This window comes from Erpetoichthys calabaricus, chromosome 3, assembly GCF_900747795.2.
Source record: "Erpetoichthys calabaricus chromosome 3, fErpCal1.3, whole genome shotgun sequence".
Taxonomy (NCBI): Eukaryota; Metazoa; Chordata; class Cladistia; order Polypteriformes; family Polypteridae; genus Erpetoichthys; species Erpetoichthys calabaricus.
The window spans coordinates 298,464,882-298,609,060 of NC_041396.2; the positions used below are offsets into that span (position 1 = coordinate 298,464,882).

Consider the following 144,179-nt stretch of genomic DNA (forward strand, 5'->3'; position numbering starts at 1 on the left):
TTACCGCTGACCAAGTTGTACACAAAACCATGCTAGAAGAAAATAGTAAGTTTAGCACAATTTTTTTTTTTTTTTTTTTTTATAAAGAGAAAGGGTAGAAAAAAAGTATGGGGACTTTAGTCCCCCAAGTGCTGTTTAAAGAAGTGTGTCTTCAGACGACGTGTGAAGACAGTGAGGGTCTCCGCTGTTCGTACAGCAATAGGAAGTTCGTTCCACCACTGAGGAGCCAACACTGCAAAGAGTCTTGATGCATGTCGTCCTCTTCTTTTAAGTAAGGGTGGTTCGAGACGTGCAGTGCTTGATGTTCTGAGACAGCGAGAAGTGACACGCTGCTTAACCAGTGCTGATATGTAAGGTGGTGCAGTTCCAGTTTTGGCCTTAAAGGCAAGTGTTAGGGTTTTGAACCTGATGCGGGCAGCCACAGGGAGCCAGTGCAGGTTCCGCAGCAGAGGTGTAGTGTGAGAGAATTTGGGAATATCAAAAACGAGTCTTGCAGCTGCATTCTGGATCAATTGAAGTGGTCGTGTTGCCTTTAGTGAAAGTCCAGACATCAGAGAGTTGCAGTAGTCCAGCTTAGAGATGACCAAGGTCTGGACGAGAAGCTGAGTAGCCTCTGTAGTGAGAAAGGGGCGGATTCTCCTGATGTTGTAAGGAAGATATCTGCAGGACCTGGAGAGGTTGCTGATGTGTGGAGAAAAAGACAAGTCTTCATCTAGAGTGACACCAAGACTTCTTGCCGTTTTTGAGGGGACGATAACTGAGTTGTCAAAAGAGATTGCAAGGTCAAGATTCGGAGAGGAGTTGCCTTTGATGTACAAGAGTTCAGTCTTGCTGGGATTCAACTTGAGGTGGTGGGAAGTCATCCAAGAGGAGATATCAGCAAGGCAGTTTGAGATGCGGGTTGAGACCTGCTGGTCATCTGGTGGAAAGGAGAGAATGAGTTGAGTGTCATCCGCATAGCAGTGATAAGAGAATCCATGTCCAGTTATTACCTTCCCAAGAGAACCTGTGTATAAGGAGAAGAGAAGGGGTCCTAGGACAGAGCCCTGAGGAACACCAGTGGTCAGTCTTCGTGGAGTTGACTGGGAGCCTTGCCAGGCAACCTGGAATGACCGGTCAGCAAGGTAAGAAGCAAGCCATTGCCAGACAGTGCCTGAGATCCCAAGACTAGACAGAGTTTCCAGAAGTATCTGATGGTTGACCGTGTCAACTCCATGCAGGGAGGACCCGGGAAGTGAACCCAGGTCTCCTAACTGCGAGGTAGCAGCGTTATCCACTGCGCCACCATGCCGCCCTTTATATAATAGTTTATTATGAAACTCTTATGCCGGTATTTTTCATTTCTTTCTAATGTGCTAGAGAACTGCCAGTGCTTATCAGCTCAAGGCCACTCGCCTTCCCATCTAGCAGCTCGGCCCCTGCTTGCCTGTCTGCTTATTCAGACAGTAACATGAGGAGAGGACACACAAAGGACTGCATGTTCTGTAAGGAAAGGAGGCGCCCCCCCCCCCCCACCTAAAACCATCACTTACTTGAGGGACGCTTGTGCAACCAGGAGTATCTCACGTGGGGGTTGATACACGAGACGCAGACATCTGCGCAGGGTGAGGAGTAACATTGGCAAGTCTCGGTCGGAGGAGGGACATTGGTGGGCTCATGGTGGGCTTGGGCATTAGCTAATGGTGGGAAGAACTAGAAGAGAGTTTTTGCACAGATGATAAGAAGCCAATGCACTTGAAGCACTCGCTCCACGGACACAGCCGAGTCTCTTCGTTACACCGCTGGACTCCAGACCACCATCTTTTAAGAGAGATTGAGAGAGAACTTACCTCCATAACGAAAGACAAGACGATCTAATAAAATAATAAGTAATTTAATTTTTTTTTAAAATGTATTATTACAGTTTTTTATTTGTACAAGTGCATGCTTGTTTTTACTCTGATACTTCTATATTTCTAAACAGTTCCACATTAAAGTACTGTAAGGCAGGGGTGTCGAACTCCAGTCCTTGAGGGCTGCAGTGGCTGCAGGTTTTCATTCTAACCATCTCCTTAATTAGTGATCAGTTTTTGCTGCTATTTAACTTCTTTTGCCTTTGTTTTAATTGACGTGACTCAGACCCCTTAGTTATTTCTTTGTCCTTAATTAGCAGCCAAACAATAATGAGACACAAAATGTGCCGCCACATGACCAGCTAACCTGTGCCCATCACACAATGTCTGAAAATAAAGAAGGGTGAAGGTCTCAGTAAAACAGAAAATCAACAGTTTTGGAAATGTCTGCTGTGGCAGAATGAGAGCAGCAACAAGCCATGGAATTAAATGACGGGTTCAACTAACAGCAAGAATCAGCATCTCATTAAGAAACTGGTTGGAGTTTGAATCCCCAGTTTAATTGATAATCTGTTGGCTCGTTTCACGTCAGGGGACTGAATCCTTAAAACAGGGCTAAAGAAAAGAAGTTAATTAGCAGTGAAAACTGGTTACGTATTATGAAAAAGGTTAGAATGAAAACCTGAACCCACTGTGCCCCCCCCCCCAGGCCTGGAGTTTGACACCCCTGTTGTAAGGGACAGCTGCCAGTCCAGCCTGCCCGGGATGCCCAAGAGCTTGGAGGGATTGGGTTTAGGGTATTGGGGGATTGGAAGGCAGCTTCTTTACTGCACTGCCTCCCCTGGAACACTAGATGGCAGCTCCCCTGAAGCGGTGCCCCAGATTCACACACAGGGCATCATGGGACTTAGAGTTCTTTACCTCAGCCTGCCAGGAGATGCTGCACGGAGCCATATGGCATGGAATTTCTACCTCACCCAGACTTCTGTGCTCACTAAAAGGAGCTGACTGCCTCACAGAGTCGGGTGGAAGGTGAATGAAGCTTACTGGGAGGAGCGGAGGAGGCAGTGACTGAGAGAAAGAGAAAAGAGGGTCGTTGTGTGTGTCCATTGTGCTTCGGCATACTTGTGGCTGTGGTGGGAAACGCTTGAGGGAAGAGTTTCTCCTTGTGTTTTAAACTTTTGTCCGTGCCTGTTGTGATAACTGTTTGAAGAGACGGAGCGCCCCCTACTGTCTACAGTACATAAACTTGCATTGAAGTTCTGTTTTGTAGAGAACGGTCAAACTGCAGCCCCCACTGGGTACGACGTGGTGTCACGGAATGTCAGTCACAAAACATCCTCTGAGTCACATAACCACCCCTTCTACAGCCCTCTTCTTAACCATAGAGTAGTCGGGCACTCCATGGGCATTTTTGGGTGTTATTTGATGTTGGAGAGTCACATGACTGACCTCATCTGTATTGTGGGCTGCATTTACACTCTTGATCCAGTCATACAAGTATAAAAATGGAGTAGTTGTGTGACCCTGCTTGTGCTCACATTTTGTCTTATTCTCTGTTGCTTTAGGTACCATGACACAGTGAGAGTTACCCCGGTGTGCCATGGAAATAATAGTGTGGCGCAGCTGGGTCTGAACCTAAGACAGACAAGCGTCGTTGGTGTTCAGGACCTGTCTGAGGAAGAGAGGACTACCCTGTACCTTATTACTCCAAGGCTTGGGTCCCTGGAGCTGTCTGTGGCCCCAGCAGAGTGCCGTGCCAAACCTTCCTGACTCCCGCTGCCAGGCTCAGGTCTCTCCGGTCCATGGCTCCCCTGCAGGGCACTGTGCCAGCCCTTTCTTTAATCCTGCAGCTCTGGCTGCCAATCCTTGGACTTATGTGGGAGCGAGCACCGCATCATCCAGCTCCGTGAGCCACTCAGCTGGAGCGAACCACCACAGCCCCTGAGCATCGCCGTCACGCTGCCTAAGGGGCTCTCATCCTGGCTGCCTGCTCTCTACTGTTCTTGCCTTCATTCAACTTTCATCCATTTTAATCTCTGTCTCTATTTTCCATTCTCTATTTGATCTTTTTGTCTAACCCTTCCTGATTGGGCACTTTTGTGTTGCATCACTCCTTCCAAGGCAATAATGAGGTATTTGACTGCCGCTCACATTAAACGTGCATACGCAATCATTCAGGCACCCCAACTGTCCCCGGAGTGAAGCACCCCCACATCTGACTGGAGCCTGCACCTCACGGGGTGTGAATATTTAAAATCTGCACAGTGCCATGGACCACTTATGACAGTCATATTCTTTGCAGATTTCATTTCAACAGATGGCACATCAGAAATATTATAACTGCTTTTAGAAATCCCATACCAAATGGCATATAACAGAGTCAAATGCTGTGCATTTATCATTCCAACAGATGATGCCTTACAAATATTAACAGTGCTTTCATCAATCTCATACCAAATAACATATAACAGAGACATATGCATTGTGTTTGTCATTCCAACAAATGATGTATCACAAATATTAACACTGCTATTAAAGCCCATACCAAATGAGTTATAACAGAGACATATGCATTGCATGTGTCATTCCAACAAATGATGTACAGTATCACAAATATTAACACTGCTGTTACAAAGCCCATACCAAAGAACATTTAACAGAGACATATGCATTGCATGTGTCATTCCAACAAATGATGTACAGTATCACAAATATTAACACTGCTGTTACAAAGCCCATACCAAAGAACATTTAACAGAGACATATGCATTGTGTTTGTCATTCCAACAAATGATGTATCACAAATATTAACACTCCTTTTACAAAGCTCATACCAAATGAGTTATAGCAGAGACATATGAATTGCATTTGTCATTCCAACAGATGGTGCATCACAAATATTAACACTTCTGTTAGAAATCCCATACCAAATGTCATATAACAGAGTTAAATGCTGTGCATTTATCATTCCAACAGATGGTGCCTTACAAATATTAACACTGCTTTCACCAATCTCATACCAAATAACATATAACAGAGACATATGCATTGCATTTGTCATTCCAACAAATGATGTACAGTATCACAAATATTAACACTGCTGTTACAAAGCCCATACCAAAGAACATATAACAGAGACATATGCATTGCATTTGTCATTCCAACAAATGGTGTATCACAAATATTAATGAATTAGGTGACTTCCACTCATCGTATAATAATACAGTATATTTGTTTGTTTTTTTTTTTTTTGGTAAATATGAAGCTATTTATTGTATCTATTTATTTTGATAAACCCTTCTTTCTCAAAATGGTATTGATTGAACCATAAATGCAAGACAGAAAGTAATATTTTTCTTCAAGATCTAGTTGCTTACATGTCCCCTATATCAAATTTGGGGGTGCCAGTTAATTTAGCATCAGGGATATGTTAGGGGACCTGAGTTTTTAGAGAGAAAACACCTTGGATGTGCAGCAAAGAGTCACCTGGATTGCTGCACCACCATTCCACCCAGTTGTGGGTATCGTATGAGACTGGTGCCCCATCCAGTGTTGGTTCCTGCCTTATAACCAGGAATGATGGGAATGAACAGACTTGGTTAATCTCTATCCATCTTAATAAAGGACGAGTGTCTTTGTGTCCATCTGGTTGATATGTCTCTGTCACTCCAACAGACAGCACATCACAAACATTAGCACTGCTACTGCGAATCCCATACCAAATGCTATATAACAGAGTCATATGCATTGCATTTGTCATTCCAACAGATGGTGCCTTACAAATATTAACACTACTTTTACAAATTCCATATCAAATGCCATATTACAGAGTCATTTTCATTGCATTTGTCATTCCAACAGATGGTGCATCACAAATATTAATGCTGATTTTACAAATCTCATATCAAATAATCCATATTACTAACCGAGAATGGTAAACCGGATATGGACGCAGGGACCTGCCCGTGGACGCAGGAGACATAGTGCGCAGGCGCCACACAAAGCCCCCCTCCCCAGAGCGAAACGGGAGAGACTATGAACGGTTTGACATGCCGCAAGCAGGATGAAGCGAGGTCAGAAATAAAAGACAGAGTAGGAAACAAAGTAAAACGTCATAAAGAGGTTAAAGAACGGGGCCAAACACATGGAGAGCAGGTTACAGGTGATGAAAACTGGAATGCAACCGCTTCAAAAAAACCTAGGCACGAAACACATGCACAGCGAGATACAGAATATAAAGGCAGAAAAAACGACAGTTAAACGTCCACACCACACAGCGGAGGCAGACCTGGAAGGTACAGGCGCCTACATCGCGCGTCAGAAGGCACGGGAAAGTACAAAAGGCAAAGGCGCCTACACAGCATGGTAAAACCCGACATAATACGAAAGGCGCAGGCGTCACCGCCATATTGTGAGTGGCACTACTGCGGAGTAAAGTTAGGAATAATGTGTTGCTTGGGATGGTACAAAACGCCAAACGCGACCCACCATCTGAAAATGCGGTGGCAAAGCAGGCACGGGTTCAGACCAAACGAGCTCGACTGACGGATATACGCCTACAATGTGCGTCTCAAACCGCAGAAGCAGGGCAAGCACGGGTTCAAAATAACACAAGCTCCTACAACGCGCATCTGAAACTACGGCTGCCCAGTGGGCACGGGTTCAAAACGCCGGGGATAGGCGAGCGAAGCGAGCACCCTTGTACCAAAGATTTAAGAGGAAGAAGCAACAAGTTATGTTCACATTAAATTGAGGGAGTCAGTGCTCAGCTGTCCAAGATGGATGAACAGAGTCCTCAGTTGTCACCTGATAGTGGACAGCAACTCCTTCTACGTGGGGAAAATATGGATGGACAGACATCCCTGCTCGGGAGACTGCGTCCCAGAATGATGTGTTTCTCCTGTATACAGCTTGGCAGCATCTCTCTGCCGGACCTCCTATCGGTGCACCACCCACATGACTTTATGGGAGTCGTAGTCTGGATATGAAACCATGTCGTATTACTTGGGTGCCACCAGGGTTTAACTCCAGCAGAACTCCGGTGGGGGGGGGGGGGGGGGGGGGGGGGGCATCACTGGGGGTTCGGGCGCTTGCGTCTGGCCCATAAGTGATTCTGATGTGGATTGCTTTGGCATTGGAAGTACCCCCAGGTCTGGCATAAAGGGTTGGGTGTTAGGTCAAAGTCGGAGACAGCAGAGGACACTCTCAGAGGAGTACTGGGGAAAGGCAGAAGGTGATTCGATTGTGTATTGTTGCAGATATTGGGCGGTTTGAAGTAAATGACAAGAAAACCATTTATTAAACAGCCTTTTCTGGTACGCATACTTGTGTGTGGTTGAGTTGTGTCTGCGTCTGGGATTCAGACAATGTAGACCTATGACACAGAACCTTTTATATTTATCAATCATGTAATCAATGCCTTTCATATGCATTTCTATCGTTCTTAGAATGGCTTTCATTTCTACTTATGTTTCATTTTTATGTATTACACAGTGTCTGTAATTGTGCTTTTCATTTATATGCATGTATCATATGGAGCCTTTCATATCTGTCCATCTTTGACATAGTATTTTATATTTATTATATAGCGCCTTTCCTAGCTGTGTAATATATTGTGCTTTTCGCATCTATTTTTCTGTCTCGTATATAGTGCCTTTTGTTTCTATCTATGATATAGTGCCTTTCAAATCTACCGCGGTGCCTTTCTTTTGTATGTATTATATAGTGACTGTCTTGTCTATCTTCTGTATTGTTTAAAATACGTCTATGTATGTATGTATATATCATATGTCGCCTTTCATATCCGTCCGTAATATAGTACCCTTCATATCTTTTTATCCATCATTCTTTTCATGTCTATTTTCCTATCTTGTACATAGTGCCTTTCATTTCTATGTATCGATCATGTAGCACCTTTCATACCTTCCTATGATATTACAGCTTTAATATTTAAAGATAGATAGATAGATAGATAGATAGATAGATAGATAGATACTTTATTAATCCCAATGGGAAATTCACATTCTTCAGCAGCAGCATACTGATACAATAAATAATATTAAATTAAAAAATGATAACAATGCAGGTGAAAAACAGAAAAACAGACAATAACTATGTATAATGTTGAATGTTAACGTTTACCCCTCTGGGTGGAATTAAAGAGTCGCATAGTTTGGGGGAGGAACGATCTCCTCAATCTGTCAGTGGAGCAGGACGGTGACAGCAGTCTGTCGCTGAAGCTGCTCTTCTGTCTGGAGATGATACTATTAAGTGGATGCAGTGGATTCTCCATAATTGATAGGAGCCTGCTGAGCGCCCTTCGCTCTGCCACAGATGTTAAACTGTCCAGCTCCATGCCAACAATAGAGCTTGCCTTCCTCACCAGTTTGTCCAGGCGTGAGGCGTCCTTCTTCTTAATGCTGCCTCCCCAGCACACCACTGCGTAGAAGAGGGCGCTCACCACAACTGTCTGATAGAACATCTGCAGCATCTTATTGCAGATGTTGAAGGACGCCAGCCTTCTAAGGTAGTATAACCTAAATACCCTATAAATACCCTATAATTCCTTTCATATTAACGTAATTCCTTTTCTTTCTGCCTCCCTTATATCAAACAACCAGAACTGGGAATATGGATCACCGAGAACACTCTGATCACGTGGAAGGAGAAGCCCAACCCCTCCTACGTGTGACACTGTCATTTGCCACTCAGATATGCGTCAGCGCACTGACGTCACAGCCGAGCATGATGAGCTCACTGCAGGCATGGCGGCTCTGTGCTTGAATGAGCGAGTTGGCGGGGCACTGGACGCGATTGAGTCGCATTATTGCAGCTCCCAGTTCAGAACTGGTGAACAGTCGAGGTTCGTGTCGCCCGAGTTTAGGCCACTTGATTACTAAGCGTAACCCTCGCGACTGCACAGCAGTTTGTTTTGTGTGCGCGCGCGCGCGCGCATGCGTGGGCGTTTGCTTGCTGTGCACGATGGGTTCGCGTGTATTATAGGTTCTCATTCATAGCAAGCACACTTCTCGCACTTGCTTTCTTTGCGGAAAGATCAGCGACCCAGCGGGTCGCTAAGTGCCATAAGCTAACCAAACAGCACCTTGTAATCTCTACTCGTGGCCAGCTCAGGTGCGCCTACTGATTTTGCACCCTAATTTATATTAAGTAATAAACCAGCGAGTGAAGAGCCCGAGTCGTGCGCTTGTTAAGGTAGTGAAGTGCATTACGGTATGTGTAACTCAGTGACCCGTAGAGTAACTATAGGATGTATGCCCACGGACGTCGGAAGACAACTGTGAACGAGAAGCCACCCGGCTGAGTGTCCAGTCTCTTCAACAAAGTGAAACTGCTTGACGCATGCGCACGCAGAACCGGAGAGCGACGCGCCCACAGCTGTACGATTACTATGGTAACAAAGTGCAATACTGTGGGACCTGTGCCTCTTAGCAAGTGTTTTTTTTTTAATTAAATACCAACCAAATCGATGAGACGCACCCCATGAAGGTGACAATTCTGAATAAGAAGCAACAACAAATTGAGAAAATCGCGCCTAGTTAACCTGCCATATCACAAATCCGAAGAGAGGGAGAGAAACCGGGGGAGATCCGCGCACCAGCACTATGAAGGAGATGTCACTATGCAGGGCATCCATCCTGCTCAACAGTCACACTCTAGCGAGTGAAGCACCCCAGTTGGTCACCGTGGAGAGAATAGAAGGTACAAATACAGAAAGCGGGCGGCACGGTGGCGCAGTGGGTTGCGCTGCTTCCTCGCAGTTAGGAGACCTGTGGTTCACTTCGCGGGTCCTTCCTGTGTGGAGTTTACATGTTCTCCCCATGTCTGCGTGGGTTTCCTCCCACAGTCCAAAGACATGCAGGTTAGGTGGATTGGCGATTCTAAATTGTCCCTAGTGTGTGCTTGGTGGGTGTGTGTGTTTGTGTGTGTCCTGCGGTGGGTTGGCACCCTGCCCGGGATTGGTTCCTGCCTTGTGCCCTGTGTTGGCTGGGATTGGCTTCAGCAGACCCCCGTGACCATGTGTTCGGATTCAGCGGGTTGGACAACGGAAGGATGGATGGAATACAGAAAGCAAAGACACTCAGTGAACTCCTCAAATCACTCGCTAATCGGGGGAGAGAAAATGCCAGCTGGAAATAAGATTTTACGCAATGAGCCCATCACGCTGAGTAATCGCAGAGCGATGCACAGTTAAGGGGGGGATCTTGAATTTAAAACGTCTGTCACATGTGCTCAGGGTGACCCTGCTCTCATCTGTGAAAAGCACAGGGCGCCTGCCAGTGGTGGACCTGCCAATTGTGGTATTCTATGGCAAATGGCAATCGAGCTCCATGGTGCCAACTAGAGGACATCGGGCCCTCAGACCACCCTCGCGAAGTCGGTTTCTGATTGTTTGGTCAGAGACATTCACACCAATGGCCGGCCTGCCTGCCTGCTGGAGGTCATTTTGTTGGCTGTGCCAGTGCTCATCCTGTTCCTTCTTGACCAAAGGAGCAGATGCCGGTGGGTCCTGCTGATGGGTTAAGGACCTTCTACGAGGGGCCCTGTCCAGCTCTCCTGGAGTAACTGCCTGTCTGTCTCCTAGAATCTCCTCCATGCCTTTGAGACTGTGCTGGGAGACACAACAAACCTTCTGACAATGCCACATATTGATGTGCCATCCTGTAGAAGTTGGTCTACCTGTGCCAGCTCTGTAGGGTCCAGGTATGGCCTGATGCTACCAGTAGTGACACTGACCGTAGACAAATGCAAAACGAGTGACAAAACAGATGAGGAAGGAAAAACATCAGTGGCCTCCCTCCACCTGTTAAACCATTCATTCCAGTTTTGGGGGGTCGTCTCACTGTGGCCCCTCTAGTGCACCAAAGCAGCTGAAACTGATGAACAAGCCCCACTGCTACTTCACTGACCACATCAACAGCCCACAAGTGTCAATGACGTGATGCTGTACTTGGATTAACAGAGTGCTCCTTTCATTTTTTTGAGCAGTATAGATAGATAGATGTGAAAGGCACTATATAATACATAGAAAGATGTGAAAGGCATTATATAATAGATATGAAAGGCACTATATAGATAGATAGATGTGAAAGGCACTATATAATACATAGAAAGATGTGAAAGGCATTATATAATAGATATGAAAGGCACTATATAGATAGATGTGAAAGGCACTGTATAATACATAGAAAGATGTGAAAGGCATTATATAATAGATATGAAAGGCACTATATAGATAGATAGATGTGAAAGGCACTATATAATACATAGAAAGATGTGAAAGGCATTATATAATAGATATGAAAGGCACTATATAGATAGATGTGAAAGGCACTATATAATACATAGAAAGATGTGAAAGGCATTATATAATAGATATGAAAGGCACTATATAGATAGATAGATGTGAAAGGCACTATAAAATACATAGAAAGATGTGAAAGGCATTATATAATAGATATGAAAGGCACTATATAGATAGATAGATGTGAAAGGCACTATATAATACATAGAAAGATGTGAAAGGCATTATATAATAGATATGAAAGGCACTATATAGACAGATAGATGTGAAAGGCACTATAAAATACATAGAAAGATGTGAAAGGCATTATATAATAGATATGAAAGGCACTATATAGATAGATAGATGTGAAAGGCACTGTATAATACATAGAAAGATGTGAAAGGCATTATATAATAGATATGAAAGGCACTATATAGATAGATAGATGTGAAAGGCACTGTATAATACATAGAAAGATGTGAAAGGCATTATATAATAGATATGAAAGGCACTATATAGATAGATAGATGTGAAAGGCACTATATAATACATAGAAAGATGTGAAAGGCATTATATAATAGATATGAAAGGCACTATATAGATAGATAGATGTGAAAGGCACTATATAATACATAGAAAGATGTGAAAGGCATTATATAATAGATATGAAAGGCACTATATAGATAGATGTGAAAGGCACTATATAATACATAGAAAGATGTGAAAGGCATTATATAATAGATATGAAAGGCACTATATAGATAGATAGATGTGAAAGGCACTATAAAATACATAGAAAGATGTGAAAGGCATTATATAATAGATATGAAAGGCACTATATAGATAGATAGATGTGAAAGGCACTATATAATACATAGAAAGATGTGAAAGGCATTATATAATAGATATGAAAGGCACTATATAGACAGATAGATGTGAAAGGCACTATAAAATACATAGAAAGATGTGAAAGGCATTATATAATAGATATGAAAGGCACTATATAGACAGATAGATGTGAAAGGCACTATAAAATACATAGAAAGATGTGAAAGGCATTATATAATAGATATGAAAGGCACTATATAGATAGATAGATGTGAAAGGCACTGTATAATACATAGAAAGATGTGAAAGGCATTATATAATAGATATGAAAGGCACTATATAGATAGATAGATGTGAAAGGCACTGTATAATACATAGAAAGATGTGAAAGGCATTATATAATAGATATGAAAGGCACTATATAGATAGATAGATGTGAAAGGCACTATATAATACATAGAAAGATGTGAAAGGCATTATATAATAGATATGAAAGGCACTATATAGATAGATAGATGTGAAAGGCACTATATAATACATAGAAAGATGTGAAAGGCATTATATAATAGATATGAAAGGCACTATATAGATAGATAGATAGATGTGAAAGGCACTATTTAATAGACTAGCTAACCCGTGGTGTAGCATACGCTGCATAATCACACCACTTTTTTAATGATTTTTAAGCACAGGGAAAAAAATGAACATTTACAAAATCCGTAATTTAATAAACTACCAAGAAAAGTAACATTGCAACAATGCACGCTACGAACCAACATACAATCATCGTTCAGTACGCACTGCCAGCTCAACTCCTCACCCGAGTCGCTGTCGTCTGTGCACCTCTGAGCCACGTTGTCTTTTCATTGTTGTTTGCGGTTCCAGCTGCTTTTCTATATATAATCCACCAAGTCACCCGACCATGGTAGTAGCGACAGGCGGTGTGTACAAAGGGTAGGGACGTAATCAGTGCGAGCGTATGACCCACACTTACTGGGAATTCCTCGTTTGTTGGGAACAATTGCAAGCCCCGGTCCCCATCACGAATGGGGTTCAACGGCTTACCCACGCCTCTCGGCGCCGGGTAGACACACGTTGACCCATTCAGTGTAGCGCACGTGCAGTACCGGACATCCACGGGCAAAACAGACCTGTTAATGCTCAATCTCATGTGGCTGAATGCCACTTGTCCCTCTAAGAAGTTGGACGCCTACCGCTTGGCGATCGCGTAACTATTTAGCAGTAGGGAGTCTCATTTGTTTTCGGAATTAACCAGACTAATCGCTCCACCAACTAAGTACGGCCATGCAACACCACGCACAGAATCGAGAAAGAGCTATCAATCTGTCAAACCTCTCCATGCCCGGGCAGGATGAGGTTTGCCATGTTGAGTCAAATTAAGCAAGATTTGTGTGTGGTGAGTTGTTGCGTCCGGGCACATGAGCAGGCACTGTGAATGCCTTGAGAGCATGGGTGGACGCGTGCCGGGGAATAATGAGTATCTATATATCTTCTTAGATATAGACAGCGTCTGATAGTTGTGATGGTTTTACACTCCAGTACATTGCGGTGAACGCTGGTAACAGTCATGCGGGCGGGCAGGCGTTTGTCCCACGCTCTTAGAGTTGGTGGGCGCGTCTCTGTATCGGTTTGAGTTGTTCGGCAGTGCTCTGTCGTTTGTACCCCACGGTCGGACAACTTGGTGGATTATATATAGAAATGTAACCGAAACTGAAAAGAATAATGAAAAGTCAACGTGGCTCAGTGGTGCATGTGTACTGTAGCAGAGACGACAGCGAGTTGGTGAGTTGTTGCGTCCGGGCACATGAGCAGACATTGTGAATGCCTTGAGGGCGTGGGTGGACGTGTGCTCGAGTTGGTGGGCTGGGCTTTGTGAGTTGACTGACATGGCTATTTTTTGTGTATCCCATGGTGGTCTTCCGGCAGTGTGCATGCCTCGAGAGACAGGGTGTCCTTGTTTGGCGAGTTGTTGCAGTTTGTGAGTTAAAAGCTGTGATGGTTTTACACGCTGGTAGCAGTCAGGTTAGGCGTTCTCATCCCATGGTCTTAGAGTTGGTGGGCGTGGCTCTGTGAGATGGAGGGCGTGGCTACATTGTGCGTATCCCATGGTTGTCTTGCCTGTTCTGTTGGCTTAGTGAATTATATAGATAGTGTGAAGACTGACTCGGACACAGACAGGCAGACACGCTCATGTCACCTAACACGCGTTTATTTACAATATTTACATTGTCCATACTGTGCTCACCAGCCCCAAAGACCCCAAAGTCCTGGCCACAACACAATGCCTTCTTCAGGCCGCCTCCTTGTCCTCCTCCTGACGTCATCCTACTTCCTCCCGACTCTTGTCCATGACTGGAGGGAGGAGGCCCCTTTTATACACACCAGGATGTGCTCCAGGTGCTCCCCGGCAATCTTCCACAGACACTCCCCAGTGTGGCGCAAGTGTCGGCTGTGTACCCGGAAGCACTCTGGGTGTCCCCTCTTCTCTTCCCCCCAGCACTTCCTGGTGTGGAGGAAGCACTGGGGTCCAGGGTCCCCAAGGTATCAGGGCACCGCCTGGCGGTGGCCACGGGCCCCTACAGGGTAGAGCTTCCAAGCTCTGTACCCGTGACCCCCAATACAACCAGGACAGACGCCCCCTCGCGTTCTGGAGGAGGAATAGATATGAAGCACTATATAATAGATGTGAAAGGCACTATATACATAGATATGAAAGGCACTATATAATGGATATAGATACAAAAGGCACTATATTATAGATAGACAAGACATAGATGTGAAAGGCGCTATATAGATAAATAGATGTGAAAGGCACTATATAATATATAGATGTGAAAGGCACTATATACATAGATGTGAAAGGCACTATATACATAGATGTGAAAGGCACTATATAATAGATATAGATACAAAAAGGCACTATATTATAGATAGACAAGACATAGATGTGAAAGGCGCTATATAGATAAATAGATGTGAAAGGCACTATATAATATATAGATATAAAAGGCACTATATACATAGATGTGAAAGGCACTATATAGATAGATGTGAAAGGCACTATATAATATATAGATATAAAAGGCACTATATACATAGATGTGAAAGGCACTATATAATAGATATAGATACAAAAGGCACTATATTATAGATAGACAAGACATAAATGTGAAAGGCGCTATATAGATAAATAGATGTGAAAGGCACTATATAATATATAGATATAAAAGGCACTATAGACATAGATGTGAAAGGCACTATATAGATAGATAGATGTGAAAGGCACTATATACATAGATGTGAAAGGCACTATATAATATATAGATATAAAAGGCACTATATACATAAATGTGAAAGGCACTATATAATAGATATAGATACAAAAGGCACTATATTATAGATAGACAAGACATAGATGTGAAAGGCGCTATATAGATAAATAGATGTGATAGGCACTATATAATAGATATAGATACAAAAGGCACTATATACATAGATGTGAAAGGCACTATATAGATAGATAGATGTGAAAGGCACTATATAATATATAGATATAAAAAGCACTATATACATAGATGTGAAAAGCATTATATAGATAGATGTGAAAGGCACTATATACATAGATGTGAAAGGCACCATATAATATATAGATATAAAAGGCACTATATACATAGATGTGAAAGGCACTATATAATAGATATAGATACAAAAAGGCACTATATTATAGATAGACAAGACATAGATGTGAAAGGCGCTATATAGATAAATAGATGTGAAAGGCACTATATAATATATAGATATAAAAGGCACTATATACATAGATGTGAAAAGCATTATATAGATAGATGTGAAAGGCACTATATACATAGATATGAAAGGCACCATATAATATATAGATATAAAAGGCACTATCTACATAGATGTGAAAGGCACTATATAGATAGATAGATGTGAAAGGCACTATATACATAGATGTGAAAGGCACTATATAATATATAGATGTAAAAGGCACTATATACATAAATGTGAAAGGCACTATATAATAGATAGTCACGCGCGGTGCCTGTGCTGTTATTTTCGATCCTAGGCCAAGCTCATTAATGCACCAGCCACCATTACGCTAACTGACCTGTTTAGCTGGCCACACACGCTTGTCATAGGATCGATCTCCTTTAGGGGCTCATCGAGGTGTGTCATACCCCTCCAGGACAACAGAGGGCGCTGGCGTTGATCATGTCTTCTCCCTTTCTCTCCTCCAGTTGCAAGAAAATGGCTAGTGAGGGCAACTGCCTCAACTCAGACCAAGAGCCAAGAACGGCAGCCACACATGAGAAGCTCCCCTTCCATTTTTGTGCCCTTTTTGTTTTTTTTTCTTTGTTAACCATCAGACTAAGAAGAAAAAAAATGGGGACAGTGGGGTTGGTGCCCCAACCTTTCTCCTGGGTTGTTATTTTTCACGTAACCACAAGTGGTGTAGTCGGCAGGATGGCCAACCACAGAATAGCCTAGTCGAGCTGGTCCACCAGCTAACGAACCAACAACCCAGAGTTAATCAACGCGGAGGCACGTCATGAAGCCGCAGAAGTGCAACATCCAGAGCCTGTGCAGCTCTCCATCCAGATGCATGCTGGGGATGACATTGAGACAAACCTATTAATCTTGGTGTGGACCACTGCCTGTCAGCATGAATGGTCGCAGCGCCTTGCGTCCTCTCTGACAAGAGCTGAACGGGGGGGGCCTTTCACTTTGGATGCCTTGCGGGCTGCGCATCACTCCTGTCAGGACCTCCGTTTACCCCCAGACAGACAGTTTGGTTGAACGCTTCAAGGAGGCACTCAAACAAATGCTGAGGAAACTGGTGGGAGCAGACAGGAATGAGTGTGAGCGTCGCTTGCCTATCGTTGTAGTGTGCCTGCTGGGAGGTCCCCCAGCCCTCTAGGTGGCTTTTTCCCATCTGAGCTCTTATTACAGGAGCAACACAGAGAGGCCTGTTCAAAGTAATCCAGGAGGGATGGGAGAAGAAAGCAGTGCCCTCCACTCGTTAGAGTCACGCGCCTCCAACCCTTGATAAAGGAGCACCTCACACAGGCATTGCAACATAATCACCAGTTCCTCCCAGTGCAGAGGGTCCCTACATCCCACTTCAAACTCCTAGCCTTGAGAGGTCCGGGTAAGGCAAGAGCTGCTCAACTACCCGCTTTACTTGCCCAACCGTTATCCGACAGAATGCGACTATCCCTTGAAGGCATGGCGAGACTGCGAGATCGACAAGGCGGCGTACACCTCCACGTTATCGGTCAACGCCAAACATCTAAACTTTGGTGACAGCCATACCCTCCTACAATAGGAGTAGCTGGGAGCCACCATCACCTCAGTCACTGGGCTCAAGCGTGACATCAGATTTCAAAAGCTCAACATCAAATTTCTACCTAACTCTTGATATCAAATTAAAAACCGCTATCAGATTTCTAACTGCTGATATCAAGGACAATGGATGAAATCTTAAGGCGGCCAGCCATACTCGATGACCTAGTATCGACTTGTCTCTGCTTTTACAGTACATGTCCATGTTTAGATAATAAATAGAACATCCATACCCTCCTACAGTAGAAGGAGCTGGAAGCCACCATCACCTCAGTTGTGGCTCCTAAGCCAGGCCACGTGACGCTGATTGCACACAAGATTGCCACGGAAACCAGGGTCGTAGTCACGGGAATGCAAATAAACAGCTCCCAGAGGCCAAGAACATGGGGGGGGGGGGGGGGGGGGGGGGGGGGGGGGGGGGTCAAGCCGGAAGTGTAATCGATGTTGGACCTTGGGGTAATTGAGGTGAGCCACAGTCTGTGATCCAGCCCTATGGTCCTGGTCCTGAAACAAGTTGACGCTTCTGCAACGACTTCAGGTCTCCCATTTTGATGGCTTTCCTATGCCGTGGGCTGACTACCTCCTGTAGCATCTGTCCCCCCCGCCCTCTTGACATGACCAGAGTATAGTGGTTCTCCTGATGGACGTGACCAAGGAAAAAGACCACGTTTAGCAGCCCTAGTGGTCTCTGGCAGTATCGTGTCCTACCATTTTGGGCTGCATGGTGCACCAGCCAAGGTCCAGAGTGCTCCTTAGCTACACTCACCGGCCACTTTATTAGGTACACCTCGCCAGTACGGTGTTGGACCCCCATTTGCCTTCAGACCTGCTATAATTCTTCATGTCATCAATTCAACAAGGTGCTGCAAACATTCTTCAGGGATTGTGGTCCATATATTGACACGATTGCGTCACACAGTTGCGAGTGATTTGGCAGCTGCTCATCCACAATGTGAATCTTCCGTACCACCACATCCCAAAGGTGCTCTACTGGATTGAGATCTGCTGACTGTGGAGGCCATACGAGTCCAGTGTACTCACCATCATGTTCAAGAAACCAGTTTGAGATGATCTGAGCTTTGTGACATGGCATGTTATCCTGCTGAAAGGAGCCATCAGAAGATCACAAAAAGATGGACACGGTCAGCAACAACACTCAGGTAGGTTGTGGCAGTTAAACGATACTCAGTTGATACTGAGGGGCTCAAAGTGTGCAGAGAAAATATCAATTAACTCCATCACACCACCAGCCTGAACTGTTGATACAAGGCAGGATGGACCCCTGCTCTCATGTTGTTGACCCCACCATCTGAATGTCACAGCAGAAATTGAGACTCGTCAGACCAGGCCACGTTTCTCAAGTCTTCTGTTGTCCAGTTTTGGTGAGCCGTGTGAATTGTCGCCTCAGTTGCCTGTTCTTAGCTGACAGGAGTGGCACCCGGGGTGGTCTCCTGCTGCTGTAGCCCACCGGCTTTAAGGTGTGATGTGTTTTGTGGTCCGAGATGCTCTTCTGCACACCTCGGTTGTAATGAGTGGGGGAGCCGGACCCCCCCAGCTGTGTGTCTGCTGTGCTCACAAGCAGGATGGTGAAGGCCGATATGTATTTCTGCGTCATGACCACATAGCTTACAGCACCTTCTCTCAAACGTGTCTACACATCACCTCAACGCGGGCCCTACAACTGCAACTCTGATTGGTCAGTTAAATAACCGCGGCTGTCCTGACACTTGTTTCCATTCGTCTTCTGGTTTAGAAGTTGGCGAATGTATGAAAAAGTGGAAACACTGGAGGGACAAATACACGAATCTGCAGAAGAAAATACACAGCAGCAGGAGGAGGAGGAGAAGTGTCGATCCTGGGGGGCATTTTATGGGCTCACTGGAAGTAGAAACAACGCAACTAGCATTCAGGCATTGACTGGCCCGTGGCACGGTGCCACACACAAGTAGAAACTGCCTTTGACTATGGCAAGCAGTTTCAACATTGAATTCCGTTAATTTGATATCAGAACTTAGAAATTTGAAATCAGGCTGATAAAATTTGATCTTGTGTTTTTGAAAATTGGTATTAAGTTTTCAAAGATTGCTATCAAAAAAGAGAACTAAACTACTAATCTATTTTAAACTCTCATATCACATCAGGAAAGCTTTTAGCTCTACTTGACTTTTTTACCCTTCTCTCAGTTTACATCTCTGTCAAGATGTTCATGTAACCTGTATGTTTGTGTGTGTGAGACCATCAATTCTCTGAATTCACTGTCGTAATCATCTTTATTTATTTATCTGGTTTGTACAATGCTATATACTGTATACCCTGCCATTCTTTATTATATTCTGTAAGAGCCTTGAGCATGGGAAAGGCGCTATATAAACAAAATGTATTATTATTAATGAAATCTGATATTGGGTTTTTAAAAATGGATATCAACATTGTAATGATTGATATCATGCTTTTTGATATTGAGCTTTTGAAATTTAAGATCATGCTTTAAAAAAAATGTCATCAAAAAACAGAGGTTAAATACTAATATATCTGCTGACTTTAAACTCATATCATGTTTTGTAATTTCAAAATCATGTTTGTGAAATTTGATAGCGGGTTTTTAAAATTTGATATTGTGCTTTTGAAATCTGATGTCAAGTTTTTAAAAAATAGATATCAACATTGTAATGTCTGATGAAGATTTAAAATTTGATATTGAGGTTTTGAAATTTAAGATCATGTTTTTAAAAAAATGACATCAAAAAACAGGTTAAATACTAATATATCTGCTGATTTTAAACTCACATCATGTTTTGTAATTTCAAAATCATGTTTGTGAAATTTGATAGCGGGTTTTTAAAATATGATATTGTGCTTTTGAAATCTGATGTCAAGTTTTTTAAAAATAGATATCAACATTGTAATGTCTGATGAAGATTTAAAATTTGATATTGAGGTTTTGAAATTTAAGATCACGCTTTAAAAAAATGACATCAAAAAACAGAGGTTAAATACTAATATATCTGCTGATTTTAAACTCACATCATGTTTTGTAATTTTGAAATCATGTTAGTGAAATTTGATAGTGGGTTTTTAAAATATGATATTGTGCTTTTGAAATCTGATGTCAAGTTTTTTAAAAATAGATATCAACATTGCAATGTCTGATGAAGATTTAAAATTTGATATTGAGGTTTTGAAATTTAAGATCATGTTTTAAAAAAAATGACATCAAAAAACAGGTTAAATACTAATATATCTGCTGATTTTAAACTCACATCATGTTTTGTAATTTTGAAATCATGTTTGTGAAATTTGATAGCAGGATTTCAAAATTTGATATTGTGCTTTTGAAATCTGATGTCGTTTTTTTTAAAAATCGATAAACATTGTAATGTCTGATGAAGATTTAAAATTTGATATTGAGGTTTTGAAATTTAAGATCATGTTTTAAAAAAAATGACATCAAAAAACAGGTTAAATACTAATATATCTGCTGATTTTAAACTCACATCATGTTTTGTAATTTCAAAATCATGTTTGTGAAAGTTGATAGTGGGTTTTTAAAATATGATATTGTGCTTTTGAAATCTGATGTCAAGTTTTTTAAAAACAGATATCAACATTGTAATGTCTGATGAAGATTTAAAATTTGATATTGAGGTTTTGAAATTTAAGATCACGCTTTAAAAATATGTATCAAATTTCACAAGCTCGATATCAAAATTGTGAAAAATGTGAAAATCAAATTTTAAAACCCAGATATCAAATTTTAAAAGTGTGAAATCAAATTTCAAAACCTCAAAATCAAATTTTAAAAACCTGATATCAAATTTCAAAAGCTCGTTATCAGACATTACAATGTTGATATCCATTTTTAAAAACTTGATTACCAGATTTCAAACATGCAATATCACATTTTAAAAGCCTGACATCAAATTTCATAAACATGAATTTAAAATTACAAAACATGGAGTTTAAAATCAGAGTATAAATTAGTATTTAACATTTGTTTTTTTGATATTTTTTAAAAGCGTGATATCAAAATTTCAAAAGCCTGATATCAAATTTCCAAGCGTTGATAAAAAAATTTTTAAGCTCAAATTAAACGCTTAATTCTCAAAATCATATTTAAATCCAATGATATCAGATTTTTAACTGCTGATATGAAGAAAAATATATTAAACATTCAAGCGGCCGGCCATACTCGATGGCGTAGTCTCGATGCAGAACTGTAAATCGTGTTTCAGATGTCCCACTTTTAGATAATGAATTGAGCTGTGAATTAATGAATTAATGCAGTGAGCCCACTGCACTCGGCAAACGGACCATCACAAATCAGCACACACATATAAACTGGGGGAGCCGGAACCCCATTGTGTGTCTGCCGTGCCTCTGCCGAGCTTACAATCAGGTGAGTGGGACGACCCACTGAACCCAGAGAACCCGCCATGCTTTGCAAATGTGAGATCACAAATCAGTGCAGACACCTCTATGGGGGACGAAGAACAATATAGAAAGCCTCATTGGGTCACAAAGGTTCCTTTTTTTTTTTATTATTACTTTGTAGTTGTGGTCTTTTCTTTTTTGGGGGGGGGGGGGAGCGTAATATAAAAATAAAACCCAAACACTGCTTTGCACCTTTCATGCATCACACTTCTTACAGGAAAGTTTACAGGCTGACTTCATTACGGACCACCACCCCGCACTTCTCCTATTAATTCACTTCTAAAAAGTTGTAAACACTGTAGGCTTATTTTGCCTGAACCAAGCCCCTCCCCTAAAAACACCCCACCTCACCCCTGCAGGGTCATTTGTACTTACAGGACAGTATTGGCACCACAGAGCTTCATCTGTTTTAATTTTTTTTTAAAGACGCCCCAACACTAGGGTGGAGTATTTTACGAGACACCCCTCCCCCACTGCCTTTTTTGGTACCCAGGGGTGTCCGCCTGTGCAGTTTTGCCCCTTCAGCAGTGGAAGGCAGCCAAATTTAAACAAAAAAAAAATCCGTTGCAAGTGGGGTACCTAAAACAAACCACCTTTTTTTTGTTTTTTTTTTTGGAAATATACAAGGTGCGTATTCACAGTCTCACGGCCGAAGGTGCAAAAAAAAAAAAAAAAAAAAGAAAAAAGAAGGGTGCAAACAAGCAGGGCTGGAATACATTTAAAATAAAAAAATCAGACCCAATGAATGCCCCCTTTTCATTTCATAGCCCCTTGACTTATTTTTTTTTTTTTACATTATTCACACAAAATCCCAGATCCCGAATAAGGTACACCCCACCGCTCCCAACAGGCAGATACATTCGGCCTAAAACAAAGCAAGCCAAGGACGCGTTTACATTCACAGACCAGACCCCCCCCCGCAGGACCAGCCCCACGTGTATGGAGTTGGTCCACAGAACACAAACTCCAGCAGCCAATCGGGGTTTTCCGTTTGGTGAGAAGGGGAAGGATCAGCACAGCACGGCACCCCTGACCAATCGTGTCTTAACTTGGCTGTCATGGACGCCAGAGTGAGGGCCAACTTTATTGTTCACTCCGAGTCGGCAGATTTCGGCACAAACGGCATCCCTGCAAGGCGCTATAACCTCTCAAGGTTCAAGTCATTGGATAATCCACACAACGACATCAACAACTCAGAGGCCAGAGGGCACCGGGCCGTTCTGCTGCATTCCCTCCTGGCCATCGAGCCTCAGCTCAGTGTCGTGGCGGATCACAGAGAATAAGCTAACCACGGCCAACAGGGCGGCGAGCATCAGCCCAGCGCAGGCCACAAACATGTGCCGCGTACCACTGATGCCGTCTCCGCTGCCATACAGGGCCAGCATACCCATACAAGCCAGGAGGTGCAGGGGAAGGCGGAACCAGGCCAGGACGGCGGCCCGCTGCTTCTTGGGGATGATGCGGTCTCGCAAGAAACCCATGGAAGGAAAGTACAGGCCGCACGCCAGCTCGATGACCAGGAAGGCCAAGAAGGATTCCGAGGGCGCCTCCTGTCCGGGCGAAGTGGAGAAGGTCAGCATGAAGAGTGCGAAGAAAGCCAGGAGGACGGCCAGGGAGAGCAGGTGAATGGGCTGCAGGAGGTACTTCTTGGAGGTGGCCACCCGGTATAAAGAGGCCCCGATCATGCACGAGGCCATAAAGCAGGAGAAGATGATGCCAAGCGGGGGCCCGTGAGGGTCCAGGACAGGCGTCCAGAGGAATACAAAGATGTAGATGACACTTTCAAACAGCGCCTGGATTCCCCCCAGTAGCAGGACCCTGCTGTCCGCCAGGAGGCACTGAAGTCCTTCCACGCAAGACCTCGTGAACTTGGTCTGCGCCACGCCCCCCGGGTGCCAGTTCTCCTCCCAGTCCCTTAAGGTCAGGCCGCCGCAAAGCATCAAGAATGGCACAGCGACGAGGAAGGGGGCAACGGGTCCCAGGCTGAGCCACTCTGCAAAAAAAGTCGCCACAAAGCCGGCCGCCACGGCCAGGCCGTGGTTCCACGAGGCGGCTTGTGAGAAAGTCTCGGGGATCCACTCCTTAGGGAAGTCGTGGGTCTCCACGTGCTGGTGGACATACCAGGCCTCGAAGGCCGTTGCTAACAGGGAGGTTGACAAGCCCCCCAGGACACGGCCCAGGATCAGCATGAAATAATCCCGCGACAGCTTGGTGAGGCAGCAGACTATGTAGGTGGCGCAAAACAGGATGCAAGCCTGGCGCCGGCCAATGCGGTCCACCAGCCACCCGGCCACCAGACCAAACAGTACGCTGGAGGCAAAACCGCACACATAGATGATGGCGATCTGCGACTCCAGAAAGTTGTAATGGTGGTAGAGTTTGTACAAGTATGGCCCCTGCAGCCAGTCGGCCCATAGGGCCAGGAAGTAGACCCGGTAGAAGTGCAGCTGGAACTGGCGGAAGGCCGGGTTGGTGGCAGGCCCCGGTTTGGCTCGGCAGGCGGAGAACTCCAAGCCCAGGCAGACGGCGAGGAGGAGCAGGAAAGAGACATAGGCAATCAGCAGCATTGCAAACGCGGGCAGCTTCACTGCATCCCTGGACTTGAGGCAGCCAGACGAGATGAACGAGGGGACTCCACCCCGAGACCTGCAGAGACAGAGACGAGAATAGGAGACAATTAAAAGAGACCTGCACTTATGGCACAGCTCCTCATGGTCTGCAGGGAGAGGGACGGGCCGCCATCTTATAAACATGTCTTTACAGCACGGGTTAGGAAAACTAAAGCATTGCAGAGTAAAATCCCACTACTAACACCAATATGTGCAGCTCTAAACAAGTCAAACACACACGCATAGCTAAATACATAGATACACACATCTCTCTCTCTCTATTATAATAAAAAAATCTTGGGAGATGAGACTTTTTATCCTGTGACGAAATGCGACTTTTTTAGAGAGATACTTTCATGTCCTGCGAGACAAGACTTTGTGCCAAGAGATTTAACCGCGCCTGGGGCCGGAAAAGACAAAGAGATGATGACAAAGTAGAACATTGTAAAGAATTCAAAAACGTAGCCGTGATATACACGTGCAGAGCAGGTTACGAAAATTCAAAAGTCTCAAAAAACTGACAGTACAAATCGCATTAGCGCAAACAAATGGAAATTATTACTCGGTGAAATAACGGAACAGCGAAAAGAGATCGCATATATGGACATAGGTGATATGACAGTCGTCTAATTCGTGTTGCCATCAGGGAAAAGTAGTGTTGCCTACCAATGAAGGGGCCTAGCCATGAGAATTAAAAGATTTGTTGTTTGGTGAAAATGAAATCCATATACGTGAGCAGCAGTGACGCGAAATGGTTGGCACACAGCACAGACCGGTGTGTGTGTGTGTGGGGTGATTTGGCAAGCAAAGCGAGCCCCCTAGTCTTATATATAAACGTCTACACATGGAAGTGTGTGTGTCTGTCTGTCCGGAAGTGCGAGGCTACAGTAGTGAAGGTCAAAGAGCCAGCCCCAAGTTAACAAGTCGGAGACGAACTCTCTTAGCTGCTGACAGACAAAGAGGGGCGAGCATGTCCACAAAACAAAACCGCCGACTCTGCATTTCAGTTTTTTTCCTGACGATTTCGATAGTTTCACGAAGTTGCTGGTGCGTAGCGCAGGCAGGGGGGTTGGCAAGTGAAGTGAGCAGGGGGCAAAGCCCACTAGTATGTATGTATGGCGCAGTGGTAGTGCTGCTGCTTTGCAGTAAGGAGACTGTGGAAGGTTGTGGGTTCGCTTCCCGATTCCTCCCTGTGTGGATAGCGCTTTGAGTACTGAGAAAAGCGCTATATAAATGTAATGAATTAATTATTATTATTATTATATATATATATATATATATATATATATATATATATATATAGATAGATATACGTCTGTCTGATTTTCATGAGAGAACTACTTAACATACAGTGCATCCGAAACGTATTCATAGCGCATCATTTTTTCCACATTTTGTTATGTTACAGCCTGTTGTGATGTGAGATTTTACATATAACTTGCTAAATGTTTTGTATGTCTTTTATTTCTAATTTGGGCAAAGCAATGTAATTTAGTGTTTACCTCCTCCCCCCAGGAATGGGTCTGTTTGAATTTTACGACAGGAATTGGGGGATGTGTGTTTTAAACCAGTTTGGCAAGTGTTTCTTTGCTAAAGTCATTTCTACCCCCGCAAATGGGCTAAGGTGTACTTTAACATATGGTTTGGGGGCAGGTTTTAAGATGTTCTACTTCCCCCATTGGTCTGAGGTATGGCTGTTTGGAATTGGCTTGGTTCAGAAGCCTTTAAGTACTACGACGCCCTATTGGCTGTAGGAGTTGAACAGAAAATCTATATACAGTATTTACTTGTTTAACCTCACACACTCTCTCTTACTAACCAACATCTGAAAGAAGCATCTCTCTTGCTAACCTGTGAAAGAGACCACACAATGAAGAGCACAGCTCAGCAGCCATTTTGAACAGACATGTGGGTGAAAGCTGAGCACCAATGATGCCTTAACTAGAGACATTTAAGTAACCACAAGACTGTGTGCCACCTGAACTACATATCACCATTTAATCAGGTTGTATGGTTGCCAATATTCAAATATACTTTTCATTTTGTTATTATTTATGAATATTCTCAATAATACATTATAAACAGTGGTAAGTCTGTGAGATTAGGCATTCTAAGGCTACATATTAATAATACAATAGGGGAAAGTAGAGCAACATATATTACTCTACCAAGACAAAACAGTGCCTTATTTTAAAATGGATTAAATTCATTTTTTTCCTCAGAATTCTACACACAACACCCCATAATGACAACGTGAAAAAAGTTTACTTGAGGTTTTTGCAAATTTATTAAAAATAAAAAAACTGAGAAATCCCATGTCCATAAGTATTCACAGCCTTTGCTCAATACTTTGTCGATGCCCCTTTGGCAGCAATTCCAGCCTCAAGTCTTGTTGAACATGATGCCACAAGCTTGGCACACCTATCCTTGGCCAGTTTCGCCCATTCCTCTTTGCAGCACCTCTCAAGCTCCATCAGGTTGGATGGGAAGCGTCGGTGCACAGCCATTTTAAGATCTCTCCAGAGATGTTCAATCGGATTCAAGTCTGGGCTCTGGCTGGGCCACTCAAGGACATTCACAGAGTTGTCCTGATGCCACTCCTTTGATATCTTGGCTGTGTGCTTAGGCTCGTTGTCCTGCTGAAAGATGAACCGTCGCCCCAGTCTGAGGTCAAGAGCGCTCTGGAGCAGGTTTTCATCCAGGATGTCTCTGTACATTGGTGCAGTCATCTTTCCCTTTATCCTGACTAGTCTCCCAGTCCCACAGCATGATGCTGCCACCACCATGCTTCACTGTAGGGATGGTATTGGCCAGGTGATGAGCGGTGCCTGGTTTCCTCCAAACGTGACGTCTGGCATTCACACCAAAGAGTTCAATCTTTGTCTCATCAGACCAGAGAATTTTCTTTCTCATGGTCTGAGAGTCCTTCAGGTGCCTTTTGGCAAACTCCAGGCGGGCTGCCATGTGCCTTTTACTAAGGAGTGACTTCTGTCTGGCCACTCTACCATACAGGCCTGACTGGTGGATTGCTGCAGAGATGGTTGTCCTTCTAGAAGGTTCTCCTCTCTCCACAGAGGACCTCTGGAGCTCTGACAGAGTGACCATCGGGTTCTTGGCCACCTCCCTGACTAAGGCCCTTCTCCCCCAATCGCTCAGCTTAGATGGCCAGCCAGCTCTAGGAAGAGTCCTGGTGGTTTCGAACTTCTTCCACTTACGGATGATGGAGGCCACTGTGCTCATTGGGACCTTCAAAGCAGCAGAAATTTTTCTCTAACCTTCCCCAGATTTGTGCGTCGAGACAATCCTGTCTCGGAGGTCTACAGACAATTCCTTTGACTTCATGCTTGGTTTGTGCTCTGACATGAACTGTCAACTGTGGGACCTTATATAGACAGGTGTGTGCCTTTCCAAATCAGGTCCAGTCAACTGAATTTACCACAGGTGGACTCCAATGAAGCTGCAGAAACATCTCAAGGATGATCAGGGGAAACAGGATGCACCTGAGCTCAATTTCGAGCTTCACGGTTGTGAATCCATTTTGGAATAAGGCTGTAACATAACAAAATGTGCAAAAAGTGATGCGCTGGGAATACTTTCCGGATGCACTGTATTTAGATTGGGTTTTTTCCTATAATTTACTTGAACATTTCATTGATTTTGTGACTTCTCTCATCGCACTAACAATCATAGTTCACTTATAGGAGCGATTTATTTGCACAAATCCGAGAGACAGAGGCTGTGGGGTGGGGAAAGTGTGACATGAGGAGTAGGGGACACTCCTACAATCAGGAGGGGGCCATAGGAGTGTGAAATCAAGGAGTACAAGACAATGGAACTGACTCTAGTCAGATGTCAAGTAGACGCGTGAATGATTCCCATCCATTATTTCTTCTCCTCACAATATACAATAGCCAACCCTGTTCTCTGACCCTCAAGGGTCATGTGAAAAGACAATTAAATCAAAATATATCAAATAAAAAATATCTGTATTACAAGTTATTAGCTGTGCTAACCATGCAGGATGGGATGAAATCGAAGAAATCAACATAGAACACAGCGTTAAGGTCTGCAGTGCGCCATCTACCTGAAATGTATTTTGTAAAGTGTGTAGTAATAAAACACATTGCATTTGTCCTTCTAACAAATGGCGCATCACATACATTTTTAGTAATAAGATGAATTACTAAAAATTTTTGGGATGCACCATATGTTGGAATGACAAATGCAATGCATTTTATTACTATGAAAGTTTTTGAAGTGCCATCTGTTAGAAGGGCAGAGACATAGCAACAGATACACAGACTCTTCTTCTTTTAAATGTGAATGGATACGTTTCTATCTCACTATCTGATGTATATGTTTAGGTACAGTATTTGCACTTTCTTATGCCCAGTTCTTTTTTTAAGCATGTCACTACTGCCATAGGCTGGTTTAAATCATATATAACTAGAATGAAGTTCTTTGTCAGTTATGTCAATTGTGCATTAAAAATATGTGATATTCTACATGGTGTACTGTAGCAATCAATTTTGGGACCATTACTTTCACGCTACATGCTTCTGTTAGACCAGATATATCTTTCATAATATAACGTGATGACACACGGCTCTCTTTATCCACTGTGCCTGATGACCCACAGGCTGTAAACCCTTTGATCCAGTGCCTTACTAGTGTAACAGAATGGATGATGATTAATTTCCTTACATTACACAAGGAAAAAAACAAACTTGTGAGTTATTGGCAGCAATAAACAAAGTGAGAATCTTTGAAACAAAATGAATCATCTGGCCCTGCAAATCAAACCAGAGATCAAGAATTTAGGTGTTATTATTGACTCCAATTGCATATCTCTATACATATAAAATCCAACTTCCGTCTGTGTGTGTGTGTCTGTCTGCTTTTCTCGAGAGAACTACTTAACGGATTTAGATTGGGGTTTTTTTTCTATAATTTGCCTGAACATTCCGGTTGATTTTGCAACTTCTCTCATCACACCAAGTATTATAGTTCGCTTGCAGGATCGATATATTCACACATTTCCAAATGCAGACTGAGGGCTGAGGGGAAAGGGTGCAGGGGGTTTCATCCTCACTCATGTGCCAGCCTATGTTCGAGTCGGTCTACCTGTCGCCACGTGTTGGAGCGCACCTTGCCTCTCCTTAGCTAGCAATGCCGGTTTGTTTAATGTTTTTTAAAGTTTGTCCTGTTTCACTACTACATGGGTGGAGCTGCAAGGGACGGCTAGTCTCTCTCTCTCTCTATCTACAGTATATATATCTTATCTATCTATCTATCTATCTATCAGTATACTAGGGGGCTACGCCCCCTGCTCGCCAACCCCTGGTGTTGGGTAACCTGAAATACATTGATGTATGTATGATATATATTGGAGTGTAAAGGTGTAGATGACGAACAAAGGAAGTAAAGAACCCATAGCATGGCACATTAGAAAGATTTATTGGAATATTTCTTTATACACAACATTTGTAGTAAAGATGGTGTGTTGTCCTTGAATGAGTTTTCCTTGGTATGGAGTATCTAAAACTTTAACTTTAATGTCAGATGAACGCCGAACTCGTGAGAAGGCTACATAAAGTTGTCCATGTCCAGACACAGGCTCAGAGAGGTATATGCCAACTCTGTCCATGGTTTGTCCTTGGGATTTGTTGATTGTCATGGCAAATGCAGGTTTAATGGGAAATTGGCGTTGTTTAAGTGTAAAAGGTAATTCCAGGTCAGAACTTGTAAGGTCAACTCTAGGAATCAAAACAGTATTGTTAGAATGTGATCCTGTAAGTACGTTTGCTTCAATAACATTGTCTGTCATGGTGTTGATGACTAAACGTGTACTGTTGCATAAACCTTGTTTAGTATTAAGGTTTCTTAATAGCATGACTATTGTCCTGATTTTAAGGTTAAGATTGTGTTGCGGTAATCCGGCTGGGTTAATAGTGTTTAAATATTTTAAGGGGAAATTAAGATGCTCATTCTCGTCTTCAGAATCAACATTGTCAGTACTTAGAAAGAGGCGGCTTTCTCCAGGAAGTAACGCAATGACCTGGTTATTTATGCGATCAACGTCAATATTCTTTGGACATAATATAGCCCGTTGTGTTAATAATGGTATCTGGTCTAATGTGATTGCTGTTCCGAACACCTCCATCACTAAGTCGTCGCAGATAAAGGCTTGAGGGATCTAAATAATATCTGGGTGAAGTCCATATGATCTGGACATCGCATGTTTTGTACCAAATGTATTGTCTCAAAGTAATGCCAATTGTCTGCGTATTTCAAACTGGACTGAACAATAGCTGAACGCATGGCATGTGGAACAATAGCTAAGCATTGTCGAAAATCTCCTCCTAATAACAGTACTTTTCCTACAAATGGAATATGGATTATTCATTAACGTTCAGACGCACGTTGTAGGCGCCTGCGTTCATTGATTTTATCCAGGCGGGCTCGTTTTTGTATCTCCGTCAGTTGTGGTCTTTTGTTTTGAACCCGTGCCTGCTTTGCTTCCGCAGTTTCAGATGCGCGTTGTAGGCGTTTATTTTCATTGTATTTGTCCATGCGGGCTCGTTTTTGTAGCTCCGTTAGTCGAGCTGTTTGCTTCCGGAGCCGAGACAGTTTTGCTTCCGTGGTTTCAGACGCGCGTTGTAGGCGTTTATTTTTTTCATCCATGCGGGCTCGTTTTTGTAGCTCCGTTAGTTGAGCTGGATCGTTTTGGAGCTGTGACCGTGAGTCCATTAGTTATCTGTTTTTTACCGTTAATAATATGGATAATTGCACTTACTGTTAATACAGAGCGTTTTCTGTGGTTGTACTGTTAATAATGCATCACTGTAATGTGATACACATATGCTATATGGTTTGGACGTGTGAGGATGCCGTACGTTTAATACGGAGAGTTTGTTTATTCTTATTACCCGGACCATGCTGTGTAGTGTGGATGTTTAGTTCAGAAGCACGTTGTAGGCGCCTGCGCCTTTCATACTCTCTTTGTGGACCTTTGCGGACTCCGTACTGTCTTCCGTTTGACTCTGGGGTGCAGTGCAGAATCCTCTTTTCTGTGTGGCTGTGTCGTTAGTCGTTAGCTATGGGCGCGTTGTTGCTTCATGTCTTATTTACGTTAGTTGAGCTCTTTCGTTTTTGAGCCGTGACTCCTTCGTCCGCGGTGGATCAGACTTTGCTTGCGGTTTATGAAACGCGCGCTATAGGCGCCTGCGCACTATGTCTCCTGGGTCCATCACCGTGTACCTGCGTCCGTGCCTTCCGGTTAACCATTCTCGGTTAGTAATATGGATATCTCTAGAGAGATAGATGACTCATATATATATATATATATATATATATATATATATATATATGAGTCATCTATCACGAATACAAGCGGCTGAAATGAGTTTCCTCCTCAGGGTGTCTGGGCTTTCCCTTAAAGATAGGGTGAGAAGCTCAGTCATCCAGGAGGGGCTCAGAGTAGAGCCGCTGCTCCTCCGCATCGAGAGGAGTCAGATGAGGTGGCTCGGGCATCTGATCAGGATGCCTCCTGGACGCCTCCCTGGTGAGGTGTTCCGGCCACGTCTAACCGGGAGGAGGCCCTGGGGAAGACCCAGGACACGCTGGAGGGACTATGTCTCCCGGTTGGCCTGGGAACGCCTCAGGATTCTCCCAGAAGAGCTAGAAGAAGTGGCCGGGGAGAGGGAAGTCTGGACATCTCTGCTCAAGCTGCTGCCCCCGCGACCCGACCTCGGATAAGCGGAAGAGGATGGATGGATGGATGGATATATATATATATATATATATATATATATATATATATATATATATATATATGATGACTCAGGCGCCGCCACAAGTGGCAGCCTTTCCAGCAGCTCCGTGTAGGACTTTATCTTCTTTATCTTTCTGCCTTTTTCTCTATCTCTCTGATCACTCCTACCACTTTCTTTTATATGGACTCTTTTCCTGGACACTTTTTACTACTTGGACATGGATTTTTACACACTGAGACTCGTCTACTCAAGTAGTCAACTTCAAGTGCAGAGAACAAAGGCCCGCACCAGTGTGGCTCCCTATTTACCTGACAAGGTAAGAAGACAGCATTGTGGCAGCACAGCCGGCTCTAAGCATCTTGCGAGAAAGTAGCGATACAAGCCTCCGGTGCCTTCTGTGACCCTGGAAATGTGAACTCACTACCAAATAAGATCGACGAACTGGCTGCGCTGGTGAAAAATGTCAGGACCTACAGAGAATGCAGTTTGTTGTGTTTTTGTGAAACGTGGCTAAAGACAAGCATTCCAGATGCTAACGTGGAGCTACCCGGGTTTAGCACAGTTAAAGCGGACAGAGACGCAAATACCTGCGGGAAGCACAAAGGAGGAGGACTCGCTCCCTATGTTAATACAAGGTGGTGTAACTCTGGACATGTTAACATAAAAATCTCCACTTGCTGCAGGGACATCGAACTGTTGGCCGTAAGATTGCGTCCCTATTACTTGCCCCAGAGAGTTTGGACACGTCATTGTTGTTATTGTTTACATCCCTCCTCGGGCGGACGTGGAGACAGCGGGTGACATCATCCATTCTGCTGTTGCTAAATTACAAACGCAGCACCCCGAGGCGCTTGTGCTAATTGCTTTAACCATGTGACGCTGGACAAAACATTACCTGCCTTCTCCCAGTATGTGAGTAGTAACACCCGGGGAAATAGGACTACTGTATTAACCTACTGTATGCAAACGTTAAAGACGCATACAGCGCCACCCCGCTGCCTGCGCTTGGGAAAGCAGATGATAACCTGGTTCTGCTTCATCCTCACTACACACCAAGAGTGAGGGTCCTACCTACAACCACACGCTCATTCAGGAAGTGGTCCCCTGAGGCAGAGCAGGCTCTGAGAGACTGGAACTACAGACTGGGATATCCTGCAGGGATCTCATAGTGAGAACATTGAGGAGGTTGTTGACTGCACTACTGACTACATCAACTTCTGTATGGACATTGTAGTTCCAGTAAGAACAGTATGCTGCTATGCTAACAACAAGCGATGGATTACAAGTGACATCAAGGGCCTTTTGAACCAGAAGAAAGGGGCTTTTAAAGACGGTGATCAGCATGAGCTCAAGCGTGTGCAGAAGGAACTCCGAGTCCAGCTCAGGGTAGCGAAGGAGCAGTACAGGAGAAAGCTGGAGCAAAAGTTGCAGAATAACAGCATGAAGGAAGTGTGGGATGGGATGAAGATCATCACTGGCTGCAGCTCGAAGCGGGGTACCACCATCGAGAGAGACGTGGAGAGAACAAACCAAATGAACAACTTCTTTAACAGGTTTGACCAACCTAACCCACTCTCACTCTCACCTCGGAGTACTGCACCCTCCACACATCCTTCTGCTGATACCAGCATAGGAATGACATCCCCACCCACAATTACAGCAGCGCAGGTGAGCTGAGGAGAATTTGTGCCAGCAAAGCAGCGGGTCCAGATGAAGTATTGCCACGACTGCTGAAGGTCTGTGCACTGGAGCTGGGGAGTCCTCTACAGCGCATCTTCAACCTGAGCCTGGAACAGAGGAGAGTCCCGAGGCTTTGGAAAACATCTTGCATCACCCCAGTCCCAAAGGTATCACGTCCTAGTGAGCTGAACGACTTCCGGCCTGTCACTCTGACGTCACATGTGATGAAAGACCATGGAGAGGCTGCTGCTTCACCACCTGAGGCCACAGGTCCAACACGCCCTCGACCCTCTGTAGTTCGCATACCAGGAGAAGGTGGGAGCGGAGGATGCCATCATCTACATGCTACACCAATCCCTCTCCCACTTGGACAAAGGCAGTGGTGCTGTAAGAATTATGTTTCTGGACTTCTCTAGCTCCTTCAACACAATCCAACCTCTGATCCTTAGGGACAAGCTGACAGAGACGGTAGTAGATTTATACCTGGTGGCATGGATCATGGACTATCTTACAGACAGACCTCAGTATGTGCGTCTCGGGAACTGCAGGTCTGACATTGTGGTCAGCAGCACAGGAGCGCCACAGGGGACTGTACTTTCTCCGGTCCTGTTCAGCCTATATACATCAGACTTCCAATACAACTCGGAGTCCTGCCACGTGCAAAAGTTCGCTGATGACACTGCTATCGTGGGCTGCATCAGGAATGGGCTGGAGGAGGAGTATAGGGACCTAATCAATGACTTTGTTAAATGGTGCGACTCAAACCACCTCCTCAGTCTGTCAGTGGAACAGGACGGTGACAGCAGTCTGTTACTGAAGCCACTCCTCTGTCTGGAGATGATCCTGTTCAGTGGATGCAGTGGATTCTCCATGATTGATAGGAGCCTGATCAGCACCCATCACTCTGCCACAGATGTCAAACTGTCCAGCTCCGTACCTATAATTTCCCCTTGGGGATTTATAAAGTATCTATATATCTATCTACAATAGAGCCTGCCTTCTTCACCAGTTTGTCCAGGCGTGAGGCGTCCCTCTTCTTTATGCTGCCTCCCCAGAACACCACCGCGTAGAAGAGGGCACTCTCCACAACCGTCTGATAGAACATCTGCAGCATCTTATTGCAGATGTTGAAGGACGCCAGCCTTCTAAAAAATTATGGTCGGCTCTGTCCTTTCTTGCACAGAGTATCAGTATTGACAGTCCAGTCCAATTTATCATCCAGCTGCACTCCCAAGTATTTATAGGTCTGCACCCTCTGTACACAGTCACCTCTGATGATCACGGGGTCCGTGAGGGGCCTGGTCCTCCTAAAATCCACCACCAGCTCCTTGGTTTTGCTGGTGTTCAGTTGTAGGTGGTTTGAGTCGCACCATTTAGCAATTTAAATGTACATGAGCCTAAATAAAATGTTGATATATACTGTATATATTTATTTTTATACATATTGTTCTATTGTCAACATTAATGTATACATTTTAATTAGAAACCTTTCTATTAAGAGTGAAGGTTTGTTTTGCACTTTAGTGGTTAACTTTTGCTTAACAATACCTGGTTGATTTTGTATTTAGTATACTTAAAAATTACTAGAAATGATTATAGTATTCATTAATGATAATCTATTATTTATTATATTACATATCTGTTGACTATATTTATGTATCTAGATTGCAAATACCATACATTGCATCAATGTTCATATTGCTAACTAACTTTGCACAATGTCTTGTCTTGCTTGTTTTAATTTTAAATTTAAATTCTATTTTTAATTTATTATTTTCACGTCATGTTGTTACACTGTGGACCCTGAGCTTTGCAATTTCGTCTAGCTGTATACTTGTATATGGTTGAGATGACAATAATATTCACTTTGACTTAATACTCCAACTAAATGTGGTATATCTTTGTTTTTGTTGATTAATCTGTGAAAAGCACCTTGAGTTCTATGTTAATTAATGTTGTCTTATTTTAATTTCTATGTTAATTAATCTTGTCTTATTTTAATTTCTTATTTTGTCTTTTATTTTTCTTCTCTTCATTATGTAAAGCACTTTGAGCTACTTTTTGTATGAAAATGTGCTATATAAATAAATGTTGTTGTTGTTGTTGAGTTGCATGTAAATGTATAAGGTGCTATATAAATAAAGTTATCATTATTATTCTATACGTATTCTGTTATGTCATTTTCTAACCTGATTACCATTTGAAAAACATTGTTCATGTGTTTTCTTTAAAATTTAAATATAATTAATATATTCAAATCAGTGTAGTCGAGTTTATTAAAATTCTTCTGGTGTTCATTTAGCATCATGCCGTACTAGAAGGCAGAGGACATCTTTTTGAATAAAGAGAGTTAAATATTATTTGGTCATAGTGTGTTGCTTCAACTTGAGGATCCCATTATCATGGATTTGGGGTGGGCGGGCTGGAGAATATGCTAGTCAGGACAGGGCACAAGGAGGCAACAAACCCCATACAGGGTGCCAGTTCATCACAAATTTATAATTGTGTGTGACAGATTAAAGTGGATTTGATTTGACCGAATATGCTTAAATTGTTCAGATGTATTTTTTTTTAATCTATTGCCTATTAGTACGTTACTTGTATTTTCTCGTGTTTTTTTTTTTTGTGTATACTGGTGGCATCAGGTGTCTTCAATATTGAACCTTTTCACAATATTCTAATTTTCCGAGATACTGAATTTGGGACTTTCATTAGTTGTCAGTTATAATCATCAACATTAAAAGAAATAAACATTTGAAATACATCAGTCTGTGTGTAATGAATGAATCTAATATACAAGTTTCACTTTTTGAATGGAATTACTGAAATTAATCAACTTTGTCATGATATTCTAATTTTATGACCAGCACCGGTACATGTAGATTAAGATTTTATTTGTACAGTGACACTGACCGTTTACTGGGCATATGAGAAGAAACACAACTCGGGTAAACCTGTCAGTTAAAATGACATGCGACCTCTTTGGCACAACAAAAGAAAACCGAAAAACTAATACACGAGAGTTAGACGTGTCACTGCGGCGTGGTTTAATATCAGCACGCTTGCCAAAGAGAACCGTGTTCACCGTTTGGTGGACTGGACCGCGGCATTCATGAAAGCCTGGCGATTCACACACCGATTTCAACCGATTTAGTGAATAAAGTGCTATATAAATGTAAAGAATTATTATTATTAATCTACACTGAGAATACAAGGTAATCGTATTCCTACAATCCCTTCAAAATCCTTTATGTCTCGTTCCCACCTCACCTTTATGCCGCCGCTTCCTATCTTCGGCGTGTTAGCGTCTTCCAGATCATGAGCCGGCTCGCCGTCTTTCTCTCAAACACGATATGGGTGAGAAGCGGGGCCCCGCTCCTTTTTCCAGTAGCGACCTCAATGCCTTATCCACTGACTTGGGTACAACAGATGCCGTTCTAACGCCGCAGAGCAACAGATCAATCTGACTTACGTATATCGAACTTCTGAAATCTACTTCCGGGGTCCTTCCCCACTCCCCGCCTTCAAAGATCGTGTTCGCGCGCACAGATCACGTGGCACGAGATTTAAAAGAAAGGAAAGAAACTTTATTGATATAACATGTTTGACAGTGCGGTGAAGTAATGATGGGAGATATCACTATTTTGAACACCTGTATAATTGATGTATTGTATGCATCATAATTTATTATGCTAGGTATTTAACGAGAATATGATTTTTATAACTAACGTGACAGTATTTTAAATTACTTTTAATTGCCACAAGTAAATCACCATACACAAGCTGGACACAATAAAATAACTATTTCTAAACTGGTCTATGCTTTTATGACAACCCGCTTGGATTATTGTAACACCCTACTAGCAGGTGCCCTTCTAATCTAATCTTCTAACCGGGGGGGTAAACGTTAACATTTAACATTATACAAAGTTATTGTCTGTTTTTTCACCTGCATTATTATCATTCTTTAATTTAATATTATTTATTGTATCGGTATGCTGCTGCTAGAGAATGTGAATTTCCCATTGGAATTAATAAAGTATCTATCTATCTATCTATCTATCTATCTATCTATCTATCTATCTATCTATCTATCTATCTATCTATCTATCTATCTATCTATCTATCTATCTATCTATCTATCTATCACAGCTCCAGCGAGTACATCACAACCTTCCTGCTTCGCCTTCCCTCTCTCCCGGTATCTTACAGGGTTTGAGTATAAAATTGTACTAATAACCTATAAAGTTTTAAATGGCAGGACGACATCAGTGACATTCTCCATCTCTCCGCTCCTGTTAAGGTGCACTGATTCTGGCCATTATGTTGTGCCCCACACTGCGCTCAAGGCACGACAGAGCCTTCAACTGTATAGCGCACGTACATCGGAACGACCTCCCGAAATAAATTAGATCAGCTGACCCAGTTCATTCTTAAAAAAAAAAATCAAACTTTAAACTCATTTGTTTTTGGAAAGCGTTTAACTTACCCCGAATCTCAGGGATGTGCCGTCAGGGGACTCTGCCTCACCAGTCATTATGAAAAGTAAAAAAAAAAATAATAATGATAACATTAAATAAATTTGTCCATTGGTCAATGCTATAAATTTGTTTTCTATATGACTCCGATATTTTTAATAATTTTTATAGTCATAATCGCTGAATTGGCACATTTCCTGTTCAAATACAGGGGAGAAACGTGAGGTGCGGCAGCGACGAGCCCCTTGGACTGCGCTCTCCTCACACACTGCAGGGGTGAATCGTGCAAGTGGCCCGTGCCTGTCGCTGTCTCTCTGTATGTTGTCAGTATATTGTTTGCAGACACTTTTATTACACACCTTGACTATCCACAGTCTGGATAATATCTTTAGTGAATGCGTGTGACATATTTAGTCTTACTGATCGGACAGTGAAAGGCACAATGTGAAGCCGACGGGGCGTGCTGCCCAGAAGGGGGCGCATGTGAGCCGAACAGGCACTCGTTGCTGCTGTTCTACGTGGAGGCGCCAATAACTTAGCGATATCAGAAAGTCAAGTGCACTGCAGCGCTCCGTTAATTTTGATATTTTGTTCCGACTGACTGCCAAAATGGAAGATTAAGATTTTTAAAACTAAAGAAAAATAAGGAAGACTTTTATAAGAAAGTGACGGAGATTTTCGTAGAGAAGGACAGGCGCTTGGGCTTCATTAGGTAAGACCATAAACGGTTTTCAATTTTATAAAAAAAACGATCAGACTAAGGAAGAAAAACAGTCCAATATTTAAAAACTACATTTTGACCTTAAATAAAATATTCGTTTATTTTTCTTGTTATCCTTTAGAACAGTCTGTATTAAAATTGATTAAAGCATCAGAATAAAAAGCTCTTAAAAACAAGTAAATATTTCAAAATTGAAATCCTTTTTTTTTTTGTACACCACTCTATACTTTCATTAGTATTGAATGAGTATGAATTGTGGAATTGCAACGGCAAATTTAGAAAACACGGAGGGTGAGGAGCAAATGCGCTCTCTCCGCTCTCTCTCGCCGCTATAAATGTCACGTTCTTTCTTAGCCAAATATGCGCCTTACCTGTCTATGTGTGTGTAGAGAATGCTGATGAGATATGAAACATAACCAGTAGTCAATGTGCACGCTGCCAACTGAAATTTATCTATGTATATATAAAAGTCAATGTATGTGTGTGTGAAAAAGAATATCTTTATTGTCATTGTAGCAAATACAATGAAATTAGGTGCAGTACCTGCGTTGTCAAAATATAAATAAATATAATTTAAAAAGGATATGAAAGGATAACAAGAAATAAAGTGTGTATGTATGTATGTTCCAGTATCACTTCCGAACGGCTGGAGCGATTCTCTTGAAACTTGGTACACGTCTCTCATTGGTCGACTAAAAATACTGTAGGGTGAAATCAACCCTAACCCACCCCCTTCTGGGTAGGATACGAGGTGATCTTGCGGTCTTGTATCCATGTTATTATCCGTTGATACCCGAAACGACCACCAGCGTGCAAACTGGCGGTGACTGCCAGCATTCTTGATAAATAGATAGATAGATAGATAGATAGATAGATAGATAGATAGATAGATAGATAGATAGATAGATAGATAGATAGATAGATAGATAGATACTTTATTAATCCCAGGGGAAAATTCACATACTCTAGCAGCAAAAATATTAGAGTAATAAAAAATGCAGGTAAAAAACAGACAATAACTTAAATAATGTTCAACGTTTACCCCCTCTGGTGGAATTGAAGAGTCGCATAGTTTGGGGGAGGAATGATCTTCTCAGTCTGTCAGTGGAGCAGGACGGTGACAGCAGTCTGTCGCTGAAACTGCTCCTCTGTCTGGAGATGACACTGTTTAATGGATGTAGTGGATTCTCCATAATTGATAGGAGCCTGCTGAGTGCCCGTTGCTCTGCTACGGATGTCAGACCGCCCAGCTCTATGCCAACAATAGAGCCTGCCTTCCTCACCAGTTTGTCCAGGCGTGAGGCATCCTTCTTCTTAATGCTGCCTCCCCAGCACACCACCACGTAGAAGAGGGCGCTCGCCACAACCGTCTGATAGAACATCTGCAGCATCTTACTGCAGATGTTGAAGGATGCCAGTCTTCTAAGGAAGTACAGGCGGCTCTGTCCTTTCTTGCACAGATCATCAGTATTGGCAGTCCAGTCTAATTTATCGTCCAGCTGCACTCCCAGGTATTTATAGGTCTGCACCCTCTGCACACAGTCACCTCTGATGATCACAGGGTCCATGAGGGGCCTGGGTCTCCTAAAATCCACCACCAGTTCCTTGGGTTTGCTGGTGTTCAGTTGTAGGTGGTTTAAGTCGCACCATTTAACAAAGATAGATAGATAGATAGATAGATAGATAGATAGATAGATAGATAGATAGATAGATAGATAGATAGATAGATACTTTATTAATCCCAATGGGAAATTCTACTTCAGTGTACCAGAGAAACATCTGACACAGAGATCTGAAAACATTGAAGCAGCAAACTTTGTGAAAACCAACACTTGGATCATTCTCAGGACTTTTGGCCATGGCTATATTGTGTACAGTTTTTTATTTATTAACATTTAGAATTATTAGGTTTTAGTTTCTTAGAATTGTACCTTTACTGGGTATTGAGTTTTTACTGTAAAGCACTTTGGTCAGTTGGCAGTTGTGTTAAAGGTGTTATATACGTAAAGCTGACTTGATATGTCGGTTATTGTCCTAACTCTTTATACACATATAAATTAATATATAAATCTATTGTGGGTGACAGGGGGCTTCACTGTGCCCCAAACCTTGGACACCACTGACACAAACACGGGTTCAAAAACAATGTTTTTTGTTTCTTCAAATTCCACAGCACAGTACCCTCAGGGATGGTGAATCCTTCCTCTTCCTCCCGACTCCGACTCCCTGAGGTGAAGCGGAGGGATCCTTTTAAGCCAGAACCCTAGAAGTATTTCTAGTATTTGGACAGGGTCCGGAGGAGGATCTTCTGGACTCGGGCAGAAATGTCACAAAGTAGGGATGGTCTGTCACTGCAGAGCTTTCAGAAGTTTTAATCACGCCCCCCTAACGTTTTTTTTGAAACCCTAATAAAATTTATTCCTATATTTTTTGCTGCCGATACACTGCTACAAGTTTAAAAATTACGCCACAGACAGGCTCAAGGAGCCCACTAATACCAATTTGTTCTTTTTAAATTAATGATTCTAAATTGTCCCTAGTGTGTGCTTGGTGTGTGGGTGTGTTTGTGTGTGTCCTGCGGTGGGTTGGCACCCTGCCCAGGATTGTTTCCTGCCTTGTGCCCTGTGTTGGCTGGGATTGGCTCCAGCAGACCCCCGTGACCCTGTGTTCGGATTCAGCAGGTTGGACAATGGATGGATGGATGGATGTATCATAGATGCATATTTTATTATACCTACTTAACTTTTATTAACATTTATCTAAATCTATATTTATTTTTCTAGTATTAGAATGTAGTTTAACTTAATTTGTTTTGGTTTCAATAGATGTAGTTTTCATATTTTCGATTCGATTTTTCTTTTTTTCACATCTTCGTGCCCCCCCTTTTTTGTTACGGGTGCGCCCCACAGTTTGAGAACCACTGTAATAGTTCAGTTCCCAGCCTGGTCGGGACACCAGTCCTTTAAGCTTTACGTAGAAAGGGGTCACCTCTCCTTCTAGATGGGATGCTGGGTAATCCCTCATGGCACTTACACTATTTATAACTGCAAATATCCATCATTTATTATGCTTATATAATGAATAAATTGCATTATTTGGTTTATTGCCTGCGGTGGGTTGGCACCCTGCCCGGGATTGGTTCCTGCCTTGTGCCCTGTGTTGGCTGGGATTGGCTCCAGCAGACCCCTGTGACCCTTTGTTCGGATTCAGTGGGTTGGATAATGGATGGATGGATGGTTTATTGCAGCAAATGTGTGTGGGTCATTGTCTATCATCATGTCTGTACCAAGAAAGAAATTTTTATATGTAGACATTGGCCAGTGCCCTGCGGTGGGCTGGCGCCCTGCCCGGGGTTTGTTTCCTGCCTTGTGCCCTGTGTTGGCTGGGATTGGCTCCAGCAGACCCTGTCGATAGGATATAGCGGGTTGGATAATGGATGGATGGATGGACATTGGCCAGTATATGAACCTCGTTCATAAGTGTCATAGATGTCTTTAGATTTCTGGCATCCCGGCTGGCAGGTGTACCAGATATCTCTGGGTGGGCAGAAGTTAAAATCCTGACACACAAAGCAATTACTGCCATTCTCTTCCTGCTGGGTGTCTGTCAATCATCTTTTTCCCGCCTCTAACTGGCACTGAATGGGGCTACATGGGTGCTAATTGGCACAAAGAAAAAAAAAAAAATCACATCCCACCAGTTCTGGCTTCCCTGCACTGGCTTCCAGTAAAGTATCAGGTGAATGTGAAGATTTTAGGAATTCTTCATTGTACCAGAAGGGGCTTGAAGATGATATGAGACCATATATCAGAAGGCTGAAGTTCTTCTGAAAACGGACCTTGAAACATAACAACGACCCTAAAGATTGCAGTAAATCCATCCATCCATCCATTATCCAACCCGCTGAATCTGAACACAGGGTCACGGGAATCTGCTGGAGCCAATCCCAGCCAACACAGGGCACAAGGCAGGAAACAATCCTGGGCAGGGTGCCAACCCACCGCAGTGCAGTAAATCCCCCCCGAGAATACCTAAAAAAAAAAAAAAAAAAAAGAAATCCCTTTTTGAGGGGAACAGGTGGTCTTTCTGTGTATCCCAAAAGACACAGAGCTCTTGGAATGGCTCCTGGCTACATTCATGTGAGGTCCCTGGGTGGGCAAAAGTTAAATCTTCACACACACACACAACATTAATTTGCAGTCCCTAGGTGGGCCTTCTTAAGGGTATTTATTTAATTTTTTTGTTCAATTGGTTACTGTCATTATCAAAGGCAACCTCCGTCCATCCATTATCCAACCCACTATATCCTAAGGGTCACGTGGGCGCAAGGCAGGAAACAAACCCTGGGCAGGGTGGCAGCCCACCACAGGGTGCACTCACACCAAGCACACACTAGGGACAATTTAGGATTGCCAATGCACCCAACTGTGGGAAGAAACCGGAGTACCCAGGGACACAGGGAGAACATGCAAACTCCATGCAGGGAGGACCCGGGAAGCAAACTCAGGTCTCCTTACTGCGAGGCAGCAGTGCTACCACTGCGCCACTATGCCACCCTCAGATTACTGATAATTAATTAACAGAGAGATTAACATCATTCAATCAGTGCTTCCTCTCACACCATACACACTCCACATGCAGGGATGAAGATTATACTGGGTCTTGCCAGGGTGTGTATCTGGAGTCGCACCGTTGCTGCTGTCTGATTTGCTCCGCCATTCTCTGCAGGTACCGAGCCCAGAATTTGGCTAACAACCCACCACGTAAAAATGAAAGTCTTCAAGTCTTGGGGAACAAAGAATGGGAGATACCAAATAGGGGTGTCAGGTTCAGCTTCATTCAGGGGAAATCCATCCATCCATTTTCCAACCTGCTGAGTCCGAACACAGGGTCACGGACTCACGGGGGTCTGCTAGAGCCAATCCTAGGCAACACAGGGCACAAGGCAGGAACCAATCCCGGGCAGGGTGCCAACCCACTGTAGTCAGGGAAAATTATTGAGAGTTTTTTATCCATCCATCCATCCATTTTCCAACCCGCTGAATCCGAACACAGGGTCACGGGGGTCTGCTGGAGCCAATCCCAGCCAACACAGGGCACAAGGCAGGAAACAATCCTGGGCAGGGTGCCAACCCACCGCAGGACACACACAAACACACCAAGCACACACTAGGGCCAATTTAGAATCGCCAATCCACCTAACCTGCATGTCTTTGGACTGTGGGAGGAAACCGGAGCGCCCGGAGGAAACCCACGCAGACACGGGGAGAACATGCAAACTCCACGCAGGGAGGACCCGGGAATCGAACCCAGGTCCCCAGATCTCCCAACTGCGAGGCAGCAGCACTACCCACTGCGCCACCGTGCCGCCCAGAGTTTTTTATTTTATTGTTAATTCAGTGGTTAAAATTCATGAGGTTGCTGGAAAGGGGTGTGTGGGGCTCCTGATATCTCTGCAAAAGGACGAAGGTCCAAGCCTTTAGAGTCCTGGTGCTCCCTGTCTGTGAGACATGGACGCTCTCCAGTGACCTGAGACGAAGACTGGACTCCTTCAGTGCTGTGTCTCTCTGGGACATCCTTGGGTATCGTTGGTTTGACTTTGTGTTGCTCATGGAGTCCCGAATGAGGCACATGACCTGCACTGTGAGGGAGCGTCAGTTAACGGCACTATGGCCATGTGGCGCGATTCCCTGACAGTGATCCGGCTCGTAAGATCCTCATTGTTGGTGATCCGAGTGGCTGGACCAAGCCAAGTTGTCGCCCACGTAACACCTGGCTGTGGCAGATAGAAGGTCATTTCCGGAGGGTGGGACTGGCCAACCGGGATCCAGAGTTGCGGGGGGGGGGGTGCGGCAACGTACCAGTGCAGGCTCTCCAACTTGACTTGACTTGTGAAAATTCGGGTAAAATGTTCAGACGCTATATGGAAACCGCTAAAAGGCACTTACCTAAAAGTAAGTATTAGTGATGATGTTCTCAATGAATACCAATACGTGAGACTCAAATTCTTCCAATAAATCGAAAAATCATTTCTCAGACACATTTTAGACTTTAAAAACCATCATTTTAATTATTTCTCTTAAATATAACAGAACAGAGATATACAAACAGTAGCATATTTTCTCCAGACCCCATTTTCACATGTAAAATTGTGCAGAAGGAATATCATTGAAAAGAGCCAAAAAATTTTTTTCCCTTTCTTTCATTTAAGGAAAGAAGTTAACGTCGACGATATGTTCCAGAACAGGAGCTTTCTGGTTTTCATTAGAAAACAAGTGCAAAGTTATTAGCAAGTGCATAAAACGCAATTGCAAAAAAAAAAAAGTAATAATAATAAAATAAAACATAATCTCACTCAGTCAGTTTGACTGAAAGAATGGTACATCTGGGTGGCGACCACCACAAAAAGGGAGGCCAGACAGGTCGCTGCTGACATCAGCGTTGGGTATAACGGGAGTGACGGTGCGGCCGTCAAGCTGTCACGTGGTTATTGAGACCCCTTTACTGGTGACTCTTTTGCAGTCTTTCTGGCCATGGGGTCGTCACAGTGGGCTCGTCATTGCACGTGTATGTTTAAGTATGGGCTCGAACAGAAGATAGATAGATAGATAGATAGATAGATAGATAGATAGATAGATAGATAGATAGATAGATAGATAGATAGATAGATAGATAGATAACTTTATTAATCCCAAGTGGAAGTTCACAAAATTATTGGTTTGGAATTCGCCCCTTGAGCCCATGGAGGTCCTCTTTTGGCTGGCCGTCCCAGGGAGAGCCTTTGGGCACGCGCAGTGTGGGCGGAGCCTCGAGGCAGCAGACGACCCGTTTACTCGTGTATGCGCCTTGATGCGTGTCCATACTACTTGTGTGCGCGCAACAATTGGAGACGAACTCAAAAGCGAATCCAACTCAAAACGCTTTCACTCAGCCGCAGGCCCGGTCTTAGGTATTATAGGGCCCTAGGCGAAAGGGGGGTCCAGGAGCCCCCCTGGAAGCTCTGTGAAATGTGTGAAAATTAGACCAAGGAGTCGATCCGGGGCCCTAGGCGGTCGCCTACTTCGCCTATGCCTAAGGCCGGGCCTGATTGGGACAAATAATGTTGTAGTATATTTTAAGTATATATGACAATTGCTCACTCGGACAATTTGTTTTGGGGGCCCTAAGCTATAGCTTGTGTAGCTTATACGTAAATCCTGCACTGCTCAGCCGGCGTGGTCACCGTGTGGCACGGAGCTCCGATTATGCCAGGCACCTTAAGTTACATGTATGGATGTGTACACTGGGATATTTAAATGTATTTAACCGCCGCCATACACACATTTCTACACAGATACGCACGCACACATATTATATGTTGTACAATGCGCAAATCTTATAGACTCATACACCTTTAAACGCACCCGCGATTGGATTGATCCAATCAGATTACAAATTATAAGGGCTTTCTTTCCACGCTCAAGACGTTTGCTCGACCATAAAAGGCACTTTCTCACCACTAGGCGTCGCTGTTGCACCACAAGAAACCTCCCGGAAAGCAGCTACAGTATTAGCATTTGAGAACAAGTTCATGGAGGAGAAGCTTAAATAAGCACATTTTAGATTAGTGGCCAGATATAATAAAAGGATGAACATAAATCTAAAGAGATGACCCCTCATATTTTACTCCACCGTTTGCCACACGCCGTTTCGCCACCCTGCACATTCTGGAATTTCATCAGGGAATCTTCAGGAGTGGCACGCTACGAACGATCAAAGTCACTCAGCCTTAACACACTGCCACCCAATTGCCCAGACCAACAGGGTAGCCCTGGCATATACTCCACACCTCCCTGAAACAAAACAAGTCCCAAAGAACGAATAAAGAGGCAGTGGGCTTTCAAATATGGGTCTTCTGGAGAACACTCGTAGGTACACACATTCACACTTACACTCTCTCTCTTACACCATATACCCCACTAAGGTCTGGAGTTATAAAAGCTCCAGGTGAACATGCCTGGTTCTTCTGACTCTAATTCTTTTTTTTTTCTTCTTAGATCCTGGAATTTGTAGAGCAAGAAGCAAGAATGTCTTCAGCTTCCAAAATTGTCCCCAGTCTGCTGGAAATCAGCACAAGGATTTCTCAAAGGCCAAAAACTAAAAGAACAGGAGTGTCCAAGATAAGCGGACTTTTCTTATCCTTGTAACAAAAAAAAAAAAAAGAAGATGTCGAACAGCAGGTGGCGCTGTGTAGCTGGAAGTCCAGGGCACCCGACCTGATGGACGGTACTACTGTCCAAAAAAAAAAGTGAAGAAAATGCGGAAAGGGGCGTCAGTTCATACTGTTCTGTGGTGCTCACCTGTCCCCACCGCACCTCCCAGAATGCCATGCGCGGCTAGTCGATGCGGAAAGCCACCAGTTTTTCCGAGTGCTGATTATTAAGAGTCCTCAGGTCTGGAAGCCTCAGGAGCAGCTTTGGGAAAAGAGTGGAGTCCTCGGGGTGCTTCTTGGTGATGAGGGTCCGCAGGGCGCGTATAAGCGTCTCTTGGAGGTGCTCAACTGCCTCGACATTAGTGATGCCGGAGCGGTCTGAAAGACAAGAGGGGCAGGAGACAATTGATCGGTTAACCAGGCACTGCGCTCATACATTTTCATTTTATAGCACATTTCATGCAAGAAATCCTAGAATATAAATCATCTATTGTTCATAACTAAAGGTTAGTACCCCTTCATATCCTGATGTGGCACTTGGTGTCAATGCCAAGCTGCTCTCCTGCTCATGGAAAGTCATCTCAGATACTGGGATGGAAAGATTCCCTCATCAGACTGGGCACGGACTCTACTACAGAATGACCAGCAGGGGGCGGGCGGTCATTTGTCGGAGGTCTCCACGACGGCGACTGTGCTTTTGATCTTCTCTGTTATAACGGACTGTGGACGCCCGGGAGTTTAACTTCCCCCATTGATGCTGCTGCCTGGAGTTTTTGTTATCCTCTCCTCATTTGTCAACTGGCCACAGCTCAATAATTAATTAATGGTCAGTCAGTGCTGGGCTCCACTTAGGTTAAACATTTCCAATCGTCTGTGTTTCCGTCTACTTAAACAAATCGGGGTCTTTATGTGTACCAATTCTGAATTTAGCAATTTAAAAGATTTATACTTGCACTTGACCCAAGTCTGTCACAGGGCTCTGCCTCTCAGTAAAGTGTGCTATACAAAAATAAATTGAATTGAGTGACATTTTAATAGTTAAGGGGCGCATACTTTTTCACGTCACTGCTAGTGGCCTGGCACATGGGATGCAAAGTGGGGTTTTTTTTGTGGATCGCATGGGACACCTTTAGAGCTGGTAGGATTTATCAGGAGTTCAACTAATTAAGTATTTATATAGCGCCTTACAGGAATCTTACAACGAGGCAAACGTCTCAACACCTGAAAAACACACTGGGGGACACGTGGCTCATATAGCTCCTTTCACATAAACTCCTAATGCCCCATTCCCAACTCCTTTTTGTTTTAACCCCGAAAAGATCGCATCTTGTTGGTACCAACACAGTTAAAAGTAAAAGGTGCCAACTGCAACTAAAAGTGGTTCTTTACAACAATGCCAAGCGAGAACCATCTTTGGTTCTTAAACTTTTTTTTTTTCGCGAAGCCTACTGCGTGTCCTCGTAACCCGAAATCTCCGTAGAAGCAAGGACGATCGCTGTCCCCCCAAAAAAATCAACTAACAAAGCCGCGGACCTTTGTCTCTTCTCCCTTGAGGAACTGCCGCAGTCCGCCGTCCTACTCACTCTTCAAAAACCGCAGCCAACCTTCATCTATCCATTTTAGAGACTCACGCCCAACCATAGTCTGGGGGATTGGGGCCTCTTGAATAATCGTCGCTCGTCCAGGGGGGTTTTGTTACAGCCAGGTAAGCAGCGACCCATCGTAATGCTTTCTGCATATCGTTCCACGACCCTTTCTCATTCACTTCACTTGTAATTCACGACTCAGAGTGACCCAAATAAATATATCCCGCAGTAATACCGCTCTAAAGACCCTAGTTCAATGTGAAGGTTCCAGAAAGAACCTTTAACTTATTTAGATCCGTAACACTGCAGGGCCGTTTCTGAGCATATGCGGTCAAGGCAAGAGCCTAGGCTGCCCTCTAGTGGTCAATGCGCATTACTGCAGCACTATGTAGAGATACCTATTATGTGCGCAGCGGAGCGGAACACAAAGAAATGCTTATGGTGTGAGGCTCTGCAGCGGCTGCACTGTCTGCACTATGCACAGCTCAGTCTGTTAGGCTGAAACGGCCCTGGGCGACGCAATATATATTTTTAAACAATACAGACCCTACGAACACTCGTACTCAATGACCATTATATTGTTTTATATTATTGGGTTGGTTTGGACATGTGCAGAGAAGAGATGTTGGGTATATTGGGAGAAGGATGTTAAAGATAGAGCTGCCAGGGAAGAGGAAAAGTGGAAGGCCTAAGCGAAGGTTTATGGATGTGGTGAGAGAGGACATGCAGGTAATGGATGTGACATAACAAGATGGAGAGGACAGGAAGAGATGGAAGAAGATGATCCGCGGTGGCAACCCCTAACGGGAGCAGCCGAAAGAAGAAGCTATTATTTTCGCATACTAGCAATGATTGGTCTTAACATCTGACGACCTACCCAGTCCGACAAAAACACGCACAGTAGCAACAACAACGATGATGATGATGCCAAGAATATTAATAACACTCGAGCTGTAGCGTTGATGAAACAGACATGGCGAAATAAAATTAAACGATCGAAAAAGCAACACGACTGTAGCTCCCGAGTGAATTGCTAAAAGCGGATTTAACCCAAACTATGATCGTCTGCCAAATGGACGCAAATTAAAACTTGTGTTAAAACTTGGCAAATGTCGTCGTCTGTTGCTCACCACCATTTGTGAGATTCGCTCTGGGCGCGCTAAGGCAGTTGCGCGTTTGTTGGATTGGTAGATGGCGTCATTTACATACACGAGCATACGGTAAATAGGAATTGTGGGTAAAGATAATCATTGTAGTCACGGTTTCAGTGAATGTTGTCATTATGCCAGGTTTCCGATTTATTGTATTATAATAATAATAATAATAATCTATTACATTGTATTAATTTAAACAACACGTATATGTTATGGTAATGTCTTCATAAAAAAAAAAAAAAAAATTGTCACCATCATCAAAAAGCGTACATAAAGCTGGTGGTTTAAATAGATAACCTGTTTTCTTATTTTATAAGTTATGTGCGGCTTTCTTTACACAACATTAAATAGTGACTATTAATACAGCAAATTCCATCTTTTTTCTGAAATGACACCCCTAAAGAGAGTATTTTTCTGAGACAGTCCTGTAAACAGACATTGCTATAACTCGACAACTTTGCAAATTGTGAAATCGCAGTCCTAAGTCCTTTGCTTTCCCCACTCCTGTCTCCACGTCTCAAGGTCTGGCAGTGACGATTCCTCTGAAAGCAAAGGGGGTGGCGGGGCACCATTTACAGCTTTGCCTTGGGCAGCAAAATTCCTAGAACAGACTCTGAAATCAGGCTCCACAAATAAGAACAGACAGACAATGACAAATCTGTTCAGGTTTTACTGATTCGTTAGTATCCTGCCGACTACAATTACAGACTGTCATTTTGTGTACATACATACAGTACTAGGAACCTTATATGCAAAGAACACTTCCCAGAATGAAATGGCTATTTGTCAAGCCATAGTTCTACCATGAACCAGACTACCCAGTAAAAGGCCACGAAAGAACCATTTACTTAGACAAAAAAGTTCATTTTTTTTTATTTTTCAACGTTAGTATCCTGCCGACTACAATTAAAGACTGCCATTTTGTATATATATTAGGAACCTTTTCATAGTCTGAAAAGAACCAATTTCAAATGGAAAGAACGCTTCCCAGAATGAAATGACTGTTTGTCAATCAATAGCTCTACCCTGAACCTCACTACCCAGTAAAATACCATTTTGCTGAGACAGTAATATTCAGGTTTTCTGGACTTGTTAAGTATCCTGCCGACTACGCTTAAAGACTTCCATTTTTGCCCATATATTAGGAACCAGAGCGCCACTCCACTCGGCCATCTCTGTTCCACTTGTCCTGGTCTCACTAGCTGACACCTGCACCACCGCCATAAAGAGGGCCATCTCATTGCTGTTAAGTATCCTGCCGACTACGCTTAAAGACTTCCGTTTTTGCCCATATATTAGGAACCAGAGAGCCACTCCACTCAGCCATCTCTGTTCCACTTGTCCTGGTCTCACTAGCTGACACTTGCACCACCGCCATGAAGAGGGCCATCTCATTGCTGTTAAGTATCCTGCCGACTACGCTTAAAGACTTCCGTTTTTGCCCATATATTAGGAACCAGAGAGCCACTCCACTCAGCCATCTCTGTTCCACTTGTCCTGGTCTCACTAGCTGACACTTGCACCACCGCCATGAAGAGGGCCATCTCATTGCTGTTAAGTATCCTGCCGACTACGCTTAAAGACTTCCGTTTTTGCCCATATATTAGGAACCAGAGAGCCACTCCACTTGGCCATCTCTGTTCCACTTGTCCTGGTCTCACTAGCTGACACCTGCACCACCGCCATGAAGAGGGACATCTCATTTGTGTTAAGTATCCTGCCGACTACACTTAAAGACTGTTCCACTTGTCCTGGTCTTACCTGCTGACACCAGCACCACCGCCATGAAGAGGGCCATCTCATTTCTGTCCAGTGCCAAGGAGCTTAACTTCTCGCTGAACTCGAACATGGAGAAAAGCAGTGGTCCCATGCCCATGGCCTGCAAGCTACTCAGAGGGTACGTGTGCCCATTCAGGAATGTCACCGCCTTCTCCTTTGGATTAAACAGCGATGAGAAGCGGACCATCAGCACCTGCAATTTCAGGTAGGGGGTTGTTAGAGGAGTTAAGAAGGCTCACTCGGGGTCTTCACTCTACCTTTGAAGGTGTTGAATTGGCACCTACCTGGAAGGTCCCCGCCTTGAGGAGCATCACCTGGTCCTGCTGGGACAGCGCCTGGAAGCCCGGGATACTCTTGGCGAACTCCACCACCTCCTTGACAGCTGGCGTGAAGCACTGTGAGAAGTCTTCCCACACCTGCTGGCTGCTGCGCACCGGGTCACAGTAGGGGGCAGCGTTGAGTGGACAGGCCTGCGGGAGGAAAAGGGTGGCAGCGTGTCAAACACCAGCAGAAGACAGTGACTGTGGGGGTGACAGAGCACAAGCCTCTTGGGCACGGTTGACTTATTTGAATACCACCGGGGGGGTCCCCCTTGAGTGATGTGAGGACTTACCAGTATTTTTGTGCTGCCCGCCATCCTCCAGGGACAGGAGCTGGGAGCCATGGGTTCTGCGTAGTTGCAGTTGTAATTGTTCGGGTAAAGCTGCATGGGTGGTCCGACGCCACCACCGAATCGATTGTTGTCCACATACCCAAATGCTGGCTCCTTTCTTACGGCACAGTGGGCAGCCCCCTCAAACTGGGGCGGGTAGGTGGGATACGCTTGGTTGGAGAGCGCCGGATGCTGATAGGTGGCGTGGCAGCCGTGGTCAGGGTGTGGCGGAGGATTCAGGGGGTGTTGTTGCTGCTGATGAGGGGGGGCTCTGCCATTGCTGCTGCTGTTGTTGTTGTTGTTGTTACTCGCCATGTTAGCCCTCCTGCCCAGCCGGTCCTGTCCACTCACAAAGATGTCCCGGTAGGCCCTGGAAATGGCGCAGATGGCCTCATCTGACTGGCTGTCACCCGGGCTGAAGGGCACATCAGGGGAAGACTCGACTTCCATGGACGCCGACTCGTTGAGGCTGTTCATGTAGCTCTGCATTTCATCCAGGAGGCGCTGCTTCTCTCGTTTGGGGATTCGGCCAAAGCGCACGGCTGCAGAGAACAACAAAAAAAAAATCAAAATTACAGATATGCAAGTTGTGGTACAGCGGGTCCAAGAGCGCCAAGTTTTCAATCCATAGAGCCGTGTCGCACTCCGTGGGCGCGACTGCACGACCGCGGGGAGTTAATGAGGTAGTTGGAGCTTCATTGGCTTCCTGCGGCGTGTGAATAAGGCGCTGTGCCCACGGAGATGCGGGTGTACATATATGGGTTGGCAAAAGGAAAGATGGGAGAAATCACAAAAAAAAAAAAAAAAAAAAAGATTGAAATGGAAAGACGTGAAAGGCAGTCATAGCAAGAGGGTCCGGGGCCCTGTGAAGGAGCGGTAGGTGTGGCGCTTTAGGGTCTAGTTCACCCGACTGAATATTCGGGTGGAGTGTGGCGAGCAAGGCAGGTGCCCATCCGAGGCGCGACCAAGTGAGCGCAATGGAAGAAGGGAGGAGAGCCGACCTCGGACAGTCTGGCTGCAGTGTCTGGAGGCGGTCAAGATGGGGGTCTGCATAATGGAGCTCGTGGCCACTGAGTCTCCGCTGGCTACTCGAGCAATGGGTGAGCTGGGGAGCGGGAGAAGGAGGTGGGCTGAGATCGGAACAAGTTAGGCTGCACTTTAACCTCGGATTTTAATGGATTTATTTTTTATTCTCACTTTTCACTGGATTTTATGGATTTCTATATGTACTTTGTTTTTGAACACTGCACCATTGACACATTTGTTGGTTTTACTTGTGTTTTGACTGGTTTTTAATAAAAGCACTTGAGCACTTTTTCCACCATCCTCTGGCCTCGTCAATGAAACGTCCTCATATGTCAGCTCATCTCGGTCAAAACTAATCGACGGTGTTGGTTCCGCAGACTCCCATGTGGGAAGAGGGAGTCTGTAGTGGACCAGCATCGTCACCGACCCTAAAAAGAGGACCACCTGGCTGTAACTTTAACAGCAGGGGACATTAAAATATCACCGAGTGGGAGGGTCACAAGGTCAAAAAGGAGGCAACGACTGGGGTATCAATAAACAGCGGCGTCCTGGGACACGAGTTAGTCACCTCGAGGATGTCAGGCTACACGACCGTCCACCACTGGGGATGAAGGATTACACGACCAGCCCGTTACTTCTCAGCAGAGTTCCACATTTACTATTGTGCTGCTAAAGGGGGGCTGTCAAACTCCCACCCTGAGGAGACGTGGCAGCTGCGGCTATTCATTCAGCCACCTTCTTAATAGAAGAATATACAGGATAAGGCACTACATGGTGGACAGACGTGAAGGGCGATAAACAGATAGATGTGAAAGGCACTATTAGATAGATAGATAGATAGATGGATATGAAAGGCACTATATGAGATAGATAGATAGATGTGAAAAGCACTATGATAGATAGATAGATAGATAGATAGATATGAAAGGCACTATATGATAGATAGATAGATAGATAGATAGATAGATAGATAGATAGATAGATAGATAGATAGATAGATAGATAGATAGATATGAAAGGCACTATATGATAGATATAGACAAAGAAAGACATTATATAACAGATACACAGATAAAGATTAGATTAGGTGGTCTGATGATGCCAAGTTGCCCCTGATATGTGCGTCTCTCTGTGTGTTCACCCTGTGATGGACTGGCGCCCTGTCCGGGTGTCATTCCTGCCTTGTGCCCGATGCTCACTCGGGTAGGTTCCACCTTGCACCAGACCCAGCTCGGGATGAAGCAGGTGTGCAAAATGGATGGATGGTCTGAGGCCATTTATTGTAAATGAAATACAAAAATAGGATATCAGGAAGGGGGCAGATACTTTTTCACATTGTATCATTTTACTGTCCACGTGATCCTGTCCTTCAGTGGCTCTCAGGTTTTGCATCATCCCATCGTTTATTTTTCTCCATGCTCAGTCACCATTTGAGTCTTGCAGAAGCTCTCTAAAATGAGTGCAGTGCCCTCCTGACACCACTACTGTTATTGGGAAGTGAAGGAGAGTCCTACAGGCTGGTAGTGGCACCGTCTTTATTTAATGTAGTGCCTTTTAAAGGAGGGCACCATCACATATAGATTTCCCATGAAAAGCTTTATGGCACTGCTCACCATCTCTATCCTTTTACTACAGGCTGAGAGAGGTGGCATGCTGGCACAGTAGTTAGTGATTCCGCCTCACGGCTCCAGAGTCCCTGGTTCAACTGCCAGGCCGGACCCTATTTGTGGAAGTTGCATCTTCTCCCAGTTTCAGTTAGCAACTCTCCTTGAAACCCTAAATCCCAAAGACATGCAGATTGAGACATCTGGTCACCAGAAAATGTCCAAGTGGAGTGTGTGAGTTTGCTCTACAATAAACTGTCGGCACATTCCTGGGATTTTTTTTTTTCCATCTGCTGTGATTGGCACACCAGCCCTCTGAGAACCTGTGCTGATAAATAAATGGCAGAGCTATGAGACTAAGGGGGCTCACAACACAAAACATGGATGCAAAAGCTGAAGCATCACTGGTCAAGTCGTCCATGTCTTGAATATTTGAACCTCAGCACCTGAGCACTAACAGTAATCCGTAATGAGCAGGGGCACACTGGGCATCTGGGCAGCCCATGGGTGGGCAGGCACGCAGGCAGCCGGTCAGATCATTTATCACAGAGCTGTAATGACGCACTTCTACTTTCACTCAACTGGGTCAGTAGGTCACCAGAGAACGCCTAGTCATCAATAAGAGAGGCGCTGGCAGTGTGAGCGGCACCATGGCTGTCATCCACTGGGGGCCACCGTGGCCTGTAATGGGAGCTGAATAATGCTGAAATGGCAAGTTCATTTTATAAAAATGCTGCATGAAAGGTGCTAAACACGTGTGTGACAGAGTCCATAGTGGGGCCTCCTGCTCTTTTGCCTTGTTTGTCAATTGTTTTCCAAATGATAGCTATAGTGATGTGAAAGGCACTATAGGGTAGTAGACGGAGAATGACAGATAAAAATGAAAGGCGCTATATTAAAGGCATACACGGCACTTTATTATAGACAGACAGGAAATGTGTTATAAGACAGATAGGGGCAATACCAAAGATAGATAGACAGATAGGAAAGGCACTATATAATAACAGGCAGGTAAAGCTGTATATTATAGACAGATAGGAAAGACAAGATAAGATTGACTGGTAGATATGAAAGGAGCTATAAAACAGATAGACAGATAAATGAAAGGTACTATATAATAGATAGATAAATGAAAGGCACTATATAGATAGATAGATAGTTAGATAGATGAAAGGCACTATATAATAGATAGATAGATATGAAAGGAACTATATAAGATACATAGATATAAAAGGCACTATGTAAGATAGATAGAGATATATAGTGCCTTTCATATCTATCTATCTATCTTATATAGTGCCTTTCATCTATCTAAGATAGATAGATATGAAAGGCACTATATAAGATAGATAGATAGATAGATAGATAGATAGATAGATAGATAGATAGATAGATAGATAGTATATTAAAGGCACTGTAACATTGACAAAATGATGTGAAAGGAGCTATATAATAGACTGAAAGATAGACAGACACTGAAAGGCACTACATTATAGATAGATAAATCAATATATTATAAGCAGATGGTAAAGGCAGTATGAGTTGAAATTCATGAAAGTGTTATAAGATTGATAGATATGAAAAATCACAATATTATGAACAAATAAAGCAGTATATTACAAACAGGTAAGAAAGGTACTGTAAGAGTGATAGAAGGGGTTAAAATAAGAGATAGAAAGATATGAAGGGCACTATATATCACAGACAGATCATAATGAATAGCTTTGTATTAAAGAAGTTTAAAGCAGCATGTTAGAGATGTCTACAAAAGGCACTATATAACAACACAAAAATCTGAAAGGCACAATATTATAGAAAAACAAACAAAGAAAGTACATTATTGAAAGAGCAGTGTATTATAAAGTGCCTTTCCTATCTATCTATAACATACTGCATTATCTTTCTAAAATATAGTCCCTTTCATTTATCTTTCTATATTGTTTCTTTAATATCTTTCTATATGTTATATAGTACCTTTCAGATTTATCTATAACAAATAGAAAGATATGAAAGGCAGATGAGAGGAACTATATTATAGAAAGATATAGCAGTGTGTTATAGATAGATCGGAAAGGCAGTATAATAGATAAATGGGCATGGAAACACAATATAGACAGATACATGAAAGGCGCTATATTGTAGAAAGATAAAGGACTGCATGATAGATAAATATGAAAGGCACTATATTATAGATAGATATTAAAGGCACAATATTATGGAAATCTAGAAATGAGTGGCACTTTTTTGTACTTGATAGAGAGGTATAAAAGAACCCCTACAATAGAGAGACAGAAAGGTTCATTTGAAAGCTACTGTATAATAGACAAATATACGGAAGACGCAGAATTTTAAATAAAGACAAATATGAAAGCCGCTCTAATACTGAAGATGTGAAAAGTGGTCCTCTTCAAAGTGGTCACTTGGAGATCGCGGTGGTCGGAGCTTATTCTGGCAGCATCGGGTATAAGGCGTGTGAAGCAGCCCCGGAAAGATGCGCCAGGACTGTGTTATCTGCTAGGTCCGCCCCTGCGGATTTGTCACGTTGGTGACCTTTATGCACACGCAGGGGACACGCGGATTGTAGACCGTCACTGGTTGTGTCCAAGAGGTGATGTCGACCCTCATCCTCTCCGAGTCTATCGGGCGGTCACCCTGTGATTACACTTTTTTGCCATCTCATTACAAATTCCAGAGACAGAGAGAGTGACAGGGTGATAGTGACAACTCAGCGCCGCGGGTCTCCAGTGCGGACTTGCCGGACAACTGAGCCTTTTCGAAGGTGTGAGCCGTTGGCCTGTGTACCCGCCAGTCTTTTGTTATTCACCTTTTTTTTTGGTTTTGCAGTGACAGACGGACGTGGGGGGGAGCGGTGGGCTGAGGAGGATGTGGTTCTTCTCCTCCACGGCGCCTGCATAATGATGGTAACGAGAACATCTCGCTATCGACAAATCTTTGCCTTTACAGCCCGACCGCCGCTACCCCCCTCCCCCAGTTCCTGTTAGTGTTTCAGCCGTTTTTTGCATGACCCAGATTTTGTTTTATTAACCCCTATACTCCCCCCACCTTGCCCCAAATTACACACATTTCACAAACGTCACCCTGTCTGTTTTTGTAAATTTCCCTTTTTTTTTAAAAAAAAAAATGTATTTATAAAGCGAAGCCGCCGCCTCGTGACTCTTCTCAGGCAGCGCGCTAAATGTAGGTCACCTGGTGCACGCAGGTACATCGGTGGGCGTGGCACGCGCACGCTCACGCGAACGCGCACGCTCAGGTCGGCTCTCTCACGAGCCAAGACGCTCTCCTTCAATGCACTTTAGATGGACGATCCGAAGTGACCGCCTGAGTCCCCGCTTTGTCACCGACCGCGACACCCGCTCTATGACAGCACTTTGTGACGAAAGCGTTTGCATACTTGGCTTGTGATATTCCAGATGCAGAAAGAATGAATGAAAAGAGTTTAGTATAAAAATGATTGACTGCTGCGAAGCGCACTAGCGCACCTCATTAAAAGAAGGTAATTGCTTTGCTATATCGCGCACAAAGAAAGGCACTATACTAAACTTTACGGATTGCACTGGTCTGGTCCAACATAAAAGATTCCTTGATGGCTTTTACGCAAATCTTACTATGTAGGATGCTAAATAAGATGATTCATGGGTTTGTGACACCGTGAACTATAAAACGTGTCATAAAATTTGAGACTGAGCTAGGTGAGGCGCTATATAAAAGATGTAACAATTACAAGCAGCTGACATGATGCGTATCGGAAGATCCTAATTTACCCTCCCTCCCTTTCTAAGGGACTGACCCTTCACCCTCAAGATGCCCCCTTAAAAGTGTGTCATTGAAATCACGACGGGTGCGGTCATGGCGTGGAGTGTGAGGTGTTGGGGGGAGAGACGTGTGTGTGTGTGTGTGTGTGTGAGAAAGGCGGGCACCGATTGAGCTCACTTCCTGTTGTTGCGATGCTGATAACAGGGTTTCTAGGTTGCGGCTTTTCACAATTTGATAATTCAGCGGTTTGTGTGTGATCCCCCCCCCCCCGAATACCACCACACTACACACACACACACCAAACCTCAGTAACTGTCAACCAGAGAAAACCCCAGAGCCATGATGATCTTCATGTATTGGGCGTCTTATTGAGTGCAGCTCAGCCTGCGTTGTTTTATCTGAGGGGCAGCGCTGGCGTTTTCTCTGGTTGACAGTTACTGAGGTTTGGTGTGTGTGTGTGTGTGTCTGTGTGTGTGTTTTTTGGTCTTTCTCATGTGTCACTGATGACCTGATACAATGGGGGCAAGCAAGTTGATTGGAACCCCCCCCAGAACCCTAGAAATGGATACCCACCAGGAGGCGCACTGCAGTGACATGAACACGCACAGGCCGGTCTTCAAAAATCAAACCAACATGAAAATGATTTAAATATACTATTTAACAGAGAAGTGGACTATTCTATATAGCGCCTTTTGGTGAGAGAGATGGCGTAGCACTGGAGAGCTTGCATAATTTCATTATTATTTAAATAGCTATTAAGTGAGGAAGTGGTCTATTCTATATAGCGCCTTTCAGTGGGTATGCTGTCAGATGAGACCCTTGCTGTAAAGTGGAGGAGCACTGGAAGGCTTGCATAACATATCTATCCATCCATTTTCCAACCCGCTGAATCCGAACACAGGGTCACGGGGGTCTGCCTGAGCCAATCCCAGCCAACACAGGGCACAAGGCAGGAATCAATCCCGGGCAGGGTGCCAACCCACCGCAGTGCATAACATATGATCATTTAAATAGCTATAAAATGGGGCAACAGACTATTCTATATAGCGGTCTGTTGGTGGCCATACTAATAAATGAGATCCTTGCTGTAACAAACTCCATGGAGGGACCCGGGGGTTCACCAAGGAGCAGGGTGTGGTGCCAAGTCTTGTGTCTACTCAGTAGCATAACGGAGTGGATGATGGCCAGGTGTTCTAGGAAAGGCACTATATTAGATCATATTCTCAGGCAGCACATCTGCGCATAGCCTGGCACACGTTTTTGTGGCTCATTTGTAAGCCAAATATTTCCACAGATGTGCTTCAGGCACCAGATGAACAAAGAGCCTGCTCAATTTCGGCCAGATCACTGGCATCAAGTTACATCACAATGACAGTAGGTAATACCACAGAGCCACTTCCAAGACCCCCGCTGCTTTCCAGCTCTGTATGGTGGGCACAAGCATGCCAAGTTGTTAGTGTGTGGCCAACATAAGAAACCAGAATCAGAAATCTGTCACCCATATAAATGAAGCCACTTGTACCAGGGGAGGGGCAGTGCAAATAAACCTGATCAGAAACCAGAACTGGAACCAGAACCAGGTGTCTGCTCCCCAAAACAGGGAGCTGGAGCCTTTTAAAATAAGCCAACAAGAGCAAGCTAAGGCATTTGAAATCAGAACCAGTATCCAAGTTTAACAGTAAAGGAGCAGGTTTAAGACACCTGAAACCAGAACCAGGACTCTGTAATCTCTAAAACTAAGACAAATTTAAATCTTTGAGAGCTGGAAGAAAGCATCTGAAAGCAGGACTGGAACCAGATATCAGTGCCCCTTAAAAGTGGGACAGGATCAGTTCAAATAAGTCAGATCTCATAGAAAATGAAAATGTTTTAAAACATCTGAAACCAGAACCAAGTGTCTGCAGCCCAAAACAGAAGGCTGGTACCATTTAAAACAAGCTAATCTAGAGCAAGCTGAGCTGGTGTAAGGCATCTGAAAGCAGAACCACAACCAGGTGTCTGCCCCCCAAAACAGGGAGCTGGCACCATTTAAAATAAGCCAATCAAGAGCAGGCTGAGCTGGAATGATGTATTTGAAACCAGAACAAGTACCAGGTACCAGAACCAAAGCAAAATGAGATAGTATCCAAATTTAACAGAAAAGGAGCAGGTTTAAAGACACCTAAAACCAGAACCAGAACTCTAACCTCTAAAACTAAGATAAATTTAAATCATTGGGAGCTGGAAGAAAGCATCTGAAAGCAGGACTGGAACCAAATATCAGTGCCCCTTAAAAGTGGGACAGGATAAGTTCAAGTAAGCCATATCTAATGGAAAATGAAAAGGTTTTAAGACATCTGAAACCAGAAGCAAGTGTCTGCAGACCAAAACAGAGTTGGTACCATTAAAATAATTAAATCTTGATCAAGGTGAGCTGAAGTAAGACATCTGAAACCAGAACATCAGCAAAATGAGCCAGTATCCAGGTTAAGTTAAAAATAAGGTTTATCACATTTAAAACCAGAATCAGAACCAGGTATCTGCACCTGAAAAAATGGAGTTGGTACCATTTAAAACAAGCAAATCTAGAGCAAGCAGAGCTGTAGTAAAGCATTTGAAACCAGAACCGGGAACCAGAACCAGGTGTCTGCACCCTAAAACTGGGAACTGGCACCATTTGAAATAAGCCAATCAAGAGCAGGCTGAGCTGGAATAAGGTATTTAAAACCAGAACCAGAACCAGGAACCAGAACATCAGCAAAATGAGACAGTATCCAGGTTAAGTAGAAAAGAAGGTTTATCACATCTGAAACCAGAATCAGAACCAGGAGTCTGCACCCCAAAACATGGAGCTGGTACCATTTAAAATAAGCCAATCAAGAGCAGGCTGAGCTGGAATAAGGTATCTGAAACCAGAACCAGTACCAGGTACCGGAACCCAAGCAAAATGAGCCAGCGTCCAAGTTTAACAGAAAAGCAGCAGGGTTTATTTTTTTTGTTCTTTTATTTCGTCTTATACAATTTCTTGTATTAGGGATTTGTTACTTTTCGCATACCCCTTGGGGTCAGAGCGCAGGGTCATCCATTGTACAGCGCCCCTGGAGCAATTACAGGTTAAGGGTCTTGCTCAAGGGCCCAGAAGAGTAGGATCTCTTTTGGCAGTGACGGGGATTCGAACCGGCAACCTTCTGGATACCAGCGCAGATCCTTAGCCTCAAAGCCACCAGGTTTAAGACACCTGAAACCAGAACCAGGACTCTGTAACCTCTAAAACTAAGACAAATTTAAATCACTGGGAGCTGGAAGAAAGCACCCTTGCTGTAACATGGTGCAGCACTGGAAGGCATGCATAATTTAGGATAATTAAAATATTATTTAAATGACTGTTAAATGAGAAACAGGAGTAATCTACAGTACATAGCACCTTTTGGTGGATGCACTATCAAATGAGATGCTTTCCATAACATGGAGAAGCAGTGGAAGGCCTGCATAATATTCAATTATTTAAATTTTATTTAAGCTGTAAATAGCTGTAAAATGGAGGAAGCAGATTATTCTATATAGCACCTTTCGGAAGGTGGGCTACAAAATGAGATCCTTGCTGTAACATGGTGCAGCACTGGAAGGCTTGCATAATTTAGGATAATTTAAATATTATTTAAATACCTATAAAATGAAAAAAAGGACTCATCTATATAGCGCCTTTTGGTGGGTATGCTATCAAATGAGATCCTTGCCATAACATGGAGTAGCGCTGGACGGCCCGCATAATATATGATCATTTAAATATTATTTGAATAGCTATTAAATGGGGAAGAAGATTATTCTATATAGCGCCTTTCTGAGGGTGTGCCATCAAAAGAGTTCCTTCAAAATTTTCATGCATTTGGACCTTTGTTAAATGAAGCTCACGCTGCTCATCTTTATCAAGGGTACCACTCTGGTTGACAGTTACTGAGGTTTGGTGGGTGTGCCCGTGCACTTGGGTGGTGGTGGGGGGGTCACATAGGATGATCAATGGGCGTGGCTTGTCATGGGTCACAGATGTACTGGTAGTGGGGAGGTGGGTAGGGGAGCTGACTGGGACCCAAGCTGAGAAGGGCTTCACACCACCCCAGTCACCTGGTGGCACATGTTGTAGCACAGGTGGGCTTTTATGACTCAAACAAATATAAAAATAATTTTTAAAAGACTGAGAAGCAGGTTTTCCCCATATAGCGCCTTTTGGAGGGTGTGCTATTAAATGAGATTGTTGTTGATTTTCATGACCTGGCCTCTTGGGGAAAACCACTCAGCTTGCCATGGGTATTTTCTCTGGTTGGTAGTTACTGAGGTTTCTTGGGTGTACCTGGGTGGTGTTGGCGGGTGGGGGGGGGGTTTGGATAGGTGGGGTTATCTTGTGATGTGTCACAGATGACCTAGAAAAAGGAGACTGGGGAGGACTGGAAACCAGAGGGAAACGTGGCTACACACAACCCAAAAAGGGGATGGCCACCAGAGGGCGCACTGCAGTAACATGGACTAGCACAGGGAGGGTTGGACAATTCAAGCTAATTTGAATATTATTTAAATAGACTATTAAATGGTGAAGAAAGATCCCATTGGGACAGAATATTTCGGTGGTGTGCCTGTGAAAAGCCCCAACAAGGCTCACTGGTCACGTAATTAATGATGGGCATATCAGCATAAGGAGGTGAAGTGCCGGAGCTGCTCTTCTTCATTTATAAAAATGACCTGCATGAGGAGGACCTGGTAGAAATGACCTTAAATGTGTACTGGATGGAGAGGGGCCGTCATGAAGCTCTATGCAGCCCAGATATGGATAGCCACCAGGGGGCACAGTAAAATAACATGGACTGGCACAGGTGGGCATGCATAATCAAAGCTAATTTAAATATCATTTAAATAGACAGTTAAACAATTAAAACAGTGAAGCCAATGAAAAACCTGCTGGGCTATAAAGTAGACATTGGGAAGCAACCCATTCCCTACATCCCCCAGGGCCCCCATATGGCCACTGGGCATCTCTTCACTGCTGGACATGCCAACCATGGCACAGTCCTGGCGCTACTCATCTTAATCATTTCTGAACACACTGGAGACGTGGCAGTAATTGAATGCTAAACGGGATGGCTAAGCTGGCCTGTAATAGAAGAAGCTAAATGGACAACCACCAGGGGGCGCACTGCAGTACAGACACAGATGGACTTGAATAATTTGAAGCTAATTTAAATATCATTTGAATAGAAATTGCAAAGAATGAGAACATTGTGACACAGAATTTTCATGGCTCCCCAGTAACCAAAAAAAAAAAGAAAGAGTCTGCTGGGTAGTAAAGAGACCCTTTTGGGATTCAACACACTCCCACCCTACACACCCAGGTCACACACTTAGGATCGGGACATCCTTCCAAGTACTCCTGTCCCTCTCAAGTGACCCCCCCACCCCCATCACCTCCTATGTTTTGTCAGCCTTCTCCATTTACAAGTTATAAAAGGCACTATACATGAAATAAGGGGTGAAATGTTGATCCAATGGAGGACACTCACCATCACGGGACATCCCGACCGACAGACACTTCTTGAAGCGGCAGTGCTGGCATCGATTGCGGTTCATCCTCATGATCAGGCAGTTCTCGTTCTTCACGCACATCTTGTAGTGGATGTTCTGCTGAATGCTGCGGCGGAAGAAACCCTGGAATGAGAGACACACGGCTGTGAGGACAAGTAGGGGCGGACCTTGAAGTTTAGTTGTATATAGCGCCTTCAGTGGCAATGCCGTCTTATAAACGAATGGTAAGAAAACCCCATGGAGGTACCTGGGGGGGGTCACACATGGCTAACCAAGCAGCAGGGTGTGGTGCCAAGTCTTGACTCTACTCAGTAGCATAACGGAGTGAATGATGGCCAGGTGTTCTAGGAAAGGCACTATATTAGATCACATTCTCAGGCAGCACATCTGCGCATAGCCTGGCACACGTTTTTGTGGCTCATTTTTAAGCCAAAAGTCACTTCCACAGAGGCGCTTCGGGCACCAGATGAACAAAGAGCCTGCTCATCTTCAGCCAGATCACTGGCATCAAGTCACATCACAATGACAGTAGGTAATACCACAGAGCCACTTCCAAGACCCCCACTGCTTTCCAGCTCTGTATGGTGGGCACAAGCATGCCAAGATGTTAGTGTGTGGCCAACATGAGAAACAAGAATCAGAAATCTGTCCCCCATATAAATGGAGCCACTTGTACCAGGGGAGGGCCAGTGAAAGAAAACAAAATCTGAAACCAGAACCGGAACCAGAACCAGGTGTCTGCACCCTGAAACAGGGAGCGGGTGCCATTTAAAATAAGCCAATCAAGAGCAAGCTTAGGCATTTGAAACCAGAACCAGTACCAGGTACCAGAACCCCAGCAAAATGAGCCAGTATCAAAGAAAAGGAGCAGGTTTAAGACACCTGAAACCAGAACTAGAACCAGGTGTCTGTAACCTCTAAAACTACGACAAATTTAAAATCTTTGGGAGCTGAAAGAAAGCATTTGAAAGCAGGACTGGAACCAGCGATCAGTGCCCCTTTAAAGTGTGACAGAATAAATTCAAGTAAGCCAGATCTAATGGAAAATGAACAGGTTTTAAGTCATCCGAAACCAGAACCAAATGTCTGCAGCCCAAAACCTAGAGTTGGGTACCATATAAAATAAGTCAATCTAGATCAAGGTGAGCTGCAGTAAGGCATCTGAAACCAGAACCAGAACCTCAACAAAATGAGCCAGTATCCAGTCCTATAAAGTGAACAGTTACAATGATCAAAGGTCATACTGGAAAGTACAGGTTTACGACCTCTGAAACCAGAACCAGAACCAAGTGGGGGAAAACCCCAAAAAGTGAGCCAAAGCTATATCAGTGTAAGCTGATGTAAAGAATCCAAAACCAGGACTGTGGGCCGACTCTCAATATCAGATGGTATAAGGCATCTGAAACCAGGACCGGTACCGGGTGTCTGTGACTTGTAAAAGGTGAGCTGGTAGGAGTTTAAATAAGCCAGGTGAGCCAATAGGAATTCAAGTGAGCCAGGTGGAACAAAAATGAGTAAGTTTAAGACATCCGAAACCAGAACCCATACCAGGTGTCTATGCCCTTAAAACGTGAGCTAGTATCAATTCAAGTGAAACAGGTCCATTTCAAAAAGAGTAGACATATAAATGTGTAAAAAGAACCAGAACCAGGTGTCTGTACCTCTTAAAGGAGACTGACCCATATAAAGTGTGCCAGTATCAGTTCAAGAGAATGAGCTTTAACACAAAGGGAGCTGGCTTAGGACATCTGAAACCAGAACCAGAACCAGGTGTCAGTAATCTGTAAAAAGTGAGTTGGTGCCATTTCAAGTGAGCCAGGTCCATACCAAAATTAGTATGTTTTAGATACCTGAAACCATATCCAGAACCAGAACCAGATGTCTGAATCCTTTAAAAGATAGCCAGTATACTATTTAAAATTAATCAGCCTAAATCATGGTGCCAGTGTAAGGTATCTGAAACCAGAACCAGGTGTCTTTAACCAGTAAAAGAAATGTGTTGGCATTGGTTCAAGTGAGCCAGACCCACATAAAAATGAGTATGTTTCAGATACCTGAAACCAGAACCAGAACCAGATGCCTGCATCATTAAAAAGGTATTATTTAAAATTTAGGTGAGCCAGCAGAAGACATCTGAAGCCAGACCCAGAACCAGATGTCTGATAACCTTAGAAAGGCAGCTAGCATTATTTAAAATTAATCAGCTTAAATCATGGTGCCATTACAGTATAAGGCACCTGAAACCAGAACCAGGTGTCTGTAATCTGTAAAAAGTGTATTGGGGCCATTTCAAGTGTGCTAGGTCCATATCAAAATTAATATGTTTCAGATACCTGAAATCAGAACCAGAACCAGAACCAGATGCCTGAGCCATTAAAAAGGCAGCCAGTATTATTTAAAATTTAGGTAAGTCAGTAAAAGACATTTGAAACCAGAACCAGAAGCAGATGTCAGCGATCTGTAAAAAGTGAGTTGGTACCAGTTCAAGTGAGAAAAGTCCATAGCAAAATTAGTATGTAACAGATGCTCAAAACCAGAACCAGAACCAGAGGCCTGATAACCTTAAAAAGATAGCCAGTATTATTTAAAATTAAATTGGCCTAAATCATGGTGCTAGTATAAGGCATCTGAAACCAGAACCAGGTGTGTGTAACCTGTAAAAAGTGAGTTGGTACCGGTTCAAGTGAGCCAGGTCCATGTCAAAATTAGTATGTTTCAGATACCTGAAACCAGAACCAGAACTAGAACCAGATGCCTGAACCATTAGAAAGGCAGCCAGTATTATTTAAAATGAAATTGGCCTAAATCATGGTGCTAGTATAAGGCATCTGAAACCAGAACCAGGTGTGTGTAACCTGTAAAAAGTGAGTTGGTACCGGTTCAAGTGAGCCAGGTCCATGTCAAAATTAGTATGTTTCAGATACCTGAAACCAGAACCAGAACTAGAACCAGATGCCTGAACCATTAGAAAGGCAGCCAGTATTATTTAAAATTTAGGTGAGCCAGTATGCCTGTAGATGCCTGTAATCATTACAAGGTGAGGTGGTGTTACTTCAGGTGAGTCGGGTTTCACACCTAATGCACAGATTTCAAACATCTGAAACCAGAACCAGTACCAGATATGCCCAGGGGCATCAATGACGTACCTTGCAGCCCTCACAGGCGTGGACGCCGTAGTGGAACCCGGATGCGATGTCTCCGCACACCTTGCACAGCAGGACCATCCCACCGGCCTCTGAGAAGACACACAGACAGGAGGGTGAGGACATTAAAATCGAAACCCCCCCAGCCACCCCTAAAACACTGGGCAGTTGCCCAGTTCCTAGTGGTGTGACAATAGCCTCTCACGGCTGCTGCCCACCAGATATGGAAGGTGGTGGGACACTCACTGGTGAAGGAGCCTGGGACTCCGCTGGCCTTGCTGGTGGTCTGCTTGCTGCCACCATTTGCTGGACAGGGACTGCAGGGGACCCCCTGGCTGGCATACCGCGGCGGGACCTGCGTCATGGCGGCCACTTCAGGGAACTGGAAGGCCAGCTTGGGGGAGCTGGCATCCTGCTGCTTCAGGATCCCGATCTCGGTAAACGTGATTTCATCGGGCGATGCAGGCTGGGAGGTGGGAGACTGGGTTTGGTAGCCGCTGGACGGACTGCTGGGACTGGGGCTGGAGTTTCCTGAAGAGCCAGCATACAGAATGACGCTGCCTGTAGGAGAGGACAAGAGAAGAAGGAGAGAGTGATGTTAGTGGGGGGGGCTGGACAGCAGGTCACCTCAGAAACTCCCATCTGACCAGTTTGGTGGGACCAGAGTCATCAGACCTACAGAACAAACCAGACACTGAGACCCTCTTACTATATTTTATATAGCACCTTTCATTCATAAACTACACCCCAAAGCCCCTAATGCAAGTGTTTCTCTGTATTTCTGACCATAAGAGTCCAGGCAGAGCGAGTGACCTGGTCATCAGAACACAGGGGGCCAGGCTTGGGGAGGTCCAGTGCTGAGCTCCTAACCCACCCTGGCAAGGTCGGACCCCGAGAGCAGTGCAGGTAGAGCGAGACTGGACATTGCACTGAACTTGTGACCAAACATCGAGTCCAGGTGACCATTACACATGGGCCAGCCGAGACCCCAACCTCTTAGAACATCAGAGCCGTGTAAACAAAACGACCGGGTTCAGAACTGACTGACCAGTACAGGTGGGCCGACTGAGACCACCGGCACCAGAACAATGAGCCAAAATGAAAAGAGAAATCTGATCCAGCTACTAATATACCTCGAAGAGTATTAGAAGGGCATACGTTTTGAGAAGCAGGCTGCCGACTTTAGTGAGGGTGGGGTGGACACCCCCTCTATGAATTGTCGGGTGGGGGGGCGTCAGGGTTGTATGTGAATGTTATATAGGCTGGAAATCCCACGTAGGGGGTAATGGTGATCACCCTGGAGGTAAACAGTCACAGAAAGATGCAACCTGAGAGGACACAAAGGACACACTAGACTGGGGGCTGAAGTCGCTGCGTCTGCAGAATGGAGACCCTGAACAGACATGGCACCGATTGCATGAGCGCCCAGTGGGCATAGGACTCCGTGGTCATTTGTCAATTGGCAATATGTGTGCGAGGACGGGGGCTGCTCGAATTATTCATCTGACCTAAATTCCTGCGGCCGACTCTTGCTCTCGAGCGCGCGCGCGCGTGCACACACACACGTGCCGGCTGTCGCGCGCACGTTTGTATTTTTATCTCTACCTGTGACCGCTCAGGAGGCAGCAGCGCGCCTTGTAGGCCAAGTATACGCTGGGCGATCTGTTCACGCAATCAACGCTGCTGGCTGTTTTGTCAGTTAGAAAAAGGAAATGTGCCGTGCAGGCAGATTTACACATTTGGAACCCCCTGGATCTTTTTAGCTTTGCACGTGTCCGCACTTCTTCTATTTTTATATTCATCACAACCACTGAGCCACACATTCAAGTCGCTTAATGTCATTTTCTCGCCACAGGCAGCCGCAGCCGGATGGGGCAGATTATTTATTACAGTACCTTCCAAACGCACCTGACTGTTAAAGCCACTATATAAAATAAAGACGCTTTAATAGATTAACAAGCAAAATGAGACACCCCCCCACCCAACAGAAAGACCAATTGTCAAAGTCCACCCTTCAGTCTCAAAAAACACACACACAGCTGATCCACTCCGAGCCACGGGCCGTCCTGCACATGTCAGGGAAGTTAGACAATGCAGCGCCCCCTGGTGTTCAGCCCACCTCCTGGCCACGAGAGAGCCGAGAAGACACCTGACCAGCCACTCACATGGACTGCAGTCCGCGTGCGGCCGCTAGGAGTTAATCCAACGGTGGAAGGCAGGTAATCGAGTGAGCAGTGGGGGGTATGGGGTCTGCAGCGAGTGAAGGTGGGGGCTGGCAGGAGAACAAACTGAAATGCTCAAATAAAAAAGGAAGACGCGCGTTTATTCTTTTTTTTTTTTTTTAAATAAAGATGCGCGCCCGTTTCTTTTTGATTGTATCTGTGAAAGACAAAAGTTGTGTATGTGAATATGTTTTAAAATGCTTACGGTTCTTAATTTTAAAAATTTGCCCAATGGTGACAAAATTTCTTCTATTTTGTATATAATGCTTTTCACAACTCTTAATTTAACTATAGTGTCGTTCACATTTATCTGTGTGTATATGGAGTCTTTCCTCTCTATCCATCCATCCACCCATCCATCCATTTTCCAACCCGCTGAATCCGAACACAGGGTCACGGGGGTCTGCTGGAGCCAATCCCGGGCAACACAGGGCACAAGGCAGGGAACCAATCCTGGGCAGGGCACCAACCCACCGCAGGACACACACAAACACACCCACACACCAAGCACACACTAGGGCCAATTTAGAATCGCCAATCCACCTAACCTGCATGTCTTTGGACTGTGGGAGGAAACCCACGCAGACACGGGGAGAACATGCAAACTCCACGCAGGGAGGACCTGGGAAGCAAACCCGGGTCCCCAGGTCTCCCAACTGCGAGGCAGAAGCGCTACCCACTGCGCCACCGTGCCGCCCCTTTCCTCTCTATCTTAATACATAATTCGCCATTCTCCTCACTCACCCACGTCCGTCCGAAGCCGAATGCGCAGTCGCCTTCTGCGCAGCTGCCCGAAAAACCTTAGGAAACCGACATCGCGGCAGGCGGCGGACTTACGGCCGCGAAAATTCAAAGAGAAAGCTCTAGAGGCCTGAAAGGCGATTTCGACTACAACTCGAGGCCTAATTACGCATTCATTCAATACACCCATATCAGGTTTGTGGTGCTTATACTTATTACTATTCCACTCGTGCCCGTTTCATCTTACGTTGTCGAAACGGGCTCTTTGTCTAGTCTATTATATAGTGTCTTTCACACCTATCTATGCATTTATAGTGCCTTTCCTATGCCTATCCATAAATCTATGGATATATAGTGTACATAATGCTTTTCACATCTATATAGGTGTATAAGGGGTTTCCTATCAATACTGTATATAGTGACTTTGCGCTTTCTCTCCCTCTAGTAAATAATGCTTTTCTCATCTACTGTATCATCATGACTATTATGTAGTGCCTTTCCTATGCCTATCCATAAATCTATGGATATATAGCGTACATAATGCTATTCACATCTATCAACGTGACTATTATATAGTGTCTTTCACATCTATCTACATGTATATAAGGGGTTTCCTGTCAATATATAGTGACTTAGCTCTCGCTCTCTCTAGTAAATAATGCTTCTCATCTACTGTATCATCATGACTATTATATAGATAGATAGATAGATAGATAGATAGATAGATAGATACTTTATTAATCCCAATGGGAAATTCACATAGTGTATAGTGTATAGTGTCTTCCACTTCTATCGATTGTCACACACGCACACATGGGAGGCAGTCTAAGGGCTTAACTGAAGGGTAAGACGCAGAGTCAGAGGTTGATGAAGTGCACTAATGTAATTTCTCCTTCTTCCACAGACCATCAGAAGGGAAGTCTGGCTACAGCTCAACCCATTTCTGTATCCAGGCCACGCCCTCCTACTGACCTCACTTCCAGTGTAAGAAGGGAGACAAAACAAAAGATTTGGGGATCCACCCCATGTATAAGAACACAGGCACTCAATTTCAAATGTAGCAGAGTAATCATAACGGACGGAGTCTCAATGTGGCTAAATGGGAAGGTGAGGTGGTTGGGACTTTATATGTGGTGGATAGGAAGAGGCGGGTCCTTGGCGGCAGTGATGTCAGTAGGAGGGCGTGGCCTGGATGCAGAAAAGGATTGAGCTGTAGCTGGACTTCCCTGTAAAAGAGGGAGAAATGGCATTAGTGCACTTCACTTCGACTGCCTCCCCTGTGCATATGTGTGACACTACCATCTGCTTGTTTCCGGTTTTCAAACATCTTCTGTGGACTGAAGGTATGACTCCATCCTGTAGTGAATATTCCTCAAACATCCTCAGTTGATAAAGGTCTGCCGGTCAACTGCAGGTCACCTTTTTTAATCTTTGGGTAGTAGGGTGGCACAGTGCTCAGTGCTGCTTCCTCACAGTCCCAGATTCCCACATTCAAATTCTAGCCTGGTCTTCATCTTTGTACAGTCTGCACGTTCTCCTGTGGTCCATGTGGGGTTTTTCACTTCCCATATTCCCATCGTGCGTGTGTTTGGTTAAAGGAGGTCCTGCTGTGGGTGCATGCAGGAGTGGGCTCTGCAACAGAAGGAGGACTGTCAAGGCAGACTTTTTCACGCCATACGTGTGTAATGGACTTTACAAAACATGCAGATGGCGCCATTTAAAAATGTAAAATAATATTAAAGAGTCCATCCTGCTTAATTCAATTCAGGGATGTGGTGGGTGGGGGGCAGAGGCGTAGGTGTCAGAGGACTGACAATTCACTAACACACCGCTTGGAGACACGAGAGGAACACTCAGTGTGGAGCACGGCCGGGCACGCGATCTGAGCATCATTATTTTATAATTAATATTACTAACTCTCTTCCTAATTCCTAATAATTATAGCCACAAATTAATTTGATTTTAAAATCATAATAACAATAATAATTCTTATTTTTATTACTACTGTTGTTAGATTAGATAAACTTTATTAATTCCATGGGGAAATTCCAAATTATTTACCAATAATTATAAAAAAAAAGAAGAATTGATTACAGCCTTGGCTTAACTTCAGTTATTATAATAATAATAATAAATAATAATAGTAATAACAACAAATTGTTAATGATAATGATGATGATGATGTTATTACCATAATTTTAATGCCATGAATTAATTTGTCATTAATAATTATTATTCTTACTGTTATTTTTTAACAATAATTTTTAAATGTATTGTTAATATGAATTATTAATAACCAAGCATTAATTTAAGTTATCAAATTAATAATAATAATAATAATAATTCGTTAATGATGATGGTGATAATAAAATTATGGTAATAACATTACCATGAATTAATAATAATAGCAATGAATTAATTTGTTATTAAAATAATAATTGTTATTCTAACTCTTATTTTTTTAACAATAATTAATGTACTGTTAATAGGAATTATTAATAATCAAGAATTCACTTAAGTTATCAAATAATAATACCACCATCATTTTTGTTAAATAATTCTTGGCTTACCAATTACTAATAATTAATAATAACATACTAAATACCTGTTATTGAAGTAATAATAATAAGTTAACATTAACTTATCATTACTATTATTGCTATTATTATTTACCAATGATTGGTAAATAATATCAGCAGTAGTAGTAATGATAAGTTAATGTTAATAAAAATAATAAATCTTTAATACTAAATATTTAAAACATTATAATAAAAATATCCATGAATTAATTTCAATTAACTTCAACGAGGATGAGAGAGTACATAAATAAGAGTTCTGTCTGCAGTTAATAAGCTGGAACTGTGACAACATATATTTTGTATGGCATTTTCTTTGGTCTGCGGTGGGTTGGCACCCTGCCCGGGATTGGTTCCTGCCTTGTGCCCTGTGTTGGCTGGGATTGGCTCCAGCAGACCCCCGTGACCCTGTGTTCGGATTCAGCGGGTTGGAAAATGGATGGATGGATTTTCTTTGGTTCCGGTTGCCATAGTGTTATTATGGGCAGTGAGTGACATCACACACACAGCAGTGTAAAACTCAGCACCGTGCTCGTTCTGGTCATCCGAGATTGCGGATTTTGGGTTCGATTACTTACGATAAACGAGTCCTTGCTTTTATTCGTCGGTTTTGAGACCAGTTTAGTGTTTCAACGACCCGACTCTTTGCCATCTTTTCAAGGACGTTTCATCTCCTGATCTGTAAGACAATTTATCTGCTTTATCGTCTCTTTTCTCTCTCTATGGCAGAACAAAATAATGGAAGGGGGAAAACCACCACAACCCCTGGCCCAAATTAACAAAAACTGGTATATTTTATTGAATTTGTTATGTTACACAAAGACGTTCCACCTAAATCCAAAACTTACAATATGTTGTCACACATGTGCTCTACCAGAGTGTGTGGCAGTCTTGGCTCATGGGGTAAAAGACAACCGAGGTACTAACCTCTTTTCCTTTCCCGGCCGTTAGAGTGGAGAAAGACAAGTAACATCTCATCCGGTTTGCCATGGGACATCCTACGATTTCTGGTCACCCCATTATAAAAGAAACAACGCAAACAGAAGGGAGTTTTATCACGTATGTACATTGGAGGGTCACCCCATCCTAGCTTCTCCCAGGTGTGTAATACCACCTCCGGCTAAGAGGGGGCGCTGCCGTTAACAGACATGTCATGTCCTTCCAACACCATTCTGGAGAAAATGCCAGGTGAGGGCAATTTAACCCTGTCCCTTCTAGTCCTAGGGCTTTAAAAATGGACGACAGCTCAAATGGAGGGGTGTTTTGAGCAGGGAGAAGATCTGAAGACAGAGCCGCCTCATACTCCATTGCTGGCAGAAGCCTGATGATCGAGGATACTTCTCTACGTGGCAGCGATTCTTTTATTGTTTTCACACCACTGTGCGATTTTTGTGATTATAAAAAGAACTAATACTAAACGTGGGGGGCATGTTGGGATCCCAAACTGCGTTTGGATTACCGACTCTTCTTCCCTCGACCACGATGTTCATCCCAAGGACCCAAGGAAACTGCAAGAAATATGCTCGCTAACAGTCAGTGAACGTTTGTCACTCATCTTTTTCGTTTTTGTTCTCTCTTATAATATAGTGTCACCACTTTTAAACAGGGATCTTTCTGGGACCCCAACTCTTGACCACATACTGCCTCTTTTCTTCTCATTATCAAAACTAAGTTTTACTTCCTAATGTCAGTAAATGTAAAGTATTACACATGGATGTTGGAATACACAACGGGAGGTCTGAAACTTCAGAGTCCACCTTATGAGAAGGATTTAGGAGTCGTAGTGGACTCTAAGCTATTGACTGGCAGTCAGTGTTCAGAAGACATTAAGAAGGCTAACAGACTGTCAGGTTATATAGCGCCTTGATGTGTGGAGTACAAGTCACAGGAGGTTCTGCTTAAGCTTTATAACACACTGGTGAGGCCTCATCTGGAGTACTGAGTGCAGTTTTGATCTCCAGGCTACTAAAAGGACATAACAGCACTACAGAAGGTCCAGAGAAGAACGACGAGGCTGATTCCAGGGCTACAGTGGATGAGTTAGGAGGAAAGATTAAAGGAGTTAAGACCTTTAACCATTTAATGTCAGTAAATGTAAAGCATTACACATAGGAAGCAAAAATGAAGGATTAAATACACAATGGGCGGTCAGAAAATCAAGAGTCCACTTTATGAGAAGGATTTAGGAGTCATAATGGACTCTAAACTATCGACTGTCAGACAGTGTTCAGAAGCCATTAAGAAGGCTAACAGACTGTCAGGTTATATAGCGCCTTGATGTGTGGAGTACAAGTCACAGGAGGGTCTGCTCAAGCTTTATAACACACCAGTGAGGCAGCGATTCTGTTTTTATCGCGGTTGTGCATTTATTGTGTTTATAAAAGAACTGGTACTAAATGAGGTGGACCGTGTGGGCGCCTCAAACAGCTGTTGGGTGACAGACTCTTGTTCCCTCGACCACAGCGCCCATTCCAAGGACCAAAACTTCCAGAGCCAGACTTTCTGCAGACGTACTGGAAATATGCTTGCTAACACTCAGTGAATGTCTGCCATTCATCTTTTAAAATTTTTTGTTCTCTCTTATCATTTAAATGGGGATTTTGCTGAGACCCCAGCACTCTACCATGTGCTCTTTTCTTCTCATAATCAAACCTAACATGTTTACATTTACTGACATGTAGGAAATAAAGTGTTACATGTAGGAAGTAAAAATGTGAGGTTTGAATACACAATGGGCGGTCTGAAAACTTGAGAGTCCACCTTATGAGAAGTATTTAGTAGTCGTGGTGGACTCTAAGCTATCGACTTCCAGACAGTGTTCAGAAGCCATGAAGAAGGCTAACAGAGTGTCAGGTTATATAGCGCCTTGATGTGTGGAGTACAAGTCACAGGAGGGTCCACTCGAGCTTTATAACACACTGGTGAGGCCTCATCTGGAGTCCTGTGTGCAGTTTGGGTCTCCAGGCTACAAAAAGGACATAGCAGCACAAGAAAAGGTCCAGAGAAGAGCAACTAAGCTGATTGAGGGGTTACAGGGGATGAGTTAGAAGGAAAGATTAAAAGGAGTTAAGACTTTTAACCATTTAATGTCAGTAAATGTAAAATATTACACATAGGAAGTAAAAACGTGAGGGTTAAATATACAATGGGAGGTCTGAAAATTGAGAGTCCACCTTATGAGAAGGAATTAGGAGTCACGGTGGACTTGACATTATTAACTGCCAGAAGCCACTAAAAAAACTAACAGAGTGTCAGGTTATATAGCGCCTTGATGTGTGCAGTACAAGTCACAGGAGGTTCTGCTCAAGCTTTACAACACACTGGTGAGGCCTCATCTGGAGTACTGAGTGCAGTTTTGGTCTCCAGGCTACTAAAAAGACATAACAGCACAAGAAAATATCCAGAGGAGAGCGACGAGGCTGATTACAGGACTGAGAGGTGTGAACAAAGAGGATTGACAGAAGGAGCTGAGCCTTTACAGTTTAAGCAAAAGAAGATGAAGAGCAGACCTGACTGAAGTCTTTAAAATGATGAAGGGAATTAGTCCAGTGGATCAGACGGTGACTTTAAAATGAGATCATCAAGAACACGGGGGGCACAGTTGGAAACTTGTGAAGGGGAAATTTCACACAAACATTAGGAAGTTTGTCTTTACACAAAGAACGATAGACACTTGGAATAAGCGACCAAGTATTGTGGCAGACAGGAGGACTTTAGGGACTTTCAAAACTTGACTTGATGTTATTTTAGAAGAATTAAGTGGACAGGACTGGTTAGCTTTGTTGGGCTGAATGGCCTGTTCTCGTCCAGATTGATCTAATGTTTTAATGTCTGAAAATCAGAAGCACACCTTATGAGAAGGATTTAGGATTCATAGTGGACTCTAAGCTATCGACTGGCAGACAGTGTTCAGAAGCCATTAAGAAGGCAGATAGATAGATAGATAGATAGATAGATAGATTTTATTAATCCCAAGGGGAAATTCACATACTCCAGCAGCAGCATACTGATACAAAAAAAAAAAAAAAAGTGTCAGGTTATATAGCGCCTTGATGTGTGGAGTACGAGTCACAGGAGGTTCTGCTCAAGCTTTATAACACACTGGTGAGGCCTCATCTGGAGTACTGGGTGCAGTTTTCGTCTCCAGGCTACTAAAAGGACATAGCAGCACAAGAAAATGTCCAGAGGAGAGCGACTGGGCTGATTAAAGGACTGAGAGGTGTGAACAAAGAGGATTGACAGAAGGAGCTGAGCCTTTACAGTTTAAGCAAAAGCAGATGAAGAGGAGACCTGACTGAAGTGTTTAAAATGATGAAGGGAATTAGTCCAGTGGAACAGACGGTGACTTTAAAATGAGATCATCAAGAACACGGAGGGCACAGTTGGAAACTCGAAGGGTAAATTACTTACAAACTTTAGGAAGAGAATGACAAACTCTTGGAATAAGTGAACAAGTAGTACAGCAGACAGTAGGACTTTAGGGACTTTCAAAACTCGACTCGATGTTATTTTAGAGGAATTACGACTGGCGAGTTTTGGAGGACTGAATGGCCTGTTCTCGTCCAGATTGTTCTAATACTGTTAAAAATTTCTAAATATCAACAAAATATAAGAAACCTGTAAGAAAGGAACACAATTTAAAAAAAGGACTAAACTTCTATATCTGAAGAAAGACCAAAAACTAAATGATAATAATAATTCTTTGCATTTATATAGAACTTCTCTCACTACTCAAAGTGTTTTTTTTAGATCATACGATACGGGCAATGCGACGGCAGCCATTACAGCGCCACTGCACTCGCCACACCTGAGCCGTTAGGTGGTGAAGGGATGTGAGAGACAGAAAATTAAATGGCAGGGGATGATTGGGGGGGGGGGCAGAATGACTAGGCCATGGTGGGCAATTTAGTTTGGACATCAGGATAGCCCCTACTCTTTACAAAGGATACCCAGGGGTCTTTCATGACCCCTGTCTCTAACTGGCTCTCTATGCCAACCCTTCTCCAACCTAAGAGCTCATGCGTGGTGAGCATACTGGCACAAAAATGGCAGCCATTGCATCATCCAAGTGGGTGCTGTACATTAATGGTGGTTGAAGTGGCTTCCCATTCCCTTGGAATAGTGAGAAATGTCCTTATATAAATGTAAAGAATTATTATTATTATTAAGCAAGGAGGTATGTAAACAAAACAATTGGAAAGGGGGCAAAGAACCATGGTGATGTTTGCTAACTGAGGCACTGGAAGTAAAATAAAACAAGCGTGGAGGATCCACTGCCAGGGCAGGATCACATGGTATTGTTTTTTCTTTAATGTCATTAAATAAATTAAAATTATTTTTTATTATAATAGATATATAATATATATATTATAATCTATTTGTCCCAATAAGTGCAAGACAGCTAGGCAGTCAAGTTGGCATACCATAGCCAGGGCCGTCTTAAACGTATGGGCACAATGGCCGGGGTACCCCAGGAGCCCACGGTGTTTCCAATGCCCATGTGTGTTTCTGTTTTGCCATCAAGCGCACTACTTGGCCCGGGGGGTCTATGATGCTTGTTAAGACGGCCTTGGTCCATTGCCCCTTTTGTCGTCGATGCCTTTCGGCTTGCTTGCTTGCTTGCTTTGGCAACTTCTCTGCCAAGCAGCCCTACCACTATTGAAGGCAGTTGGTGGCATTCAAGCAAATGAAGGAAACGCTTTAAGCAGAATTTGTGGGGAATGGGTTGGGAGTTTCACCCACCAGGTCCTCAACGGTGCGTCTGCATCCAAGATGGGAGAAGAGAAGAGATTTGGCAGACGAGAGGAGACCGTTCAGCCCATTTGTCTGCCGTTTGTTTCGCTAGTTGCTCAGCTGTTCCCGTATCTCCTCCAGATTCTTCTTAAAGGTGCTCGAGGTTTCTGTTTCTACTCTTCGTCTCCATATTTGATTCCAGAGTCCCAAACCCCAATGCACTCCCCCTTCATTTCCACTAGGTGTCCTCGAGTGCCGGAGTCACCCTTAAGCCGATGGACCTTCTTGAGTGACGCCTTTGAAGATTCTGAAGACCCGGATGAGGTCCCCACGCAGTCCCTCCTCATGACTACACAGGTAGGACAATGGGGGCTGCTTTTTGACGAACGTCTTGTTCTCCGATTCTTCAGGTCACCACAACTGGCAAGCCCGTGATCCAATTCTCTTCCCTTTCCTTGCGTCCTTCACGAGTTGTCAGCGAGGAACCCTGGGAGAAGCAAAAAGGGGTTCGCGGCAGTCCCAAAAATGTGTTTCCAGTACACGGCACATCAGCGACTCGCACCCCCGTCCACGTGTTTCTTTCCGTTCTTTTTAAGCCCGTCAAACTGATCCGCTGCCTCACAGACCCCCCGAGCGAGCCAAGCACATGTTGAAACAGACCTCCAGGGTGACGGAGGAAAGCCGTCAAGATCGAGGTCAGTCCTAACGTGAGCGCTGATGAAGAAGTGAGCAGGGATTGCCTCGTGTGCCTTAACCTACCCGTGCGGGGCTAATCTGTCGGTCACAAGACGCGGGCGCGGCAGAGAAACGTGAGGATTTTCAGGCAGTCGAGAAGGGCGGGCAGACGGCACCCTGCGGTTTGCAAATTAAAAAGAATTAAATACAGTTGACCTTCAAAAGGCACATGGAGGGTCCGACTCTGGGATGCAGGACTAGGCCTCGTTTCGCCAGTGGGCTTTAAATGGTGACGGGACTGGTAGTGTGTTGGCCAGATGTCACTGAGAAAGCCTCCCGGCGACTCATGAACGCTCGTCACGCAGCAGCAGGGTGGGGCTCAGACCATGCAGGGACCACCTTGTCCCTCTTCGTTCCTTTATGAAGGGGATGACCTCGCATCATTCAGCTTTCTAAAAGTCTGCGCCTCTCGTTCCACCATCCCAGTGTGTGTGGCGTCTGCATGTTCTCTCGGGGGTCCATGTAAAAGTTTCTCCTGGTGCCACAAAGACCATTACAGCAGTATGACAGTAAGAGTTGTACCTTTAGATAGATAGATAGATAGATAGATAGATAGATAGATAGATAGATAGATAGATAGATAGATAGATAGATAGATAGATAGATAATTAATCCCAAGGGGAAATTCACATTCACATTCACTTTATGTGGTATGTGTGTCTCCTGCAGGCCCTGTATGGACCCTGCCTTTGATACAGGATAGGGTTGGGAGGACCCCCTCCTTGGGCCCTGCAGTGGACCGACACCCCACCTGTTATTTCCTGCCTCGTGCCCAGGGTTGAAAGAATGGGCTGCAGCCTCCTTGACCATAAACTACATGAATGGTCAGCCCATAACTGAAGGATTAAAAATTTGTTTGAATTTGTGTCATATCCGTGTCTGTCCTGTGGGCTTCGGTCACCAAGTGCCTTGAGCATGGGAAAGGCGCTATATAAATAAAATGTGCTATTATTATTCCTTATTTATCATGGCTGATTGAGCTCACTGGTGAGACCCTAAAAAGAAAAGAAAAAAAAAATGATCTGGCAAGCACTGATGTTGAAAGGCGCTATAAAATTGTAACAGTGTGCTGAATTCAAAAGCAGAGTGCTTGGTAAACCTTCCTGGGCCATTGTGATTGTGTAAGGTGCTACTCAATTTCGAAATGCACAACACGAGTGTGCCTTTCAAATGAGAGAGACAGCCCTATAAGAAATCATCTGTCTTCATATATTGCCCCTTCCTTCATAATGAGAAACAGATGCTTCAAGAATATTCCTCGTTATGAGAAAGGCACTATATAGGAAATTCTGTAAACATGCACTTCATGAGGTAGTCTTCCTTCACGTTTAGTGCTACCTTTTACAAGGAGGACCGACCAAAATTCAGCACTGCATCTTTATATAATGCCTTTTAATAGATAGCACTCACTCCAAGAAAAAGAGTCTACCTCCATGAATCACATAACCTGTTCTGAGGGGTACTCAAATGCCGCAGCAATCCATTCTTATATAGCGCCTTCCAACAGACAGCACTCTAAGAAACTGTCATTTTTGTATGTATTGTGTCATCCTTCATAATGACCGATGTGGCAACAGGTTTTAGAAGGCGATTTCTCTTTATATAGTGCCTTTTCATAGATAACACTGTAAGGAATAGTCTGCTTTAAATTTTGTGCTGTCATGACACGGCAGTCTATCCTTGTATAGCGCCCCCTAATGGCCAGCACTATAAAAAGTAGTCTGCTTTCAAGTTTAGTTCCATTATGATTATGGAGGCAGCAGTTTACAAATGTATACGTGTGTGTGTATTTTATATATATATTTATAGATAGATAGACTCCCATTATAGCGCCTTGTAATGAATAGCACAAAACATTCTACCTTCATGTATTGCACCGAGTTTTACAAGGAGTACTCCCATGACCCAGCCATTCATTGTTATATAGCGCCTTTATACAGTATAGATAGAGCTATAAAAAAAAAGTCTTCATGTATTATCAGCGACAGCTTTAAGAAAAGAATCCCTCTTTATATAGCGCCTTTTCATAGACTTTATGACCTGCCTTTGGGCATTGTTTTCCCTTTATAGTCAACACAACAGTCCACATGAGATTTAAAAAACGTGTAAAACGTCACAATGCGCTGCGCTTTATGCTTTGAAACGCGCGTCTCTGTGCTCGCATTTTAAAGTAAGGGACAATCAAGTTAATCCGCAACCCCCCCAAAATCAGTCGATGCAGTCCTAAACGACACAACGACCATTCTGAAAGGGGTACCTTTACTTGCTTTTCTCAGATGCCACATTTAGCACTTAATGCCCTTATGCCAATCCATCTTTATTTTATAGAGACCACATTGCAGGGTGCGTTATTCCAATGTGCGCAGCCTCAAAGTCTTTCCCCAAGGGGGCTTATAGATAGATAGATAGATAGATAGATAGATAGATAGTCTGTGGAATATCTATCTATCTATCTATCTATCTATTTCTATAGGGCTGCCTTTGTGAATTGTATTATTTTTTAATTGAGTATCCCATGACACAACAGTCCATCCTTATATAGTGCATTTTCATAGACCGCACCACAATTTGTATCGATTTAAAATAGTCTTTATATACTCTGCCATCCTTCATAATGACCACCGTGGTGGTCCATCTTTTCATAGTGCACTTTCTCTAGATAGCATGAACTCTATGCAATAGTCTAAACCCCACACCGATTTCAAATTTCAATTAATTCGGACTTCAGGCACCGATTGGGAAAGTCAAAACAAGAAATGCCATACCATACGATGCATCAATGAAAGGCGCTATAGCATTAACATCCAGAGGCTGCCTTAGGGGTGTGCGGAGGCCTAGGGCTGACAAACTCCACGCGGGGCTGGTCACGTTAAACGCTGTTACCGTGGACTGTATAAACTTGCGCGCGAATTTAATATTAACATACACCGGATTTTCTCATTACAGTATTCATTTAAAATTTTGCAAGATACCACGCGAACTTTTTCAAAATATAACGGGAGAATATAACTCAAATCCGCTCAAACGGGACAAGCGGACCTCAAAAGCGAGGCCCCTTGGGGGCTGTGGCGGTCGCCCTACTTGCCACCCCCAAATGGCTGTGGCTAAACGTGAAATAACGTGGACCTTGGCCAATGACGATGGCAGAGATCAGTAGACAGAAAAGCGAGAACATAGTGTGCTAAGTGAAGAAACAAGTGCCACGCATGAGAAGGGAAGAAAATCGGGAATCAGCCTGCGGAAAAAAAATCCTAATGTATACGTCAAAACACGCCGATGTCTTTGGGAGCAGACGGCCTACAGAATGTTCTCTTCTTTTATGCGCTAAGAGTTCGTAGACATTCCGCCGCAAGAATACTGATCCGCCCCCTCCTTTTCTACCCACCAATCAGCGGCAGGCGTTGCTCTAGAGTGATGCGCAACGTCATTTCGCTCAGCCCCGCCTTCCCTTTCTCGCTCTTTTTTCCCCCACACGCGCTTACTTGTCACGTTGTCGCCTCCAACAATAACAAAATGCAACCCTCGCGACTGTGACAGCAACGAATGCGCATAAATAATGGAAGCGGGTTGCTTTTTTTAGCCAAAGGTTAAGATGTAAAGCCGGGCGTTGCCAGATCGCCGCTAGCAGGGGATGACATAAACATGGAAGTGAAACACACACACACACACACAAAAACGTGACACTGATGAAGTTATTGACCTACTGACCCATCGCCGGTGGCACAATAGGAGCGTCCAGGCTCACGCGCGGCACGTGGCTGGGAAAACGCGTTCACGTGAGCTACTTCGGGCGCGCCCTTGCCAGTCTACTCGGGGGTGTTTACTGTTAATAAGAAAACGGTCGTGCCCGCGCTCCCTTCACGGAGGGGTTTTTAGCAGGCACGTTGTTTGCTAGTTGCCATGGGAACCGCATTGCTCCAAGAATCTCGATTAAACGTTGCAAAAAAAAAAAAAAAAAAAAAAAAAAAAGCTCAGGAATTCCTGCAAGAACATTCCGCTGAAGCTTTCCAAGTTCAGATGCCAAATGAAGTGCCAAGTGCTTAGAAAATACGCACGCAGCTATAAATAACTGGAACTCGGATGTGGAATTTCACAGAAAAATTAGAACAACGACAACATAAAGGGCCTCCTTTACACCTGGGCACCGACACACACAAGCCTGACGAGAGCTGAAGAACAGCCTTGCAGAGGATGATCGGAAAAAAAAAGTAGACAGATGTGTGTGAGCAAACCAGAAAGGACACAAGCAAGGCGCTATATTATTATTAATACTGCATCCAAGGCGACTTACAACATTTAACATACAATTGGTTCACTTTCTTTCGTTTCTCCAGTTGGAGTGCAGGTAGGTGAAGAGACATCCTCAGGGTCACACCGATTTGAACCCACCCAGAGCCTTAACCAGTATGCCACACTGCCATATATAGCAGCACAATTATCATAATGAAGCGTCGGACAGGAAAATGAACACATGAATCGAACCTTCGTTAAAAGTGTGTGCGTATGTGGTGGTGGCCAGGTCTGACAAAGGGTCACCTTCTTATACAGTGCCTTTTTAATCGATGACACTGCAAAAATGCACTTTATGACCTGCCTTTTTACGGGCAGTCCGTCATTTTATAGTGCCTTTTCACACGTAGTGCTGGAGCAACGGTCTGTCTTCATTAATTATTCAAGCTTTCATTTATTTTAAAACCTTTTATATCGAGTACAGCCACGACACCGCCATCTATCCTTATATAGCGTCTTCTAAAGGATAGAACTCTTATCAGTAATGCATGCTTTCAAGTATCGCACTATAAGATTTATGAAGAGTACCCTCATGACACAGTAGTCCATCCTTATCGCACTAAAAGAAATCATCAGGAGTCGCCTGCCCTTCTTAATGAGCACTGGAGCAAAACGTTTTAGATGGTGGTCCCTCTTTATAGAGAACCTATACACGGCTAGTGGAATTAAAGTAGCTTGTCTGGAAGTATTGGACCACCCTTCGTAATGTCCACTGCAGCACCAGGTTGTAGAAGGTGGTCCCTCTTTATATAGCGCCTTTTCATAGATAGGACTGTAAGAACGCACCTTATTAAATAGTCGGCTTTCATTAATTTTAAAACCTTTTACACGGGGCACTCCCACTCCCATTATAGCATCTTGTAATGAATAGCATAAAAAAAATTCTACCTTCATGTATTGCACCGAGTTTTATAAGGAGTACTCCCATGACCCAGCCGCCCATTGTTATATAGCGCCTTTATACAGTATAGATAGAGCTATAAAGATAAGAGTCTTCATGTATTGAGTTATCAGCGACAGCTTTAAGAAAAGAATCCCTCTTTATATAGCGCCTTTTCATAGACTTTATGACGTGGTCTGCCTTTGGGTATTGTTTTCCCTTTATGGTCAACACAACAGTCCACATGAGATTTAAAAAACGGGTAAAACGTCACAATGCGCTGCGCTTTATGCTTTGAGACGCGCATCTCTGTGCGTCGCATTTTAAAGTAAGGGACATTCAAGTTAACCCGCTCCCCCCCCAAACCCCCAAATCAGTCAATGCAGTCCTAAACGACACAACGACCATTCTTAAAGGGGTAAGTTTACTTGCTTTTCTCAGATGCCACATTTAGCACTTAATGCCCTTATGCCAATCTATATTTTATACAGCGCCACTTTGCAAGGTGCGTTATTCTAATGTGCGCAGCCTCAAAGTATTAGATAGATAGATAGATAGATATGAAAGGCACTATATATCTATCTATCTATCTATTATATGGTGCCTTTCATATATCCTATCTATCTATCTATCTATCTATTATATAGTGCCTTTCATATCTATCTATCTATCTAATAGATAGATAGATAGATAGAGATATGAAAGGCACTATAGATAGATAGATAGATAGATATGAAAGGCACTATATAATAGATAGATAGATAGATAGATAGATAGATAGATACTTTATTAATCCCATGGGAAATTCACAAATTCTCAGAAATGAAGAAATTCCAGTCCATTACCCCACTAAGTTTGAGGCTGGAATGTGATTAACTTTATTTATTCAGCTCGGCCAGCAAAAGAACTGGCACATCTGAATACAACACCAGGATGGCACCATTTTACCTAACTGGCTTTTTGTTTCTTTAGCTGAAAGGGTTAATACACTCCTGGACCTAAAGATCGGAGTTTAAGATTGTGATGGTTTCATGGCACTGTTATGACCCTGAGCTTAGAGGGCAAGTGCTAGCGGATCAGAATTCAAGTGGCAGATCTGAGATTTGAGTTCAAGACTGGCATGGCACCATCGCTGAAAGTTGGAGAGTTTGATTCTGTAGCTCACTGGGAAGATACATTGGTAGATCTGAGATCAAGTGTACAGATTGGCACATCTCAGATTTGAGTTCAATATGCCTTTAGCTCAGCAGACTAACAGACTGGCAGATCTGTAATGACTCCAAGTCATGAGTGTGATATTAAGATGGCACGTGGCACAGAGCTGGGGGTTTGTTTTGTGAGCTCAGTGGATGAATAGACTGGTAGATCTGATAGCGAGGCTGGTGCCATGACTCTAAGTTGGGGTGCCATATCTTCTGGGTATGACACCAGCCTGGCGCTTTGTTTCTTTAGCTCATTGGGCTAACAGACTGGCAGAGCTCAAGGGTACTGCCATGACACTAAGTTGGGGTGCCATATCTTCTGGGTATGACACCAGTATGGCACTGTGACACCAGCCTGGCGCTTTGTTTCTTTAGCTCATTGGGCTAACAGACTGGCAGAGCTCAAGGGTGGTGCCATGACACTAAGCTGGGGTGCCATATCTTCTGGGTATGACACTGTGACACCAGCCTGGCGCTTTGTTTCTTTACCTCATTGAGCTAACAGACTGGCAGAGCTCAAGGGTGGTGCCATGACACTAAGCTGGGGTGCCATATCTTCTGGGTATGACACCAGCCTGGCGCTTTGTTTCTTTAGCTCAATGGGCTAACAGACTGGCAGAGCTCAAGGGTGGTGCCAGGACTCTAAGCGGTGGTTTCAACTCATCACACTAATGCACTCACACATCTGGACACAACACTGGGGGCACCAAGCTGGGGGTTGTTTATTTAGCTCAGCAGGCTAACAGACTGGCAGAGCTGTAGATCTGAGCTCAAAGGTGGTGCCAGGACTCTAACTCAGGAGTGTGAATCTAGGATAGCACTGTGGCACCAAGTCAGTGGTTTGTTTCTTTAACTCAATGGGCTAACGGCCTGGCAGAGCTGTAGATCTGAGCACAAAGGTGGTGCTATAACTCTAATCAGGGGTCCCATTTTTCTTGAGCATGGCATTATTAGGGCACCATTGCAACAAGATGATTTTTTTTTAATTTTTATTCAGCAGCCTAATAGACCAGTAGATCTAAACGCAAAGATGGTGCCATGAATCCAAGACAGAAGTGTTAAACTAGGATGGCACTGTGGCACCAAGTCAGTGGTTTGTTTCTTTAACTCCGTGGGCTAACAGCCTGGCAGATAAAACCTCAAAGGTGATGCCATGACTCTAATCTGCAGTCACATTTCTTTTTACACTAGGATGGCACTGACCTGGGGGTTTGTTTCTTTAGCACGGTGTCCCGATTTGCCACCGATTGAGTGAGATACTTGGATGGTGCCATGAATGCCCTTGAGCTCAGTAGCGGATCCCATTGTTGAGACATGGGGTGGTCCTCCGTGCTCTTGTACCCATCCCAAACCCTCCCGGTCTGCCATGTAAAGTTCGCTTTGCAGTGCCATCCCCGCAGCGTTTCAGCCCGATATTCGCACGTTGCCTTTCTTGGTCACATTTGCTTAACGGACTTCCTGAAATGCCGCTGGTGTCGGTGCCGCAATGCCGAGCGAATAAAAGAAAAAAAAGCTGAAGGCGCAGCGCCGAGCCGTCCGAGGATACGCAACGTGACTGCGGCTGCAAGAGGAACAATGCGGCAGCACTCTCTCTAGTCGATAACGATTTATTTTTAAACCTTGACTGGGGACTCGAATGTCGTGCAGAAGTTAAAAACGAGCAACGTGACGGCGGCAGCGGCGTGAAAGGAAGTAAGTAAGCCGGTAAAGCAAATCCCCTTCTCAATCCGGTCAGGTGGCCGCGTCGGCACGCTGTACCGACTAACCCTGTAGCCTACCGGACCCGCGGCGGTCAAGATCCACGTGACTCGTGTTGCCCTTCGTCATGGACTGACAGGGGAAATTGGGTTGGGGGTTTGGAGTGTGCATAGAGGAGTTTTCTGGGGACTGGAAATCACCACACAACACGTTCTCTCTCTTTTTTTTCTTTCTTTTATTTCTTTAAGCGGAAGGGTGGCGCGCGTTTAATAGGAAAAGAAGCGCAACGTGATGCCAACACTCGGCTACTTGTCACATCACAGACACGATGTCACTCACCACGGCAGTGGTGGGGGTTTTGGGGGCGCAGTGTGCGGGCGGGGAGAACAGAATACGAGAGCCCGGGACCGGTCAGTGCAGCCTGCAGAGGAGGAGCGCGAGGACATCAGGAGCAGGACCCCCGAACCCCCACCACCATGGCCGCCCCTACCTGACTCCACCGCATTAGCATTTCTTATGTCAGCTTTAAACAGAACAAGAAATGAACAAAGAAGCACAAATCACAACATTTCTTCATTTTGTTCTCTTTATACAGCAAATGAACGCCTAATTAGATGTAGTGGTGATAATAATTGTAATAATGTTCCAGGGTACGAGTACTGTTACTCTGTGTTACTCGATATGGCCAACAGTATCACCTGTGGCATAAGGTACAACAAAAATAACTTATACTAATACTACTGAAAAACAAAGATTTAAAAAACAAAACCACCACCACCACAAATAATAATAATAATAACTAATCATAATACTTAAAAATACTGCAACTACAACCTACTTATAACGTACAATAATAATAATTACTACTATACTGCCAATAATAATAATTCAATTTATATAGCGTCTTTCCCATGCTCACTACTACTAATAGTAATAGAAAATACAACTAGTAATTAAAAAAATACCAGTACTGCCACCACTATTAATAATACCTACAAATTTTAAAATACTACCACTACTAGTAACATTAAAATACAATAACATTTAAAAAACTACTACCACAAAATACAATACTTAATAATACAAGTATTATTAGGTGTATTTTATATTATTATTATTAGTATTTATTATTAGTTGTATACTATTGATTATTATTATTATTAATAATAAGTGAAAATATCATTACTATTGATAATAAAAACTACTACCGATACTACTAATAAATATAAATTGAATCTAATAAATAGAAAATAACTACTAATATTAATAAAACTACTACTAATAGTAATATAATACTTCATAATCTCTATTATTAGTTGTATATTAGTAGTTTATTATTATTAATTGAAAATACCACTACTACTAATAATAAAATCTTCTACTAATAAAATACAATACTTAATAATCTCTATTATTAGTTGTATTTTTAGTAGTTTATTATTATTATTAATAATTTAAAATACCACTACTAATAATAATAATAAAATGACTACCAGTACTACTACTACTAATAACTTACATTTTAACAAATAATAATACTAAATACTACTAATGATAATAATAATAATAATAATAGAAAATACCAGCACTACCAGCACTACTACTTTTTTGAAAAGTTCCCGGATAAGCGGACAGAACACAACTCTGGTATCCCATCTACCAGACGTTACAAGGAATCAGAAGACCCCAAGGGAGCCCGTGCGAGTGTGTGCAGCGAGAGAGCTTTCAAAAATCAGGAGCCCACTGGGATTTCAGAAATCCGTTTCTGGGTCATCTATTCAAGGTCCTTTAGGGAACTTGTGACAGATCTAAATAAATGAAGGGTCTTTCCAGAATCTGATAGTTCTTTCAGGAACCATAAATGGTCACGTATGGCATTTGGTCTTCTTGTTATCTTGATGTGGCACTCGGTGCCACTGCCTGGGATCATCAGAGATCAAGAAGCTAATTGAACTATTGGGAAGATTTGGGCATCAGACTGGACTGCCCAGCACAGACTCTAAGACAGAATGCCCAGTAGTTCAGCCAGTTGGCTGAGGGGTCCACGACCGCGACTGTGTACAGTTTTGTCTTTTACAATTCACCGTCGATCACCCTGGAGGTTTATTTTCCCCCATTGATGCCGACTGAGTTTTTGTTTTCCTCTCCTCTGACAATGCCAGTTAAAACTCATATGGAGCCCCCGTTAGACAAAGTTCATCGCTGGTGCCCCCCAATTGAATAACATGGAAGTAAAAAAATTAAAAAAAGCTTCCATTTAATGTTAGAACACCAATAGCATACACTCCCCTCCTTAGTGGTAAGAGAGCATATAAGGGAGTTATATGATGCATTGAGGACAGGTGATAGGGGGGAGTGCGGGGGGGGGGGGTATTAAGAGCACACAGTCAGGCTTACTACAGTGTAAGACTTGGGGGTCCATGTTAAGAGAAGGGCATGGCAGGGGCAGAGGAGGTGTGTGGGGGGGGGGGTTACCCCCTTAGTGTTAAGAGTACACAGAGGGTAATCTGTTACATCATTTGGATTGAAGTGGGCATTCATCAGAATTGCTTTCAGTTTCACTGCCTGAAGACCGACTCACTTAGTCATCCCTGCTGGTGAGAGGCTCCTCGGCACCACTGCTTGTCTCATTGTCAAGAGCGGGCAACCCCTGGGCAGCTGAAAAACCGTAGCTCAGGTGACGCTTGGGTCTGATGCTAATGGAAGACACGCCTACACCATTGCCTGGGTAATACTCTGGCCTAATGCTTACATAGGACACGCCTACACCATTGATCAGGTAACACTCGGGCCTAATGGTTATGTAAGGTACGCCTACACCGTTGCCTGGGTAACACTCAGACCTAATGCTTACATAGGACACGCCTACACCGTTGCCCGGGTAACACTCTGGCTTAATGCTTACATAGGACATGCCGACATTGTTACCCAGGTAACGCTCAGGCCTAATGCTTACATAGGACACACCTACACCGTTGCCTGGGTAACGCTCAGGCCTAATACTTACGTAGGACACGCCTACACCGTTGCTCAGGTAACGCTCAGGCCTAACACTTACGTAGGACACGCCTACGCCGTTGCCTGGGTAACGCTCAGGCCTAACACTTACGTAGGACACGCCTACGCCGTTGCCTGGGTAACACTCTGGCTTAATGCTTACATAGGACATGCCGACATTGTTACCCAGGTAACGCTCAGGCCTAATGCTTACATAGGACACACCTACACCGTTGCCTGGGTAACGCTCAGGCCTAATGCTTACATAGGACACGCCTACGCCGTTGCCTGGGTAACGCTCAGGCCTAATGCTTATGTAGGACACGCCTACACCGTTGCTCAGGTAACACTCAGGCCTAATGCTTACATAGGACACGCCTACACAGTTGCCTGGGTACCACTCAGGCCTAATGCTTATGTAGGACACGCCTACACCATTGCTCAGGTAACACTCAGGCCTAATGCTTACGTAGGACACGCCTACACCGTTGCTCAGGTAACACTCAGGCCTAATGCTTACGTAGGACACGCCTACACCGTTGCTCAGGTAACACTCAGGCCTAATGCTTACGTAGGACACGCCTACACCGTTGCTCAGGTAACACTCAGGCCTAATGCTTACGTAGGACACGCCTACACCGTTGCTCAGGTAACACTCAGGCCTAATGCTTATGTAGGACACGCCTACACCGTTGCTCAGGTAACGCTCAGGCCTAATGCTTACATAGGACACGCCTACACAGTTGCCTGGGTACCACTCAGGCCTAATGCTTATGTAGGACACGCCTACACCGTTGCTCAGGTAACGCTCAGGCCTAATGCTTACGTAGGACACGCCTACACCGTTACCTGGGTAACACTCAGACCTAATGCTTATGTAGGACACGCCTACACCGTTACCTGGGTAACACTCAGACCTAATGCTTATGTAGGACACGCCTACACCATTGCCCGGGTAACGCTCAGGTCTAATGCTTACATAGGACACACCTACACTGTTTCCCAGGTAATGCTCAGGCCTAATGCTTACATAGGACACGCCTACACAGTTGCCTGGGTAACACTCAGGCCTAATGCTTACATAGGACACGCCTACTCTGTTGTCCAGGTAACACTTGGGCCTGAACTTACATAAACCACACCTACTCTGTTGTCTGGGTAACGCTCAGTATTAACACCGTTAGCACTTTTACAGTCCGAGTAACCCTCGCCCCTAACGCCTACGTGAGATGTGACTACAGAAATTGCTCGAGTGACACTCAGGACTAACGCTAAGCAGGTTAAGAGGCACACACACGCTCCAGATCTTTCTGTTACATCTACACTACAGGTATCGATGGGGAGCCCACCCCAATCCTCAAAGTCTTATAATACAATAATATGTAAGTGTGCTAATGGACAGGATGGGACACCATTTTGGGGAGTCAAGGGGCACTACAGGTGCCAATTGGGAAGGCCCTCGAAGTCTAAGAATACTGAAAGTGCACTAATGGACAGCAAAGGAGCACCATTTTGGTAAGTCAAAGAGCGCACGCAGTGCGGACACCAAGGGGGAAGGTCCTCAAAGTCTAATAATTCTGGAAGTACACTTTGGACACTGAGGGGCATCGTTTAGGTAAGTCAAGGGGCATGCGCTCCCGGACTTTTCTGCCTACTCTATAGACACTGAGGGGTGCTATTGTGTTAACTACTGTAAAGGGAAGCACAAAATGCCACCTAGGGCTCCACAGGAGCTTCAACCAGCAACAGATGGATGGGATCTTCGGTTATCGATTCATTTTTATGGAGAAGTCGAAGAAAAAAAAAAAAAGTTACATGGGGTCGCTAAGGAAGAAGAAAGAAAAAACAACAATCAAAATCTGCAGGGGTCCTAAGGGTAAATATTCTGACCCGCTGCCATTCTCCCGAACATAAACGTGTTTAAATAGTTGGCATATATATTTTTTTTTTCAGCTTGGTCCTTGAAGATTTGTTGCAGTGGGGTCTCGTCGACAGCTGCTTTCATTCCAAAATCCAAACCTCAAGTAAAGATGCAGGAAGCCCCCACAATCTGTGGAGAACAAGCAATGCGTCCACACTGTGGTTAACACACCAGAGACTTTAGGGGGCTTTGGGTGGACGTCGAGTTCGGTTTTGTTTGTTTCCTTTTTCACTTTCTCGTAATTTTGTTTTTCTAGAAGTTCAACTTGATTGTACGAAGAAGAAGAAAAAAAAGGACCAGTTATATTTGGGGGGGGGGGGTTTGGGGGGGGCGGGGAGGCAAGTAGTACCCACTCTCTTCTCTCAACTCACCGATAAGTAAGTCCTGTGAAGTGAGCTACACAGCCAGTGACAGACCCCCATCCCCGAAAAAAAAAAACGATGCAGTGGACCACCCTCTCTTCCAAATGCCAATTCTTTAATGGCACCTTACTGGGTCGTGTGGCTCCACTGCTTGTCCCGTTTCATTTTGCGATGGCTTCCTCTGCACGTGAAGTTGGATCTTTGGGCTTTGAAAAGGTTCCCAATATGTGGGCAAACTAGAAGTCTCTCCTTTGTGGCAGGCAGGGAACAAACGGGACAAGAAAACCCAAACTGTGCCCATGTGGTTGTATGCAGTTGAGAGGGCGTTACAAAAAAAAAATAAAAAAATTGTAAGCCCACCGAGATTTCACAGATTTGTTACCATCACCCACTTTGTGGATCTAAAAGTGCAAAGGCTCTGTCTGAAACCTTCTTATGAATGGCACCACTCTGAGGAATCATTTTGGTGCTTCTATTTTTAAAAGTAATACCCTGCTTAGCCCCCCCTGGAAAAAAAAAAAAAAAGACAAAAATAGTCCAGCATGACCAGCTGTTTGTGCCCCCCTTTAGACGACATGAGCTCAGGATCATCACCAACACTTTAAATGCACCCAGACAAAGCATGATCTGCCCCAGTGCCACAAAGCAGTAGAATGGCACAGCATATACTTCAAGTGACATTGGGACACAAACGAATAGAAGAGTGGCAGATAAATATCACCCAGCTTATAACACAGACCAGCAGAAGTGCACCAAGCTTAACGTAGGCACACAACATGACGGCATCACAAGTCGGTGTAAGAGCAGACAGACATTTGGACTCGACCCAGTCAGACAGCACAGTGACAGGGGAGGAGCACAGGATTGTCACCAACACGCACACGAGCACAGGACCAGGGGGTGGGCTCCTTTAGAGGTGTGACCTGCCCTAATGCCATAAAGCACTACAACTATCACCCAGCGCAAGACCAACACGGACCAGCATGATAGCACTAAAGTCAACATGTCCGTACAACATGGCAGCGTCACCAGCCAGCGCACGAGCAGAGTGACGTACGGAAACCCAGCACAGTGATTAGGGACGAGTGCAGGATTGTCACCAGCAGGTCAACTCACAAAAGGGACCACGGCATGCATCCGAAACTGGGAGTTACCTGTCCAAATGCGCTAGTGTCACAAAGCGGTCCATCTGGGCGGGTACTTCTAGTGAAGCTGGCTTAGAAACCAGTTTGAAAAAGTAGTGGGCAAATATAAGCACCCTGTACAACACCGGACACAGACCAGTAGAGTGGCACTAAACTAAACATGTGACTACAACATGGTGTCACAACCCAACGTAGGAGCAGAGTGACACACAAACAGGGCATGTGCACAGTACAGCAACAAAGCGCAGCAATACTTTGTCTTTCTCTCTTCTCATCTTCATCACTACCCTCCTCCTCCTCCTGGCAAGCTGTGTCCTCCATTTTCTGACTCTCAGAGCGGAGACAGGTGGTCTCTTTTATGTAGCACCCGATGTCCCAAAGGACTGGCTTGGGAGCACTTATAGGTGAAGCGGGAGCCTGACAAAGTAGGGTTCCCCAGGTCCTGCAGCACCCACAGTGTTGGCAAACTCCAAGTTCCATGATGCCCAGTGGGAATCTGGGGCACCTTTGCAACCCGGGGGGGGGCTGCCCACCTATGGGTTCGTGGGAGTCCATGCCCTGCAGATGCGGTCTTTCCCCCATCCTTTCACTTCATGCACATCCAGGCCAGGTAAGGATGCCCGCTGTCTCTGACATTGGTCATAATGCCACAAGCACCCGAACTGCAGTAATGCATAACACACTTGTCATCATGCTGGGTTCCAAACCAGTATAAAAAGTAGTGGACGAATGTGTGCACCTTGTACAGCGCCGACATGGACCAGTGCAGTGGCACTAAATGGGGTGTGCACACACAGCATGGCAACGTCACCAGCCAGCGTATGAGCGGAGTGACAATACGCACCCGGCACAGTATCATAGGGAATGAGTGCAGGATAATCACCAACACGCACAAAAGGACCAGGACATGAAACCTTTTACCAGTGCCAACAACAGGTGTTATCTGTACCCAACGTGCCATTTAGAGGGAGATGATGGTCACTGTCGAGACTTCACCAGTGCCACAAACCAGCACACCTGCAGCAAGGTGCATCACTTATCTAAGGCTGGGTTAGAAACCAGTATAAGTGCACAAATATATACACATCCAGTGCAACACTGGCACACAGCAGTAAAGTGGCACTACGTTCAATATATGCACCCAGCATGGCAGCATCAGAACAGAGGGACATATGGACCCAACTCAGTCACAGGGGACGAACACGGGACTGTCACCAATAAATCCACTCACCAAATGGACCAGGGCATGCAACCTACACCCAGGACGTGTGCCATCTGCCCAAATGCACCAGTGCCACAAACCAGTACACCTATGGCAATACAGTATAAACTGTGCATACTTCTAGCAAAGGTAGGTTACAAACCAGTATTGAAGTGCATCCAGGGCAACACTCACACGGACCAGTAGAACGACACAGAGGGTTAATGTGTTCCCTTCAGCATGCCAGCATCACAGGAACAGAGTGGCATATGGACCCAGCTCAGTTACAGTTACTGGGCATGATCACAGAATTGTCACCAACAAGTACACGCACATCCACAGAAGGACAAACGCAGGCTGGTGCACACACAAAGACACGCCAAGAACCAGCAGATGCACCCCAACCCATACCAGTATGCACCACCATTGGTAAAATAAACCTTAGACAGCCGGCGGGCGCGCAGATCTTTTCTGAGAGAAGTTTGGTAGCCACGTGCCTTTAACAACAGCCATTCAGTAAAGTTAGCCTGCAGATCTCGACCAGTACGTCTGCATCAACTCAATCCAGTACCCGTGCAGGGCATTACTGACTGTGAAGAAGAATGAGCACCAGTACAGGTGTGGAGGACCAGTATGGAACATTGGCAGGGGCAAGCATTGCTGCAGCTGTGTTTCAAACCAGTAGAAGACTGGTCTGGATTGCACGTACTGCACTGGTTTATCAGACCCCTGCAAATGCAGAACCCCTTAGATAACCAATGCCACAGACAAGCAAATGAGTTTCACAGTCAACTTGCAAAAGACACGTGCCCACTACGGCAAACTTACAAGCGACTATGGCACCAAAGGTCCAGTTGCGGGCGCTCACCGGTGGCACTAAGCAGCTCACGTGCTGCAGAGAGATGCAGGTTCGGTAAACTACTGCAATCCCAGCAGAATCAAATCAGTAGCCACTGAGCCGAACGCGGGATGAGAACTTCTTACCGGGACTGCCGTCCATCATCTCCACGGTTGATCGAGCGAATGTGACCAGGTATCCGTCTCTTCGTGCCTTCTCCAGGGAAGTGTAGCTCTGTCGCGGTTTCCCAAGTAGCGTGGCTAACCCAGTGCTCAGAAGCCGCAGGTTGACGTCGGACGGCGAGCCCTCATCATTTACTCTTCTTCGTGGCTCGCTGGTTTCCGCTCTGCAGCCTGCACGCTTAAAACTGACTGAACCTCGACAGCCCCATCAACCCTCTTATGTTTTTGTTTGTACGGCGCGGGGATGTGGGAGGGACTTTTACGCTTTGTTTTTCGGCCTATCGCGCCGCCTCATTGGCCGCTGTTGGGGCACGAGCCGCGGCGTTGGCACGCGCCGAGCGCACGTGAGCGCGCTCGTGAACCTGGCCTACTGACACACATTTTATTCACGCGGAGAGGGGGCGGAGCGCAGCGTGACGAGGGGCGGGATAGGGCCCGCCTAGTACCAGCTGCTCACTCACTCACTCACTGGAGCTTGGCTTAGTTAAATCCCGCACGTGTCTGTAGGTGACACCCGCTTTGCTCTCTCAAAGTCTTTAAAGGATGCTTCGATTACAGAGACAAGATGGCCTTTCAGATTCTCCGCACCCTTTGTATTTATAAATATATCGAATGACGGTCTCTTTGTGTACCTGTAAAGCACCATACGTGTTGGCATACCGTTACAGGTGTTTTGTAAAATAAAAGGTAATCGATCTGAAGGACTTATTGTGATACGGGAATAATGGAAGGGCTTCTGTGTCTTACTGATGCCTAAAGCTAATACAGGAGCGTTCGATATAGCGACCCACATTGTGAGCAATGCGACGATAAAGTTAATCAGGGGCGGACTGGCCATTTTGGCTTTTGGGCAATGCCCGGTGGACAGCGGACTCTGGTCTGGACATAGGCCGGCCGTTTCATGAAGTACATTTTACGTACTGGTTACTGTTTGACATTTATTTTCTAAACTACTAAACATTATCTGCCCGGTACTGTGATTTATATAGTCCTACTAGCAAAATACCCGCGCTTCGCAGCGGAGAAGTAGTGTGTTAAAGAGGTTATGAAAAGTAAAGGAAACATTTTAAAAATAACGTAACATGATTGTCAATGTAATTGTGTTGTCATTGTTATGAGTGTTGCTGTCATATATATATACATATATACATATATACTGCATATATATATATATATATATATATATATATATATATATATATACTATTATATATATATATATATGTATATATATATGTGTGTATATATATATATATATATATATATATGTATATATATATATATATATGTAATATATGTGTGTGTATATATATATATATGTGTGTGTATATATATATATATATATGTGTGTATGTATACAGTAATCCCTCCTCCATCGCGGGGGTTGCATTCCAGAGCCACCCGCGAAATAAGAAAAAAGTTGGGTAGCTTCTCGGCCATCTGCCAATAGCGTCCCTTGTATGAAATCAACTGGGCAAACCAACTGAGGAAGCATGTACCAGAAATTAAAAGACCCATTGTCTGCAAAAACCCGCGAAGCAGCGAAAAATCCGCGATATATATTTAAATATGCTTACATATAAAATCCGCGATGGAGTGAAGCCGCGAAAGGCGAAGCGCGATATAGCGAGGGATCACTGTATATATATATGACAGCAACACTCATAACAATGACAACACAATTACATTGACAATCATGTTAGGTTATTTTTAAAATGTTTCCTTTACTTTTTCATAACCTCTTTAACACACTACTTCTCCGCTGCGAAGCGCGGGTATTTTGCTAGTATATATATATATATATATATATATATATATATATATATATATATATATATATAATATATATATATACACACACACATACACATATATTATATATATATATATATATATATACACACACATACACATATATTATATATATTTATATATATACACACACATACACATATATTATATATATATATATATATATACACACATATATATGTATACACACATATGTATATATATATATCATACATATACACACATACATGCAGTTTCAATAACATAGAAATCAATATAAACAACATTAACATCATTATCATATGAGAATATGAAGTAATATATAAGAAGCACATTTCATATAAATATAAATTATTAAACAGTAAAATCTTCTTCTGTAATTTGCTACCGTGGCTATTCGTTTGTCTGTCCAGGATTTTAAATCACCTGTAGCTCGCAAACCGTTTCACCTATTGACTTGAAATCTGGTACACATATAGTACGTCACGTCTACTATCCGCTTTATGGGTGATGATTGTATTACTCTTTTTATCTTTATTTTATTTTATTGTAGAATCAACTCCTATCTGCGCACACCAGGTCGGCCATGGGTGGATGCGTATGGTGTATTCACTCCATGTTATCGTGCATTGCGCTGTCACTGGTATTTTGATAAAAGAATTTGAACAAATAAGAAGCGTATAAATTATTAAACAGTAAAACATTAACATTTAAGAAGTAAAGTTACATTCAGTACTACTGCAGTGCCTTCGGGTATACCTCATTTTTTGTTTGCCCATTACATGCTTAAATGTATACATTTTTTGGTGTACCTACCCGAGAACACGCGACATATAATCGAGCGTGGGAGAAGCATGGATTTTAAACACGCGTTGAGTTCATCTGCTGGTCTCCCTCATGGAATAACTGGTAATGTTTGACTAAAATCTACAGCGAGTAAAACGACATTACCTCCTATTTTTTTTTTTTTACGATCTCTGAGATCTTGCTTTTTTCGGTTCAAGGCTTCATAAGCTCTTTTATGTTGTATGGTGTACTTATCCCAAACCATCATCTTTGAATGTTGCAAGACTTTCGCCTTGTATGTAGATCGGGGTAATTACATTCATTGCATTCCTAGTCTGAATCACAATCTGATTGTATGGGTGGTTACTTGGCACTGTAGGGTTGCCACCTGTCCTTTAAAATACGGAATCGTGCCGTATTTGAGAATGAAATTGCGCGTCCCGTTTTGAATCACGGGATTTGTCCCGTATTTTTTTTATCATTTTTTTTAAAGCAGCGTCTCATGCAAATCATCCCACACGCATTTTATGAAGATGCCTCCTTTCCTACTTTTGATTGGGTAATACTTGATGTCATCGTTAGTTTGATTGGTCTTTTTAACTGTCCAGTGAGGAGGGCGGGTCTTTTAAGTAGAGTCTGCAAAGTGTTGGCACTGGGATGTGGCACCCGCTGCAGTATGCGTCCCTTATTTTTTTGTATTAAAAGTGGTAACCCTACCTGGCAGGTAACACTTATGTTTGGTCATGAAGTCGTCTAAAATCCGCCACGTGCTCTCTTTTAATTGCGAGAAGCAGATATATATAGCCAAATTCTCGCGCTTCGTTGCGGTGAAGTACTGCTTTTAATTTTTTAAGAAGAAAAGAAAACCTTTTTAAACGGATCGAAAATATACCAATAACAATTTGTTAAGGATCTGTTTTTTTGTGAACCTCGCTTTTCACAGCTGTCGCGATACGGCGTGTGTTTCGTTTATTTGACAGTATGTAGATCGTGGTAATTACATTCATGGCATTCGTTTTCTGAATCACAATCTGACTGTATGGGTGGTTACCTGCCAGGTTACGCTTGTGGTTGGTCAGCAAGTCGCCTTACATCCGCCACGTGCCCTCTTTCTGTTCCCAGAAGCTGATCATAGAATGGTTTTAATAGTTTACTTTCAAATAATGCAAAGAGTATGCAACACGTGTTTCTCCCTAATTCTGGGCTCATCAGGCATACACACTCACTGCATCCCCTCTCGGGAATCGAATCTCTATCGTCAGCGCCAGAGTTGAAGCCCCTAACGTTGCGGTCAGCAAGTCGGCTAACATCCGCCATGTGCCGTCTTTCAGTTGCGAGAAGCAGATCATAGAATTGTTGAAACTGTTGCCCCTAACGTTGCGCTACGGCGTGTGGTTCGTTTATACCTCGTGTCTTCTCATTAAACTTTTATCACGCGAATATGTTATTGCAATCCGCAGCTGGAGCATTTCTATAAACTTAATTTAAACTTACGTTTTACACCGTGCTTTGTTTCCCTTATGAAAATGCTTGTATGCTTCACTCGCTCGCTTCTTATTGTTTCGCTCCCTTCTCAATTGTTTAATGAATTTTTTGTTCTTCGCTGTTTGCGGCTCTTCCTTCATTTCTCCCTACTGCGTTCTTTTATCTCGCGAATATGTTATTGCAATCCGCAACGGGAGCGTTTCAATAAACTTAATTTAAACTTACGTTTTACACCGTGCTTTGTTTCCCTTATGAAGATGCTTGTATGCTTCACTCGCTCGCTTCTTATTGTTTCGCTCCCTTCTCAATTGTTTAATTAATTTTTTGTTCTTCGCTGTTTGCGGCTCTTCCTTCATTTCTCCCTACTGCGTTCACAGTCTTTTCACGTGATTACGTGGGAGGCATGATGACGTGACACTCAACTCCGCCTCCCACGGCCATCGAGCTGCCGTCCATTACAGTATATTGTCAAAAAAGAGGTTCCAGTTATGACCATTACGCATTGAATTTCGAAATGAAACCTGCCTAACTTTTGTAAGTAAGCTGTAAGGAATCAGCCTGCCAAATATTAGCCTTCCACCTACACGGGAAGTTGGACAATTAGTGATGAGTGAGTCAGTCAGTCAGTCAGTCAGTGAGTCAGTGAGGGCTTTGCCTTTTATTAATTAGTATAGATGCGGCATCCTCACATGTCCAAACTACACAGCATATGTGAATCACATTACAGTGATGCATTACTAACAGTACAACCACAGAAAACGCTCCATATTAACAGTAAGTGCAAATATCCATATTACTAACGGTAAACAACGTATAACTAATGGAGACACGGTCACGGCTCCATGTACTCACGGAAAACACAAACAGAAGAGGCTTCGGCATCCCGCCCCACAGTCAAACCAGACAAAGTACGGAGTCCCTAAACGTCCACAAAGCACAGCATAGTCACACCCGAGATAGTACGGAGGGCACATGCGCCTATACACCACAAGCGAGGTACCCACGGCTCAGAAACGAAAGAGCTCAACTAACGTAAATAAGTGATTTTAACAGTACTTGCAACACAACATATGTGAATCACATTACAGTAATACAATATTAGCAGTACAACCACAGAAAACACAGGCTCGACACCAGATGGGTAATAAGAATAAACGAACGCTCCGTATTAAACATACGGCATCCTCACACGTCCAAACTACACAGCATATGTGAATCACATTACAGTGATGCATTACTAACAGTACAACGACAGAAAACGCTCCGTATTAACAGTAAGTGCAAATATCCATATTACTAACGGTAAACAACGTATAACTAATGGAGACACGGTCACGGCTCCAAAACGATACAGCTCGACTAACGGAGCTACCTGGATAAAATCAATGAACGCAAGCGCCTACAACGCAAATCTCAAATGCCGCAAGCAAAGCAGGCACGGCTCCAAAAAGAACCCTACACGTCCACACTACACAGCATAGTCAAACCCGACATAGTACGGAAGGTGCAGGCGTCTACAACACGCTTCTAAAGCACCGCAAGCAATAACCCGAGATAGTACAGCAGCCCCAAAGATCCGGTCTCCACAGCATATGTGAATCACATTACAGTAATACAATACTATATGTACTCACGGAAAACACAAACAGAGGAGGCTTTGGCATCCCGCCCCTATACTTGCATAACATAACACTTACACTGCTATTCTCATTTACATGTTATTACATAGACCTACAGATATCTTGACAGTGGACATGATACATATGTAACAATTACCGAGACAGACAGTGATCTCTTTCAAATGTATTTCGGGTTACCCAAGACCAGGGGTTGGCGAGTGAAGCGAGCAGGGGGTGGAGCCCCATAATTAGTTTAGATTAGATAGATAGATAGATAGATAGATAGATAGATAGATAGATAGATAGATAGATAGATAGATAGATAGATAGATAGATAGATAGATAGATAGATAGATAGATACTTTATTAATCCCAATGGGAAATTCACATTCTCCAGCAGCAGCATAATGATACAATTAATAATATTAAATTAAAGAATGATAATAATGCAGGTGAAAAACAGACAATAACTTTGTATAATGCTAAATTTTAACGTTTACACCCCCCGGGTGGAATTGAAGAGTTGCATAGTTTGGGGAGAGAAGATCTCCTCAATCTGTCAGTGGAGCAGGACAGTGACAGCAGTCTGTCGCTGAAGCTGTTCTTCTGTCTGGAGATGATACTATTTAGTGGATGCAGTGGATTCTCCATAATTGATAGGAGTCTGCTCAGCGCCCGTCGCTCTGTCACAGATGTTAAACTGTCCAGCTCCATGCCAACAATAGAGCTTGCCTTCCTCACCAGTTTGTCCAGGCGTGAGGCGTCTTTCTTCTTAATGCTGCCTCCCCAGCACACCACCGCATAGAAGAGGGCGCTCGCCACAACTGTTTGATAGAACATCTGCAGCATCTTATTGCAGATGTTGAAGGACGCCAGCCTTCTAAGGTAGTATAACCGGCTCTGTCCTTTCTTGCACTGCGCATCAGTATTGGCAGTCCAGTCTAATTTATCATCCAGCTTATGCATTTTATTGTTCTCTGGTCGTCGGCTTCAGCGATAATTACAGGTTTTCAGCTGCGATTATTAGTATGATGAAATAAAGTTAAAACAGCATAGGATAGGAATTTTTCAAATTAGGATGGAATATTTCTAGTTTATCGTTAAGTTAATGGAACATTTCAGTCAGGTGAGGTTATCATTCTAATCTCAGTTATAATTTATTCACATTGTAAACGAGCAGCTGCTAGTCTACTAGGGTACTGGCACTTGGACGAGAATATTGACATTTGACATGTACTCTAATAACGTGTAAGCCGTGATACTCTATTTTTATTTTTCATTAAATTTTATTTCTAAGCATGTCGTCAAATTTTAAGTTGTGTCTAAACAACAGTGTACAGATTAAGTTTGGCAACCGTTTAGATAGAGTTCATATCATAGGCTCATAGCAAGTAGCGAGCCGCATATGCTCATCACAAATTTTAAGAAAATAATAACAAATAATAGGCCTAGGGGGTCGACCTCACTCATTGAAGGAGGCCCGTGCTTGTTTTGAGACCCAGTCCGCTCCCGACATTAATGGACTGATGCTGTAAGGTTACGTTTACGTCAATCATCTTGGAACTATTTGCTTATTTATTTAACTTCATGCATGTTTAAAGAAGTCTGCTTTTATGTGTACTCATGACGTAATTAGCATATCAGCCTCAAAATAGGCGGGGCTGAAGGGGTGATTGACAGCCAAACGGTCACAGGTGCGCTGTGGTCTGAAACTTTTTCTTTGTACTTTTCTAGTCAGGGAAGGCAACAGGAGGCAGGTGGAGACCCCCAGGGCTTTATAAACACATCCTTGCAAATAATAATGAAAGGACAGAGAGGGACATTGCAAGTGACAGTCACTAGAGCCCTGTCTTGTTTAGGTAACTGTCACTCTTAAGAGGCGTCAACAGCAGGAAGGGGATTCTGCTAGAGTTACAAGACCAGAGGCCTCATGTATAAACGATGCGTATGCACAAAAATGTTGCGTAAGAACATTTCCACGCATTTCCACGGTAGCTCATACCCTGTTGTATGCAAGATCTCCGCTCGGTTTTGCAGACTGGCAGCACCCAGTGTCAAAGCAGTGCTACTGTTCCTGTGTAGTTATCCTTTTTTTTTAGATTCACATCCCTGACTCAGCTTTATAAATACACTGAAATGAACCGCATATTGTTTATTAGTTTAATGCATCTGATTGTAATTAACCTGTAACAATATAATGGTCCACAGAATGGTGAAACTATTCTAAATACCACAGCTGCTTTAGCGTTGTTACTCTCACTGCACCTTCTTCTTCTTCTTTCAGCTGCTCCCATTAGGTGTTACCACAGCAGATCATCTTTTTCCATATTACTCTCACTGCACCACACGGAGTATTTATATCACTGTATCTGAGTGTGAATCACAGCTGTACAGCAGCTGATCGGAAAGAGAATTATCGACATACAGCATCAAGCACACGCTGCCTCAGCCATGCTGTCTATTTGAACTGCTCTCATACGTCAAACGCTTCAGAGCCTTTCCTGTACGGACCTCGCGGTTTCATCCCAAGAACTCTGAACGCAGTCAATCAGTCCATCAAGTGCTCCTTGCAGAACTGTTTGGACTTATAAGTACAATCACCTCACTGTAAACTAGCACTGCAGTTATAATATTACACAACCTGAGCCACTTTATAAAGCACGTATTTACATATGATGACGATGTCATTTTTAAGATGAAATGCAGCAAAATATGTTTATTATATTATACAGATAAAACTTTAACTTCGTTTAAATAATCTATATTGTTAATAATTAAACATGTGAGGACACGGCGCTGCAGCACTAGCGACCCGCTGGTGCTCTGTTCACGGATTGTTCCTGCCTCACGCTGTATTCTTGCTGTGGCCGGCACGACACTGGAAGGATAGATGGATAGAATAATTAAACATGTACTACGAAGATATTTCGATGTTCCTTAAAAGTTTTGAAGAATCGGTGTTCTCAGCTTACAGACGGCTTAACGTCTATTACAGAGCTGATTGTGTGGCGATTGGGTAATTGGAGAAAGAAAAGGAAGGACAGGAATTGGAGGTTAGTATGTTTGAAAGAGACAGTACTGCTGCAATAAAGTATTTCATCGGAGGTGTTTTGTTTTGGTAGAGTAATATATTGCTCTACTTTCCCCTTTTGTATTATGAAGATGTAGCCTCTGTCAGAACACCTCAAATCCCACAGACTTACCACTGTTTATAAGGTATTATAGTATACTAGACATTAAGCCCGTTACAATAAGTAGTCCATCCATCCATTTTCCAACCCGCTGAATCCGAACACAGGGTCACGGGGGTCTGCTGGAGCCAATCCCAGCCAACATAGGGCACAAGGCAGGAACCAATCCCGGGCAGGGTGCCAGCCCACCGCAGGACACAATAAGTAGTCCATAAACATTAGTAGGAACAGTCTATATTAAATGGCAAAAGACCTTTTACCTCATTAAATTTTTCCCGTAAAATGCCTGTAATTTTCTCTGACTGTAATACTGGCTTTGCTGTCCGTAATATGCGTTTAAGTTTCTGTCACAACAGTCGGCATCAGCAGATTCTCCCCAGCAACTGATGTAATTTGCGCGGAAATAAATCTACTTTTAAAAGTCAGCGTATTGTAATATCATGAAAATTCGTATATTTAGGAAAACCCCTTCAACGACTGACACTTTACACTTTACCGGGCCAAGCTTCTTAATCGCAAATCTGACATCCTCAGAGTGAACACTTGCACAACAACAAACACTAATCCCACTTCTTTGGGGAAGCTGGTCTCCGCATCTCAGTACCCGATTGGATTTTTCGTGTTTTCTGTTTTAGGTCTTACCTCATTTACCGGAATCCGATTGGATTGGCCGCGCGATATTTTATAGCTCCCGCCCTCTCTGTCTTGTGTGACGCATCAGGCGGCCTTTGAAGCATCGCACCGTGCCCTGCGCATTCGCACTTCACCAGAAGACACACACACACGGACACTGGACGCACATAGGGGTTTTATTAAAGAGGTTAACTTATCCCCACCTTCCCTTCTATATCTATAGGCAATTAGGTGTAGTAAAAAGACAAGCAGGAGTTAAGTTACACATAAAATAATGTATTATTGATAATATTCATAAATAATAACAATATGCAAAGTACATTTGAATATTGGCAACCATACAACCTGATTAAATGGTGATGTGTATTTTCAGGCGGCACACAAACTTGTAGTTGTTTAAAAGGTCTCTAGTTAAGGCATCATTGGTGCTCAGCTTTCTTCAGAACAGGCCGCATTGCCTGTCTCAACATGGCTGCCGAGCTGTGCTCTCCATTGTGTTGTCCTTTCCCTTCATCAGTTTGCTCATCATCAGAGGTTAGTAAGAGAGATAGTGTGAGGTTAAGCAAGTAAATTTATAGATGTTCTGTCCAACCCCTAGAGCCAATAGGGCGTCATAATACTTAAAGGCCTCTGAGACAAGCCAATTCCAAACAGCCATACTTCAGACCAATGGGGGAAATAGAACATCTTAACACCCGAAACCATATGTTAAGGTAACCTGGCTTCCTTGCGGGGGTTGAAAGACTTTAGCAGAGAAATACTCACCAAACTGGTTTAAGGCACATTCCCCACCTCCCCATCTCCATCTATCCATCCATCCATTTTCCAATCCGCTGAATCAGAACACAGGGTCACAGGGGTCTGCTGGAGCCAATCCCAGCCAACACAGGGCACAAGGCAGGAAACAATCCCGGGCAGGGTGCCAACCCACCACAGCCCCCCCATCTCTGTCGTAAAATTCAAACAGACCCATTCCTAAGGGGGGGGGGGGTAAACATGAATGCTCCTCACTAATGTAACACTAAATTACATTGCTTTGCCTAAATTACAAATAAAGACATACAAAATATTTATTAAGTTATATGCAAAATCTTACATCACAACAGAGGTTGCACACGGTGCAGCAAGCATCTTGCATGAGACATGAACAATCACTGCACCACCGTGTTCCCATGTTTAATAACATGCTTTAACTCCTGTCATCATGAACATGATATCACGTATGCATCTCAGTACAGTGATCCCTCGCTATATCGCGCTTCGCCTTTCGCGGCTTCACTCCATCGCGGATTTTATATGTAAGCATATTTAAATATATATCGCGGATTTTTCGCTGCTTCGCGGGTTTCTGCGGACAATGGGTCTTTTAATTTCTGGTACATGCTTCCTCAGTTGGTTTGCCCAGTTGATTTCATACAAGGGACGCTATTGGCAGATGGCTGAGAAGCTATCCAGCTTACTTTCTCTCTCTCTCTCTCTCTCTTGCGCTGACGTAGGGGGGTGTGAGCAGGGGGGCTGTGTGCAGCTGCTTCCTGAAAGAAATGCTGCACGGAGCTTCGCATACTTAAAAGCTCAAAGGGCACGTATTGATTTTTTTTATCTGTCTCTCGCTATCTCTCTCTATCTCTCTCTCTCTCTCTTCCTGCTCCTGACAGAGGGGGTGTGAGCTGCTGCCTTCAACAGCTTTGTACCGGCGGTGCTTCGCATACTTAAAAGCCCTATTGATTTTTTTTTTGACTGCTTGCTTTGCACTCCTTTGAAAAGGAAGATATGTTTGCATTCTTTTAATTGTGAGACAGAACTGTCATCTCTGTCTTGTCATGGAGCACAGTTTAAACTTTTGAAAAAGAGACAAATGTTTGTTTGCAGTGTTTGAATAACGTTCCTGTCTCTCTACAACCTCCTGTGTTTCTGCGCAAATCTGTGACCCAAGCACGACAATATAAAAATAACCATATAAACATATGGTTTCTACTTCGCGGATTTTCCTATTTCGCGGGTGGCTCTGGAACGCAACCCCCGCGATGGAGGAGGGATTACTGTATTTTAATTATTCAGAGAGCTGTAATATCACGAATGTAATGGATTCTGTGTCCTGTCAGAGGAAGAGCACGTAGTGATTCACACACATAGAGCACATAGAAGATCAAATACAAAACAAAGCATTTAACCTGCTACTTTATCCCTACTATCGCTACAGATCACAATGTCATCAGCAAACATCACAGTCAACGAGGACTCCTGTCTAATCTCGTCTGTCAACCTGTCCATCACCATTGCAAATTAGAAAGGGCTCAGAGCCGATCCTTGATGTAATTCCACCTCCATCACTCCTACCGCAGACCTCACCACGGTCACACTTCATATCCTGTACCACTCTTACGTACTTCTGTGCCACTCCCGACTTCCTCATATAATACCACAGCTCCTAATCATCACCTCACTTCTTAACTGAGCGTCTGCTACTCTTTCCCATAACTTCATGCTGTGGCTCATCAATTTTATCCCCCTGTAGTTACTGCAGTCCTGCACATCCCCCTTATTCTTAAATATCGTCACCAGTACACTTCTTCTCCACTCCTCAGGCATCCTCTCACTTTCCAAGATTCCATTGAACAATCTGGTTAAAAACTCTACTGCCATCTCTCCTTAAACACCTCCATGCTTCCACAGGTATGTCATCTGGACCAACGGCCTTTCCATTCTTCATCCTCTTCATAGCTGTCCTTACTTCCTCCTTGCTAATCCATTGCACGTCCTGATTCACTATCTCCACATCATCCAACCTCTTCTCTCTCTCGTTCTCTTCATTCATCAGCCTCTCAAAGTCCTCTTTCCATCTGCTCAACACATTCTCCTCGCTTGTGAGTACGTTTCCATCTTTATCCTTTATCACCCTAACCTGCTGCACATCTTTCCCAGCTCGGTCCCTCTGTAGCCCACAAGTCCTTTTCTCCCTTTTTAGTGTCCAACCTCTCATACAACTCATCATACTCCTTTTCTTTAGCCTTTGCCACCTCTCTCTTCACCTTGCGTCTTATCTCCTTGTACTCTTGTCTACTTTCTTCATCTCTCTGACTATCCCACTTCTTCTTTGCCATCCTCCTCCTCTGTATACTCTCCTGTATTTCTTCATTCCACCACCAGGTTTCCTTTTCCTCCTTCCTCTTTCCAGATGTCACGCCAAGCACCCTTCTTGCTGTCACCCTTACTACATCTGCTGTACTTTCCCAGCTGTCTGGTAATTCTTCACTACCACCCAGTGTCTATTTCAACTCCTCCCTAAACTCAACCTGGCAGTCTAGGAAAAATATCTGGGGTGAAGTGTGAGGAATGAAGTGTGGGAGGCAACTATTCCGGATCCCAAACAGAACTGTCCCAAGCATTTCATTACAGACCTCTGCTTTGGTGAGCTGAGCCCTTTGTTCCCCAATCTGGACCTTTACTGCCCAGAGTTCAGTTGTCATGGCCTGAAGTACGGCCACCATGTCCTGTCATTCCATCATCAAAGCAACAAATCCTGCCAACTACGCTACTGTGATAGATAAAGAGAATATTGTTTTGTCTTGGTAGAGTTCTCTATGACTCTGCTTTCCCCTTTTGTATTATTAATGTATAATCTTTGTCAGAATGCATCTAATCTCCCAGACTTACTACTGTTTATCAGGTATCGTACTCTATAACTTCTCCCCACCTTCCCTTCTACATTTATAACCTCAGACAATTAGGTGTAGTAAAAGACAAGCAGGAGTTAAGTTACAATTTAAACAATGTATTATTGGTAATATTCATAAATAATAACGGCGGCACGGTGGTGCAGAGGGTAGCGCTGCTTCCTCGCAGTTGGGTGATCTGGGGACCTGGGTTCGCTTCCCGGGTCCTCCCTGCGTGGAGTTTGCATGTTCTCCCCGTGTCTGTGTGGGTTTACTCCGGGCACTCCGGTCTCCTCCCACAGTCCAAAGACATGCAGGTTAGGTGGATTGGCGATTCTAAATTGGCCGTAGTGTGTGCTTGGTGTGTGTGGGTGTGTTTGTGTGTGTCCTGTGGTGGGTTGGCACCCTGCCCAGGATTGTTTCCTGCCTTGTGCCCTGTGTTGGATGGGATTGGCTCCGGCAGACCCCTGTGACCCTGTGTTCGGATTCAGCGGGTTGGAAAATGGATGGATGGATAAATAATAACAATATGCAAAGTACATTTAAATATTGGCAACCACACAATGCCGATGTGTTGTTTCAGACTTGTTAGTTACTTTAAATGTCTCTAGTTAAGTCCTCATTTGTGGTCAGCTTTCTTCAGAACAGGCCTCATGCCTTTCTCAATATGGCTGCTGAGCTGTGCTCTTCATCATATTGTCCTTTTCATGGAAATTATGAGAGATGCTCCTTCATCATGATGGTGTAAGAGATTGAAGGAGGGGTAAAGCAAGCAAATTTATAGATTCTCTGTCCAAACCCTACAGCCAATAGGGTGTCATGGTACTTAATGGCCTCTGATTTAAAACCAAACTGGCAACTTTAGACCAATAGATTTCCAGTGCGACACAAAGGCCCCCAATACCCATGCTTGCCAGCTGGGTAGTTTGGCTTTCCTGTGGGGTGTTGATTGAGAGAGTCCTACAGAGAATCACTCGCCAAACTGGTTTAAGGCCCTTCCTCCAACCTTGTCATAAAATTACAAAGACTCGGTCCTAAAATGGAGGGTTCTTAAACATCAAACCATTGCTGTTCTTATCAGTGATATAACACTAATATTATATTGCACTGTCTATGTTACAAATTAAGACATCCAAAATATTGATCACCTCATACACAAAATTTCAAACCACAACACAGTAATAAGGATTTTGGGTGCCGGCCTGGCCACCCCGTATAACTGGTTTCAGCAAAATCTGCCAAGGCATGTAATTATTGCAGAGTCGTCTCTGTAGACATGAGTTCAACACAGAACTGTTGCAAGTGTTTCATTACAGACCTCCACCTCGGCGAGCTGAGCCCGTTATTCTCCAACCTGGACCTTTAGTGCCAGTAGTTCAGTTGCCATGACCTGAAGTATGGCTGCCATGTCTTGTCACTCTGTCATACTATTAACAAATCCTGCTGGCTACGCCACTGTAATAGATAAAGATGACAATAATAAGAATTTTGGGTGCCAGCCTGGTCACCCGATATAACTGGTTTCAGCAAAATCTTCCAACAAATGAAATTATTGCAGAGTCGTCTCTGCAGACGTGAGTTCAACACTGAACTGTTGCAAGCATTTGATTACAGACCTTCACCTTGGCGAGCTGAGCCCATTGTTCCCCATGCTGGATCTTTAGTGCCAGTAATTCGGGTGCCATGACCTGAAGTACAGCTGCCATGTTTTGTTGCTCCATCATCCTTGTAACAAATCCTGCTGACTACGCCACTGTAATAGATAAAGATGACAATAATAAGAATTTTGGGTGCCAGCCTGGTCACCCTATATAACTGGTTTCAGTAAAATCTGCCAACACATGAAATTATTGCAGAGTCGTCTCTGCAGATGTGAGTTCAACACAGAACTGTTGCAAGTGTTTCATTACAGACCTCCACCTCGGTGAGCTGAGCCATGTTGTTCCCCATGCTGGACCTTTAATGCCCATAGTTCAGTTGCCATGGCCTGAAGTATGGCTGACATGTCTTGTCACTCTGTCATACTAGTAACAAATCCTGCTGACTACGCCACTGTAATAGATAAAGTTGACAATAATTAGAATTTTGGGTGCCAGCCTGGTCACCCTATATAACTGGTTTCAGCAAAATCTGCCAACACATGAAATTATTGCAGAGTCGTCTCTGCAGACGTGAGTTCAACACTGAACTGTTGCAAGCATTTGATTACAGACCTCCACCTTGGCGAGCTGAGCCCATTGTTCCCCATGCTGGACCTTTAGTGCCAGCAATTTAGGTGCCATGACCTGAACTACAGCTGCCATGTTTTGTTGCTCCGTCATCCATATAACAAATCCTGCTGACTACGCCACTGTAATAGATAAAGATGACATTAATAAAAATTTTGGGTGCCAGCCTGGTTACCCTATATAACTGGTTTCAGCAAAATCTGCCAACGCATGCAATTATTGCAGAGTCGTCTCTGCAGACGTGAGTTCAGCACTGAACTGTTGCAAGCATTTGATTACAGACCTCCACCTTGGCGAGCTGAGCCCATTGTTCCCCATGCTGGACCTTTAGTGCCAGCAATTTAGGTGCCATGACCTGAACTACAGCTGCCATGTTTTGTTGCTCTGTCATCCTTGTAACAAATCCTGCTGACTACGCCACTGTAATAGATAAAGATGACATTAATAAAAATTTTGGGTGCCAGCCTGGTTACCCTATATAACTGGTTTCAGCAAAATCTGCCAACGCATGCAATTATTGCAGAGTCGTCTCTGTAGATGTGAGTTCAACTGTTCTTAGATGGCAGAACTTCCCGTTTTGGACCCTACTGACAGGAAAAGGTGGGTCCAGGTGGATGTGATGTCAGAGGTGTTCTAGCCATCAGTCAACCAATCTGCAGAGGGAGGAAGAGAGAGATAGGCATTAGGACACAGCGCCTACTCTTGGAGTGACGGAAAAATTGCAGCCACTAGAGCCCTTCAGCTGTCCCTTGTGCACGCCAGTGTGTCACACCTTAATTTGCACGAAGATCTCTTGTCTGCTTGCACAAATATGTTGAAAAAAAGCAGCAATTTCCATGGGGGTGTACCTGAGTTGAAACGTGTTGAAACAGGAATTGGAATGAATCGGGGAGTCGTCTTATCCCATTGGTCCGAGAGGTCCAAGAAGGAAGCACCTAAAAGGCAAGGTAACAGAGAAACACACTCTCTCATTGTTGATAACATGGAGTACCAAAGCGCATAAGTTTCCCAGGAAGTTCCAAAAGCACTCCCAAAAAACGTCCGCAAGAGGGGGATTATCATCGTCAAACCCAGGCTAGTAATAGGACAAACACCAGATGTTTAAATAATAAAAAGTTCACTCTCACAAAATGCTCGCCAATAACAATGAAACACAAAAAACAAAGGAATTGCCCAAAAACACAAAGAGGCAAACAAAGGAGAAGTATCCAACTGCAGTCAGGACAGATCTGAGCACTTCAGACATTACGAGGCCCGGAATCTCTTTGTATTCATTTGAGAAACACGATGTTTATTTTTACCTCTTGTGTATCTGTGCAATTAAATAACTTACCAACGATTCAGTAGACATTTTTAATGCCATGTGTTGCTTTACCTAGAAAATTGAGTTATTTATTTTTTTCACACAAAAAAGTCACCTTGACTTATAAAAAAAATGATATATATATAAGATACCATACCTGCCAAATAATACAAAGAACCCTTTAGAATTTTCTATATTTCTGCATAAATATGACTTAAAACATCATCAGATTTTCACTCAAGTCCTAAAAGTAGATAAAGAGAAACCAGTTAAACAAATGAGACAAAAATATTACATCTGGTCATTTATTTATTGAGGAAAATAATTGAATATTCCATATTTGTGAGTGGCAAAAGTATGTGAAGCTCTAGGATTAGCAGTTAGTTTGAAGGTGAAATTCAAGTCCGGTGTTTTCAATCAATGGGATGACAATCAGGTGTGAGTGGGCACCCTGTGTTTTGATCTATCAAAGTCTGCTCTTCACAACACATGTTTGTGGAAGTGTATCATGGCACGAACAAAGGAGATTTCTGAGAACCTCCGAAAAAGAGTCGTTGATGCTCATCAGGCTGGAAAAGGTTCCAAAACCATCTCTAAAGAGTTTGGACTCCACCAATCCACAGTCAGACAGATTGTGTACAAATGGAGGAAATTCAAGACCATTGTTAGCCTCCCCAGGAGTGGTAGACCAACAAAGATCTCTCCAAGAGCAAGGCGTGTAATAGTCAGCGAGGTCACAAAGGACCCCAGGGTGACTTCTAAGCAACTGAAGGCCTCTCTCACATTGGCTAATGTTCATGTTCATGAGTCCACCATCAGGAGAACACTCAACAATAATGGTGTGCATGGCAGGGTTGCAAGGAGAAAGCCACTGCTCTCCAACAAAAACGTTGCTGCTCGTCTGCAGTTTGCTAAAGATCACGTGGACAAACCAGAAGGCTATTAGAAGAAGGTTTTGTGGACGGATGAGACCAAAATAGAACTTTTTGGTTTAAATGAAAAGTGTTATGTTTGGAGAAAGGAAAACACTGCATTCCAGCATAAGAACCTTATCCCATCTGTGAAACATGGTGGTGGTAGTATCATGGTTTGGGCCTGTTTTGTGAATTTTGTGAATTTCCCCTTGGGATTAATAAAGTATCTATCTATCTATCTATCTATCTATCTATCTATCTATCTATCTATCTATCTATCTATCTATCTATCTATCTATCTATCTATCTATCTATCTATCTATCTATCTATCTATCTATCTATCTATCTATCTATCTATCTATCTATCTATCTATCTATCTGTTTTGCTGCATCTGGGCCAGGATGGCTTGCCTTCATTGATGGAACAATGAATTCTCAATTATATCAGAGAATTCGAAAGGAAAATGTCAGGACATCTGTCCATGAACTGAATCTCAATAGAAGGTGGGGTCATGCAGCAAGACAACGACCCTAAGCACACAAGTCGTTCTACCAAAGAATGGTTAAAGAAGAATAAAGTTAATGTTTTGGAATGGCCAAGTCAAAGTCCTGACCTTAATCCCATCGAAATGTTGTGGAAGGACCTGAAGCGAGCAGTTCATGTGAGGAAACTCACCGACATCCCAGAGTTGAAGCCGTTCTGTACGGAGGAATGGGCTCAAATTCAGGACTGATCAACAGTTACCGGAAACATCTAGTTGTAGTTATTGCTGCAAAGGGGGTCACACCAGATACTGAAAGCAAAGGTTCACATACTTTTGCCACTCACAAATATGTAATATTCGATCATTTTCCTTAATAAATAAACGAACAAGTATAATATTTTTGTCTCATTTGTTTAGCTGGTTTCTCTTTATCTACTTTTAGGACTTGAGCGAAAATCTGATGATGTTTTAGGTCATATTTATGCAGAAATATAGAAAATTCTAACGGGTTCACAAACTTTCAAGTACAACTGTATTACATTCATAGGTCTGAATAACAGTCTGTTTCATTTTGATGGTTACCTGCCAGGTAATGCTTGTGGTTAGTCCGCCAGTCAGCAAATCTATATTGTGATTTGAAACCAGGGGCGTCAGCAGCCCCAAAACCGCAATTCACCCAAGTTCTTTCTCACAATACCTTAAAGTAGCACAAGCACAAGTGATATCTCTCTCTACAATCCACAATTCTTCTCTCCACAATACTCTTTACCACCGCACAGCCCTCCTCCAGTTGAGTGTTGCCTTCCTTCCTCCCAGCTCCAACTCGTCTGGACAAGGGAGTGCGGACCCTTTTATTGAGGACCTGGGAGTACTTCTGGTGCCAGGCCGAATCCGGGTCATATAGAAGTCCTATTGTTGGGAGCGGCACCCAGGGACCCCAGCAGGGATGTATTGCTGAACTTCACTTCCCACGATGCCCTACTGGTTACATACCGGGCACCGATACCCAGGGCCGCTGCCATCTAGCATCCTGGGGGAATAGTCTCCAACGACGTCTTATTCATCTTTTACGGCAATCACTTCTGGGTCTTGTTCCTTCCTCTCTTCTGGTTGGGATGCCCATCTGCCTGTTCTGAGTCTCCCAGCTGGGTAAGAAGCTATCCCCTCCTCTGGTTGAGATGCCCGTCCAACCCCTGTGGCATTTACTATATATATTATGGTGGACGGCTGGCTGCTCAACCCGGCCGGGATGCCCAGAAAGGAGAAAGTTGGGGGAAAGCAGTTACAGAGGGACACTGCCTCCCCCAGAACGGCAGATGGAGATGCCCCTGCAGCATAGCGGCACCCCAGATTCCCGCAGGGCACCATGGGAGTTGGAGTTCGGCTTCACAGCCCTGCTGGGTGCCGTGGGTGCCACCGGGTCACGCTGCAGGGAGGGCTTGAGAATTTCTCGTATAGCCCGGAAGCACTCACAAGTCATAGGGACGGAACCACAGGAGTACTTACAGGCTGAAGAAATCCACAAGTCTCCATCTGACCCAGTCAAAGACTATTAAAAGGAGTGGTGGAGACTCACCAGGCGAGCTGCAGTGGGGAGGGAGCAGGACAGAGCGTGGTGGGAGGAGTGGAGGAGAGATTTGTGAAGAGTGATTATTATTTTGTTTGTGTATGGTGGCGGAGGTGCTTTGGAGCACTGCATTGAGAAGAAAAAAAATTAAAGATATAATTTATTTTAATAAAGTATTGATTTTACCCTGTGTGCAGTGTGTCCCTAGCGTCTTACTATATATATATATATATATATATATATATATATATATATATATATATATATATATATATATATATATATATATATACAGGGTGCGCACAAAGTCCGTATACCCCTATCATTGGGAGGATTTTGAAAGCTAAAGGTTACCTCTTAGGAATCCAAAACATCTGTATGGGTCCCTCCATGATCTCTGCATAGCCGAATGCACCGCCAGGTTCTCCTGCTCATGTTCTGCAACATTTGCGGGGTGACTTTCTAGAACTTTCATTTCCCCAGAAAAACACGTTTTGATTGTGGGAGCTGCGATAAATCGTGCACTCGTCAGAGAACATAACCTTTTCCTTCTCAGCATTTGTGGGAAATTGGTGCAGCATCAGATCACAAGCTTCCTGACATCTGTCCAAGTCGGCATGTGATCACTCGTTAATGGGCAATGGACGGCAACGTTTCATTTGCAGGTCCTGTTTGATGTGTTTTTGCATTGTCGATTCTGCTATTCTCAACTCAGAAGCACATTTATGAGTGGATTTCATTGGGGATCGTTGGACAGACTCTGCCACATCTGCACACGTTTCAAGCCTTGTGGATGGTCTTCCACTTCACGGCACATCTCAGACGCTGCCCGTTGCAAAAGCTTTCTTCTCCCACTGCAACAACGTCCTCTTTGTCGGCGATGCCTTCCCAAAATGCACAACAAAGTCAATCATGACATTATAGATCCATTTCCCAGTAACAGGCCGCTCATGAACCCACACAGTGGCCACCAAACGCTCCTCGATCCTGAAAACACTTGTGTCACCCATCGCTTCGTTTTGGAACAACTGTCACGTTGTTGCGATTTCTTGAGCAGCAGCAGGTAGAAGCACCAGACGGGATGTCTGAAACACACCTCGAAATACCGGGAAGACTTGGGCTGATGTCCACAGGAACCAAATTGTCATGGTTATTCCTGTAAATGCTCCTAAAGATAGGGGTATATGGACTTTGTGCGCACCTTGTACTGTATATACAGTGCATCTGGAAAGTATTCACAGCGCATCACTTTTTCCACATTTTGTTACGTTACAAAATGGATTATTCCAAAATGGATTAAATTAATTTTTTTCCTCAGAATTCTACACACAACACCCCATAATGACAACGTGAAAACATTTTACTTGAGGTTTTTGCAAATTTATTAAAAATAAAAAAATTGAGAAAGCCCATGCACATAAGTATTCACAGCCTTTGCCATGAAGCTCCAAATTGAGCTCAGGTGCCTCCTGTTTCCCCTGATCATCCTTGAGATGTTTCTGCAGCTTCATTGGAGTCCACCTGTGGTAAATTCAGTTGACTGGACATGATTTGGAAAGGCACACACCTGTCTATAGAAGGTCCCACAGTTGACAGTTCATGTCAGAGCACAAACCAAGCATGAAGTCAAAGGAATTGTCTGTAGACCTCAGAGACAGGATTGTCTCGAGGCACAAATCTTGGGAAGGTTACAGAAACATTTCTGCTGCTTTGAAGGTCCCAATGAGCACAGTGGCCTCCATCATCCGTAAGTGGAAGAAGTTTGAAACCACCAGGACTCTTCCTAGAACTGGCCGGCCATCTAAACTGAGCGATCGGGGGAGAAGGGCCTTAGTCAGGGAGGTGACCAAGAACCCGATGGTCACTCTGTCAGAGCTCCAGAGGTCCTCTGTGGAGAGAGGAGAACCTTCCAGAAGGACAACCATCTCTGCAGCAATCCACCAATCAGGCCTGTATGGTAGAGTGGCCAGACGGAAGCCACTCCTTAGTAAAAGGCACATGGCAGCCCACCTGGGGTTTGCCAAAAGGCACCTGAAGGACTCTCAGACCATGAGAAAGAAAATTCTCTGGTCTGATGAGACAAAGATTGAACTCTTTGGTGTGAATGCCAGGTGTCACATTTGGAGGAAACCAGGCACCGCTCATCACCAGGCCAATACCAACCCTACAGTGAAGCATGGTGGTGGCAGCATCATGCTGTGGGACTGGTAGACTAGTCAGGATAAAGGGAAAGATGACTGCAGCAATGTACAGAGACATCCTGGATGAAAACCTGCTCCAGAGCGCTCTTGACCTCAGACTGGGGCGACGGTTCATCTTTCAGCAGGACAACAACCCTAAGCACACAGTCAAGATATCAAAGGAGTGGCTTCAGGACAACTCTGTGAATGTCCTTGAGTGGCCCAACCAGAGCCCAGACTTGAATCTGATTGAACATCTCTGGAGAGATCTTAAAATGGCTGTGCACCGACGCTTCCCATCCAACCTGATGGAGCTTGAGAGGTGCTGCAAAGAGGAATGGGCGAAACTGGCCAAGGATAGGTGTGCCAAGCTTGTGGCATCATATTCTAAAAGACTTGAGGCTGGAATTGCTGCCAAAGGTGCATCGACAAAGTATTGAGCAAAGGCTGTGAATACTTATGGACATGGGATTTCTCTGTTTTTTATTTTTAATAAATTTGCAAAAACCTCAAGTAAACTTGTTTTACGTTGCCATTATGGGGTGTTGTGTGTAGAATTCTGAGGAAAAAAATGAATTTAATCCATTTTGGAATAAGGCTGTAACATAACAAAATGTGGAAAAAGTGATGCGCTGTGAATACTTTCCGGATGCACTGTATATATATCTATACTAATTAACAAAAGGCAAAGCCCTCACTGACTCACTGACTGACTGACTGACTCATCACTAATTCTCCAACTTCCCGTGTAGGTGGAAGGCTGAAATTTGGAAGGCTGATTCCTTACAGCTTACTTACAAAAGTTAGGCAGGTTTCATTTCGAAATTCAACGCGTAATGGTCATAACTGGAACCTCTTTTTTCACAATATACTGTAATGGACGGCAGCTCGATGGCCGTGGGAGGAGGAGTTGAGTGTCACGTCATCATGCCTCCCACGTAATCACGTGAAAAGACTGTGAATGCAGTAGGGAGAAATGAAGGAGGAGCCGCAAACAGCGAAGAACAAAAAATTCATTAAACAATTGAGAAGGGAGCGAAACAATAAGAAGTGAGTGAGTGAGGCATACAAGCATCTTCATAAGGGAAAAAAGCACGGTGTAAAACGTAAGTTTAAATTAAGTTTATAGAAACGCTTCTGGGAACAGAAAGAGGGCACGTGGCGGACGTAAGGCGACTTGCTGACAAACCACAAGCGTGACCTGGCAGGTAACCACCCATACAATCATATTGTGATTCAGAAAACGAATGCCATGAATGTAATTACCACGATCTACATACTGTCAAATAAACGAAACACACGCCGTAGTGCGACAGCTGTGAAAAGCGAGGTTCACAAAAAAACAGATCCTTAACAAATTGTTATTGGTATATTTTCGATCCGTTTAAAAAGGTTTTCTTTTGTTCTTAATAAAAAATTAAAAGCAGTACTTCGCCGCAGCGAAGCGCGAGAATTTGGCTATATATATCTGCTTCTCGCAATTAAAAGAGGGCACGTAGCGGATGTTATAATCAGATTGTGATTCAGACTAGGAATGCAATGAATGTAATTACCCCGATCTACATACAAGGCGAAAGTCTTGCAACATTCAAAGATGATGGTTTGGGATAAGTACACCATAGAACATAAAAGAGCTTATGAAGCCTTGAACCGAAAAAAGCAAGATCTCAGAGATGATAAAAAAAATAGGAGGTAATGTCGTTTTACTCGCTGTAGATTTTAGTCAAACGTTACCAGTTATTCCACGAGGGAGACCAGCAGATGAACTCAACGCGTGTTTAAAATCCATGCTTCTCCCACGGTCGGTTATATGTCGCGTGTTCTCGGGTAGGTTACACCAAAAAATGTATACATTTAAGCATGTAATGGGCAAAGTAAAAATGAGGTATACCCGAAGGCACTGCAGTAGTACTCAATGTAACTTTACTTCTTAAATGTTAATGTTTTACTGTTTAATAATTTATACGTTTCTTATATGTTGTTCAAATTCTTTTATCAAAATACCAGTGACAGCGCAATGCACGATAACATGGAGTGAATACACCATACGCATCCGCCCACGGTCGCCCTGGTGTGCACAGATAGGAGTTGATTCTACAATAAAATAAAATAAACATAAAAAGAGTAATACAATCATCACCCATAAAGCGGATAGTAGACGTGACGTACTATATGTGTACCAGATTTCAAGTCAATAGGTGAAACGGTTTGCGAGCTACAGGTGATTTAAAATCCTGGACAGACAAACCAATAGCCACGGTAGCAAATTACAGAAGAAGATTTTACTGTTTAATAATTTATATTTATATGAAATGTGCTTCTTATATATTACTTCATATTCTCATATGATAATGATGTTAATGTTGTTTATATTGATTTCTATGTTATTGTAAGTGCATGTATGTGTGTATATGTATGTATGTATGTATATATATATTGTGATAGTTAGAGGGTCTCCGTGACCCCTTGAACCCTCAGACTCGACTCCAGACACCAGGTAAAAGTCCAATAATTATATTTATTTTAATAATAAAGTGCACAAAGCACCCTCCACTCCACAATACTCAAATAATAAATCAATAAACAATCAATAATCCTCCACACTCCCAGACACTTTGCCACCCTTCCTCCCAGCTAAGCTCAGTGTACTGGGCTTCCCAGAGTCCTTTTATACACCCTGACCCGGAGGTGTTCCCATTCAACAGTCCACAGTTCCTTTTCCCTTCCAGGTCAGGGTAAACAGTCCTTTTCTTCAACCCGGGAGCACATCGTTTCTTCCTGTCACGTGACCGTGACGTACTCCCGGGTTATAGGGCACATGCGAGCCTACGAGCCCCCCTACAGCAACGCCTGGTGGCCCCCAAGGTATCCAGCAGGGCTGTGTATAAAAACTACATAGTCCATGAGGCCCTGCTGGAACTCGGGGCATGTCCACGCTGCTGGGAGAGCTCCTCCTGGAGGCCTGGGGGTGAGGGCCGGAGAAAGAAGCCGGCAATCCACCACAATATATATATATATATATATATATATATATATATATATATAAAATATATATATATGTATATATTATATATGTATATATATATATATATATATATATATATATATATATATATATAAAATATGTGTATATGTATATATAATATATGTATATATATATATATGATATATCTGTATATGTGTGTATATATATATATATATATAATATATGTGTGTGTGTGTGTGTGTATATATATGTATATATATATATATATATATATATGTGTATATGTATATATATATGACAGCAACACTCATAACAATGACAACACAATTATATTGACAATCATGTTACGTTATTTTTAAAATGTTTCCTTTACTTTTTCATAACCTCTTTAACACACTACTTCTCCACTGCAAAGCGCGGGTATTTTGCTATATATATATATATATTGATATGTGTATATATATATATATGTATATATATGTAGATATGTGTATATATATATATATGTGTATATGTAGATATGTTTATGTATATATGTGTTTACATACCCTCTTTAACACACTACTTCTCCGCTGCGAAGCGCGGGTATTTTGCTAGTATATATATATATATATATATATATATATATATATATATATATATATATATATATATATATATATATATGTATATATATATATATATACAGTATATATATATATATATATATATATATATATATATATATATATACATATATATATACATATATATATACCAGTGGTGGGCCGTCAGGGCCTGCAAGGCCATCTCTGTTGGCCTAAAAAAATATCTGAATCACAAACTGATGTTAATTATATTTTGTCCATGAATACTTATTAAATAATACCAAATAGTTTGTCCGCTTCCTTTCATAGCTTTTCTGATGGTTGTGCCGCTTCCTGACATGTATTTTCATGTTAAAGCATTTAACCAATCACATTTCAGCCATCATTTGTTGCCAGGCAGGGTCAAAGTCAAAGAAGTCTGCCCGGAGGCCTTCACAATCCGTTCTGCAGGCCCTCTAACACAAAATAAATGTCGATTAAACTGTTGCTTTAACCAATCAGATTTTGAGTTAGTGTCACTAGGGCCCTCTAGCAGGTGTACAGCAATGTCACCGTATTCAGACCCGTTTATTGGATATGTTGGTGTAATAGAAAAATCTGAATGAGAGCATCATGGGGCAGCTGTACACGTTGGTATGTTTGGCGGTGTTCACTGCTTCTGTCGAGCGGATATTTTCAGCCCTAAAGCGAATTAAAACTTATTCCAGAAATACGACAGGGCAGGTTCGACTTTCAGTATTAGCTTCGATGGTGATAGAAAGGGACTTCGTGATGGAACTGAAGCACATGGATAATCTGTACAACAGAGTAATTGAACTGTTTTTGATGAAAGAGAGGAGGATGGATTTTGTTTATTGGGATTAATAAAGTATCTATCTATCTATCTATCTATCTATCTATCTATCTATCTATCTATCTATCTATCTATCTATCTATCTATCTATCTATCTATCTATCTATCTATCTATCTATCTATCTACAAATAATCTGAATTTTTGGTGAGTAAAATGTTGCAATTTTCCTAAATAATATTGCAAGTTTATGAGTTATTATTGATGTTTTTTATGTGTGTCGCAGGCTGTAGCTGCAGTAGAAAGGAACTTGTTCACCCCTAGTTTGTCTATTCAATAAAGGCATTTATTGTGGTTACAGGAGTAAATCTATCTATATAAATCTATATACATCTATCTGCAATGCAACGGCTCTTTATACTGTATTTCTGCATATTAAGATGGTTTTTATAACCATAAATTAGTTTGGAGGGGTGGGTTGATTCAGATGGAGCACTACTGAAGGCCTAGGTGTGAAATGCATGGTCCGCCACTGATATATATATATATATATATATATATATATATATATATATATACAGTAGAATCTCGCTTATCTGACATAAACGGGCCAGCAGAACGTCAGATAAGCGAAAATGTCAGATAATGGGCGGTGTTAAGAAAAAGCCTATTAAATGTCAAACTATGTTATAATTTTACACATTACGAACCTAATACGTAATGTTTTCGGTTCACGAACATCTCTGAACACGTACATATCGGGTTATGACCAAAAAGTTCGCCAAACTTTTGCATCTGTTCACACACTCGGTATACGAACAAGCCAGTTTCCCTTTCGGTTTGTGCGTGCCGATGTTTTCCGCACATGTTCAGTCTCTCCCTGTGCATTCCTTGTGCAGCAAGAGAGAGAGAGAACGGGAGAGAGACACAGACAGACAGACACATGCGCGCGCGAGAAAGAGACACATGCACACACACGCGCGAGAGAGACACACAGGAGAGAGACACATGCGCGCACACACACGTGCGATAGAAAGAGAGACACACACACACACACACGCGCGCGCGAGAATAAGAGAGACACACGCACGTGAGAGAAAGAGAGACATGCACACACACCCGAGAGAGACACAGGCGCACACACGAGCGAGCGAGAGAGACACAGGCACGCGCGCACACACGCACACACACCAGAGAGGGCAGGCCACATGATCCACTGTAATCATTTTTACAACAAAACAACAGAAAAATTTAACTGAAAAAATTAATTTGGCAACAAAAAATAGACTACGCTCATGCTCATGCAGTTCTTGTTGCCGATTGATGCATTTTTTTGTTTTTTTTTTTTGCGGTGGGATGTCGGATAATACAGAATGTTGGATAAGCGAAGGTCGATTAAGAGAGACTCTACTGTAAATATATATATATAAATAATATATATATACACCAATAACAGAAGACACATCCATTCTGTGGTTTGGCTTCAGATGCAGAACTAAGGAGATCTCCATGGTTTATAAGTTAAATAAACGCTGAGTAAACAGGCCTCTGAACTACCGATTGCATGGGTTTGAAAGCCTGAACTAAAATGATTTGAAATCAATATAATGGACATGGCGCTATAGAGGCGTCAGTACACTGGTGAAATGTGAGGGGTGGCTCTTGGAAAGTAGCCGGAGTCAAAGAGATGCCACTGACAGGGGTGTTAGTTTATGGGCCTCAGCATGTCTCAGGTTGCTGAATCGGTCTGAGGCTTTAGACTGTCTTGCCTGCAGCTGGACCATCTAGAAACAAAGTTCCAATATGGAAATCCACATAGTCAGACATCGAACACAAAGGTCAAAATTCCAAAAATATAGTAAGGCACCAACACAGCAAAAGCACAATTTAATCACCAAACTGTGAAAGACCGTCTGGATTTATAGGGCAGGCATCTTCCTTTTGGGGGACAATCCATAAAACACTTGTAGCATAGCAAAGGCAGCTTCTCTATATAAACCAATGCAAAAATAAAGAATTATGCACATAAACAACATAAATCAAAAATGAACAAATGAGACATGAGTGTAGACCCGAGCCAGAACCCTGTCTGAGACATGCGGCTCTCTCTCTCTCTCCCAAGCTCTCGCTCTCTCTCACTTCCTCTGTTACTTGCTCCCTTTCCTGTTCTCTCTCTCTCTCTCTCTGACTTTTTCTCCGCCCACTCTCTCTCTTTCTACCACTCTTGCTCGCTCTCTGTCTTATGCCCCGCCCCCAGCATTATACAGGGTGTCCATAAAGTGCGCATGCAATTTAAAATAGTTGTAACTTTGTAAGTATACGTGATAGAAAGAATCTGTAAAAAGGATTAGAAAGAAGAAACACTTACATTTTTTATTGTTCTTGTTAATTTTCAACATCCATCCATCCATTTTCCAACCCGCTGAATCCGAATACAGGGTCACGGGGGTCTGCTGGAGCCAATCCCAGCCAACACAGGGCACAAGGTAGGAACCAATCCCGGGCAGGGTGCCAACCCACCGCAGATTTTCAACATGTCCACCCTCATTACTAATACAAAGGGTAATACGATTCTGTAGTTCTCGGAAAAACATTTTCAAGCTGATTTTCAGTAATACCAGCAATCACATCGGTTATCCTCACTTGCAAGTCTTCTAAAGATCGAGGTTTGGTTGAATAAACATTCGTTTTCACGTCCCCATAAAAAGAAATCCAGTGGAGTCCAATCTGGCGAATGTGGAGGCCAAGAAAATAGTCCACCTCTTCCAAGCCATCTGTTAGGGAATTTCTCCTGTAGAAACTAACATGCAAAGCAAAGTGACAAGGAGCACCATCTTGTTGAAAGACTGTATTCTCTATCAGTCCTGATTGTTCAAGATGATGGATAAAGTAATTTTACAGCATTTCTAAATAGCTATCATCATTAACAACACACCCTTCAAAAAAAATGACTCGATTTTTTCCCAAAGCACACCACACATTAACTTTGGGAGAATCTCTTTCATGTTCAACAGATTGTCAGTTCCCCAAATAGGGCAAAAATAAAACTTTTAAAAGACAAAAAAAATTAGATACATCAAGCTTTCTGATCCTTCTTATGAATTCTTTCTATCACATTTACTTCCCTTATCTAGAGTATGAAGACTGAGACGTGTCACTAACACCCTGTCACCTACACAGTTATTCAAGTGCACCTTGTCCAGTGTGTTTGAAGGTGTGGCTGGATGCTGGCTATGCATGGGGTTGCCAGATTAGGGAATTTGAAATACGGGACACTCTTAAAATCTCTCTCTATATTACGATATATATACATTTATACATGCCCCCTACACACCCAGACCAATACGTTATATAAAAGTAGAGTGACCCTGTGTTAGGATGTAGCGGGTTGGATAATGACTGACTGACTGACATATGTTAAAAACACAAGGATTTTAATGGGTTATGAGGAAAACAAAAGTAAAATCAGCCAGTCAGTCAGTCAGTCATTGTCCAACCCGCTGTATCCTAACACAGGGTCATGGGGGGTCTGCTGAAGGCAATCCCAGCCAGCACAGGGTGCAATGCAGGAACAAATCCCAGGCAGGGCACCAGCCCACCGCAGAAAAGTAAAATCATTCACTGAAAGTGTAATTACGTACAACACAGCTTACTTCAAAACTGCTTCTGCCTTGTTAGATAAATGTCCATTCACTAGAATTTCCATCCATCCATTTTCCAACCTGCTGAATCTGCCCAGGGTTTGTTTCCTGCCTTGCACCCTGGGTTGGCTCCAGCAGACCCCCGTGACCCTGTAGTTAGGATACAGCAGGTAGGATAATGGATGGATGGATGGAAAATGAACTAAAATGAAAAGTCAGCAACAAAATGATCAAATATGAGACATGTCACATATATAAGGGACGTCTGGAAACCCTAGTTGTGCACAATCCCATCTAAATATTCTCTAAATAATTCTGTAATAATGCTAATATTCAAACAAATGAAATAGTACAAGTCTTATTTAACAAAGTGTAAAAATGCACTATTTTTTTCACTGCAATACACTCCACCCATTGATAAATTATGCATAGTTAATACTTCATTGTTTAACTTTCTCCGCTTTATGATCATACAAGTAAGCCCGCGATTCGATAGCAAATCAGAAATATTTGGATGGATGACATATCATGGAAGGTGGGTGCGGCTGGGGAAATGTCATTTAATTAAATAAGCATAGCTGTACTAAAACGGTTTCGTTTTGTGGAGACGTGATTCCGTTGCCTTTGCTGACACCGACTGCTGGAAGAGTGGAGCACAGCAAGTTTAGGGTACAGGTTGTGGTGTTCGTGTGCCAGCCACTGAGTCGGGGAAGCCGCTGGGTTTGAGTCTGTGACCGTTATGTGATCTACATTACTGGCACAATGGATTAGAGCAAGTGTAGTGAACAGGTTGTGTTGTGTGGGCGCCACCTACTGACTCTGGGAAGCCACTGCGTTTGACTCTGGGGCGTGCGCCACAGCGCAATATGCGCCTCGGTGGGAAGCCGCTGCGTGATAAAATATTATGGAGGGTATATGCGGTGGTGTGGGCGGTCGCGTCCGGGTGGCTGTACAACCTGGCGTGCACGCTTTACCTCAGGTTTAGTTCACAGGTTGTAGGCATGGTAAAGTTTCCATTTAATTCAATAACCCTATTTGAACTAAAGCGGTTTCTTTGTGTGGGCGCCTTCGTTCGTTGTTTGTATCCATGACTGTACAGGTTGTGTTGTTTGGGCCCTCACAGGTTGTGTTGTTTGGGAGCCACCTACTGACTCCGGGAAGCCGCCGCATTTTGGGAAGCTGCTGTGTTTGACTCTGGGGCGGGCGCCACGGCGCAGTACGTTGTGTTATTTGGGCGCCACCTACTGACTCTGGGAAGCCGCTGCGTTTGACTCTGGACTCTGGGGCGGGCGCCAAGGCCGCAGTGCGCATGCGCCTCGGTGTGTCCGCCGTGCATAAATTAACTGTGGTTTAGTAATATAGAGCTGCAACCTTTGGGTACACACAGTAAAACCTTGGATTGCGAGTAACTTGGTCTGCAAGTGTTTTGCAAGATGAGCAAAAATATTTAATAAAATTGAATGTGATAAACAAGCAAGGTTTTGCAATACGAGTAGTATGTTGTCTGGCTGGGATGCCTGTATTGACCAGGGGAGCAAGCCTCGACAGCACAGTACCTCCCCCCGGAATGCTAGATGGCAGTCCACCTAGGTTGCAATGCCTCCTGCAGGGCTTCATGGGAGTTGGAGTTTGGTGTAGCCCTGTTGGGATCCCTGGGCGCCACCAGGGGGTGCTGTAGCTGCTGCTGAGCCCAACAGAGCAGCTCTTCTGACACACCCGGAGGTGCTGCCGGAAAAAAGCTCATCAACACACGGAGCACGTCTGAGTGCGTTATAAAAGGAGCCAGCAGCCACTTTGAGTCGGGAGGAGGGAGACAAAGCGTGGAGGAAAGGAAAAGCATTGCGATTGGGATTGGGATAACGCTTGTGCTTATTGGGATTGTGTTGTGCCTGTGGGAATGGGGAAGGTGTTGACCACAGGCGGAGAAAATAAAATAAAAACTTGTGTTTTGATAAGTGTGCCTCCCGTGTCTGTCTGTCGGGTTAAGCGCTGTTATAGCGCCATCTACAGTCACAACGTCCACACTTTGTCTGCCGAGTGTCACGTGATCACAACTGAGCCGATGCTTCTTCTCTCTCTCTCGCTTTGGGTAATCATCTGCCATGCTCGGTTTCAGTTGGCGCACCTCACTCATATAGTCAACATAATAATAATAATAATAATAATAATAATAATAATAATTCATTACATTTATATAGCGCTTTTCTCAGTACTCAACGCGCTATCCACACAGGGAGGAACCTGGAAGCGAACCCACAATCTTCCACAGTCTCCTTACTGCAAAGCAGCAGCACTACCACTGCTCATATACATATACTCATATACATATACACTGTACTTTCTCCGGTCCTGTTCAGCCTATATACATCGGACTTCCAATACAACTTGGAGTCCTGCCACGTGCAAAAGTTCACTGACGACACTGCTATTGTGGGCTGCATCAGGAGTGGGCAGGAGGAGGAGTATAGGAACCTAATCGAGGACTTTGTTAAATGGTGCGACTCAAACCACCTACACCTGAACACCAGCAAAACCAAGGAGCTGGTGGTGGATTTTAGGAGGCCCAGACCCCTCATGGACCCCGTGATCTTCAGAGGTGACTGTGTGCAGATGGTGCAGACCTATAAATATCTGGGAGTGCAGCTGGATGATAAATTGGACTGGACTGCCAATACTGATGATCTGTGCAAGAAAGGACAGAGCTGGCTATACTTCCTTAGAAGGCTGGTGTCCTTCAATATCTGCAATAAGATGCTGCAGATGTTCTATCAGACGGTTGTGGTGAGCGCCCTCTTCTACGCGGTGGTGTGCTGGGGAGGCAGCATAAAGAAGAAGGATGCCTCACGCCTGGACAAACTGGTGAGGAAGGCAGGCTCTATTGTAGGCATGGAGCTGGACAGTTTGACATCCGTGACAGAGCAACGGGCGCTGAGCAGACTCCTGTCAATTATGGAGAATCCACTGCATCCACTGAACAGGATCATCTCCAGACAGAGGAGCAACTTCAGAAACAGACTGCTGTCACCGTCCTGCTCCACTGACAGACTGAGGAGATCGTTTCCTCCATCACACTATGTGACTCTTCAATTCCACCTGGGGGGGTAAATGTTAACATTATACAAAGTTATTGTCTGTTATACCTGCATTGTTATCATTCTTTGATTTAATATTGTTTATTGTATCAGTACGCTGCTGCTGGAGTTTGTGAATTTCCCCTTGGGATTAATAAAGTATCTATCTATCTATCTATCTATCTATCTATCTATCTATCTATCTATCTATCTATCTATCTATCTATCTATCTATCTATCTATCTATCTATCTATCTATCTATCTATCTATCTATCTATCTATCTATCTATCTATCTAGTGTCTTTCATTTCTATCTATCTATATTATATAGTGCCTTTCATATCATCTATCTATCTATCTCATATACATCTGTATGAGTATCTACGGGTATATGGTTTACTATAGCAGGGGTCACCAACTCCGGTCCTGGAGGGCTGCAGTGGCTGCAGGTTTTCATTGTAACCCTTTTCTTAATCAGTGACCTGTTTTTGCTGCTAATCCATCCATCCATCCATTTTCCAACCCGCTGAATCCGAACACAGGGTCACGGGGGTCTGCTGGAGCCAATCCCAGCCAATACAGGGCACAAGGCAGGACCCAATCCCGGGCAGGGTGCCAACCCACCGCAGGACACACACAAACCACACCCACACACCAAGCACACACCAGGGCCAATTTAGGATTGCCAATCCACCTAACCTGCATGTCTTTGGACGGTGGGAGGAAACCGGAGCGCCCGGAGGAAACCCACGCAGACATGGGGAGAACATGCAAACTCCACGCAGGGAGGACCTGGGAAATGAACCTGGGTCTCCTAACTGCAAGGCAGCAGCGCTACCCACTGCGCCACCATGCCGCACGCTGCTAATTCACTTCTTTTGAATTCATTTTAATTGATTTGCTCTTGAAGACTCGGACCCCACAATTGTTTCTTTTTCCTTAATTAGCAGCCAAACAATAATGAGATACAAAATGAGCCAAAACAACTGGTGTCCATCATAGAATATCTGAAAACAAAGAAAGGTGAAGGTCTCAGGAATGTTCATCTGCTCAGGTCCACAGTGCTCCTAGAAAAGAGAAAATCAGCAATTACAGAAATGTCTGCTATTGTACAATGAGAGCAGCAACAAACACACGGAATTAAGTTGTGGTGAGAGAGGACATGCAGATGATGGGTGTAACAGAACAAGATGCAGAGGACAGAAAGATATGGAAGAAGATGATCCGCTGTGGCAACCCCTAATGGGAGCAGTCGAAAGAAGAGGAAGAAGAAAGATATGAGTAGTGTGCTGGACGGCTGGGGCTTATGTCAAGTTGGGACGCCTGGAGGATGGAAGGACCGGGAGAGAAGCAGCAGAACCTCCCCTGGAACACGAGAAGGCAGCCACCCTGGTGGGTGTCGGGACCACGGGAACACAGCTTGGAAACTCAACCCGTGGGGGCGCCTGGATGGTTCAGAAGCCATGGTATGCTGCACTTCCGCCACACTGCAGGAAGGTCATGAGGGAGCACATCCGGAGTTGAGAGGTGGAGGACAAAGCTTGCGGAGAGGAGTGTAGGTGGCAGAAGAAAAAAAAGAGAAAGAAAAGAGAGAGAAATAGCGACTGAGCAATAGTGTTGTTGGCTTGTGCCACTGTGCTGTAGAGGCAACGGGAGGAAATACACATGTGGGGTCTGGACTTGTGTGTCTCTGAGCCTGTCGGTGTTCGGGTTAGGGGGCTGGATGGCCCCCATTTTCCAGACCAGTCATTGTCTGTATTAGATTGCCGCCATTGTTTTCCATTAAATTCAGGTAGTGATTATGTTGGAGAGTAGTTGCCATTAGTCCCTTCAAAAGGTGCCAACACTTCTCTCATTGATGCCAGGAACACATTTGATTTGCAGGGAGGTACCCTCACTTCCTTACTGATGTTAAAAAGTGTTCACCAGCAGCTAAGATCCTTGGTTTGCATCTGGGCCATCCAAATCACACAGTGCCAACTGGCACGAGGCACTCCGTCTCTGTTGTCGTACTTATAACACTGCAGTGCATGATGTCCACTGCTGATGCTGTGGCACGCGATATGGAGGAACATTTTGGACAAAATTAAACAAAGAAACACATGGATGTATTGTGAAATGTGACTAATAATAAATAACATAATGATATGTGCACTGGCATTGGGGGTGCTCTGGTAACTCCTATGAGGTGACAGGGTCCTTTTCATCAGGGTTCCTCGTCATGTGAACACCGTTGCTTCAAGGTCCAGGCAAGGAAGTGACATTGGACGATTTCCTCACACATGGTCCTCTTTTCTGGGGTGGAGAGAGGGAGAGTGCTTACCGACTGTATATCCCCCCCACTGTCTAATGACGTAGTGCCCACTTGTTCAGACCCTGGCAAGGATGTCACATCATTGATTTAAATAGTTTCTGACTTCACAGGAGAGGCAGGTGGGTTTAAAACAAATACCTTTTTTTGTTTTTGGGCTGGGGAGGGTGGAAGTATGGGTCACAAGTGGATGTGTACATAATTATGTTCAAACATATTCCTTTAGTGTATTCATTTCATTTTTCCTTTATTTCTTCATTTCAATGACACGGCATACGCAACATGAATTGTGCCTTGCAATGAAAACTGTCATTTTCTACCCATCAAAGTTGAGAGGGCGGGCTCTAGCGAATGCTGCGTTCTGATTGGTGAATTGAATGCAGAGTGCCCCAAAGTCTTCAGCTACTAACCACCACATTTAACAGCAGCCACTTCAGATGCAGACTGCGGACGATGGAGTCAGAACTTCTTGTGTTAAACATAAGAAGAGAAGTCCTTTGACAAACAAGAGGAGACCATTCAGTCCATTTGTTGTTTGTTTGTTTAGTGTCACATGTGTCACCATCAGTGGATCATCCTCTGGGCTCTTCTCAGGGATGTACAGTCGTGGCCAATTCGTTTTGAGAAGGAATCAAGTGTTGGTTTTGACAAAGTTTAGTGCCTCTGTGTTTTTAGATCTTTGTGTCAGATGTTTCTCTGGTGTACTGAAGTAGAATGACAAGCAGTCAGTTTCAACGGCTTTTAATGACAATGACATGAAGTTTATGCACAGACTCCATATTTGCAGTGTTGGCCCTTCTTTCTTTTTCAATTTGCCCTGGTAGGCTGTCAATCAACTTCTGGGCCCAATCCTGACTGATGGCTGCCGCCCATTCTTATATAATCAGAATTGGTGGGTTTTTGTTTGTCCACCCGCCTCATGAGGATTGACCACAAGTTCTCAATGGGGAGTTTCCTGGCCATGGACCCCAAATTTCAATGTTTTGTTCCCTGAGCCACTTAGTTCTCACTTGTGCCTTACGACCCGGTGCTCCATCATGCTGGATTGTTCATTGTTGGTCACCAAACTGTTCTTAGATGGTTGGTAGAAGTTGCTCTCAGATGTTTTGGTCCCATTCTTCATTCCTGGCTGTGTTCTGAGCCCTGCACTGCCTTGGCTGACATGAAGGGTCTCAGGATGCTTTACTGTTGGCACAGTGACACAGGACTGATGGTAGCGCCGCTCACCTTTTCAAACAATCAGATTCATCAGAGACAATGACTTGACCCCAGCAGTCCTCAGCAGTCCAATCCCAGAATATCAGTCTGTCCCTGATGGCTTCTTTGCTGCCATTCGTGACACCCACCAGGCCATCCATCTTAACCTCACTCCCACCTGTCTGCTGCCATTCCTGTGCCAGCTCTGCCCTGGTGGTGCCCACAGCTGAATCCACTTTAGGAGACACTCCTGGCATTTGCTGGACTCTCTTGGGTGCCCTGAAGCCTTCTTCACCACTCTATTCTCATACAGTATTTGCGACCCGAGTTTTCATAACAGTTTTAATTGCGACCCCCTAATTTTTTTTTGAAAGGAGCCCACTAATACCAATTTGTTCTTTTTTAATTAATGATATATCACAGATGCATATTTTATTATACCTACTGTGGGATATGGCCGGCCTGTCACCCTGGCCAACACACCCAGGCTGCCAGATGGAGCTGTCCCTGCTTCATGGAAGTGCCCCGAATACCAGCAGGGAATCATGGACGATGGAGTTTTCCTTTACAGCCCTGCTGGATATCACAGGGGCCAACAGATGACGCTGCAGGGAGGGTCAGAGAGTTGTTTGTGCCCTATAACCCGGAAGTTCGTCGTAGGCAAGTTCCGGGTTGAAGAAAAGGACTTTTTATCTGACCCGGAAGTGATAAGAAATCACATGGACTGTAGGATGGGAAACACTTCCGGGTCAGGGAATATAAAAGGACGATGGGAAATCCCAGACGTGGAGCTGAGCTGGGTGGAAGGAGGGCAACGCGTCTGGGAGTGGAGAATTGATTATTGTGTATTGTTTATTGATTAGTTATTATTATTTGAGTATTGTGGAGTGGAGGGTGCTTTGTGCACTATTATTATTATTATTACTAATAATAAAACTATTATTTGGACTTTTATCTTGTGTCTGACATCTGGTCTGAGGGTTCAAGGGGTCACGGAGACCTTAATCTTTCACACTACTTAACTTTTATCGACATTTATCTAACTCTATATTTATTTTTCTAGTATCAGAATGTAGTTTAAGTTAATTTGTTTTGGTTTCAATAGATGGATTTTTCATATTTTCGATTCTTGTTTTCTTTTTTTTCACATCTTTGTGCCCCCCTAGGGGGGCCCGCCCCACAGTTGGAGAACCACTGCTCTATTGTAACTCAATAAGCATGACAGAGTGACCTCCAGCCTTGTCCTTGTCACCGTCACCTGTGTGAACAAGACGATCACTGATGTGACGTCAGCAGGTCTTTTGGTGGCAGGGCTGACATGCAGTGATGTTTGGAGATGAAGTTCATTTTCATGGCAGAGAGGGACTTGGCAATTCACTGCACTTCATCTGCTCACTCGTCAGAACATTCTGGAGTCCATGCAAATTGCCATCATAAAAACTGAGGCAGCAAACTTTGCAAAAATTCATCTTTGCGTCATTCTCAAAAGTTTTGGCCACAACTGTAGTAGGCAGGATAGAAATGAATCAAGAAAATCTGAACTGAGCCTGTGTTGCTGAATGCGGCGAGAGTCCTACTAAAATTAGAAAGCCAGTGGTCTTTCACAAATCTGTTATCATCTCCTCCTAGTCGTTTAGGGCGCCGATTACGGATCAAAATCAATACAAGATCTTCCTAGAAGCTTCATCTGACAACCCAAAATGGTTCCCTTATGGCATTGCTCTGAAGAACCACTCTGGTATTTAATAACCCGCCTGGAAGACAGGGGGCGCTGCTGCTAACACCGTCATCTCCTTCTCTCTTCTCATTGCCAGGAAGCCACCCAGGGAGGGTAACTGTCCCTGCCCCTTCCAGTCCAGCCACCATAAAAGCCTCGACTGTCCCAGAAGGAGGCCTCCTTACTGTCTCCAGTGACCTGCTAGTGATACGACTTGGCTATCCAGCCCATCAGCATTGCCTGTTTTGCCTAATTTATCCTTCATAACTGGAAGCTTTTTTGTTCTTGTTTTGTTTTAGTTGGGTTGGCGCCACCCAAATTTTTCCAAGTAGTGGAGCAGTGATTCCTGCACCCGGACACACCCATTTATTTATAAAAGTGAGGGTCACGGCTCCATGTAATGTCACCTACAATATGAAGCCCCCTGTAACAAAAGGCACTATACCAACGCTTGACCCGGCATAGACAGACACGGGAGGCACACTAATAAAAACAGTAAAATAAGTTTTTATTTTAATTTTTCTTCACCTGTGGTAAACGCCTTCCCCGTTTCCCACAGGCACAGCACAGTCCCAATAAGCACTAAGTACACACAATACTTTTTCTTCTCTCTATCTCGTCCACTCTTCGCTGGCAAGCTTTGTCTCCCCCCCTCCCGACTCTGGCTCCCGGAGTGGTGGCTGCTGGCTTCTTTTATAGCCCACCCGGAAGTGCTCCAGGTGCTCGTTGACCCACTTCGGGCAGCACTTCTGGGTGTGGCGGGGGAACCACCCACACAGGCTCAAGGATAGTTGCAATCCATCTTGGCGGCGCCTGCCAATTCCAACAGGACTGTAAACAAACTCCAATTCCCATGAAGCCCTGAGGTATCGCTGCCATCCAGGGGGGCTGCCATCTAGCGTTCCGGGGGAGGTGATGCTCTGTCCACACTTGCTCCCCCAGTCCTTCCAAGGCAAAGGTGTCCCGGCCAAGCAAGAACTCCGGCCGCCCGTGACAAACAACCCCCCCCCCCCCCCAAAACAAGAGACATCACCCTTTGTAATCGTCTCTCTCTCTCTTTCTTCTCTCCTAACCCTCACCTAACGCTTATCATATGACATTCTGTAGTTGTCTCTATTAAAGGTAATGCTTGGTGTGTTTAACATCGTGAGGAGCGCCATATACCAAAAGTGGCACACAAAAACTCTCAGGGCCGGCCGGCTGGCACAGGTGTGGGGGGCGTTTACTGAAATTTCAAAATGAGGTTATGGGGCTGCACAGTCAAAACACAACACTCTGATAAGATCTTGAAGGCTCGTCAAATGAATCGGCCCCGCAGTAAGAAGGTCACCGCTGCGCGTTTTAGTCTCCCGTGAGTGGGCTTATCTCGTGCTTCATGAAAGTTGTTTTCCAGTAACACATCTCTTGTTTTGCAACTTTGACAAAGAAAGTTGGAGGAGTCGTTTTTTTTTTTTTTTGATAACTGTGCTTTGTTTTTTTTTTTGTTTTTTTCTTTCTTTTTGTTGCCTAGGTGCAGAGGAGCCGGGCGTTAGAGGGGCTGGACAGGGCCGTCTTAACACCTAGGCACACTGGGAAGTTGCCCGGGGGCACCACGAGCATAGGGGTTCATGTTTTTTTTCTGATGCCTATTGCAATACGGTGCTATATAGCACCCGACCCGGCACAGACTTACGCAGTAGAGATGGGAAGTTCGGATCATTTTACCAACTCGGACCTTTGAGTCTCGTTCAGCAAAATGAACGAATCTTTTTTCGAGTCATTTCATTCATTTTAGCAAAATGTAATTAAAATGTTACCTGTAACCTCCCTAAAACATCTACTGCTTACACAAATGTTGATCACACTACAAACAAGACAAAACTATAATGCTTAATGAAACAGAAAATATTAATTCATTGTTTACCTGGGTCTTTAGTCTATGATTCGCTACTACTGAGCCGGTAAGTGGTCACGTGACAAAAGAACGAACGACTCGAAAGACTCGAGGAATGAACTAATCAATTCTCTGCACAGGTTAAGCTTATGGGGCTGTCACGTGATGAACGAACGACTCGAAAAACCCAAAGACTCGAAAAAACTATAGAAAGTTGTGCAAATGCGCATGTGCGACTGAACAAATCACTCACACGAGATGACTTGTTCTTCCTGTGTCACATTAAAGATTCGTTCAAAATGAGTGAATCGTTTAAGAACGACCCATCACTATTACGCAGAGGCACGTATAAAATAAACAGGTTCTTTATTTTTCTTCAACTGGAGGGCACGTCTTCCCCGTAATCCTTCCAGCCACAACACAGTCCCACAAACACATAATATAACACAAACAACACTTCTTCTCTCCACCTTGGCACCACCACTCCTCCCAGGCAACCTTGTCCTCTTCCTCCCGATTCTGGCTCATGAGTGGTGGATGCTGGCCCTTTTTATAGCCCACCCGGAAGTGCTCCAGGTGCTTGATCACCTGCGGCTAATTGCACTTCCGGGTGGGGCTGCAGAGATGTCCAGGTGGGTTCCTGGCTCCATGCAGCAACCCCTGGTGGCCACCCCAGCCCCCCACAGGGTTGTGGAGAACTCCATCTCCCAGAAAACCCTGCGGGAAACTGAGGCACAATCATCAGCCAGGGAGGCTACCACCAAGTGTCCTGGGGGAGGTAGTGAGATGTCCATAGCTGCTCCCCCAGAACATATACAGAAGGGGCATCCTGGCCGGGCATGGGACCCGGCTGCCTGTCACACTATGTATGTTTCTGTTTTGCCTTCAAAACAGGGGCCCCAGTTCTGTACTTTGCCCGGGAGGAAGGGGGGGGGGTGTATGTGGGGGGGGGGGATATGATGCTGTTAAGGCAGCCCTGAGGCTGGAGTGGCATAAAATGAGGGGCTTAGAACTGAGAATACGGAGGGAAGAAGTCAAGGAGGCACTGAAAACAAGGGAAAATGGGAAGACAACAGGCCCGGATGAACTACCAACTGAAATGGGGAAAAATTTAGGAGAAGAGGGAGCAGATGTGTGGTGGGGTCTAACGCCAGAAGATCTACAAACAGAGAGAGAAGACCAGAGGAGTGGAGGAGCAGTGGGATTGTACCCCCTTTAAGGAGAAGGGCGATATTCAGGATTGTGGAGACTACAGAGTGATCAAGCCAACACATAACAAGTGCTACAGAGACAAGGCTTAGGGAAGAGACCACCTTAGGGGAGGAGCAGTTTAGTTTTATGCCAGAGGGAGAGGAACAACTGATGGAGTTGTTGCATTGAGACATCTCTGGAGAAGAATGAGGAAAATCAAAAAGGTGGTGTTTATGGATTTGGAGAAGGCTTATGATGGAGGGCCACGTCAAGTGGTCTGGAAGGGCATGAGAGACAAAGGGGGGAACAGAGATGTGTGTGATGAGTGTTCAGGATATGTGTGAGGGAGTGAGCACTCAGGTTGGGGTAACAGACAAGATCCCAGTTAGAGGAGGTCTGCACCTGGGGTGTTCTTAGAGTCCTGACCTCTTTGATCGGGTTATGGAGGTGTTGACCCGTGGGAGTAACTCAACCGACAGTCAGGGGGCAGAAGGTGAAGAAAAGATGTAACCATCGATAAAAGTCACTGTTCTGTTATAGAGGCAGACCCTTTTTGCTAGGAGGAGTGTTAGATCTTTTATCTTGATGTCGAATCCCTGAGTGTTCATGAGTAGCGCAGAGCAAACAACACTGACAGTGGCATCAACATCGGGCGAGAGAGCGAAGTGAATGTGTAAAGCAAAATACTCCGTTGTTTATTTATTTAATTTTTTTTTTTGCGTATCATTGCCGGATCGGACTCTGACTTATTGGGCTCCAATTTTTATACAAGTGATCTGGAGATTGAAAACGAAAGTCAGCATCGGTCACCAGCTGATTGTGCCTACGGCCACATACGCCCTGGGAGGACCACACCGACTGAGATCCATGAGGGGTAAGCTGGCTCCTTTACTTCACGTTGTGGAGATCAGAGACTCAGACTCAAAAGTCCCGAAACACATTGTTTAATTTCTCCCAAAAGCACACACAGTGCATAGAGAGCTCACAGTCCTTTTCTTTCTTTCTCTTTCTCTCTCTCTCTCTCTCTCTCTCTCTTTCTTTCTTTCTTTCATGATGATAGGAGAGTAAGAATGGACGCTGTATAGCTCCCGACCAAACACAAATTGGACACGGGAGGCACGTGTAAAATAAAACAAACTGTTTATTTTCTTCAGCTGGAGGGAACATCATCCCCGTAAAACACAGTCCCAAATAAAGCACACCACTAATCCACCGCACTCTCTCTTCCTTGGCACCACCACCACTCCTCCCAAGCAACCTTGTCCTCCTCCACCCGACTCTGGCCGCTGAGTGGTGGTCACTGGCTCCCTTTTATTGGGTACCCGGAAGTGCTCCAGGTGGTTGATTGCCAAGATCCGGCTGCACTTCCGGGTGTGGCGAAACCAGTGCCCAAAAGGGGCCAGCCGCTCCTGTTGCAGCACCCCCTGGTGGCACCTGCGGAACCATCACAGAGCTGCACAGAACTCCAACCCCCATGAAGCCCTGGGGGAGTCCGAGGCACCGCTGCAACCCAGGGAGGCTGCCACCTAGCATCCAGGGGGAGATACTGGGCTTCCCACCCTTGTCCCCCTAGCCGATATGGTGAAGGGGCGTCCCGGCCAGGCATGGACCCCGGCCATCTGTCACAGGAGTTAAAGTACATTATCAAACATGGGAATCACGGTGGCGCAGTGATTGTTCCTGCCTCATGCAAGATGCTTGCTGCGCCATGTGCGGCCTTCGATGAAATATTGTAGCAGTACTGTCTCTGTCTAACGTACTAACCTCCAATTCCTGTCCTTCCTTTTCTTTCTCCAAATACGCAATCACTACACAATCAGCTCTGTGATAGACGTGAAGCCATCTGTAAGCTCAGAACGCCGATTCTTCAAAACTTTTAAGGAACATTGAAATATCTTCGTAGTACATGTTTCATTATTCTATCCGTCTATCCTTCCAGTGTCGCCTCAGCACCAGCAAGAACACAGCGTGAGGCAGGAACAATCCGTGAACTTGCTAGCGCTGCGACACCGTGTCCTCACATGTTTAATTATTAACAATTTAGATTTTTTAAAATGAAGTTAACATTTTACATGTATAATATAATACACATTTTGCTGCGTATCATCTTAAAAATGACATCGTCATCATATGTAAAATACGTGTGACAGGTGTCTGGTCACAGTTTCAGGTAATCTAACTTAGACACCATTAAAATACGCCACCAAGTTTTATTAAGAGACTGGGAAGTCCTGAAATTTACCAATAATAGCACACAGGTTTCTTTAAATTGGGCAGCGAGTAAACACACAATGAAAGAAACAACACTAATTTCAGAAAAAACGAACATAACAAAACCTAAACATATCAGGAATTAATTTCTTTTTTTTTTTAAAAAAGGAAAACACACAGTCCACCCTCTAAAAGTCCGTTAAAAACAAGAATTGGAGGATACAACCTTTAGTGGTGCAGAGTCCAGGTTGCTCACTGTGTTACCCCAACACTTAATCGTTCAACTCTGTTCCCCGGACACTCGTTCCCCTACAGAAGTTGTGTCAAACTGTTGAATCCCTGTCAGCATCTCTTCGTTGTTCCTTTTTCTTCCACTCTGGGCTCCTTGTGTTGCTGGGACCTCGGCACGCCTCATTTCTCGTCGGCCCCTTTCATGCGGATTCCCTCTCTCGCTGAACCCACATCCAGCGTCTCTTGTGGAGCTGTCTCTTCCTCCCTGGAAGTGTTGCCGTCCTTGTGCCTCACGTCGTGCCAACCACGTACCCTTGTCTGCCTATGAGCCCCTGTGCTCTGTCCGAGTGTCTTGGCAGCGTTTTCTGTGGACTGTCCCCTTTGCCTTCTGCTGCCCAGGAGTTTAAATCTCCTTCAGTCCCTGCTGTTGTCAGTCCTGGACCATCAGTTTAATCAATGGCACATCTAAATTTCCTGGGTTTAACAATTAATGAAAACACAAGTTAACAAAGTGTATTGTTACCAACCATTAATGAGCACAGATCTGCTGATTCAAAACCAATATTGTCAAACATGTTAATTTCAGGTAAATACAGACATCCTCCAAGGCCAGACTTCAAAGCGGTGACTGCTTTTCAAGACAGCAAATACCTACACAAACAACCCTGACACAATCAGTAACCGGATTATCCAGGAAATCGAAAAACAAGGTCCCCTTCTGACATACGCACTTTATAAAGTGGCTCAGGTTGTACAATATTATAACTGTATCGCAAGTTTACAGTGAGGTGATTGTACTTGGAAGTACTAACAGTTCTACAAGGAGCACTTGATGGACTGATTGAGTGAGTTTAAAATTCTTGGGATGAAACTATGAGGTCCGTACAGGAAAGGCTCTGAAGTGTTTGACGTATGGAGGCAGTTCAAATAGACAGCATGGCTGAGGCAGCGTGTGCTTGATGCTGTATCCTGATAATTCTCTTTCCGATCAGCTGTTGTAGATCTGTGATTCACACTCAGATACAGTGATATAAATACTCCGAGTGGTGCAGTGACAGTAATATGGAAAAAAGATGATCTGATGTGGCAACACCTAACAGGAGCAGCTGAACAGAAGAAGAAGAAGGTGCAGTGAGAGGAACAACGCTAAAGCAGCTGTGGTATTTGGAATGGTTTGGCCATTTCGTGGACCATTATATTGTTACAGGTTAATTACAATCACATGCCTTTAAGCAGGGGTCTCCAACCTTTTTTCCACCCGAGAGCTACTTTTACAAAATGCAAATGGCCAAGAGCTCCTCATGTTTTCTAACGTTTATTCTCAACCCAAACAAACTGAATAAGCTTGTTTTGCCTGAACATTTACAAAATGTTGGTGTCCACAACTCACATTTATTGAGTTCACCTGCAAGTGCATTTTCTATGTCTGTATGCATTTTCTAGTGTATCTCACACTATTGAATTAAAACATGAATGCTGTCACAACAAAACAATGCAATTCCAAATCTACAGATCTGACTGTGTCATTTTGTCACGTGTCACTGTGTCACTTTATTCACAGGTCCAGTTGCATGTGTGACGTGTTTTTTTTTAGTGAGTCAGATGACTGGCACTGAGGTGTCTGGAGGAGTGGAGCCGCCTGCTCGTGTTCCAGGGGAGGTTCTGCTGCCCCTCTCCCGGTCCTTCCATCCTCCAGACGTCCCGAGTGGGCATGAGCACCAGACGTCCGGCACACTACTCATATATGCCCTTCAAACAACTAATGACAATGAGATTAATTATACTCTCGCAATTCAGACACATGAAATGGGAATCTATACTAATAAAAGGCAAAGCCCTCACTGACTGACTCACTCACTCACTCACTCACTGACTCACTCATCACTAATTCTCCAACTTCCCGTGTAGGTAGAAGGCTGAAATTTGGCTGGCTCATTCCTTACATCTTACTTACAAAAGTTAAGCAGGTTTCATTTTGAAATTCTACGCGTAACGGTCATAACTGAATCCTACTTACGTACATATAGACGTCCATAGCCTGCAGCTCGGTCGCTGTGTGAGGTGGGGTTGCGTCCTGCGTCCCCCGGCCTCCCCACGTGGTTGGCTGCCTGCCTATTTTACACATTTGGAGAACCGCCAATGCCTCTTAAACATCTTAGATTCACAGGTGACGATTTGAGTAGTGGACACTTTGATGTTTATGAATGTTTCAACTCTCAAAAGCTGGATGCGGAGTTATCGATGAAACTGGTTGTATGCTTACAACGCTTGACAGATGCCGAATGTCACTTCAGCACAACAAGTCCTGCAGATAGTAACGTAATTGAAACAAACCATGAAACTCAAACCGATTATGACAGCGGCAATCCAAGCTGTGAGAAAACAGTAAAAAAGAGGCGTGTCAGACGTGGGACATTTTCTGATGCAGCGACAGAAACAACTTTGTGACGCTGCCGCCAAATACTCGCACGCAAATCCACAAGTTCATAGAGCTTCTGTTTCTAGGTATGATCCCAATAATAAAAAGTGGCTCATATACGAAAACAACAGGTTTGGCTCAAAAAAGCTGATTGTGGATTTGCGTACAGCCACCGAGACTTTGTAACGGCGCGAGACTTCAGGCCACATGTCTGCAAAAGAACCTCATTGAGGCAACTATTTTTACTGGCGGTGGCTCAGGGGAGAGAGTTTTTATTCCTCGCATCCCCGTTATATCCCCTGATCTCCCATTTCAATTCAAACACCTCCAATTTCCAGTAAGGCTCTGCTTCGCAATGACAATTAATAAGTCTCAGGGATAAAACCTACAAAAGGTTGGCATTGATTTGAGGAAAGATTGCTTTTCACATGGCCAACTGTACGTTGCATGCTCAAGAGTAAGCTCTGCGCACAGCTTGGTCATATTACAACCAGAGGGGTGAACTGACAACGTGGTATACAAAGAGATCCTTAACAAATAATTATTTGTATATTTTCCCTCAGTTTAAAAAGGTTTACTTTTCTTCTTAATAACAATTTTAAAGCAGTACTTTGCCGCTGCGAAGCCCGGGTATTTTGCTAGTACTGAATAAAATGGTTTGCTCCATATATGGAAATGATACATAGACAGGAGGCACAAAAGAGGAACAATGTGGAATTGTTTTATTTTGTTTTATTTGCCTGTTGCTGCTCCTCTCGAAAAATTATTTTATTCTAGGAACTTATCATAAAACCATAAGCAATACTTTCAATGTAACAGGTTGCCATATGCTCTGTTTCCAACCGTGTGGCATAAATGGAGCTAGTTCAGTGTGAGGTGACATCTGGATCTAGTTTAGATCCAAATGAAATGTTTGTGTTTAATGTCGGGATGGAGCCGAATACGAATACGGTATTCATCCATCCATCCATCCATTATCCAACCCGCTGAATCCAAACACAGGGTCACAGGGGTCTGCTGGAGCCAATCCCAGCCAGCACAGGGCACAAGGCAGGAACCAATCCCAGGCAGGGGGCCAACCCACCACAGGACACACACAAACACACCCACACACCCAGCACACACTAGGGCCAATTTAGAATCGTCAATCCACCTAACCTGCATGTCTTTGGACTGTGGGAGGAAACCGGAGCGCCCGGAGGAAACCCACGCAGACACGGGGAGAACATGCAAACTCCACGCAGGGAGGACCCGGGAATCGAACTCAGGTCCCTAGGTCTCCCAACTGCGAGGCAGCAGCGCTACCCACTGCGCCACCGTGCCGCCCATACGGTATTCAGATAAGCACAAATAGTGGATTTTTACGAATATTTATTTCGTATGCCTGTTTTGCCATTTATTTGTATTTGGAAGAAAATAACATGGCGGCACGGTGGCGCAGTGGGTAGCGCTGCTGCCTCGCAGTTGGGAGACCTGGGGACCTGAGTTCGCTTCCTGGGTCCTCCCTGCGTGGAGTTTGCATGTTCTCCCCGTGTCTGCGTGGGTTTCCTCCAGGCGCTCCGGTTTTCTCCCACAGTCCAAAGACATGCAGGTTAGGTGGATTGGTGATTCTAAATTGGCCGTAGTGTGTGCTTGGTGTGTGGGTGTGTTTGTGTGTGTCCTGCAGTGGGTTGGCACCCTGCCCGGGATTGGTTCCTGCCTTGTGCCCTGTGTTGGCTGGGATTGGCTCCAGCAGGCCCCCGTGACCCTGTGTTCGGATTCAGCGGGTTGGAAAATGGATGGATAGAAAAAATAACATAAAATCAAATCGCCGCTGTCTGGGTCTGCCTGCTTGTGCTTAAATTGCACCCCCGCTGACACGAGCATGCAGTGACGCTCCGCTTTCGCT

General features: G+C 43.9%; 2 protein-coding genes across 3 annotated transcripts; both read right to left on the minus strand.

Annotated features, from left to right (window-relative positions):
- Window positions 1-21,913: 21,913 nt before the first annotated feature.
- mfsd5 (major facilitator superfamily domain containing 5) lies at window positions 21,914-37,357 on the minus strand. Of its 2 annotated transcripts, none has more exons than XM_028798575.2 (2): window positions 37,118-37,357; window positions 21,914-24,429 (listed from the first exon to the last, which is right to left on the minus strand). In XM_028798575.2, exon 2 carries the CDS (start codon window positions 24,348-24,350, stop codon window positions 22,977-22,979), a length of 1,374 nt encoding a protein of 457 aa, XP_028654408.1. In that variant the 5' UTR covers window positions 24,351-24,429; window positions 37,118-37,357; the 3' UTR covers window positions 21,914-22,976. The 2 variants fall into 2 exon arrangements, with proteins under 2 accessions (XP_028654408.1, XP_028654409.1); XM_028798576.2 differs by having other exon boundaries at window positions 37,049-37,357.
- A 9,724-nt stretch (window positions 37,358-47,081) lies between these two features.
- On the minus strand, window positions 47,082-96,431 carry nr1d4a (nuclear receptor subfamily 1, group D, member 4a). The gene is made up of 8 exons (XM_028798577.2): window positions 96,193-96,431; window positions 67,752-68,066; window positions 67,509-67,597; window positions 64,341-64,485; window positions 52,370-52,950; window positions 52,041-52,226; window positions 51,739-51,949; window positions 47,082-47,615 (listed from the first exon to the last, which is right to left on the minus strand). Exons 1-8 carry the CDS (start codon window positions 96,209-96,211, stop codon window positions 47,422-47,424), a joined length of 1,740 nt encoding a protein of 579 aa, XP_028654410.1. The 5' UTR covers window positions 96,212-96,431; the 3' UTR covers window positions 47,082-47,421.
- Window positions 96,432-144,179: the final 47,748 nt, after the last annotated feature.

What these genes read in the sequence shown, in the direction of transcription:
- nr1d4a (XM_028798577.2), bottom strand. An exon ending in ACGCCTGTGAGGGCTGCAAG is followed by an intron (nt 64,486 to 67,508) that starts GTACGTCATTGA and finishes CTCTCATTCCAG; the next exon opens with GGTTTCTTCCGCCGCAGCAT. An exon ending in GGTCGGGATGTCCCGTGATG is followed by an intron (nt 52,951 to 64,340) that starts GTGAGTGTCCTC and finishes TGTTCTCTGCAG; the next exon opens with CCGTGCGCTTTGGCCGAATC.
- mfsd5 (XM_028798575.2), bottom strand. Translation starts at nt 24,350, where the DNA reads ATGCTGCTGATTGCCTATGTCTCTTTCCTGCTCCTCCTCGCCGTCTGC.